The sequence below is a fragment of the Dreissena polymorpha genome, chromosome 10 (genome assembly GCF_020536995.1).
Source record: "Dreissena polymorpha isolate Duluth1 chromosome 10, UMN_Dpol_1.0, whole genome shotgun sequence".
NCBI lineage: Eukaryota > Metazoa > Mollusca > Bivalvia > Myida > Dreissenidae > Dreissena > Dreissena polymorpha.
This window is the reverse complement of record NC_068364.1, coordinates 36,278,626-36,422,804: the sequence shown is the minus strand read 5'-3', so window position 1 is coordinate 36,422,804 and position 144,179 is coordinate 36,278,626. Positions and strand designations below refer to the sequence as shown.

The 144,179-nt window shown below is 34.8% G+C and overlaps 6 protein-coding genes and 1 long non-coding RNA gene across 12 annotated transcripts in view; 3 read left to right on the top strand and 4 right to left on the bottom strand.

Annotated features, from left to right (window-relative positions):
- Nucleotides 1–40,671: 40,671 nt before the first annotated feature.
- On the top strand, nt 40,672–46,208 carry LOC127847748 (uncharacterized). The gene is made up of 3 exons (XM_052379874.1): nt 40,672–41,002; nt 41,861–42,852; nt 43,291–46,208. The coding sequence occupies exons 1-3, from the start codon at nt 40,677–40,679 to the stop codon at nt 43,638–43,640; spliced, it is 1,668 nt and encodes a 555-aa protein (XP_052235834.1). The 5' UTR covers nt 40,672–40,676; the 3' UTR covers nt 43,641–46,208.
- A 6,049-nt stretch (nt 46,209–52,257) lies between these two features.
- On the top strand, nt 52,258–55,637 carry LOC127847759 (uncharacterized). Of its 2 annotated transcripts, XR_008034157.1 has the most exons (3): nt 52,258–52,594; nt 53,410–54,398; nt 54,845–55,637. XR_008034157.1 is itself a non-coding variant. In XM_052379890.1 (2 exons), the coding sequence occupies exons 1-2, from the start codon at nt 54,140–54,142 to the stop codon at nt 55,087–55,089; spliced, it is 504 nt and encodes a 167-aa protein (XP_052235850.1). In that variant the 5' UTR covers nt 53,966–54,139; the 3' UTR covers nt 55,090–55,637. The 2 variants fall into 2 exon arrangements, 1 of the variants encoding a protein (XP_052235850.1); XM_052379890.1 differs by lacking the exon at nt 52,258–52,594 and having other exon boundaries at nt 53,966–54,398.
- A 3,410-nt stretch (nt 55,638–59,047) lies between these two features.
- LOC127847762 (uncharacterized) lies at nt 59,048–61,638 on the top strand. Its single transcript, XR_008034161.1, has 3 exons — nt 59,048–59,378; nt 59,871–60,259; nt 60,708–61,638. It is a non-coding gene; the product is annotated as an uncharacterized LOC127847762 (long non-coding RNA).
- Nucleotides 61,639–62,363: 725 nt separating this feature from the next.
- On the bottom strand, nt 62,364–92,345 carry LOC127847744 (uncharacterized). Of its 3 annotated transcripts, XM_052379851.1 has the most exons (14): nt 91,936–92,340; nt 90,434–91,204; nt 89,001–89,168; nt 87,708–87,875; nt 83,029–83,221; nt 81,933–82,155; nt 77,229–77,382; nt 72,332–72,528; nt 71,953–72,114; nt 71,095–71,278; nt 70,108–70,203; nt 63,673–63,869; nt 63,295–63,456; nt 62,364–62,600 (listed from the first exon to the last, which is right to left on the bottom strand). In XM_052379851.1, exons 1-14 carry the CDS (start codon nt 92,162–92,164, stop codon nt 62,451–62,453), a joined length of 3,054 nt encoding a protein of 1,017 aa, XP_052235811.1. In that variant the 5' UTR covers nt 92,165–92,340; the 3' UTR covers nt 62,364–62,450. The 3 variants fall into 3 exon arrangements, with proteins under 3 accessions (XP_052235811.1, XP_052235813.1, XP_052235812.1); XM_052379853.1 differs by lacking the exons at nt 63,295–63,456; nt 63,673–63,869; nt 70,108–70,203; nt 71,095–71,278 and having other exon boundaries at nt 91,936–92,345; XM_052379852.1 differs by lacking the exons at nt 63,673–63,869; nt 70,108–70,203; nt 71,095–71,278; nt 71,953–72,114 and having other exon boundaries at nt 91,936–92,345.
- A 12,247-nt stretch (nt 92,346–104,592) lies between these two features.
- LOC127848786 (uncharacterized) lies at nt 104,593–124,824 on the bottom strand. Of its 3 annotated transcripts, XM_052381395.1 has the most exons (8): nt 124,784–124,824; nt 119,404–120,080; nt 118,707–118,865; nt 117,585–118,569; nt 114,377–116,094; nt 105,603–110,007; nt 105,128–105,263; nt 104,593–104,926 (listed from the first exon to the last, which is right to left on the bottom strand). In XM_052381395.1, exons 5-6 carry the CDS (start codon nt 115,992–115,994, stop codon nt 107,789–107,791), a joined length of 3,837 nt encoding a protein of 1,278 aa, XP_052237355.1. In that variant the 5' UTR covers nt 115,995–116,094; nt 117,585–118,569; nt 118,707–118,865; nt 119,404–120,080; nt 124,784–124,824; the 3' UTR covers nt 104,593–104,926; nt 105,128–105,263; nt 105,603–107,788. The 3 variants fall into 3 exon arrangements, with proteins under 3 accessions (XP_052237355.1, XP_052237354.1, XP_052237356.1); XM_052381394.1 differs by having other exon boundaries at nt 105,128–110,007; XM_052381396.1 differs by lacking the exons at nt 118,707–118,865; nt 119,404–120,080; nt 124,784–124,824 and having other exon boundaries at nt 105,128–110,007; nt 117,585–118,687.
- Nucleotides 117,580–118,356, bottom strand: LOC127849045 (apolipoprotein A-IV-like). The gene has a single exon (XM_052381768.1). The coding sequence runs from the start codon at nt 118,354–118,356 to the stop codon at nt 117,580–117,582; it is 777 nt and encodes a 258-aa protein (XP_052237728.1).
- Nucleotides 124,825–135,582: 10,758 nt separating the features above from the next.
- The window catches only part of LOC127848349 (uncharacterized), a 10,920-nt gene continuing 2,323 nt past the window's right edge, over nt 135,583–144,179 (bottom strand). The window contains exons 2-3 of the mRNA XM_052380770.1: nt 137,234–138,233; nt 135,583–136,609 (exon numbers count right to left, since the gene is read on the bottom strand). Of these exons, the coding sequence (XP_052236730.1) occupies nt 136,422–136,609; nt 137,234–137,645 (600 nt within the window). The 5' untranslated portion in view covers nt 137,646–138,233 and the 3' untranslated portion in view covers nt 135,583–136,421. The remainder of the gene's footprint in view (nt 136,610–137,233; nt 138,234–144,179) is intronic.

Sequence of the window (144,179 nt, the reverse complement as noted above, 5' to 3'; positions counted from 1 at the left end):
AGAAACAATAGTTTATATATAGAATTATTTATCTGTCTATAAACAACAATCAGACGTTCTCCTTGAAAGGAATTCAATAATCAGGATTTACTTTATTTATGCACAGAAGCCTGCACCAGGTTATTAGAAAGATGGTATCACAGGATTAAAACAAGAGATGTGTTTGTCAGAAACACAATGCCACCAACTGTGCCGAATTGAAGCCACATATTTGACCTTGAAGGATGACCTTGACCTTTCACCACTCAAAATGTACAGCTCCATGAGATACACATGCACGCCAAATAACCCTTTCAGCGCTGAAACCGGATTTTGAAGGCCTTTGCAAACAGTTTGGATCCAGATGAGACGCCACAGAACGTGGCGTCTCATCAGGATCCAAACTGTTTGCTATTCTGATAGTATTCTTTGAAAAAAATCGAAGAAAATGCTAATTTTAGAAATTCAGCAGACGACATTTTAGCAGACGACAAATTTCCTAGCATGCAAAGGATTTATATGCACAAATGGAATGGGTCTACAGTTCATTAAACATAACACAATAGTAAATGCATATACAGGTCTTAAAACGATATTGTACATTTGGTACTTCACGACAAAAAAGAATGTCTCTTATGCACAAAGTAGTTAACGCAATGCAATATTGAACTGAATGTACATGTGAAAATTTAATTTCTGATTTTGTTTTTCCATCAACGCCACCCGTAGAAAATAACAAGGTTAATGTGATCATGAATAGTACTTTATTTCGCAAAAACATTGGGAAAAGTAAAGGAAAAATAACATAATTAAAATACTTAAATACATGTATAATAGTCATAAACAAAAATAAAGTCTACAACCGTTGATGGAAGAAATCTGTACAAAATATTAATTGTTACTATAGGAAATTCAATATTTCTTAAAACAGAACACATCATTATAGTTAATAAATAAAAAGAAAAAGTAATAACTCTCCTTAATTGCACACTAGAGTTCATTTTACTATACATAATAATCACACAAAATAATTGTAGAGAATCACAAATGATAACAAGTAAAGCATGTATATACATATAATCGCCATTTCCAAGATATAGATTAAGTTAACAACAATACGCAGATATATACAATTCAAACGAAAAATATTCATGAGAGCAATGCAATTGATTCTGAGACACAAATGATAGTATGCTTTCATATTTTGTGGCTACATATTAAATCATTCAGAGAGAATACAGCAATAAAACCTAATGTGTCGTGTTCTGATGCATGTGCTTAAAGTGTCGTCCCAGATTAGCCTGTGCAATCCGCACAGGCTAATCAGGGACGACCCTTTCCGCCTAAACTTGATTTTCGGTATGGAGGGACTTCCTTAAAATACCATAAAAGCGGAAAGTGTCGTCCCTGATTAGCCTGTGCGGACTGCACAGGCTAATCTGGGACGACACTTTACGCACATGCATTAAGCCCAATTTTCTCAGAACAAGACACTTATAATGATCTGAAATTACTTCGCAAGAATAAATCACCCACGTGAATCATGAGATGAAACATAACACCAAATCTGAGGTTGGTGTTGGCAAGCTTCTTGTGAAAAGTACATGTTTCTTAAATATTTGTACTGAATCTTGTGAAACAAAACTATTTTACTTTAATCACAAGAATGTTTGTATGCATTTTTTGACCCACAATGATGGATGCTGTGCTCCTGTTGTAGGAGACTGACTGTGTGTCATTAATTATATCCCTCCAGGTAGCAAGAGTTGCCAGCTTCTTCTTGCCTTCACCGTCAAGCTGTAGGACAGTCTTGGATGACCCTCCACAGACCAGCACTTGTCCCAAAGCAGTCATATGTATACCTGCTGGGTATTCCAGGTCTGGGTCGGTAAAGGTGTGGAGAACTACGCCATCTCTGTCCAGGCTGAGAACCTTGCCGTGGGAATAGTTGGTGACTAATATCTTGTCACCTGACGGACTCACTGCACACTTATTTACTGTAAGAGAGAGAGTAGAATCAATGTAGACTTTTTTACAGGATCATTATGTTAATTAAGACATGTTTACATTTTATTCACAACAGCTAGTTATTTTAATTAAAAGAGTATGATTTTCCTTACAGTGAAACATTTATGATTTAAAGCTTATTTTATGCTTAAACCCAAATACGTACACATCAATAACATTTTCTAAGTCAGTTAATGTACTCACTGACATAATCAGTGCTTGCTGACATAAATACTGTTATGGAGTTATTTAAGATCTCTAAAACCAATACAAACTCCTAAACAGTAGAAAATAAGTCAAGACAACACTTGTCAAAGGAAGGACATTATTGTTGAGTAGGTTTCATTTACTTATGGTGGAAGTATAATGTCTATTATTTGAAAACATAACTATCTGCAATTGCAAACGTAAATAAACACTTTGACCTTTAAGCGATTATGTAAACAGCATTATCAAATATGAAAATTTCTTATAATTATTTCAAAATATACCCATATATATCCACCATTATATTACCTGTGTATTTAGCTGATGTATTCTCCAACAGCTTACTAAGCAGTTCTCCACTCATTGAATACTTGTAAAGTGCAGTACCAGAAGTGAGATACAGGTCTTGCAGATTATACGCAATACCTCTACATCTGTGTTGAAAGTGTAACTTCCGGCCCTTAACCAGCCGCCCGTCATTCACAGAGACAAACTGGACCTCATATGTCTTAATCTTATTTACAGCAACAGCTACTTCACTTGAGGTGATACAACACATGTCATGTGGATAAGCATTTAAATCACAATGTCCAACCACCTGGTATTGATGATCTAGTAGCTTTACTCTTTTATCATCATAATCTGCGATGAGGATCTGATCAAATGAGAGAACACAGATAGCTCTTATATCAAAAATATCTTCTGAGTATGGCATGCTCACATTATACTTTGACTTTCCTTGCACAGTGAATACCTTGTCTGGGTCACCAGGCAGAGACACAGCCCGAGTACATACCACAATCCTGCCGAGACATGACAATTGAGACAAATGGCACTGAAAATAACTGTCAGCTTGGAATGTCAGTGAACTTTCTACCTGAACTAAGTTGTCTGTCAGATAAGTTTCAGACAGCTTAATTTTTTTCAGACATTTCTTACTTGCAATAAACAAGAGTTCTGCTTTTCCCTTATCAACAATGTCATGAATTGTGTTACTGAGTCGTTTTAGTTCATTTTGAAGCTTACTGCAATTGTCAACATTAGTCTGGACAGAAACATTCAGACTTGCCATCTTATCTTCTAGCTCTTTTATGGTATTCTGTTCAATCTTGTCTAAAATTGTATTTATTTTCTGGCGTGTGTCCCGTATTTCATTTAATTGTTTGTTGTACGAAACCTGCAAAGACTGCATATTTGTGTCCCAATAATTCTGAAGTTTCTCCAGATCTTCAAGAACAGTTTGAATATTTCTTGATAGTTGTTGCAAGTCTGGCAGAGGTTCTTGTACTGACTCAGTTATAAGCGCTACTTTAGCACATTGTCTGAAAGAAAAACAAAACATAAATATGTGTATGTGGTGTAAATGTCCAAACTATGATTTATTATGTTTTTACTATTTTTAAAATGCTATTTTCAGGTAAAATAGTCGTAGCTATGGAATTTATTCTTTTTTATACTTAACCCTATACCACTTAAATACGTTTTTTCACGCATTTGTAGTCCCTTAGAAAGTTACATTTAATTAAAGACCTTTTTACTAGATTTAAGTTTTAAAGGCTTAGATATTGATGAGCAGCAAACAGCATAAAACCTGAACAGACAGCGAGTTACTCGCAGACTGTTCTTGTTTTATGCTGTTTGCAAATATCCATTTTCATTTTGCTTCTTAGTGGGAAAGGGTTAAACAACAATTTCTAATTTACATTAACATATAATTAATACTAGGCACTATTGTAATTTTATTCAAATTAATCAAACTAAATTTTTTTTCCAATATTGATCGGAATAATGATAGATTGAAAGGTCTATTTATGAAAACAAATATATTTGAAAGCAAATGCATGTCTTAATTACCTGTGATTGTCAAAAGCACAATTAGTGCAGCACAGCTGATTGTGGTCATAACAAAACATCTCTAGCCGTTTGTCTTCATGAAGGTCACATTTCTGAATGAAATCCTCCACTTCCTTGGACACTGGCCACTTACTTGTCTCTCCCCTTCCATATGTCACATGTTTTCCAAACAACTGACCATGCAGGTTTATGCATTTTTCACAATAAAATTTTAGACAGTTATCACAGTAAAACTCGGCCCACTGGTCAATTTTGTGCTCTAGACATGGCGAACAACAAAAGTCTGTAAACGAATGAGAGCCTTTACCCACAGTTGAAAACGAAGCCATCTTGCTCACTTTATTATAAATATTCTTTAGAAATCTATACTAATTAAAGTATACCTCTCCCGCTGGTGGCTTAAATCAACTAATATAATACTTTGGTCTGTACCGTTTACAGATAAAGATTTGAGCTATCAGTACTTAACCTCATATGACAGTAACAGTATAAGACACATTATCAAATCATATGAGCAATGCATGTTATCATACAACATCAAAGTCGGTCAGGATCGTACTGAAATTTTCAGTCAAAATTTAAGCACTTTAAGGCATTTTCAAGGTCAAGCACTTTTTGTAAAACAACTTAAGACATAACATAAAAAAATGCAACTGTTCATAAAATAAATATTTGATAAGACAAATGTTTGCATATAATCAGTTTACAAAATGACTAGACATGTTTTAAGTTACCACTTACACTCAATTCCGGTATTCTCTCTGGTCGGCTATTCTCGCTGTATATGGTTTATTCCCCCTGACTTTTGTTCGCAAACAAACATTTGCGACTTACTTGTTAAATCTGCAAGAAAACATCGCTTGCTGCCAATATCAATTTTTTCTTAGTAATTAATTGTCTTAAAAGTATTGAAAACATAATTTGAAGCTCAAATCTACTTAAATACATATTTATTTTAATTAAAAATTGGACAGTGCATGAAAATAACGATGATATTTATTTATTTTTGTGTCTAAAAATCAAATTATTTAAAATAATATAAACTTAATTGATCATTGCTTTTGATGGTATGTCAGATCTTTGTTTATTCATGATTGATTTAATTTTAGTGTTATCCAACGTTTTTCCTGCAAATAAGCCTACAACATAATAAATAAGATTAACAAACATTGGCGGTGTTCTTGTTGTGACTACAGTTGCAATAAATGGCTTTTTGTCATCAATAAGTAATTTTTAACCCATTTATGCCTAGTGGACTCTCCCATTCCTCAAAATTGGATCAATTTATTTCCAGAATTAGGGATGTCTAGTATATTTATTTCTATATTTGTAATATTTCTTACAGAAATTCCTTCAAGCAAACAGCGCAGACCCAGATGAGACGCCGCATGATGCGGCGTCTCATCTTAGTCTACGCTGTTAGCCAAGGCCTTTTTTCTAGACGCTAGGCATAAATGGGTTAAATGAAGTTAAGTCAAATATGAATGTCTATTCAAGAATTTATCCGATCTATTAATACGGTGATTACACCACGCAAATGATAATTCCTTAAGTACCCCGAGAATACCATGTTGCAGGCTATATGATTGGACTTATGTTTACATTGACACATTTTCAACATATCTTCCTAGTATATGATAAGCCCAATACTGACATCAACATGTTTGTCAACGTGACCACTTACATGAAAACTGTTTGGGTATCTCCTTAGGTCAGAGGGTGCCAAATACAGTTTTATATAATGAAGTAAGCGGAAAGCTCCGGAAAAACTATGTTTTCAACACTTTTTATAGTGAGATTTTAATTTACTACTGAGTAAACATTGGCGATCATAAAAATATGACACAGTTGAAAACAAAAGTAAATCGGTATAACAACTCAATGAGGATCATATGACACAATTATGACAGATATGTTCAGCATGTTTAAGATCCACTTTCAAATATACTTCTACATATTGATGCAGTTATTTAGTTATTTACCATAGTCTGTTTCAAACATTCATTTAACTCGTTTACATGAAGCAAATATTGTTTAACAAAAGCAAACATTATCATGAAATTGCAGTACATAAAAGTGCAATCATTATGGAAGAAAAATGCTGTATTTTACTTTAATTTTTGTCTTTTGCAGATGTTATGCAGTGGGTCGCATAATTCATGCATTTGTAATATTAAATGGGTTTTCCAAGAATATATATATATACAGTATAACTTAATTAAGAAACAAGAGCTGTGTGTGTGAAACACAATGCCCCCTACTGCGCCGCTTTGACGCCGCACGGCAGCTGTTTCAGAAAAAAAGACATTTGACCTTGAAGGATGACCATGACCTTTCACCACTAAAATGTGCAGCTCTATAAGATACACATGCATGCCAAATATCAAGGTGCTATCTTCAATATTGAAACAGGTTAAACCAAGGTTAAAGTTTTGGGACAGTCACACAGACACACACATACAATGACAGACAGACAGGCCCAAAACAATATACCCCCGATCATTCCATTCGGGGGAATAAAAATAATCAAGTCCGTTAACTCCTGTTGCTAAGCACAGAAAATAAAAGAGCATGTTTCTATTGTTTAGTAGTAAAATAATGCTTTTACTTTTTTGCTTACTTGTTGTTTTTTGTGTGCAGATTCCCCCCAGCCGTCAGAATTAAGTATTAGCAAAAAGGGATTATTTTCTTTGTTCACATAGGGGAAAATCACGTGATTATCAATAAGGCGACGTCCATGCCGAGGCAGATATTTTTGGCCGTTTTATACCTTTTATGACTTGTCTATTATTTTTAAAATTTCGCTCACTTTCTGGCCATATTAGCAAGAAAGTAATCGACTTTACTCGCCGCAAAATTTCTTTATTTAGGGGTCACTTCTCCAGGTTATCAATTCTGACAAGGGGGCACCTCTCCGCCCCAATTTTTCAGCAGGAGGGCAGTTCTTCGCCCATTAAAAAACAGTGACGGGGCAGTTCTCCGCCCATTGAAAAATCTTTGAGGGGGCACTTCTCCGGTTGGCGGTGGGACGGACACGCTACTGACCGCGCTGTTCGGCGAAAACGAAATCCCGAAATCGCACGCTATTGTTAACGGGAACACCCCTGATCACCGCGATGACTTTCTTTTCAAGTGTCTAGAACCCGTTTTTCTTATCCCTTAATGTTAGATAAGCACCTGCACTATTAATTATTATGTTTGTCAGTACAGAAGACCTATACAAACTTTAGATAAGCATGTGTTGTCTGTCAAAACAATGATTGTACGTGTTAGTAAACATATCGAAGTAATCTTGTATATGATCTCGGAAACGGGACTTGCTTTGAACATTTACAATACCGATATTTATTTTCATAAGATTTGCTGAAAACACATGAGACCCAAACAAACGTACACAGACAACACAAAATATAAATAAGTATGACTTATTAAATTTAATTAAAACAAGCGATGTGTTTGTCAGAAACACAATGCCCCCTTCTGCGTCGCTTTGAAGCCATATATTAGACATTTGACCTTGAAAGATGACCTTGACCTTGACCTGTCATCACTCAAAATGTGCAGCTCCATAAGATGCACGCATGCATGCCAAATATCAAGTTGCTATATTCAATATTGCAAAAGTTATGATCAATGTTATTTTTTTTGACGGACAGACAGACTGATAGACGGATGAACTGACGGACAGTTAAACAACTCTATGCCACCCTTCAGGGGCATACAAATGTTGGTTTATTATCGAAAAATCGCTTTAACTTTCTCCCGATTTCCAGAAAATGACTTATACATGTTGAATGAAATCTAAATATAGATGACGCTGTTCATTGGTCCTTGTAAAAGAATATGAACTGTACACGGCACTTTGTGTGCAATCAGATACAGAACAATATCGAATGAACTAAAAGATGATAATGGCACAGCATGTTTGCCTTTTATTTTATTCAGAGGAAATGTCAATTCCAAATCAGTTGCGATATACCCCGATACTTAAATGGAAATTCACTAGAAGTACGAAGCTTTTTCAATGTTGTCTGCTATTTATTTGTGGCTACAATTTGTAACAGAAAATGAACTGTACACGATGCGCTCACATCACATTAAGTGATTCATCCATGTTGGAATACCCTTGTCCCGAGTAGATGCTTATTTCATCAAATCTAGAAAGCCACACACCTTGAAATGAAATACATGTTAATCAATACATAAAGATGCAATTTGAAAATGTGCAAATTTTAAAGTTTCATTAAAAATCTATAGCCTAGGTAGCAAGTTATTTTTTTTTTTAATTTGAAGTAGGATTTCTATATGTATACGTCCATTTCAACAAACGCGATTATTTTTTAGTTTGAAGCGGACAAAAGACGGATTTCTACCTTGTAACCACCAGATATACAGGGTTTTCAATAAGAGCCGGCCACCGGCCAAATCGGCCGTTTGAAATCAGATTTTGGCCGGTTGAAAATCGCTCAGATTCGGAAAATCGGCAATTGACTTTTCGAAATTTTCGTGTCTTTTTTGCTCCTTTTTGCTAATAAGCAAAGACGTTGCTTTATTATCTCCCTTAACGCATTACAACAACAACAACTATTAAAAGGGGCAAATTGGAATCGGTCAAAAAGCAGTCAAATATTTTGACGTTCTTTTCATCACATGGTGAGTTTTTTTCCTGATTGCTTGCGTTTTTTGTGTAAATGCAAAGTTTTTGGTTGTTAAGAAAGTTTGTTTTAATTCAGTTACGTTTCAAACTAGAAGTGTCACGCAAAATGTGCATGGTAGACGGACGATCAGGCCTTTTCCGCCCATTCCTGTAGGGCCGAATTTTGGTCCCATTCCCTATCCAAAATCAAAGTTATTTCCTTATTACAATAAAATGTGTCTATTGGAACTTTGTGCAAAAAATCCCGGTCAAAATCGTAAAAATTGACCCTAAAAATCGAGTGCAATTACGTATCCGAAAGTCGTATTTATCCGAATTATGATAACATTTTACAAAAGTAATAAAGAGCTTTTTTTCATTTATCTTTTGTTAGTTCAAAAAGCTAAAATTCATAAAATACACACTAAATGCTCAAATTCAAGTGCCTGGTTGATCATTAAAATAGCCATAAAATGGCCCAAAATGCAGAAAATCAAGTGCTCAATTTTAAAAAAATTCGGGGGAGCATGCCCCCCCATAGAAGGCCTGATGGTTTCACATTTTGGCCTGTTTGCTCAAAAGTAATTGAGAACCCTGGATATATTCTAATTGGCATAGACACAGTTAAATCTATAGCCTAGTTAGCAATTAATTTTTTTTTTATTTTAAAACTGAAAGTAGGATTTCCATATGTATAAGTCTATTTCAACACACGCGATTATAAAGCGCAAAAAAAGACGGATTTCTTTCTTGTAACCACCAGATATATTCTAAATGGCATAGATAAAATTAAATCTATAGCCTTGTTATCAAGTAATTTATTATTTTTAAAACGGTACCGCTTTTAAAACCGAAAGTAGAATTTCTAGACGTATACGTCCATTTCAACAAATTTATTCTAATTGGCATACACTGTAGATAAAATATGTTTTTTTTATTTATTCGTAAATTTAATTCCATTTCAAGGTGTGTGGCTTTAAATAGAAACATATGCCGTAATTCATTTGATACTTAAGAAAAATGGGGGACGTTTGTGTTTATGAACTTCTTGAGCACTGTTGTTGTCAATTATAACACTTTTAAATGAAAGGGATCAATACAATACGTTTATGTTCAACTATTTCGTTGTTAGCGAACACGATGAACACCGCGGTAAATATTATGGGTCCGCGGTGATTAGCGGTGATTCGCGGTGTCCGCATTATGGCAAACGGCCCATTCGACGTTTGATCTGAACACTATTCACGAGGTTCATATTGGTAAGCGAACACAGTGAGATGAACACAGCGGCGAGTAGCGTTTGTTTCAGTACACGGTGTATGTACTGTAAGATACTGAGCTATCAATAAGTCGAAGACAAAATTAGAAGAAAAATGCTGTTGTCCTTTTTCTATGCTACTCATGTCAAATGTTTTATTGATGGTGTTTTATGACTGTTGAAATGTGTGTGCTTTATTAAACAAGAGGCCAAGGGTTCTAAGGAGAGCTTAACTGAGACCCGAAGGAACTAAACAACTTTGGAAAGGTGGAGTTCAAAATAATAAAAGTACTTCATAAAACATCAATATTTAGTTTCTTGGCACATTTTTTATTTTCTCACTGGGCTGAGATGCAAAAATGTTCTGACCAAGTTTAATGAAAATTTGACTTGATATGTGACTTCCTGATGTTATAAGCTTTTTTAAAAATTCGACCTAGTGACCTAGTTGTTTTATCTTACAAGCCCCAGTTTCAAACTCGGCAGTTATTTTATAAGAAAATGTTTTTGACCAGGTTTCATGAGGTTCGGACCCAAAATCTGACTTTAAGAATGCAAGAAAGACGTTATGATGACTGGACTATGTATATATATATGTGATTTTAGAGTGTTCAGAGACGTTTGCTGAAAGAAATTAAAAATATCTGCTTAGACACTTAAGACTAACAAAATGCGTTTGTGAAACGAAATGTTCCCCTATATGACGTTTGACCTTGAAGAATGACATTGACCTTGACCCTTCACCACTCAAAATGTGCAGCTCCATGAGATACACATGCATTTCAAATATAAAATTGCTAGCTTCAATGTTGCAGAAGTGACATTACATGAGAAATTTTGACCCATGTATTTCACCTTGAAGGATTACCTTGACCTTGACCTTTCACCACTCAAAATGTGCAGCTCCATGAGATATACATGCATGCCAAATATCAAGTTGCTATCTTCAATATTGCAAAAGTATTCATAAAATAAGCGATTTGGGCCACATATATTTGACCTCTGACCTAGAAGGATGACCTTGACCTTGACCTTTCACCACTCAAATTGTGCAGCGACATGAGATACACATGCATGCCAAATATCAAGTTGCTATTTTCAATTTTTCAAAAGTATTCATAAAATAAGCGATTTGGGCCACATATATTTGACCTCTGACCTTGAAGGATGACCTTAAACTTTCACCACTCAAAATGTGCAGCTTCATGAGATACACATGCATGCCAAATATCAAGTTGCTATCTTCAATATTGCAAAAGTATTCGTAAAATGAGCGATTTTGGCCACATATATTGGACCTCTGACCTTGAAGGATGACCTTGACCTTGACCTTTCACCACTCAAAATGTGCAGCTCCATGAGATACACATGCATGCCAAATATCAAGTTGCTATATTTAATATAGCAAAAGTCATTGCAAAATGTTAAAGTTGGCGCAAACCTACCAACCAACAGACCAACCGACAGACCAACCAACAGACCAACCAACAGACAGGGCAAAACCAATATGTCCCCCACTACTATAGTGGGGGACATAAAAATTCTTAATACAGCGATGAATGGATAAACAAGCACTTACTTATTATATCCCCTATTCCACGACCAGTGGGGCATAAGCAAATAACTTAACCGTTTCCCTCTCAGAAGCAAAGTCAAAGTGGCTATATGCAACCAGTATTAAACCAGGACAGCCTTGGCGCAAATCACATGCTCTTCAGATTGTATGCTGGCTGCTGCTCATCTGCATCTTATTGATGGAAATACAGGCTTTAAAACTTGAATCTACTTAGAAAGGTCTTTGATTTTTTAAGGGACTACAAATGCCTCAAAGTGCTTTTCTGAGTGGTAAAGGGAAGACTGGTTACCTTCTTGGGTTCGACGACCAAGACTTCCGATCCCTGGGTCATCTGCTCCAGCCCGCGCTTGTTGATCAGCGTCAGCGACTGACCAGTACCACCTGAAACAGCACAGATGTTGAGCTTTATACTACAGCAGCATCCAACATGTTTCCTTAGTTCTCAAGCCTGCGCTTGTTGATCAGCGTCAGCGACTGAAAGAATAACAGGATTCTATCCTTTAAGACAATGCCTCACAGTTTGGTCCTGTTGCTCAGATATTGAGCCAAATACTTCAGCAGCATCTATTGTGTTTCCCTATTTCTCATTTGTCCGGCCCTTCTCATCGGTCCGTACGTATAAGCAGTCCACTTAAGATAACTCTCATGAACTCTTGGACAGTTAAAGTTTGTCAATGTTTTGAAGTTCCAATGCATTTTCTGTTTATTTATGATTACTATGACGAGCGATCTCATGATTTCTTGTTTATATTGTTACTCCAGACTCATGATATCATTATTTAAATCTCATTACATATAACTGTGTTTGTGTTTGAGGGATTATGGTCCGATGGATACACATGCTTATAAGCCACCTTAACCCTTTCCCACTCAGAACCAAAGTGAAAATGGCTATGTGCAAACATCATAAAACCAGAACAGCCTGCAAGTAACTCACTGTCTGTTCAGGTTTTAAGCTGTTTACTGCTCATCAGTATCAAATGAAGCCTTTACATTTTGAACCTAGTAGGAAAGGCCTTTAATTTAATTTAACTTTCATCGTTTGTGACATCATACCATATGACATCATTTGTGACATCATACTAAAGGACATCATTTGTGACATAATACCAAATGGCATCATTTGTGACATCATACCAAAGGACATTATTTGTGACATCATATCAAAGGACATCATTTGTGGCATCATACCAAAGGACATCAATTATGACATCATACCAAAGTACATCATTTGTGACTCCATACCAAACAACATCATTTGTGACATCAAACCGAAGGACAGCATTTAAGACATCATACCAAAGGGCATCATTTGTGACATCATACCAAATGACATCATTTGTTACATCATACCAAAGTACATCATTTGTGACATAATACCAAAGGACATCATTTGTGACATCATATCAAAGGACATCATTTGTGGCATCATACCAAAGGACATCAATTATGACATCATACCAAAGTACATCATTTGTGACTCCATACCAAACAACATCATTTGTGACATCAAACCGAAGGACAGCATTTAGGACATCATACCAAAGGGCATCATTTGTGACATCATACCAAATGACATCATTTTTGACATCATACCAAAGTACATCATTTGTGATATCATACCAAAGGAATTCATTTGTGATATCATACCAAATGACATCATTTGTGATATCATACCATAATACATCATTTGTGATATCATACCAAATGACATTATTTGTGACATCCTACCAAAGGACATCATTTGTGACATCATACCAGAGAAAATCATGTGTGACATCATACCAAAGGACACCATTTGTGAATTCACAGCAAAGGGCATCATTTGTGGCATCATACCAAAGGATATCATTTTTGACATCATACCAAATGACATCATTTGTGACATCATACCAAAGGACTTCATTTGTGATATCATACGAAAGGACGTCATTAGTGATATCATACCAAATGACATCATTTGTGACATCATACCAAAGGACATCATACCAAAATACATCATTTGTGACATCACACCAATGGACATGTGTAATAAAAAACTGCATTTCCAAATGTCAACGTGACATCATAATGATACCAAAGGACTTCATTTGTGACATCATACCAAACCACATCGTTTGTGACATCTTACCAAAGGACATCATTTGTGATATCACACCAAAAGACATCATTTGTGACATCATACCAAAGGACATCATTGGTAATAACAAAACAGCATTCAATATGGGTAACACGGGTTATTTGTTTGCATTTCTGAGATAGTTACATTATTTTTAAGCATTAAATAATAGAAGTTAGACTATATTTGGTGAATGGTGGATTAGAAATAAGTTAATCATGTTCTGCACTTATCAATACAGTGTTATCAAAGCCTCATACTGTTCTGTGTCTAGGCCTCACATGACTTTATATATATCCATATCACCTAACAATGCTCCCATATCATTCGACATTTATGAAATAACAACCCAGTACTGCTAAAATTATGATAATTATCCGTCACCAAATGATATCGTGATAACAAAGGTCAATGTTCAACAAGCAGAGATATCATAATGCACTGGACTAAGTTAGATTTGGTCTGAACAAGACTATCTCATTCTGGTAATTTGATATACTATTTGTTTTTAATTATCGAGGCACCATACAACAGTGATAATCCTCTAATACACAGATACAAAAATCAGATAAGACCTGAGTGTGTATGGTGGACCTCACTAATAAATGACATTTCAGAAAAATGTTATACTTGGAAATACGCTTAACCCCTACATATTGCTTTGAGCCTTGCTCTGGAAAAACTGGGCTTAATGCATATGCAAATAGTGTTATCATAGATTAGCCTGTGCAGTCCCCACATCTTGGGACACAACTTTCTACCTAGAATTTATTTTTAAGACTTTCTTTAACCGAGAAATTCCATAAAAGCACAAAGCTTCCTCCCTGATAAGCCTGTGTGGACTGCACAAGCTATTTGGGATGACACTTTACACACATGCATTAAACCCTGTTTTCCCAGAAAAAGGCTCATTTTCGCTATTCAAAAAAAGAAGTATCTTACCTTTTAGACTCACATGAAGTGTTTCACCATCGAGATATCCACTTCCTTCATCACACGCATTTTCTGGAGCAGCATTGTCAATGATCACACTATGTTTCCAGTTAGTGGTCACACTGCTAGTATCAAGGGCTGCCAAGTAACTGTTCGTGTTTGCTTTGTTACAATCACTCGTTGCTTGGTTACCATCAATGGTTACTTGGTAACCAACATTGTTTGCAAGGTGTTTCTCAGCTGTTGCTTGGTTACCATCTGAGGTAATTTGGTAACCAGCATATGTTGCATGGTTACCCTCAGTTGTTGCTTGGTTACAAGCAATAGCTATTTGGTTACCTTCAGATGTGATGTAGTAACCATGTTTACCATCACTGGTCATTTAGCAACCATGGGTGGTTGTAGGGTTGCAGATGTTTTCATATTGTGATTTTGATACAATGTCAGTGAAGGAAGAGCTGGTATTACCCTCTGCAACAAAATAGATCATTTGATAAACAATGCAAGAAATAAGCTTTTACACTAAAATATGCTATTACAAACCGAGTGTTTAAAATGGCACAGTTAGTTTAATAAACATTTTTTACAATAACAGTCAAATTACCATTCAACAGATATTTTTTAAACTGACACGAACATGTGTATGATAAGATAACATTTTCCATATAATTGCATCTTGAATGCGTAAGTAACTTTGTATAATATTTTTCATAATCTTGATCCATGAAATTAAAACATATACAAACATTTTCACCTTAAACAAGGCATAATTATATATTTATTCAACAATGATAGTTAATGAGCACTTAAAATCCATTGCAAGATGAGACCTCTTTTTAACAAAATAAATTACAAGTATTAAGCGCAAAGTGTGGTACCTGATTAGCCTCTGCAACGCAAATTTCAAAACGTACATGCATTAAGCCCAGTTTTCCCAGAACAAGATTAAATGGTACGTCCAACTGTATCTGATATGGTGATAATGTCCCCGTCTTGAATGTACTCGATCTCCCCGAGCTCCACATCATCTTCGGTGTTTTCCACCATGAAACTTTCCCCACCCACTCCTGAAGGCATCACAGTGACAGAATTATTTGACAAATGGTCCTCATGGTTTTCCGCAAACTTTCCTCTGCCTGCGTCTTGAATGACTACTGAATGGCTTTAGTGAATATCATTTCCTTCGACGTATTCTTCGAGTAGCTGGGTGTAATTCTCTGCAATGCTGTAACCAACCTTGTGATCCCCTCTCTTATTAATACTACTAAAATAATAAATATAAACAATGAAAAATAAACAAGAGATGTGTTTGTCAGAAACACAATGCCCCCTAATGCGCAGCTTTGAATATGTTTTTTACCTTTGACCTTGAAGGATGACCTTGACCTTTTACCACTCAAAATGTGAAGCTTAATGAGATACACATGCATGCCAAATATCAAGTTGCTTCGTTTAATATTGCAAAAGTTATGAAGAAGGTTAAAGTTTTGGTTAAAGTTTTTGAGATTTTTTTACCTTTGACCGTGAAGTATGACCCTGACCTTTCACTACTCAAAATGTGCACCTAAATGAGATACACATGCATCCCAAATATCAAGTTGATATGTTCAATATTGCAAAAGTTATGAAGAAGGTAAAAGTTTTGGTTAAAGTTTTGGGACACACACACACACACACACACATACAATGACAAACAGGCCAAAAACAATATACCCCCGATCTTTCGATCTGGGGGCATACAAATCATTATTATTTATGGGACATAAATTGTTGTTGATTTTGTGCATTGAACAATCCACACAATTTTACAAAAACACATCAGAGACTGATTCAAATCTGTTATTGTTTTGAAAATCAGAATTACTTTAATTAACATGTCCTCGAAAAAGATTTAAAACAAACAACATGAAATCTCATTGCCGACAAATATAATTGATTTTTAAAATATTTCATTTTGCTGGAAATTGGGATCCACATATTTCAATATGATTAATAATTTAAAACACACATTGCAATATGCTGGAACTTGGAAAACCCACATAATGAATACAGAAAAATCCCATTTGGTAAAATATTGTAAAACTCCATATTGCATTATAGTGCAATTGAGTACCCTAACATTTTTACAGCATTGTTGAAAAGATCAATGAGATATACAGTTTAACACATATTTAGCCTCGCTCTGGGAAAACCTCGTTCTGGGAAAACCTTGCTCTGGGAAAGCCTCACTCTGGGTAAAACTGACTCTGCACAAAACCTCGCCTTGGGAAAACCTCATTCTGGGAAAATCTAAGTCTGGGAAAACCTTACTCTGGGCAAACTTCACTCTGTAAAAACCTTGCTTTGGGTTAACTTCATTTGGGAAAACCTCATTCTGGGAAATCCTTAATCTGGGTAAACCTCACTCAGTGAAAATCTCGCTTTGGGAAAACCTCATTCTGGGAAAACCTCATTCTGGAAAAACTTTAGTCTGAGAAAACCTCATTATGGGAAATCCTTACTCTGGGTAAACCTCACTCTAGAAAAAAAATCGCTTTGGGAAAACCTCATTCTGGCAAAACCTCATTCTGGAAAAACCTTGCTCTTTGAAAACCTCAGTCTGGGAAAACCTTGCTATGGTTTAATCAGGGAAGACACGTCAAAGTGTCAAGCTATTGAAGTGTCCATATCAAGAAGTTGAAGAGAATTACTTATACATCAGGAAATTAGATATATTTTATGTTATGGACATAATTATTAGAAAGTTCCGCAAAAAATATACCTTGTTTACCAAATATATATATATATATATATATATATATATATATATATATATATATATATATATATATATATATATATATATATATATATATATATATATATATATATATATATATACATATATATATATATATATATATAACACAGCTCTTGTTATAAATGTGTTAATCCATAACTTTGACCATGAGTTTAATATACATTTAAATGATATAATTTCTTTAAATCACTCTTTTTTCAGTCTCCAAACTGACATTTTGAGAATACATACCCTTATAAAATTTATTATCATCTACATGTATCACAAGGTGATGTCCCTGTCAGAAGGTAAGTGAGTAGTAGATTTGTATAAAGTACTATCAATTAATTTATTTTTGTTTAGATAAAGTTATTTGTATTCATAAAATCTGGCTTTTGGTTTGATCTTCAAAATGTTGGAATTTAGTTTAAATTAAGTCAGAAATAATAATCCAGACTTGCACGTTCATTGGTCCTTTGACTTCATGGTTGAGAGCAAACATGGCAAAAATAAAAAAAACAACCAATGATTTGATTTCAAGGTACATCGGGAATTTGCTAAATCGTGCGCAGATAACTCCTTATTTGGTTTATCAATGGATTTTTTCAAACAATATTGGAATAGGGCCATGTCCCCTTGGATTGGTCAAAATCGCGACATTTTCATTTAAATTGGGAAACCCCGAATGTGTAAGTTGCATTTCATATGAAGGAGGGATGGGCTCCAATATGCAATAAAAAACTTTTTAAAAAGAACTACTAATACATTTGTACTACAAAACAATAATGGGCTCACTAAAAAATATTTAACTTTTGTCACCATTGGCACTTTGTGCTATATTGTAAGAAATGTTGCTACTTTTTATGAGCCATATGCATACAATTTTAACAATTTTGAAACCAAACACTGTTGCGACATTAAATGACATACACTTAGACATCCATTTACAAACATTGTATAACACATAGTTTGACATGAAGGGTTTAAACTATATCATTATAACAATGGCAGTAAGCAGTAAGAGCCCTCGTTTAATGGAATAATGTGATAATAGTGCAGCCCTACCAATTTGAAATGGTTTTTGTAGCAACCGTCGCTTTCAACGCTCCAGCACGTCCCACATTGTATGAGGAAACAATGCCTGGATAGTTATATGTTGTGTCTGGATGTGAGGCACTCGATGACGTTGACTGGGATTGCATGGAAACGGACTGTGTTTCCATAGCAATGCATTGTCCACCACCTTGAAGACTTGAAGACAAGCTCACCTTTAACTCTGCCGCCTGAAACTTACCACATTATCACTAAGCTAAACTTACCAACTTCAAATTAATAATTTTTACCTTTAACTAATCAAATGTATTTTTTTATATTATTTTTTATCTTGTATAACACAATGTTAGTTACCTGCGAACATAAAGCATGAATGATTGACGACATTTCTACTGGCGTAACAAAAAAGAGTAACTGGATCTGCCTGTCGTTCGCATCACTTTGTGAGGTAAGTATCAACTCTTCCCCCTCAAGATTTGGGTAGACAAGCTCCTGAAGTGAAAACAAAAGAATATATAATGTCTTTTACTTAACATAATACACAAACTCACAATACAAACAGTCTTTTGATATTTAACTGAAACTATTTAAGCCTCCTTCTTGGAAAACAGGGTTGAATGAATGTACTTCAAGTGTTCTCCCATAATAGCCTGTGCCATCTGCACAAGCTGATCAGGGACAACACTTTCCCCAAAATAATGTCTTCGCTGAAGAAGAGATTCCCTTAAAACAGATAGTGCCATAAAAGCAGAAAGTGTTGCACAGGCTTATCTAGGCCCACACCTAATGCACATGCGTTAAGTCCAGTTTTCGCAGGACCACACTCAAAACAACACTAGAAATTCAAAGAACTGTCCAATATGCATCATGTGTTCGGCATATCTGATAAGATCAAGTCAGTTTTTTGAAAGATCAATAAAAGAAGCCATGAAAACCAACCATCTTTACTTTCTTGTTGTCTCGACTTATTTGTCCATTTCATGATTTTTCACAAAACTGTATAACTCTGAAATTGGCATTTTAAAAAATGCAGATTTGTAAGCCGATGTTTAGGGTTGTGATTAGTTAACTTTTGTGCCACTTAATTGTCATAAGATGAAGCCTATCTATGTGTGCTTGATTGCATCGTAAGCCTAAGGCTTAATGATACACCCTGATTTTAGGTATAGGGGTAGAAGTTTAAAAGGCAAAAACATAACCAGAACTGGGACTTAAACCCTGGGCAGTGTGCTTAATGACAACCACTCCTACTAGGTTGCCAGACAAATGCTCGCCTTAAGAGAAGAAAGTTACAAGAATTAATTTGTTGATGCTTAGGGTAAGACTATAGAAATTCTCACTGGTGTTTTTATAATTAAATGCTGAGGTAGTAAGATGTTGAATTGTAGAGGCCATTTAAAAGAATTGACATGTAAATATGAACATAAATAAAATGAAAAAATGAGCCAACAACTGTTTCCAGTATGTTCGAGCATATTTTCCGTACCCGGAGTACATCGTTGTATACTTTAGAATACCTAGTGCACTTTGAAGTAGTAAAACTTAACCTAATTGCCATAGCATTCTCAATATATTTAAAAAAAATAAGACTACAAGTAGAGGGCTTGATTCTTTTTGATGGTTGGCTTGTTTAAAAAAAAAGTATAGATGCCAATTTGACAAAAATCACGATTGACATTGATTATACATTACCAAGGTAAGAAACACTCTAAATCTAGTAGATGAATGCTCTTGCAGAACAAAGATACTTCAGTTGTTTTTCAATTTCATACGAATTTCATGGGATGAGGGTTGAGACTTAATGTGGTTTGGGGGGGGGGGCGGCGTTCATTTTTTATGACAAAACTTCAGTAACTTTTTATGTTAAATACGTAACATATATACCAGCTGACAAATAATTGTGGTACAATAAATGCAAACATAATACAAGTTTGCATAAATGTAAATTAAGCTATGTTTTTTTTTCAGTCAGTCTAACGCAAATCTTCCGGTTTAAATTTTGAGAAACAAAACGTGTCAATTATAATTACTTTACTACTTGCGTCAATTGTACCATTCAAAGTACATACATTGTTACGCTTGTGTCTGCAAATGACGCTGCAAAAGGACACACAACTCACCTGGTCCATATTTCCTACTCAGTTGACAACAGTTGCAAATGGCGAAAGAATGGAGAACAAATGGCGGCCAGATACTCTTCCTACCCGATCTGTTCGTAACCAAGAGTGTTGAACACAAAATCATTCGAACCAGAAATTTATAGCGTAATACTTATAAAAACGATAGTTATGATGATGGTAAATGTGACGTTAATAATAATTATAATAATAATAACAACAACAACAATAATAATAATAATAATAATAATAATGATAATAATAATAATGATAATAATAATTACTGATAGATCTAATAATAATAATAATAATAATAATAATAATAATAATAATAATAATAATAATAATAATACTAATAATAATAATAACAATCATACATAATAATAACAACACTAAAAATAATAATGACAACAACACCACTATCATCATCAGCAGCAGTAGCAGCAGCAGCAGTCTCGGGAGCAGAAGTAGTAAAAGTAGTAGTAGTAGTAGCAGTAGTAGTATTAGTAGAGTCGACTCTCTTGGACATCTTACGGACCAAGATTAATAACTGGTATTGAATGCGGTCAAATTATTATAAATCGCTTATTATTAATATTGTTTTGTTTCTGTACACTAGATAATTTGGGATGCCTGTGGGGTCAATCGATTTAGTAAGTGCATTAGGTTCGCACTAAGAGTACAATCAAGCATTTCAATCGCACCACATAAAATATGAAAACATATCAGAAACATGTACCTTTAAATTTCATCGATTAAGTGTAAAGGGCTTAAACGTCTTAATTAAGATCTATCTGAGACAAAAAATAAAAAATAAACATGGCAATCAGGCGAGCATGACACAGATAGCATTATTCGTATGTCAAGTATGTCATAAGCATGTCATAAATCGGCCGCAATTATAAACACAACGAAATTATTCAATTTATGTAATCAATCATGCAATTTTTTTAATTGCAGCTATATGACGCACGTCGAATTTCAAGGATAGAGCCGTGTTTCGTATCAACGTGAATGTAACATCTATGAAAGCCTTGTTTGACACAACCGAAATACTTAAGTGTGTTGGTCGCAATCGATTTCATATGCCCTTCACAACGGACTGGTGTTCAAAGTGAGTTATAACAGCGACCCAAGATGTGGTAGATACGCAAAGGACACGATGGGGTGGTCGTGAGAACGTACGAAGACGTCAACAATACTTGCCAAACGAGTTGAACGTCTTTTTTAATTATCAAAAGGCATTAATCATGAGTATTTGTTAAACATAAAAAACTGAGGTACGGATATGCTACGTCTATTAAAATTTATTGACGTTTCTCTCGTGTAGAAAATGGTTTCTACTTAATTACTTAAGCAAACAGGGTTTATAGTACTGTCGCGCAACATCAGAAAATATATATCTATATAATGCAACAATTAAAGTTATTGAAGAAAGAAATAAGAACAATGGGAATACTACACAATAAATATGTTGAGTATCCACAGTTAAAAATGGGCCTCGCTTAAGACAAACTGGTATTGGTATGTGTACGTCATTTTTCATCCAAGATTAGCCCGTGTAGGCCACACAAGCCTACAATAGATTTTCATTCAGAAAAGCCCTCCTTTAAACGAATAATACAATAAGAGCAAAAACTGTCTCTCCTGATTAGCCCGTGTGGACTGCACAAGCGATTCTGAGGTAACACTTTTCGCACATGCGGTAAGCAGAGTTTTTCCCAAAACGCGGCTCACATATTTTGTAATGTTGCATTTGATATTGACAGTTAAGTACGAGACCGTAAAGGTATTCCGTACACCATGATGTCACGATTCATTGCCGACTAAAATTGCATTTATAAAGAGACAGCCAAAGCAAATTTGATGTGATTGATGGTGTCACATAGATCCAAGTACCTACAAATTACAAACAAAGGCACCACATGTTTGTGTCTGGTCACAAATCTAAAACTGAACGGAAGGACAGACGGTCGGTCGTTCAGTCGGTCGGTCGGGAGAGAATTATTTTTATTTATTTTTTCTTTACTTTCGCCTTCAACTAAATCTTTCACAAGTAACATCTCGGAGAATTTTCAAAATGCATTTTTTGGCAATTCAATGAAAATCAGTAAAAATGAAAATATCAGAAAATAAATAACAAAAGCACCAAACACATGTTTATATCTTCAAAAGGTTTGAATTGTCGAAAAATACAGGTTTGTAATCGTGGCAGTAATAACGTGGTTTGAAATGGCGGCAGTAAGCACTAATTTGTAATGGCGGAGGTGATGTGATAAGCTATTCTCATAAACACTATTGGCAGAGATTTATTCAGAAAACGTTTAATTTGAAGATGTAAACACTTCATACATTTTCGGAATTAAAATAATATATACTTAATAATTGTTTTGCACCTAAATGCATTGAAGACATAAGAGTTATTAGAAATAAAAAATGAACACAATAAATAACAAAATAACAGAAACAATATATTAATAACTTTTTTAGGGAAGGTCGGATAACCTTAGACATGAAACAATCATTCTTTTGTTCTCCTCATGCACCGCATACTACTAGAAACAACGTAAGTATGATCAATTATAAACCGACACATTTGACAATTAAAAACAATTAAAAAAGCGTTGTACCAAGGCGATGCTAACACCAAAAGCCGGAGATATTTTAAAGAAATGTGCGGTACATTTAATCTTAGTTTTTTCACACTATGCAATTGCATTGTTTTAAATGTAAAATCCACATGTTTGTGAAACTGGAACAGCCGATTACTTATACACAATGGATGAGGTCCATACACCAGTCTCTTCTTCAGGTGGAGTCCTCCTTCATTAAATGTTTCGGTGTTGTCCACTATATATTCCGGAGGTGCACCGGCCGACGGTGATCAAACCTCAAACAGATACTGGTTGGCTGTCAAATGTTGTTCTCCCATCTTAAACAACCATTTTGAGGCCAATTCTGCTTGCATGCATAAATTCCATGCCGAATAATACCAAGTACTATGAAGGACTCCCAGAGTGACTACCCGGCAAAGCCTGGACAGCCAACATCGAAAGACAGGTTCCAGGAATTTCAACATTGTTGGCGACACCCATCAAGTAGAAGTTGGTATTTGGCCTACATTGTCTCGTGTGCTTCCTCAACTCGCTCTTCCCATGGCACTTTTAGTTTCAAGAAGCAAAGGGTTTCTTTCTTGTAATAACACGCCAGGACGTAAAGTGGTTGTGACGACGTCTGGTGGGAATCTCAGCGGCTTCGTCAGATCTTCCATAAGTTCCTAGTCTCTTGATGAAGCTATGATACCTGGATTGGTAGACCCGTTTTTGCTAAATTATGATCCTCCCCTCGTTTTTGAAATTGATGAAGGTTTGCCTTGTCTGTATTGGTGGCTTCTTCTTGTGTATCACATCAAGGCTGGCTGCACACTCGTTGAGAAACTTGTTGTGCCGCCATCGGTATTTCCCGCCCGTAAGTTATGTGCTGCAAGAAGATAGGATGTGCTCTGGGTTTGCTGGCCTGCCACATAACCTGCTGGCGGGGTCCTCGGTTAGTTTTCAGGTCCGGAGGTTTGTTGGTGTAGTCAAACGTCGTAAACAGAAGTTAGTAGAAATCCAGGCAGAATAACAGTTTGTGGAAGATTCAAATAAAGAGTTAATATATGGGTGGTGTATGTTGATAATATGTGATATTAGGCGAGTCTGATATCGCGTAGGAACAGGCAATTCTTTTGTATACTTTTTAAAGACATTCCTTCAAAAATAATTCCAAGTTGGCATGAATTACGAATGGTTTAATATTGCAGATGAGCTTGTTAATTTCAAATGTGGGCGGGGATAAAAATATGTTATCGGTAAAGGACATAATTTGTTTTGTAATTGGCTGAGTTAATAAGTGTTACAGAACTGGGGTATAATAACACTTAAAATAAGGTCAGCGTCCATAATTTAACTGCGCACAAGTGGCATACTATAAACACACAATATAATATGTAGGTAGGGGTCCTACAAGAAGAAAGAGGTTTATCGGTAATGAAATAAGAGGCATCTCCCGATCCCCATCGAGGGGCAACATTTACTTTTGCACAATAAAACCATCTTAATATGTACTTGCAGGATTCATAAATAAAGAACAAAGTAGTTAATTTAGATTGATTTTAATCTAATAATCAAAATAATATTTTAATCAATTTTACTAACCGACAATTGACATTTTGCCAATCAAAGACATACATCAATTGCATTCCACAGAGGTAGAGCTAGTTTAAAATTTGACTGAAACAAGGAACGCCAAAGTACCAATGGTATTATACGAATTAGTTTCAATGCCTTTAAGGCATGGTTGAAATGTTCACAGTGAGCAATATACATTTCAATGTCAGTATAAATTTATTTATTTAATCGATACACTACAAGTGCTTGGTTTGCTTTTAATTTCAAGTGAACAAAAGATAAATAGTATAGAGTTAAAATCACTTTGGTTAGTGATTTTTTATGTTCATCTCAAATACTTACTTATGTAAATGGAAAATTAAAAACTGTGTGAAATATGAATTACAATTAGAAAGTGTCAAAGAAAGGTTAGCTCATCTTTGAGAAAATAACGTCTTAACGGTAAGCTGGAAAAGCACGTCTTGATGCAAACGTTTTGGATTTTAAAGTTGGCGCAAGTGTTCAGACTCTGTTGAATTACATACATAAATACCGATTGCATAAAACTAATTAGGTACATTATGGGCATGAAAATGACGCATGATGCTCTGGTCTTTCGACAAAGCTATCGTGTATCTTTGAAAGTCACGAGTTACATAACTCTGAGATGAGAAATCTGATTAACACGACAATGTCACATACTGTGACTTATACGATTTGCCTCGTAGGCCCATACTGGTGAAATAAAAAAATAAGCAATGCTCTTTATAGACCTTACAAAGGAGGTGATCCCATTTTAGATGATTGTTTATGCATTCAGTTCTGTGTTGTTTGTTTTGTACTATTTTGTTCATGCAAATGAGCAATATTCTTGGAAAACTTAGCTTCATGCACGTTAAGTGACGTCATAGATAAGCCTGTGCAGTCTACACAGGTCAATCAGAGAAGACACTTTTCGCGTTGACAGTATTTTTCGTTGTTTGATTTATTTCATAGTGAAATTCCAGTTTAAGCGGAAATTATTGTTCCCAATTAGCCTATACGGACTGCACAGGCCAATCAAGGACGACAGTTTACTAACATGCGTTAGATCCTGTTTCTCAGAGCGAGGCTTAATTTATAACTTGCCTTAAATAAAGTGAAGGCGAAAGTCACGTGATTTGTTATGTCGAAAGTGGCGTGGTTTCTAATGTCGCAAGTCAAGGGGTTGTTATGGTGGAATTCACGTAGTTACTATTGGCGGCAATGATTTGTTGAGCTAATATCGGAAACAATTGAATCTCTTTTAGGAATTCTTTTCAGTACTAAATTAAACTTTAAAGATGCACTCGTATACGCTTAAAGATGAAAATTTCCTGACTGGCATTCATAATCGGTAACTGCGTTATAGTGTCCGGTAAATAAATCAAAGAAAAGACCAGACACAAGCTTGCATAGAATCTAGTATTGAAAGTGTACTTACACTGTTCATTGCTGTAAGGCATTCTCGAACGATGATTGGTCGGGGATGTCAATTTAAGAGACACAAGAAACACACATACTATGAATAGTATACAATAAATAGTTTTGGAATGATCATAAGGATGGAAAAAAGAAAACACGAAGAAAGAAACAAAGGTGCTGTTACGGACGGCCTCGCATTAAACGGAACAGATTGATAGAGCAAAGTGCAAAGAAAGTTTACAAGAGAAAAACATACATGCATTAGTTATACATATAATTAAAGCTGACGTGATTTTTTTATAAACGGTGACTGGGCGGTGGTGTCAGGGAAGGAGCTGAGTATGCAACCTTTCAGTATGTTCCTTGACAACCAACGTCTACACTGCTGAGCAACCGGTTTCGCCCTGCGTTGTAGAACGCATTTGTTGTTGTGTAGCAACAAGTTTGCCAATGTTTTTGATGACCAGCAACTGATTTGGACGAGAATTTGCTATCGTGTCCTCTACAACATTGTAACCATCTACTGTCTTCTATTAATGTCTTCTTCTATTTATAATGACGTTATGCACACGAGATTGGCAAAATAATATTTGCGTAATTTGAGTGTATTTATTTTAAGAATTTTCGTTATATTTGGGCTTGAATTACGCAGTTAAGTGGTCGATGATTATCACACGTCTTTCTATAACACTGAACATACCATGTGTTTTAATATACTTTAAGATGTTATTTAAAGCCATGGCGACATGTATATATATTCATTCCTACACGTCACACGGGGTACGCCGTTTAAACGTGTTAGTCATTTGTGGTAAATTCGTTTATAAATGCATAATAAACGATCTCTAAACAATGTTACTATACGTAAAAGCTGTTGTATGGCATAATATGATTTTTGATCTCTACACTTGACCATGACAGTTGAGTAAGGGCGACGAAGGCTACGCGTGACATGCAATCTCTTCTAGGTGGTAACTTGTGGTTAATCATTTTTAAATTGCATATGTTGGACTTACACTCCGGTGTTTTATGGCAAATTTGAGTGTAAGTCTCGTGTAACCTTGAGGAATATTTTAATAACACGTGTCATGCCGTCTCATCATGGTGGATAAGTTTACGCTCCGAACAAGCTGTATTATGACCAAATTCGACCTTTGTCCCAGAAGTTTGACCTTGACCTTTTTGATATGGAGACAGGTGTTACACGGAATACGTCGTCGATGAGGATTTTTGCGTGGTGAGTTATTTTAAAATTGCATTAGTATATATGAAAAAGTTACAGTCCGGGCTAGCTCGGACACACGCATGCACCAACGCACATACACTCGTCCATTGTAATGTTATACCGAGCTGTCCATGCACCGACACATCACACTCGTCCATTGTGATGTTATATCGAGCTGTCCACAACGCACATACACTCGTCCATTGTGATGTTATACCGAGCTGTCCATGCACCGACACACATACACTCGTCCATTGTGATGTTATATCGAGCTGTCCACAACGAACATACACTCGTCCATTGTGAAGTTAAATCGAGCTGTCCATGCACCGATACACATACACTCGTCCCTTGTGATGTTATATCGAGCTTTACATGCACCAACGTACATACACTCGTCCATTTTTATGATATACCGAGCTTTCCATGCATCAACGCACATACATTCGTCCATTGTGATGTTATATCGAGCTGTCCGCAAGCGGACCCAACTATTATTTTATTGTTTATGATTGTTTCACATCACGACTACCGCCCTTGTTACTTTCTCAGCACTCGGTTTAATATTATTATTAATATTATTGATCGATCAATAACAATAGATAGACACTTATTTTATAATAAAATTAATTCATTAATTATGCATGCACTCGAGTTAAATGCGATTTGCGCTAATTGATTAGGAAAGCTATCAAATTACGACTTATAGACGTGCATGTTTTGTCCCTGAATGATCATAACTGTACTACAATATTCCGGTACGTATCTTTTTTTCGGCGTATCTGTATAAGCCAGCTTTTCACATTACCTGACCTTTGTAAGCGTCCAATACAATTCAAATAAAATTTCCCGCGGCTAGACACGAATGAATACACTTCATTTATTCCATTGGCTGACTTGGGCATAATCGCCCATACCATTGGAAACATGACCGCGCCTTTGTAGTATAGCATGTCACACTGTTGTATTGCGTGCTCAGCATGAAACAATTTTATCTCTAATGAAAAGGCTTTCTGGATAGAACAGTTTTACACTCAACTCCTGACATAAATACAGTTTGTGTGTGCCCCTTTATATTCAGAGGATTGTCAGAGCCAGAGCGTTTGTACTTAAAGGCTGTGTTCTCATATTTAGTAATTGCTTTCATATTGCTGTCTGTTTACTAGTATATTTAAGTTCATAAAAGTATCGCTTTTCCCTTTCCTGATATTAGTTTTGGCCAAACCATTTTTAATTGTTTTTGAAATTGAACATTAAACATGTAAAAGTATAAAGATTTAAACAAGCCGTCGTTACAGCAGTGGAAGCGTGACCTCACTTTAATGCATTGCATTCAACCCGCAAGGTTTCAGGGTCAGTTCGCGGCGAGGAAAATAATCGTTACATAATATAGACACTATCGCGTGATTAGGTGAACTGGAATTTTCTTTAGACCAGAAATATGTTAAATGAAGATATTCGGCGATATAATAATGGTATGTCAATAATAGATTCTTAATGTGTTTTCAACAATACCATGATAAATATTATTTTTGAATAATGTAACAAAAATTATTCCACCATATTGACCAATTATGCATGAGCGCGATGATTCTCGATACTGATAATAATAGAATCAAATAGCAATGCCCGACAAACCACTAAAACAGGTTTGTTCGAAGAACGCGCGTATAAATATTTAAAATATGTACGGATACGTCGCGTGTGACCCGTTGACTCATATGTGTTAATTTCACTTCCATTCTTCTTTTGGTTTCCTGTTTTGCATCTATAGATTTATGTCTATGATCAGCAACATGTAATATTGTAACATAAGCCGCGAAAACTCCGCGTAACATCCCGTACTGTGTGATGCAGCTAAGAACGGCGCAGAAAAAGACATTCGCTATCTTTGATCTCATTCATTGAACTCTTTTCCTTTCACCAACTCCAACCACAATCAACGCCGTATTTTTTACAGATATTTCTTGTTTTTCATACAATAAAACTCTTAAACGTTTTAACGATACACTTCAATGGTGATCGATGTATTGTTCACGTCACATAATGATAAAAACAACAATAAAACACCATGACGCTGCACACCCTTGGCAAATCTAGGAAGCTGGTTTGAATATAGATGATATTGTGTTAATTTTATTATTATTTGCTGATGGCATTTCTATTTTAGGTAAGTCATCAGCTGAAGTTCAATCACATTAAGATACTTATAATTATAGTGCAATGTTGGTGGGCTTAATGTGTACACTGCACAATCAAAATAATGGTATTTCGGAATAGGGGTCGATTAAAAGAAAATAAAACATGTACATTCAATGGTAATGCCATTGAGGTGTTTTAATTCAATTACACTACACTTGTTTTGAGAAACATGACTTACTTGATTTACTTGAATTATATATGTACATACGTGGTTTGATTTATTTGATATATTTGTACTCTAACTATTTAAGTGACACTTAAATACGTTTTGGTTTCTGATAAATTATTTTATAAAACTGTTTAATATACTGTTATAATTCGGTCCACATTCTGCAAATTACTGTTGAAAAAAGTCAGATATAAATTGATTGACTGAGTTAGTTAAGCAGTGGTCATTCATCAAATGCAAGTTTTATTGTAAGTAATAAGTTTCCATCTCTAATATATGTGTCCGTGTTGTGGCATATTAATTATGTAATGTTAAATTTTATATTGAAAAAAACATGACTTCAGCAAAACACTCAGTGATATTAATAGATAATCATGCGCGTAAGGATAATGTCAAATAAGTATGGTAAATGTAAACACACTTTAAAAGTTCGGAAAAGAAACTTCGAAAAATCAGCAGTTAACCGCCGTTTTGAACACCAGTTACTATTTTTCTTACTTACAACCCACCCGTTACTTGCAAACGATCTACCCCCTTAAAATACTATCAAAACGTGTATGTGTTTATATGAAGAATCAAAAGCACAAACTGTTTGAAATTCCTAATCTTCACTTCGCTGAAGTATTTGTGGTCTCTTCGTTAGACTATTTTCGCAGACCACCAAGATTGATTGGTTTGTTTCTTTGGAAATCTGTCGTGTTGGTGGGGGAGGTTTCTTCTTCTTGACTCTGCATGTTAGAGTCAGAACATGTATGTATTAATACGCACGACTCGTAAAGTCGAAGAAAATATTCATCTTGATTTTCTTCAACAACAAGTCCAATAATTGTAAAGCAAGTGAAGTTGAAGACGCTTGCTGATAATAACGCAAACACTTCACTTTCGGTTGAAGAGTTTATTTTCACACAATCAGTCTTTCCCACGTGTCATTGTTTAATTTGTCATGAATGACAAAGTAGAGCTGTGCGCGCATAGAGCTGTATATAGTTGACACTTAAATATTATAATGACGTAAACATCATTTCAATTAACGAATGTACTTACCTCTTTCTTTTAAAAGTAACGACAACGTCGCTTTAATGAAACACTATGTTGAACAACATTAAAAAAATATTTTAAAGCTAGTAAACAATCAATTGTTTTTTATTGCGAAAATCATTCGCCAACATGAATATCAAGCAAAGCATAAAACAATAAAAATGATGGCCGAGATTAATTAAAATGTATCACCCTCAGTAACATGTATGACGCTTAGAAGGACATGCACACGATTAACAAATTGAGAATTGAGTCATAAATGTTCCCTAAAAATAGTCTACAAAAGGAAAGAGACGACATTACCGAAATATGAATTTCTCTAAATAATTTTTCTTTATGGGTTATTATTAGTTGTAATTTATCCGAATATTAAAATTTGATTGGTCGGGTGTTATTTCGAAGTTAAAATATATTAGGTCGGAACTTTTTCCTTTGATTTTGTATGTTATCGATTTAGGTAATTATCACACAGTTAAATCTAAAAATCTATATTGAAATATGTCTATTAAAGAAATGGTAATGTATACTTACAACAATACAAAAATTTAAGTTCCTTTAAAAAATCATGTACACATAAAATACAAGCAATCAAAATCCTCAATTGCAAAACCAATATATTTTTTGTGACAAATATGTGCCTCTTGACTAGTAAATGATACTGTTTTAATTAGTAGATACTCCAATGTCTCATATTTTTTTCAGAACGTTCACGTATGAAATTGTATGTGCATGCATTTCACTTCAACGCATGAATAAATAACAAGCATTTATTATTAAACAATTTGATCACAAAAGTCGATAATTTGTTACTTAAAGCATATTAAGTACACAGACATGAGCATGATAACGTCCTGCATGTTGTGCTCAATTGAAAAAGCAACATGACTTGTATTAGCACCAAGGCAATCTAAAGACGTTCGTTCAAATCGGTCTACGCTATGATGTATTTAAATATATTTTGCTTAAAATCTAAAAAATATGTAGACATTCCATTCCAAACGAACGATTAGTTACTGCTGTAGAGCATAAACCATGGTCTTATTAATCCATTCGTCTCGGTAACCAATGTGGTGCGCTTCATCACTCATCACTTGCACTCCATGTGTCACATGTACGCCATAATGGTATTGCAGTTCAGAGGTGGATAGTACTGGCCCATCATGGAAAGTCTTAGGAGTTAGTGTTTGCACCTGTACGAGCGGAACGACCTATCAATATTCACATGTCTACACTAGAGGGCTGCCACACAGTTTCATCGAAATCGGATCATACGTGTCTAAGGTAAAGCGCGGACACGCAGATTGCAATGATGGAAGGTCGGTCGGACGGACGGACATCGAGAAGGATGGAAACGATTGTCGAATTATTGGGGAATTATTCAATACCTTATACAGGCGCGTTTACAAATTTCTTTCACATTTTCAATCGTTAGCAAATCTTCGGAATGACAGCCGTTTACGTGACGTGATAACATTTACATCACACGCGCAAACCATAATACTAATATTGAAGGTTGAGATTACAATTTTACTGTGGATGTAATTTGTAAAACGTTTAGCAATATCTCAAAGTATCAAACTGCGCGATCAGATGAAAATGTGCCAATTTCCTTGTTGATACTCAAGATTTATATCGCCGTACTTAACGAACATTTTTCAACCATATTTTTATATATTTACTATTTACAAGAAAGGTGACAAATCAAATCTCTTAAATTATCGAGGTTTTTGTCGTATAAATATTTTGACAAGAATATTTTCACTAACTTTAAGAAATATATTTAAATGATTTGAAAACAACCAAATGATAAACGATTATTACAATGATTTTAGAGATAATCGAAGCACAATTGACTGAATATCATATTTATTTCATAAAGGCATTCAACGCGGTAATATACAATGCGTTATGGATTATTCTTGTTCTGTCTCAAATAAGTACGGAAACATTTCATGTTTTTCTATACGTGTTCTAATTTTGCTAATATAGTTAAATGCAGTGAACGAAAAGTTACGTTAGCGGAAAACGAAATATTTTGGGCCGAAAACTCATGTTATATGTCAAATTGGTCCCATTGCATTATACATGTATGTAAAAGTGACAGTATAATATTAACTACTTTAATTTCTACGCCGATTGTCACGATAAAGTGCAGTAAAAACAATCGTCAAAACTGAAAACTTAGTTTTTCAGACGGAAGTAATGACTTGAATTCCACGATGTTTATTACGTGATGAAGGAAGAACAGGATGAATAAAAACAGATTTAGAACACTGAAAATATGAATGTAATGTGATAGACAGTTCGTCTTGCGTCCATGTTAAAAACATAGAATTATTGTGGACTAAATATAGTTTAAGCTCGGTCACGAAGTCGTACATAAGCCACGGCTTCACATTTGTATATGGATATCGTGTGCGTTTTATAATAAGCTAGATTTGGGTTAAAAACACACGATTTTTAGACATATTCTGCAAAGTAACATGACAATGTTTATTCGCTGATAAGACTTGTGTTATTGGCCTTAACGGGATTGCCTGGGCGTTTTATCATCTTGCAATTATACCTACTTAACTACCAGAACTGACAGTGTATAATTGAAAAACAACAAAACGTGTATAATCATTTATTTTAAGCTTATTTATAATTTAATATATACGTTTATTAACAAATGCTTATGCTGTTTACATATTTTATTGTGTTTAAAACGTAACAAAATCGTTAAACAAGTAAATAGTTCGAACTTTAAAACTACAATGCCTACTACATCGCATGGCGAGAACACGGTACCAGATTTTACCAAATTGACGAACATAGGAAAATATCATCGATAAATCAAAACCTAATGCACACGTATCAGGATATTTCGCGCATCGATTCAATGATGCATCTAATACATTTGTGAATTTGTTAGTTGTTTGTAATATGCTTTCCATTCTTTATTGCCGTGTATAGTCACTTCGTTTGCGCAATACTGTTAAACAGTTATGAACGAAAAGGCAGTGATGTTTAACTGTGAGGGAAATTATTCAAATATAGATATTTGATCGTATTACCGAAACCGAACGGTTTGCAACACGCTATATGATCTGGCGAATGTTAATGTGATGCAATACTCTGTTTATCCTTAATATAACGCGATTTTTAACCGCATGTACCATAAGAAGATAATTATTTTTGTATGACGACAATTGTCATTTGAATAAGAGTTTAACAATTGGATATTCATTTTCGAAAAAAATCAACGCCTCTATCAACACACGAAACATATTAGCGTTAAACTTAGAAAGTGCTTGTTGGAACAATCTAAGTAAATTAAATATGTGTTATTGTACAATAAAGACAAGTATTCTTGTTTTCTAATACGACAGTGAAAACCTATTGAAGCACACCAACAATGGTCAGTTGAATAAATATGAGATGTATAAATTAAACCTATAATAAAAGTCATAATCAAGTTGTACACAACATGGCAGGCAAACACAATTATAAACAGGTAACTAAATTAAATAGTTAAAATGCAACTTTTAGCAATTCAAACACGATTACAGCGTATTGGCCGTGCGAATCTTACGAAAGTAAACATGTTAATGGGTTATCCAGAATAAATCACAACTTCTATCAAGATCAACATATTGAAATTATCTTTGGTACTATAGGAAAATACACACATGTATGGGTTAAAATGTTAAGTATTCATAATAAACTTCAGTTTAGCTTTGAAATCCTCAAAAACGCGGTAAATCATCTTCATTACCGTTGGCAGGGTAATCGATAAACGCATCCCTTCTCAGGAGCTGTAAATCCTCCGGGAGTCCTCGTGTCGAGTTGTAATCGTAGTCTAACATCGCCAAGGAAATTGGTTTGCCTCTGTGGTTTGATTCTTCATTCGTCATATGTGCAGCTATCTTCCATTCCACACTTTCTCTGGACCCATTCGAAAGCACGAACACAACAACGCGACTCGCATGGATAGATTTGGTCAGAATGTTGCAAAGCGGTAGTCCTTCCAGTATGTCGTCATGTACAAACACAACAGATTCCAGTTCTTCGAGTTTGGGTCTCAGTATATCCAAAACAAATTCGCGAGCGTCTTCCTCGTAAGCTAGGTAGATATCGTATTTGAATCTTTGAAATCGTAACGAACCTTCTATAGATATGTAACCATTAACACTAACTTCTTTGTTGTTTTCAACATAATACCAATACCTTATCTTCCATCTAACCCGATGTATGATGGCACCAATAATGATATTAAAGATGACAAAGGGTATGACAACTAATGAAATAAGAAGCGGCGTGTATGAAAGACAAAACTTTTGAAGAAAGGAAACTTGGAAGTACAAATTCTCTTTGGCACTGATCAATATAGGTGAAGAAAGCTCCGTAGATACATTATGAGTGTAGTAGCATGTAGATATGATCACGATCAAAGAATTTGTAGTTGGAAGTGTGTGTTGATGAATCCACTCTAGTATTTCCAGGTTGTCACATGAACAGCTTTTGACATTATTAGTAAGGTCCAACGTTAACGTTATATTGTTTCTGGATGACACCATTCCTTCAAGATCAGAACGCAATTCTTTACTTAGTGTCGTTATATGATTATCTGATACATTCAAAACGTGTAGCAATTTCATTTGAGATATAGTATAATCAAAGTCCATTAAAGTTTTTGTTGATAAATTTATCCATTTCATTTTGGCCTGATTTGTAAGTAGTTTTGGATGGATTTTATTGATTCTGTTAATAGATAAGTAAATATATTCAAGTTCGTTGTTTAACATACAAAATCTCCTTATATGCAACAATTTGGTAAAGGTAGTTTCGTTGGAGATGTAAACGTTTTAGTTTCGGAAAGCTTGTAAAGAAATTTTCATTAACATTTGAACAAAAGTTGTTACTGAGATCAATAGTTTCGATATTGTGTACGCCATGTACCGGCCCAGTCCAGCAGTTCAAAAGCGAATTAGAAGCAATAACTGTTTTAAGTGAGTTTTATGAATCGATATAAAAACCTTATATTTGAAATCCTATCTTACTGTGACTTGTATCGATGTATTCCAGTTTCGGTGGGAAAAAAGCTGTAATTGCAACAGGTGGAATATAGTATAATGAGTATAATGGCCGTTTTAGGCAGTCTATATACTTGGTATGCCCTGCATGTGTTGTGTTCTTCTTTGGAAGTAATAAAGTATCAACATGTTTATGGGTTATCCCAGTAAATGTGTCATTATAATATTGATGCATTGGAGGATGGGAACGATCTAAGTTGTCAATCAAACTTGTGAACTGGAGATCCATGTTGGAAAATGATGCTTCGAGTTTTCTTAAATTTTTCATCTGACATGCATAGAGCATATAATATCCCAGCTCAAATTTATTGCTTCTGACTCGTAGATGTTCTTGGGTTGACGGAGTTATTTCAAAAGCATCTTTGTCGATTCCTGATATCTTGTTATTATCTAATGACAGCATTTTTAGAGCTTTTAAATGCCGAATCAATTCTACCGTCGATTTCATAATTTGGGTCCGACATTCTAGTTTGTTCGTGTATTTTACACTGTCCAAAATAAGGACTTCTAGTTCTGAATAAAGGCTACTCAAACCGTCGAGATTGTCAAAGTCCAACTCATAATTCAAAGACAAATCTAACATTCGAAGAAGCTCCATTTGTGTAAAGGCATTACTCAAAATTGCGGTCGGACCACAATTAAGGATTTATAAACTTCTGACATACAACACGTTTGCAAATGTTGATTCATCGACAGTTTGTATGTCATAGAAATCTTTGTACTACCATATTGGCCTGATAAAGTCCCCTGATATTCGAATGTCTTTTAAGTTTGGCTTTTCTGAAACTCTGTTCCAAAGGGAACAACTGAAAATCCATCAATCCATACTTCTTCGAATGTTGAAATATTGTTCAAGATCTGCCCTGGATAACTAGCATTAGCGCTTGATATCAAATTTATTTGATACATAAACAGTTTTTTTCAGAGAAGTTAAACGTACGAAAACGTTACTGTCAGTTTCACTGGTAACTGGAATATCGTTATGCGCGATATTGAGAACCTCCAAAATTTCAAGTCCTTTGAAAGTCTCGCTAGTTACTGTTGCATTGTTGTTCTTCAACAAATTTATGGAAGTATTGTAACACATCAAGTTCTTGTAAACTGCTGTAATTTTCAAAAGGCGTTTGTGTTTGTTTTTTTCAAATTAAGAAGGCTTGTACTAGACATATTCAGTGATCTAATCTGATTGTTATTAATTTTCCTGACCTGTGGCAATCTCCCTTCCAGATTTGTCTTGGATCTACATTCCACTTTGTACAAACCTCGTTCATCGCTTGAAACACACACACACGGGAAACACATATCATCAATACATTCGGCTGGGGTGGTCAAGGACAGCCCAATCATCAGCAGCATGAAAATCGCCATGGTCTGAAAGTTAGTAACCATTTCCTTATTCAAGCGATTGCTTTACATTTTATGCAATTAACATAATTGTTCAAAATTAAATGTTAACACCTAAGGAATGAACTCTATCGAAACTAAGTGCTCGATTTTTTTAATTGTAAAGAAAGTGTCAAAACACTCGCGAATGTATTATATATTATACTTTAGCAAATGTTTTTGTGGGATGATGTGTTTACATGGACTAGTAAATGACAATGTTTAAGGCCTGCAATTATTTATATCCGACAATTTCGAATTTCACGTTGAATGTAACAATCGATATAATCTACATGACAATGAAACTAGACACAGTGTTTATCTGATAAATAAGTCCGTCCTAAAAAGAGGCTTAAATAAATTTCAAATTACGTTAAAGGGTTTATATCTCGTGAAACACGATGCTTATGTCCAACCTACTGCAATATAAACGTTCCGAAATTATGTGAACGATGTACATTTTCGCGGCATAATTATGTATTGCATTTTTAGCGTGAATACTGAATACTAATCGAAAAACATAAAACATACACAATAAAAATATTGCACAGCGGTGTGTATAATTATTTTAAAATATGTATACCGTATTCAGCGGACATATTCACACTGGGCTTGCCTGTCCTCATATTATGTGTGTAAACGTCTAAATATTAACATATTGTATCTACTGTTGTACTTTACTCTACTTATATGAAACAATTAAAAGAAATCCCGACTTGAACGAATCACTTTTGAAAATATTATTCCGAAATGAATATGTATTTACAGTAAAAATTTCATAAACTATAACGGAAATTCCATAAGTGGTATAAAATGAAAAAATTGTCGACAATATTTCAAAAGAACAAACCAATATATTAATTTATACATCGTGATAAGAGTTACCAGAGAGGGTAATCACGTGATAGACAAGATCGCGACGTTCATGCCGAGGCAGATTTTTTCGTCGTTTTATACCCTGTATTACTTGTATTTATTGTTTAAAGCGAGATTATACGATTTTTCATATGTGTTGAATTGTAATATATTGATAAAATATGTTACAATATCACAACATAGGCAAGAAACATTATACATTGAAGACGGATTTCATAATATGCAGCAAAGACATATGAGCGCCCCGAGCCGATTGTTACGAATATATTTCGTACATAGTTTCCTACAATAACCGAAGCATTCATCTATTTAGTTAGTTTTCGTGTGTCGTACATGCATGATATACATGCTTTCGAATTCGGTTGTACAGCCTTTTTCGATTTCGGAATTTAATATCTGGTTTAGTTAGCATTTTTCGACACATGTTCTTCTTAACTTTTATTTTAATTTATATAAAAATATATGTTTAATAAGATTTTAAAACATATTATATTGATTAATAAATACTTGACAAGATCGTATATACTCGCTTTAAATGAAACTTACATACCAGCCAAATCACAATGAAAGTTACTAGCGTTATTTTGTGTTGATATTCGCTATTTGTTTCGTCTTTACTCGCTGCGAACTTTCTAACCGGGGTGACCTAATAGCTCCACTAAAAAAATAAGTGTCCCGTAGGCATTGACGTCGCCATTTTGAATATTACGTGATTACATCATCTGGTAATGAAGACGAGAGATACCAAACAGTGAGGACAATAATAAGAAAACTAATTCAACGGGCTTCAAGCATCGACCTTATGTTTCACCTACTTATTCATTATAATTTATAAATAATTTAATGACATGCATAAGGTACATACCTGTCTACATCGTAAGTTCAACATTGCATTTACGGCTTTTACAAGTTAGTCTCTTGCAATAAAAGAATCAACGGTATCATGCGACACACGTTTCAATAGGAAATTATTGATAACGATCAGGAGATTTACTGATATGAATAAGGAAATTTATATGCACCACATATCATGCTATCTTTAAAGACTATGTAAAGATTAATCATGTTTATATTTAATTTGCTTCCCGTTTAAAGAGTTAATTTTCGTCTATTTTGATGCATTCAGTTGTCTCATTTTTACTTTGAATTTCATGCTTCTTTGGTGTAAACGAAGATTGCTGGCTGATTAATTGAACCACATAGATGGTACTATCGGTATATGAAATGTAAAATAGTTATCTTCTTAATTGAAGAAGCCCGTGTGTTTGTAATTAGTACTTCGTTAGTAACAGTTATACATGTTTATACAACAAACCATATTAAATGTCAATCGATATATTGCAAAACAAGATTAATCAGATGCATATTGGCTATTATCTGTGCAGGTAAATCAACACAGCTTATGTTTACGGTATCATTCTACACAGTAATGCATCATATGAAAGTTATTTTGAAAAAAAAATCAAAATAGCTGCTTTATGGCAGACTTAGCGAACAGGCATCGCTATATATATAAACTATAAATTTTAGGCTGGAAATGCCAAGACCTTGACTGCATCTGTTTATTTCCGTTGTGTAACCACCCAGGCTAACAAACACACTTATGCACTAGCACCGAATCAAGCTAAGTTGTTAAAGAAATAAATGGGTTTGCAAACTTTCTCGCGTGGTAGGCCTAATGGTATATACAATTCAACTTGTTGGACAAATTCAATAACACAATTGACACATTTACCTAGTTTTCTGTCACGCAAATTTGAACAACTGTACACTGCACAAAGCGCGGGCCTCTGTATTGATGATATTTCAACACAATTTTTTCGTCGTTGATTATTTAATTAGTATATACCCTCGAACGAAGGTTGTTTTACTAGTTATCAACGAAATGATAGAAAGATAGAAAATAAACTGGCAAACGCCGCGCGCTAAGGAAAACATTGTAACGTCACCAAAAGATGCGCTAACGTCACGAACAGCGTTACTTAAGGCCAAAGCGCGTGTTTATAGCGATTGCGCAATAAAAAACACCACTTTTTCGTGATTTATTCAAAAACTGGATTTTCCACAGAAATGACGAATACGCCATCGTGTAGATCGCGTTCTCGTACATATGCATGTCAAATTTCAGCAAACGTGTTGGGCCAGTTTTCAAGACCCTCAAATCGCGGCTATACGCTGGAGCTTAATGAATTTTAGTCGCCATTATCATTCGTTCAATTGAACGTCATCAATAGATGACGTCCAATACATCACTCATTCCATACACTAAAGGCAACTTGTATTACACAACATTAAACATTAACATGACCTAACTGCTCGCGCATCGCTTTAGAACGGTTCCTTCAATGCCGTGAGAGTTAAATAAGTTAAATTGCGCACCGAATCTCACTATAAAATATAATCATTCAGTGCAATATGAATATCATTTACTATTATTACTATTCATATTAATGTTTGCGTTACAAAAAGCCGACTATATGAAGTTCGTTCAACGCTTTGATTACAGCATGAAATAGCTTCGGTGACCTTTTAGTGTAGCCACGCATAGGGGAGAAAACTGTGTCCAAACAAAAAACTTCCTGGTTCACCTGAAAACAAAATGGCTTCCAACTTGGAGTCTTCGCTTGCAACAAAAGCATCAGATACACTATGGGACTTTTCCTGTGATGCTTGCAATAAAAACGAGGCTCAGTTTAACTGCGAAGGGTGTTTTAAGTGTTACTGCGAGAATTGCGTGAAACTACACAACCAACTATTTAATTATCACTCTTTGTTCGGAAGAGAGCAAATAGAGAAATGGCCAATTGCCAAGTCAACATTAGACATACTGGAGCAATGTGAAAAGCATAGCGATGAAAAAATAAAACTGTTCTGTGAGGACCATAGTCAACTTTGTTGTCTTGTTTGCGTGGCACGCTATCACAGGTAAGTTGAATTTAACCAGTGTTGTTGGTGGGGTTGTTTGCTCTAACAGTTATGTTTTCTAACCATATGCAACAAGGTCAAGGCGGATATTTGAAAAATAAGTGTACATTTTAAATAAAAAATGTCTATTGAAAAGTCCAATTCCTTATGAAACATTCTGAATTTTAAATATGTATTTACAGATAATGTACGCATCTTAAACTGGTCGAAGTACTATTATCTTAAGCTTATGGATCAGCCTAATCTAGGCCGTAATTGTTTACTTAAACCGACCAATTTTAGTCAAGCTGTTTACATTGATTTAAAGTATCAGTTTACTACGTTTGTAGTGATAATGTTCGACATACAAGTTCAACAGTTTAAAGATGATTGTTGATATCAATATTTGCATTTCCCGATTACCGTCGGTAGTAGTTGTTAGACCGCAGGATAACAATTCAGATTAACGCGGGTTCTATTCTCGGTACAGCGACGTAGCTTGTGTGTTGATTGGTCATATAATCATTTGAATGGCTTTTTTTCCTACCTCTGATTAAGGTAAGCAATTGTAAGTTACGTGAATAAATATGTGCACTTAGCACTGGTAACCAGCTACCACAAGAAAAGTGTGAGTTGGTGATATGAACGAAATGCAGACGGTAAAACAATCCAACAAATCAATCAAACACTTAAATTGTTAACATTTGTTTCAAGATAATAAATTCCATGTGGCCAACGTGATGTTGATTTATGTTAAATTTTCGTGTTTTAAATGAACTTTGGTAAGCGAGGACGACATGCACTTAATCCTAGAGGATATTATAATCGAAGAATAAAGTACATACAAAGTGGTTACTAAATATATATATTGTATTGTAGATCTTGCCATAAAGTCAGCCTTCTTGAAGAGATAAACAAATATTCGACAGCAGACGGTCATGCGCTCTCATCAAACATTCAACACATACAAGAAGAGTTGAAGGAAATGAAAGACAAAGCTGAAGGCAATCTTCTGACGCTTGAGATGATGTACCAGCAAATTAAGAAAGAGATCGACACAGTGCGACAGAAAATAAATGCAGAATTAGATCGGCTAGAGAGAGCAACAATGCAAGAAGTGGACAAATTGATTTCTAGCTCTACGATAAATATTTCTAAAGAAAGAGAAAATTGTGGTAGCATTCAAGAAAGTTTGCAATGTCTCAGTAAAGTGGTTAATGAAGTTTGCAACACGAGCAGTAAACTTCTTTTTATAGCTTTAGAAAAATATCAACAACAGATAAAAAACTCTGAATTATTTATAAAAGAGTCGAAAGCCACACATGATAATCATATTGAATTTGCACCCAGTAAAGCCATCGAGAAGTATTTAATGAAATTGGAAGGTCTGGGAAACGTTGGCCAACCAAATAAGGTTATTTCGCTGCATAAAAAGTCAGAATATAGCGTAAAGGTTTCGCCTGGTGAATACGGTTGCCATATTTATTCTATCTGTGAGCTACTTTCTGGTGAGACGCTTGTACTAGACTTTATCCATAATGATGTGAAACTGATAGACAATAAATACCAGTTATTGAGCAATTGCGAAGTTCCTCAATATTCATATGACATGTGTCTGATATCTTCAAGTGAGGTCATTGTCACAACAAATGAGACAGGCAATGATGACGGTCTTCACGGTCTACAGATGATTTATGTCAGGATTAACAGGTTGGAAAAGGGATGGAGGCTTCAGCTACCGCATAGGTGTGTTGGTATTGCTCACCATGACGAGCATCTGTATGTAACTTCCGGTATAGCGCTGTTTAAGTACACTCTTACTGGAAAACTAATAAAGAAACTGTACGAGGACACAACGAGATCTGATACAGGTAGTGAACACATATTCTTTTAGTATAGTTATTATAATGCAAAGGTATATATAAACGAATATTGCTAATAGATCTTGTGAATCACGGATGTATAGTTGATCACATAAGTTCCACAATTTTTGTATTTTAGAATTGTGCATGTATACCAAATGTTATATTCACATGAATAAGCGATACATTAAATCTGTGAACAATATTGGAAAGCGAAAGTACGCTTCGAAATATAAGGTCGTTTAGATCATAAATAGTCTATATGCTAAGTGTGTGTACGTTGTGCCATATCGCTTAACGTACTATTCAATTTATAGCCATACAAAATAATCTTAGTTGTCGTTTCCTCATGTTATTCAAGTGACCAGCATAATACCATTATCAACCCATTTCCGAATTAACTTAAATTGCATATAAATATTGTGTTATAATGATTTTTGTCTGCAGTGTACAAGTGTGCTGTCAACCTAATGGGTGACAAGATCTACGTCATCAACATGGACAACGATACGCTCCTCACACTGGCCATAGATGGAACAGTTATCTACACCTTTTCTGACATTGACCTTAAATGCCTAATGGGTGTTCATATGACTGCTGGTGGACAAGTGCTCCTGTGTGGCTATGGATCCAACACAATTATACAGGTCGACAGCGAGGGGAAGAAGAAGCTGGCTACACTGGCTAATGAAAACGATGGAGTTAAAGATACATGTTCAGTCTTCTACAGTTGCAGCACTAATTCAGTTCTCGTGGGTGTTGAAAACAAAGACATCATAGTATTTAAAGTAACATAGGCAGCGACAAAACAAATCGTGTGATAGAAAGATAGAAAGGATCATCAAAGGATTGATACTAAAGTTACTATACTCACGTTGATTTGTGATTCAGCACAATATGAAGTACGTTTACAACTTTTATGTTCGTGAAGTAAATATGCATAAAATAACAAATTAACGACTTGAGTAAACTTATAAATTGGCAAGTATATGTGCATAGTGCTCAAAATATTAATAAACACATGTATTTTAAATTTCATACGTAAACAATCTAAAATAGAGTATTTGAAATACAATCAAAATAGTCTGACCAATGACGTTTTTATTTTAAATTTGTTAAGCAGAAAATAAATCATTTAAGTATACGGCTGCATACTGTTATTTACTTAAACGTTTTATAGATACAAGTAAACGTTGCAAATCTTGTTTTCATCTCGGTATTTTATGATATTCTTGTTTTCATTTACGTACTTTATTCGACACTTAATTTTATTTATGCACTTTATTTGATTCTTGTTTACATTAACGTACTTAATTAGATTCTTATGTTCATGTAAATACTGTATTTGAATCTTGTTTTCATTCACGTAATTTGTTTGATTTTTGTTTCTATTTAAAGGGGCCTTTTCACAGATTTTGGCATAATTTGAAGTTTTTCATTTAATGCTTTATATTGATAAATGTTAACATTGGATATAAAAAACTCCAGTAAACAATCAATAATAAAATAAAAACTAGAAAAAAAAGTTAACGTAACCCTCAGCAGGGCTCGAACCACTGAGCACTGAAGTCCTGAAGTAAAAAGTCTACCACTTACACCACTCGACCATCCTTCCGTATACACTGACAGGTGTATTTTATACATAATATAAGTTATCCTCGTAGTTTCGCAAAATACAACGACAACAACAGAACTCTCCAAATTATTAATTCGTAACGCGTTGCAACGCTTCATAATTTTAGGGTTTTTATATGGTCAAAAGATGCATATAATGGCTATTTTAGAGCATGGTAAATGTTCTGTATTACTGTTTCCTCACAAATATCATAACTAAAACGAACATTTGCGAATCTGAAACAACTTTTTTCAATTTTGTCGATTTCCCAAACGTGAAAAGACCCTTTTAAGTACTTTATTTTATTTTCGTTTCAATTGATGTAATTGTTTGGAAACAGTGTTCTAGAATACATGTATATTGAAATGGCAAAACTACTCTGATGTTTATATTATTAATTTTGCTATGTATTTTGAATTGTTTTTCGTATGAGATGTACCCATAACGTCAACATAAACTTGTATAATATGAACTGTTAATTGATCGTTACCTGATACCTTCAAAGTGTTATGCATTTTGATGACAAGACCATTGATTTAGAAAGTGTTTATTGCAGATGGAACTAAAGTTGATTTAACCAATTATAATATGTTAACTCTATTCAAACACCATGTCATTGTGGATATTTTAATCTCCCGAAAAGGAAAGAGTGTAAAATGGAGTCGCGTCTTGTCCACCCTTCAGATTATTAATTTTTTGTGGAATTTAGTTAGTGATCACAGAAGTGAGTAAAGTGTGGAGAGCATAGCGATGAAAAAATAAAACTGTTCTGTGATTCGCATAGCCAACTTTGTTGTCACGTTTGCGTGGCACTTCATCACAGGTAAAGTACATTATAAAATATGTTTTTTGTATGTGGTTTATTATAAAAACATATGTTTTCTAAGCACATGATACATTTGAAAAAGCGTTCTGGAGAAATGGATGTACTTCTTAAATAAAGGTTGATGTATTTTACAAGTACACTTGTATTGACCGTTCCAATTGTATATGTATGTAAACATAATTGAGCACACCTTTTAATTTAAAATCTCTGCTTTATTTGTTTACCTAAACCGTCCAGTTTAAGAGTTTTATATTGATTAAAATCGTCTGTTTACTACGTTCGATAGATAACGTTCTACATACATGTTTAAATGTTAAAGTTTGAGTGATGATATCAATGATTACATTTCGCCAATACTGCCGGCAGTAGTTGGTAGAGCGCAGGACAATAAATCTAAAGATATCTTTGATTCCTGGTCGGGCCAAATAACATGAATGGTCATTGGTAATGCTATTATAACTGCGGAAATTATTTCGATTCCTCTGATTCAATTAAATCAGTTAAACGTTACTAGCATTAGTATGTGACCAGCTATCGCTTGAAAGGTGTCTGTTGGTTTAACTTACCTTTGTCTTATGACTATAATACAACATATGGCATGCGATTTGTCGATGCTATTGTGACAAGCTCTAGACATTTCTGAACATAGTACATGAGTCGGAATGATCATGATGCAAATGTTGCGGTCCGAACAAATATTGTCAGTTTTATTTTTGGTCAAATAAAGTGTTTACATCCATTGTTAAACGGATACAAAAATAACAAGTCAATAAACACAAATACCCTCTTCGCAGTGTTTGTGAAGCACAATTTAGCTGCTAGTTGAAACACAATGAAATAAGAGCTTTGCAAATGAATTATTGACAATGAACGTTGATGTGTGTAATATGTCCATTAACTAATTGATTAAACTGTTAAACCATTGATGTGGTTCTATCTATTGCTCTAACTCCGCAAACAAATGTGACGGGGCTGTATTTAAGACACTCGGTTGGTTGGTGGGTTAGTTTGTCGGTTGGTTTGGTGGTTTGTACGTCTGTCCGCATACCATTAAAAACGTTTGACAAAGCGGTGCGGAGGTATATTAGGTCACGTTGATAACAAAATATAGTTTTCACTGAATTAGAAGTGATGTTAGTGCAAACAATATTTATCAAATAAAATATTTAGTTTAAAAGTAACACACTTTCAAGTACTAGTATCAATTATTTGTTACAATAACACAATATGTTTACATATATTGACGCTAAATTGGTCGTTGTCAGTTCATGTACCATTTACAAGTATCCCGGGTTCTATTAGGAATACTCGGCTCCGGAAAAATGCTCTTATAGGCACGAAGTCATACCCCGGGAAACCTGTCAATATATTTTCGTATTCCGAGTACTTTGTAGTATATTCAAGAGTACCCGGGATACTTTTAAGTAGTAAATGTAGTAAATGAACAGGCAATGACCAATGTTGGAGGCTCAATTGGTCATTGTCGGCTTATGTACTTCTTTCAACCACCACGTGTACTCTTAAGTATACTACAATGTACCCCGGCTACTGAAAATACACTTTAAGGAACCCTTCCATACTCCGGGTATCTTTTAGTATACTGTATATTATATACTTTTTAGAGATACTTTTAAGCGGTTTTATAGCCGACAATGACAAATAAATCGTTTTTGACCATCATCAATTCTACTGAAGTATTCAGATATGATAAGGTTTAAACATAACTTCCAATTTAATGTATTGAAACGACAATGGTCTCAGACCCCTTTTCTGGCGAGGTCCCGAATGGAGTCTTAAATTTATTTTTGTCCTAACTATTTGGTGAATTTTGTTATATCTTAAAAATGACCTTTATGTGTTAAGTTATGTTATTTTGTAATTAGTAGTATATGTACAAAACGTAATGTTTTATTAAAAAAAGGCATATTTAACTATCTAGTGGATTTGTCTTTTGTCCAATATGCGTCGTGGGGGGATATGTCTGTAAACAAAATAATTTCTCTACTTTTTGACAACATAATCATGGATTATGGTAAAATTAAGAGCAAATAACCTTCACAAATAAAAAAACACACTCAATGATATGTTTTGAAAAATTATTCGTGAGTTGTTCTAACAAGTCATTACTGGTTCGTTTGTTTTTAGGGGTTATATATCACTCAGTATATTTTTCGTGAACAAGTGTTCATTACTGAATTTAATACTAAGTTAACGTATAATTTATGCGCTTGTTTCGTTGATCATGCAGTAATGTCTGCCTTATTGAAGAGATAAACAAATATTCAACGGCAGACGCACACCAGCTCTCATCAAACATTAAGAAAATACAATAAGAGTTGAAGAAACTGAAAGAAAAAGCAGAATGCAATATTCTCTAGCTTGAGATGACATACCAGCGAATTAAGGAAAAGATTGAAATATTGCGACAGAAAATAAATACAGAATTAGATCGGCTAGAGAGAGCAACGATGCAAGAAGTGGACAAGTTGATTTCTAGCTGTACTATAAGTATAACTAAAGAGAGAGATAAGTGTGACAGCATGCAAGAAAGTCTGGACTTTCACAGTAAAGTGGTAAATGAAGTTCGCAACAAGAGCAGTAAACTTTTTTTATAGCTTTAGAAAAATATCAACAGCAGATAAAGAACTTTGAAGTATTTCTTAAAGAGTCGAAAAAAACATATGAATTTGGAATGGAATTTTCAACCAGTAACGACATTGAGGAGTATTTATTCAAATTGGCAGGTCTGGGGAGAGTTGTGCAGCCAAATCAGGTCATTTCGCTGCAGAAAAGGTCATAATATAGCGTTAAAATGTCGTATGATGAAAAAAACATGCTTTACATATGCAATCTGTGAGTTTCCTACTGGTGAGGCGCTTGTACTACACTATAGAAATACTAAGGTAAAACTGTTTGACAATTAATACCAGCTATTGAGCGATTGCGACATGCCTCATTATTTATTTTATATGTGTCTGATATCTTCAAGTGAGGTGATTGTTACAACGAATGAGCAATACGGTGATGACGTTCTACACGGTCTACAGATGATAACTGTCAGGAATTACAGGTTGGAGAAAGGAAGAGAGCTTCAGCTGCCACATAAGTGTGTTGCCATTGCCCTCTATGAAGATACTCTGGATGTAACTTCCGGTTGTGTTTTGTATCAATACACTCTGACTGGAACATTTATAATGAAACTGTTCGAAGACACAACGGGATCTAATACAGGTAGTAGACACATTCTTTTGTTATAGTTATAACGATTCTAGGTCATAAATTCATAATACAATGTATATTAATAATATTCCAAGTAGGCCATTAAACTTCCTCCATTTTCATGTTTCAGATTTTAATTTGTATACTCACAAGGCAACATCGAGACAATACATTGTCGAATAAGTGGTTGGCATATAAAAGTCCACTTCAATATATAAGGTCGTTTTTAAACGTTTCATTAACTTTTTGGATTAAATTTTACATAGTTGTCATGTTTGTTTATTTTGCTTGAATATTCACTGTCTGTCATAGAGATTAACATGCCATTCAAAGTATATGCATACCCAATAATCTCGTTTGGTGCTTTTTACGCCTGTAATTGAATTGTCAAATTTTGTGTCCGTGGTGTGTCGTTTAATGCACGATAATAACAACTGATTATAGAGTTATTTCAGAAACACATTATATTGCATAAACATACTTCTTATATTGATTTTCTGTAGTGTATTTGTGTGCTGGGAACCTAAATGGTGACAAAATCTACGTCACCAGCTTGCACAAACATAGCCTCCTCACACTGGATAAGGATGGAAACGTCATCTCCACCATTACTGACATTGAATTGCGAGATAACAAACACGATCATACAGGTGGACAACGATGGGAAGAAGAAGCTGGCAACACTGGCTAGACACCAAGAAGGATAGACTTAATAACCCATGTTCATTGTTCTATAGCAGCAGCACTGATTCAGCGATCGGAGGTTCATGAATCAATGATAAAGTAACCGAGGCAGCGACAAAATAAATCATCAAATAGAACGATAGAAACAATCAGCTAAGGATTTATTTGATATTTTAATAACCAAGTTAATTTTCAGTTCAGCACAACATGCAGAACATTTATAATGTATATTTTGTGATGCACATATCCTTAAAAATTACAAAATTAACGACTTACGTGTACGGCTGCATGCTGTTATTTACTTAAACGTCTTTGGGGTGCAAAGAAACGTAGGCGACTCTTGTTTTCATTTACATACTTTATGTGATTCTTGTTTTCATTAAAGACCTTTAGGTGATTCTTGTATGCATTTTGTACTACATGTTATGCGTGTTTAAATGTTTGTACTTGTTTTTGTTGACCTTATTTTGTTCTTATTTTCATTGACGTACTTTATTTGATTCGTTTATATTTGCGTACTTTTTGTATTATCATTTTTATTTCGTACTTAATTTGTTTTTCATTTACGTACTTCATTTGATTCTTATTTTCATATATGTAATTTGATATTATATCATATTAACGATTCATATTTTTATTAAGATCATTTATTTGATTCTTGTTTTCATTTACCTTCTTGTTTTAATTCTTGTTGTCCTTAACCTTCTTGTTGTGAAACAAAATTGCAGAATACATAGAGTTTTAATAACTGTATATTAACATGTAAAAATATAACGCTCACAAAACACATAAACGTATACTATTCACTATTAACAATCTATTTATAAATGATCTTCGCACTGAACAACATTTGACAAATTTAAAAAGTTGGCACAACTGGAATGGAATAAACGAATGCTGGAATTGCAATGGTATTTACTGCGACAGTCGTATATATACGTAACCCGAAGATTTAACTTTAAAAAAAATAGTTCCATGGTCAATTTAACCACTCTAGTAGGCTTAAATGGATATTAATTCCTAACATACAGTTCAATTATTTCTTGAAAATCAATCAGACAGCAGGTATAGTAAATTAAATGTGGTGACGTTGGTTATTAGACATTTGTTTCATGAAGTTGACTTTAAAGGAGTTAATATGTGCTAGTGAGGAAAATAGTCGGTAGTATGTTCCATAGAAAGAGCAGCTTAATATTCGCAAAAAGTCATACCCCGATGAAGTGTTTTGAAAAACTAGTTTTCGAACTCGAAACGTTTTAAGCACGACGCTGTGTGTTCCACAGTCGTTACCTACCTGGTCGTATAGTGCATGTCTTTTCTATGAACTTCGGTTGTGTTAACACGTAAAAGTATGGTATTCAATTAATATAAGTCATAGATCAAGTAACAAAACTATTGGTATGTGGAAAGGCAACTTCCTTGTGAATGATTGATGCATACTATATGTGTATTAGGTATGAATGTTTAACAATGTGTTATTCGTAACTGTTGTTTAAAAGTATTGTGCCCGGATCATACACAGCGGTCAGGGCAAGAGAAGTAATAACTGATGTAACTGTCAAACTATGAAATATGCATGTAGTTAAGGTTAACATTCTTATGTTCAGGGTTTGACATGCATGCGTATACATTTTAAATCGAATTAAAATAGTGTACTTAGATATGGTTACGGACCAGATATAATGTGAAAAAGATTATGTGTCAAATACTTCATCATACATATCTGTTGAGCACTTAACTTAATTATAGCTCCCGTTTTCGTTTCAAGTCACCTCGTTTTGGAGGTCAGATACGTATATGAACCTTGGAATGATTTCACATTCAAATTGACAAGACATATATATACATACTTTATAAAGCAATATACATGTACTATTAGACAAAATGGTATCATTCTCTGCTGATATTTGTGGATAATATATAAGATATAAACACATTCGCTATTAAATATCTAGTGATATCATTTTGTGGCTAATTTGAAAATAAAACAACATTAAGGCATAAACATTAAGCATGGTTTAATAAAAAGTTTAGACAATTTCGACTAAAACTATAATGAAAATTCAAAATGTAGGCATTTAAATGGTACATGCCGATTAGCATCATGAGCTAAAAAGATTTAACCAATGCGGTATTAACATGCAATATTTACACATACATACAAACATACAAACATGCATACAAACATTCATACAAACATTCATACATACATGCATGCATACATACATACATACATATACATACATACATATACATACATACATACATACATACATACATACATACATACATACATACATACATACATACACACACACACACACACATACATACATACATACATACATACATACATACATACATACATACATACATACATACATACATACATACATACATACATACATACATACATACATACATACATACATACATACATACGTACGTACGTACGTACGTACGTACGTACGTACGTACATACATACATACATACATACATACATACATACATACATACATACATACATACATACATACATACATACATACATACATACATACATACATACATACATACATACATACATACATACATACATACATACATACATACATACATACATACATACATACATACATACATACATACATACATACATACATACATACATACATACATACATACATACATACATACATACATACATACATACATATAAACATACATACATACATAAATACATACATACATACATACATACATACATACATACATACATACATACATACATACATACATACATACATAAATACATACATACAGACATACATGCATACATATATACATACGTATCAGATTATAACATTATAATTATAATTGTCGACAGTTATGTATATCCTGATTAAAAAATCATCTAATTTAATAACACGTATTTTTCATGGGAAAACAATGTGAAAAATACTGCGAAACTGCCTTTAAAACTTAGAAGAGAGAGAGAGCTCTGTTTGTAGCAACGCATAAGGGAGATCACTCTGTCGAACCGAAAACACTTTCTTCTTAATATGCAAGTAAAATGGCTTCCAACTTCAAGTTAGAGTCTTCTGTCGCATCAAAAGGATCAGATACCATATTGGACTATACTTGCTCAGCTTGCCAGGAGCTGGAGGCTCAGTTTCATTGTGAGGAATGATGCAAGGGTTTCTGTGACAGCTGTGTTAAACTGCACAGCCAACTGTACAAGACTCACACTGTGTTTGGAAGAGAACAAAATGGAGAAATGGCCGATTGCCAGGTCAACGTTAGACTTGCTGGAGAAGTGTTCAGAGCATAGCGATGGGATTATAAAACTGTTCTGTGAGGACCATAGCCAACTGTGTTGTCTTGTTTGCGTTGCACGCTATCACAGGTAAATTGAATTTAACCATTTGTATTGTTGTTTTTGTTTGCTTTAACAAATATGTTTTCTAACCATTTTAAAGACGGAAATTTAACAATAAAGTTTAAATCTAATCGTATATATTTACTAGTCCAATTGAATTTTGAAACATTCTGAATTTTAAATATGTGTTGACAGATAATGAACACACCTTAAGATGTTCGAAAAACTAACATCTTTAGCTTTCGAATCAACCAAATCTAGGCCGCAATTGTTTATGTAAACCGTCAAATTTTAGTAAAGCGGCTTATATGGATTTGAAGTAGCGAATTACTACGTTTGAAGTGACACTGCACTACATGAACATACATGTTAAACTGTTAAAAGTTGAGTGCTGATATCAATTTTTACATTTTTCGGCAGTTGCGGGTTCGATGATCGGCCGGGCTACATAATTTGTGTGGTGATTGGTCATGCAATCATATCTAGAACCTTTTCCCCCCTACCTCTACTTTAGATAAGCAATCCGTTACTTGAATAAATATGTTCACTTAGCACTTGTAATCAGCTACCACAAGAAAGTGTGAGCTGTTGATATGAACGAAATGCTATTGCAAACGGTAAAACAATCCAACCAATCAACTAAACACAAAAGCTAAAATGAAAAATGTGTTTAAAGATAATAATTTCCATATGGCCAACGTAATGTAAATGTCTGTTAAATTTCGTGTTTTAAATGAACTTCGCTTAGCGAGTACGACCATGCATGCTTTCTTCTATAGCATATTATAAGCGCAGAATATAGATACATACAACGGGGTATATATATATATATCGTATTGTAGATCATGCAGTAAAGTCAGCCTTATTGAAGAGATAAACAGAAATTCAACGGCAGACGCCCATCATCTCTCATCAAACATTCACAAAATACAAAAAGAGTTCATGAAAGTGAAAGAAAAAGCATAAGGCAATCTTATGACGCTTAAAATGACGTTCCAGCGAATAAAGGTAGAGATCGAAACAGTGCGGCAGAACATAAATAAAGAATTAGATCTGCTAGAGAGAGAATCAATGCAACAAGTGGACAAATTGATTTCTAGCTATACGATAAATCTTACTCAAGAAAGAGACAAGTGTGACATAATTCAAGAAAGTATGCAATGCCTCAGTAAAGTGGTTAATGAAGTTTGCAACAAGAGCAGTAAGCTTCTTTTTATGGCATTAGAAAAATATCAACAGCAGATAAAGGACTTTGAATTATTTCTAAAAGAGTCGAAAATTACACATGAATATGGTATACAATTTGCACCCAGTATCGACTTTGCGAAGTATATATTCCAATTGACAGGGCTGGGGAAAGTTGTACATCCAAAATAGGTCATTTTGCTGCAGAGAAAATCAGAATATAGCGTTGAAAGGTCGCCTGATAAATATTCATGCATTATTTATGCAATATGTGAGCTGCCTACGGGTGTGACACTTGAACTAGACTTTCAAAATAATAAGGTGAAACTGTTAGACAAGAAATATCTGTTTTTTAGCTATTGTGAAGTGTCTTCCTATGTATATGACATGTGTATGATATCTCCATGTGAGGTAGTCATTACAACGAATGAGCAAAACGGTGACGGACTACACGGTCTACAGATGATAACTGTAAGGAATTACAGGTTGCAGAAAGGAAACAAGATCCAGCTGCCACATAATTGTGTTGGTATTGCCCACCATAAGGGTTCTCTGTATGTAACTTCCGGTAAAGCTCTGTATCACTACACTCTGACTGGAACAGTAATAAAGAAACTGTACGAGGATACAATAGGATCTAATACAGGTATTGGACACGCAATCTCTTATTATCATAATTACAATGCAATGGTATAAAGAAACAAATATTACAAATCGATCTTGTGAATCACGAATTTATAGTGCATCACTAAAGTTTCACAATATGTGTATTGAAGATTTGTACATGCATACCAAAATTTCGAAATTTGTACTCACATGAAATAGCGATACAATAAATCTGTAAACAATTGTTCGAAAGCGAAAGTGAACTTCGAAGTATAAGGTATTTTGGATGTTTGACTAGTTAAGTGCACTTAAATAAGCACAGTCTACTATGTCGCTTAACGTGCCATTCTAATTATAGCCATACACAATCATGTTAGGTGCCTTTTTCACATGTAAATGAGTGACAAGAATATTTGAGTATTTAATTATTTCCGAATAACCATAAATTGCATATAAATATTGTTTTAAACTGTCTAATGTTTGCAGTGTACAAATGTGCTGTAAACGTCGTGAGTGACACGATCTTCGTCACCAACATAGACAAAAACACACTTCTTACACTAGCCATGGATGGAACAGTTATCTCCACCTTTTCTGCCATTGACCTAAAAGGCCAACGGGGTGTTCATGTGACAGCTAGTGACCAAGAATTCGTCAGTAACGCATCAACCAGCACAATTATACAAGTTAACAGCGACGGGAAGAAGAAGCTACCGGGAAAGATGGGGTAAAATGCCATTTTTCAGCGTTCTACAGTTGTAGCACTGATTCATTGCTCGTGGTTTATGTAAATAATAAAATCAAAATTTTTAAAGTAGCATAGGCGTCGAGAAAACAAATCGTGAACTAGAATGATAGAAATGATCAACTTAGGATTTATTCTATAATTAATGTTCACTTGTAGATTTACAAGTCAGCATAATATGAAGTACGTTTACAACGTATTATTTCGTGTTGTAAATATGCTTAAATTACAAATATACAGCTTGTGTAAACATATAAATTATTAGTTATTTTAAAACATTTATTGCAAAAAATACTGGTAAACACATGAATATCATTTTTCATACACTAACGTCCTTAAATGGAGGAATGCAGAAAAAGACATTTGAAAGTCGTCTGACAAATGTCGTTTGCATTTTTCAAAAATAAAGCAGAATAAAAACCATTTACGTAAATGGCTGCATGCTGTTTGTTTTTACTGAAACTTTTTTTACATACACGTTTACGTTTTGATTCTTGTTTTCATTTACGTTCTTCCTTTGATTATTTTTTTTTATTATCGTACTTATTATATATAATTCTTGTACTTTATTTGACATTGTTTTTGTATTTTGGACCCTTGTTTGAATCCTATTTGGATTTACTTACTCTATTTGATTCTTGTTTTCATTTATTAAGTTGTTTTGAAACAAAAATTTCATAAGACGTTGAGTATTTATAACGGTATATTATAACAAGTAAATATATGTTTCTCATGAATTTGATCAGAAAATGTGCATTTATTTAACATGTTATTAATGTTTGCAGTTAGTATTAAATATGTCAGTAATGCAAAACACTGTGATGTATAAAGTATTACTTTGGTTGTTATTTTAAATTGTATTCGCGTATTTGATGTAAGCATAACGTCAACATTAATTTGTACAATATGAATTTATTACTGATCTTTACCTGATACTAGCGAAGGTATATGCATGTTGAAGATTGAAAAAGACCATTTATTTAGTAAGTATTTATAGCATATGTAAAATGTATATTAAACAATTTCTAAATTTACACGATCCATACACCAAGTCATTGCAAATATGTTTATTCTCCCCTCCAAAAAGGAGGGAACATACAGAAGCAACTTTGTCCGTCCGTCATAATTTTAATGTAATGGAATTGAGTGAGTACATATTTCGTTTTATCGCGATAACTTAGAAACTAACGATCCGAATTCAACGAAACTCTATGTAGCAGCAATTAGGGTGGACATGTACATATTGATAGGTCCTGCCGCTTCAACAAGCACTAACACTAACTCCTCGCACTGACCATAAATGGAGCAGTATTCTCCATCTTTACTGATACTGAATTACAAGACCCACGGGATGTACATTCGATTGGCCACAATGGCAGACGTATGCTCCACCATCAGCTATATAGAAGGGTACATTGAAAAGACAATATTACATCTGTAACTGTATATAATTACATGCACAGAAATCCGTTGCTCATGTATCTCTTCCTTCAGTTAGCATTTATCACACATGCTATTAATGTTTGTAGGAAGTATTACAATTTGCTGCATATATTATTGTCTGCAAAGCAAATATTTAAATTTCTGTGTTCGATGTATACTTATTTACAATATTTATCGCTTTTTATTATTTCCGCCTGTGCAATCTGGTGACTTGACAATAAGTTCGTTATTGCGGACCAAAATTACATGTTATTTTGCTAATAATAATCTGTATTTTATCTATTAAAATACCGTGCAATTGTATACAAAAATCGTTTATATAAGTTATGTATAATATTCAACCAGGAGATGAGTCCATAATAATTAAGTGCAGCATATCGTCCACATTTAGAGCAACATGCTCTTATATTCAAGAATGGTATAACATGTGAAAACACGAATGAAATTGCTTCAACTTGTATTTACATTACACATAATTGTATCACTCTTATGTAGAACAGTTAGTGTACTTTTATAAATTAAAGGTAAAATTAAAAGATCGATTTTGCGTTAGATGTCCTTGAGAATTTCTTTCTCCTTCAATACATAACAAATCACTGGTAATTAAATGTTGCATAGATGCGCATACGGATACGTTAAATGCATTTGCCTTCCATTGACTGACATTCATAGGAATCACAGCACAGATTGAGTAATCAAATAAGTTTGCTAATAAAGTATTTGGGGACAATATGATGCTATTGATTGTGTAACTGGAAAACTCACGTTATTCAAGCAACAAAATCGATTTTGTTTTGGTCAAAGATGTGACCCCAATGCAATGATACGTTTTTCGCCATACTAGACCGTGATCTTGCGAAAACGTGTACAATTATGTACACGCTTATTGCAGGATATTACTATGATAAACCAATCTACACAGTTCTTCATTATGTAATTTATCACTCAGTATTTAACAAAACAATGGGTATCACTCAACTGGCAATATTATGTACAGGTTTAATGAATATATTATGACCTTAGATATACCATCATGAGCATCCACAGTTTTAAATTGCAATGGTTTGAACAAGATTTGTTCATCGGTAGTTTATTCAAATCACCGTAGTCAGTTTACCCTCTTTTTCTGAGCAAGCTGGTCTACAATACATGCTGATGGCTTCTGATGTGCAGAACGTACAGCAGAATCTCTAAGAATTATCATTCTTGTTTTTAAAAGATCAATTGTTTTGAACTATTGGAGTGGTAGTAATGTCAGAAATATTCGTGTATCTAGTACACATCTGAATGAATCAACCTTGCTCAAAGAATGTCAGCCACTGAGTATTTCCATAACACAGACTAATGTTTGATGAGGTATTTCCATTATGTTATGCAAAAGTACCCCAGTCATCATCTTAACACATAGGGCATCTTCTGCACTGAGCTTATGTCAACCTGAAGATCAAATTAATTGTTATTAAGACACTCAGTATTGACTATCTAATCTTATTTGGTTACCATTTGCATTAAACAGTTTTTATAGTTTATTTACAACTGAATTAAATTTTATACAAAAGCAATCGCAGTTGAGTTGGAGAGAATATTGTCAAAGTATTGCATATTATTACATGCAGTTTTGTACCTCTGGAGAATAATGTCTATACAGAAAAATAATATATACTAAGCTTATAGTCATAATTATTATTCCGATAGTGTTGCAATGACAATATATGCAACCAAGTCTGAAAGTGGTCTCGGCGCAATCTTAAGAATACACATACTAATAACGTATCAAATTGGCAATGAAATTATCGAAAAGTATTATTTTGAATCGCTTTCGCATAACACGAGCTACCCTTTTGTAGCAAGAGGTCCTTTAGTGCGTCTTATCCAAAACACGAAATATCTATAGAAACGATTTTAAATACATAAATATTATAAGATGATAGATTTTTGTAAACATCAACGTGTCCATTATTTAATGCAAGCGACCAATTACCGATACAATACAGGATACATGTACAAAACTACTGTAAACATAAACAGGACTAAATGTAGGATCATAACCGCATGAGACCGGTATATGCAATGCAATGAGAGTTTAAACCGGTTGATGGCGAGCCAAAACTAAAAATAGCATAAGATAATTCAAAATGACTTTTAGTCGATCAGTTGCTATAACTGGTTTTAACCATTGTTGCCTTAATGTTTGTGTTACGCAAAGTTCGTGCATCGCTTTGATTTCAGTTAGAGATAGCTGCGTTGTTGACACTGTAGGATTTCTGGACGAATACGTCCATTTCGAAAAACGCGATTATTTTTAAGTTTTAATGCGCGAAACAGACATATTTCTACCTTTTTAACACCAGATATATTCGAATTGACATAGATAAAATATGTTTTTATTTATACGTAATTTACTATTCCATGTAGTTCATATCAATGTGTGGGGCTTCAATGTAGCAACGCATAGGGGAGAAAACTGTGTCTAAACAAAACACTTCCTGGTTCACCTGAAAACAAAATGGCTTCAAACTTGGAGACTTCGCTTGCAGCAAAATAATCAGACACAATATCGGACTTTTCCTGTGATGCTTTCAATAAATACGCGGCTCAGTTTTACTGTGAAGGGTGTTCTAAGTGTTACTGCAATAATTGTGTGAAACTACACAGCCAGCTATTTAATTCTCACTCTTTGTTCGGCAAAGAACAAATGGAGAAATGGCCGATTACTAAGTCAACGTTAGACGTACTGGAGCAGTGTGAAGAGCATAGCGATGAAAAACTAAAACTGATCTGTGAGGACCATAGCCAACTTTGTTGACACATTTGCGTGGCACTTCATCACAGGTAAGATATATGAAAACAAGCTATATTGTTTTTTGTAGTTTTTTCTTAAGAGTATGTTTTCTATCTACATTAAACATTGTGAAGAAGGGTTGGTGAGAACTGGATGTTCTTCTTAAATATATTCGATGTTGTTTACAAGTAAACGTGAATTTACGGTTTCATTTGTAAATATGTATGTCTACATAAATAAGCACTCCCTATGGTTTAAAATCTCTGCCGTATTTATTTATATAACCCGTCCATTTTTAGTCAAGAGGTTTATATTGAGTTAAGTGTGGGCAAACTACGTTAGGAATGATAATGTAATAAATGTTGAAATGTTTAAGGTTGAGTGTTGATATCAATATTTGCATTTCCCGATTACTGCCTTAGGATGATGGTAGAGAGCAGGGTTACAAATCTGAGGATCGCGGGTTTGATCTCTGCTCTGGTCGGGTCAAATAACTTGAATGATGAATGATAACAGGTTTTTTTTCTGCTATGTAAAAAAAGCCGTAAAACGGACCCAATCCCAAAGCAAACGGACCAAATCCTTAACCTAGGTGAAACTGTTAGACAAGAAATACCCGTGTTTGAGCAACTTCACAGTGCCTCAGTATTCATATGACATGTGTCTAACATCTCCGAGTGAGGTGGTTGGGTGGTTGTTACTTGTTACCACGATAAGCAACCCATTGGCGGTCCACACGGTCTTCACATGATAACTGTGCGGAATGACATGTTGGAGAAGGGAAGGACGCTTCAGCAGCAACACAGGTGTGTTGATGTTACCCACCATGAAGATGCTCTGTTTGTAACTTCCGAGAAAGCTGTGTATCAATACACTCTGACTGGATTAGTAATACAGAAACTGTACGAGGACACGACATGATCTAATACAGGTAGTGGACACAAACTCTTTTATTATAGTAATTACAATGCACAAGTATGAAGAAACACATATTACTAATCGATCTCGTAAATCACGAATTAATAGTTGATCACTTAGTTTCACAATTTGTGTATTTTTGATTTTTACATGTTTACTTAATTTTGGACTCACATGAAATAGCAAAACAAATAAATTTGTATAAGCATGGTTGGAACGCGAAAGTATACTTCGAAATATAAGGTCATTTAGATTATACTTAGTCCGTATGCTAGGTGAGTGCACTTAAATAAGCTCGGTCTGCCATGGCGCTATTCAAATTATAGCGAAGCATAATAATCTTAGGTGCCTTTTCCTCATGTAAATCGAGTGACCAGAATAATAACATGTGAATATTAACCGATTTCAGAATAACTTGAAATTGCATATACATATTGTCTCATTATTTTTCATGTTTGCAGTGTACGAATGTGCTGTTAACCTCATGGGTGACAAGATCTACGTAAACAACATGGACAAACACACAGTTCTTACACTGGCCATGGGTGGAGCAGTTATCTCAACCTTTTCTGACACTGACCTAAAATTCACAAGAGGTGTTCATGTGACAGCTGGTGGACATGTGCATGTTTGTGGCTATGCATCAAACACGATTATACAGTTGGACAGCGAGGGAAAACAAGACGATTTCCATACTGGCTACTGAGAAGGACGAAGAAGACGGTCCAAGTGTAGTTTCTACAGTTACAGCACTGATTCAGTGCTCGTAGTTGATGAAAACAATATCATTATAGTTTTTTAAAGTAACATAGGCAGGGACAGAACAAATCATGAAATAGAACGATAGAAAGTATCATCTTAGAATTGGTTCTGTACTTATTTTCAAATGTAGATTGCAATGCAGCAATACATGTATTTCATTTTCAACGTTTTATTTCGTGATGTAAATATGGTAAAAAAAAACGAAACGACTTGTGTAAACATGAAAATCGCCAAATTAATTTATTCAAGTAATTGTTTCTTTTATGTAATCCTCAAACTTAATTTGCTTGTTAGCAAGCCTAAGAATTTTCTAGGTATCGTACGAAAGCGAAATGTGTAAACGGTGCTATTTTCCTACAGATCGATTAACTGACGGACAGGTGCAAAGCAATATGCATCCGCTTATTCACAGTCGAGGGGAATATTGACCTCACGCACACATTACGTATCGGTGATTTTATTATTTTAATATTTATTCTCTTCCTGAACCTTTTATATAATTCATAATTAAAAAAATACATGAAAAGTGTGGTTGCCCTATTATTCCCAGGTAAACATTCACATGTTACAAATCGTCTCTGTAATGATTTTTTCAAACTTATAACCCAAACTCAAATCAGTGTGTTTTTTCTTCTTTCGGCGAGGCTAATATATACCAAATTTGACACGATTATATTTTAATAAGTATGCAGCAAAAAATTTGATAGACACAACTATTCAACTTATACATTATTGGATGCAAACCTACTGCAAGTGTAAACATTCCTCCGCTGCGAAATACATATTACATAATTATTTACATAAGTGTTTCAATAATCTGAATAATAACAAGTTATAAATTTATTTGACAAACACGTTAGAATTGAACACAAATATAGGATAATACTATGGCTAATGTTTGGTATAAAGTCTGTAAAGTCTGTAAATACAATGTAATAATTATTATTTTTTAGCAAAATAAAATATGATTGTTGTTTTTTAAGCCCACATAAACGGTCAACGACAATCGCACGCCTCCAATGTAGAAACTTTAGCTGATTGTGAAACAAATACTGTGAAATTGTTTAAATGTGCATGTTGTACTTATGTTTGAATTATGGTTGAATTCTAAAAAGAATAATTTATTTTCGGCCTTACTTTTTAATTTCTAGTAGATGCCAATTAAACCATAACAAAACGCATGCTCAACACCTGTTCTGTTAACAAATACATGTAATGAATTAATATCTCGTTAGTTTAACATGTTGTTCATACTTCCCCAACAATTAACTAATATTATATCGGCATGTCTTGTAATTCGTTCCGAATATAATTTTAAATAGCGTAGTGAGTTGAAGCAAAGAACAAAAACAATGTTGATTCAGACGTTATTGTTGTAGACACTTTTCAAAACAAGCAATACATTGATAACAAAATTATAAATATGCAATTTTTCTTTATTTCTATATTGGTCCATTGCAACCCCTGACGTCAAATTGCATGGAGATATGAACTTGCCACCGTGTTGGATTCACTCTGGCACACAATGCTAGCACTGGATAAGGCAGTTGATTGAGTCGTATGGTGTTCCCGTCATGATTTGCATCAAATAACTACAAGAGAAAAAAAAAGGAAGTGAAAATGATTCCAACTCTATAGTAAATAACGGCATTTTATAAACATATATCTTTTTTTAAGTAAAAGTATTCATCAATGATTTGTTTGTATGAGTACGCGATGGAGTATTGAATGTAGTGTCCACTTTCAGACAGGGTGGTCCAGGGTAAGATACGAATATTGCGAGCGTTATCAAGTTCTTAGAAAAACTATATAGGAAACTGACTCAATCTCAAGTCAGTCTAACTATCAGCTTAACTATTTTAGTTTTAAAACGAGTTCAATTAAAAAACAAATGACGATGTATCCAAAAAACATGCTATAACTTAAGTATATAAAAAACAACAACGCAGAACTAAAGTATATAAAAGATGCGAAGAAACATAATGTATATATAGATGCATAGTAAACTGATTTATGTAATTCTTTAATGCTGCGTGTCGGGACGTTATAATACTGGACTGCAAATAATACTTATCGACGAGGTGAGTAAAGCGTTCATTACAAGTTTTAGGTTGAATGTTATTCTGCTGATATTGCCATGTCTCGTATAGACAATACATTCCTTACATTAAATGAAAAACTACACGTACTGGGGGCTTACACAAAGTTATATCCTGATAATTTCTCAAGAGTTCAATGGTCAGGATATGAACGTGTTAATCTGCGTGTAATAAACATATATGATACCATGTCGGATCCATTCGTGTGCGTGTAAGTGTTGAAGATCTCACAGTCTCTGCTGTACATGAATCGGTACTGCGTCACCCATTGGGGATTCCGATGATTCTGAGATATGGGTCTGCCACGCGTTTCAATGCCGGTGATTATTTTCGGAACAGTGAAGTTTACCTTTTCAAGAAAAGAAATAATTTCATTCAAATCAATTATTAAAGGCGTAGCTTCAGCCATTTTTATTTTATTATCCCTGTCACCATTACCCAACAAAAACATCACGCACATTAAACCATGTACTGGCAGCAAGTTGCAGTATACAACTAATTAGTCAGATTACGGAACAATAATGTAGTATGAAATATTTAAAAACGAATATATGAGGTTTACGACCTGGATGTACTGATTTGTATCCGCAACACCTGCCGCCCATATCCCTGCTCTGAATGATGTTCCCTCTCCCGTTTCCGTGGAATTAAGGCGCCCCTGGTCAGCCCCAAACTTATCGGGCTCATTTTGATCCCATTGCGACGAAACGGACAAAGTCGAGTCATTCGTGACCAAATATTCATCAACGGAACACTTTCTCTCTGAAATAATGGCATCCCTTTTAAATGCTAATATTTGATTCGCCAATATTAATTTGGCACTGGCATCTATCATTATATTTAAAAAAAACATGTCAATATAGCTAGCGTTATATTTCTTGAGATCCACATATATTCAACTTAACATTATATACAATATAGGCTATTTGTTTCTCATTTGATGTTGAAAGCATTATAACCGCTTAGAGCATGAATGAGTGGATTGCAGAGCACCCAACGGAAACCAATTAGCTTTGTATTTGAACACTCATCATTGAATACAATAAAAAAGCATTACATGTTATATCGGTTACATAAATTAAACGGCTATAGAGTAATCAAAGAGTTCACATAGTTTTCTCCTAAACCTATCGGGGCATTGACACACGTCAGGTGATACACACTTTCCAACGTTATGACATTCAGGATTATATAGGGCTGATATAAAGGTAGTCGATTCAAATTATTAATAGTTAACCAATTACACTCAATGTTGGACAGACTGCAAAGATGTTTCAGACTTAGTGCTTTATACAAGTATAAGCCCCAAACGGTTACCGTTTCTCTCTGATTATACTCCTTTAATTGACGTTTCGGCATAATGCCTTTATCAAAACATTGGAAATTATATGGTAACTACATTTTTTCAGCTTTTGACTGCACAATTTAAATAACAAAGAAAAATGTTTTTAAACGTCAAATGACGTTGTACATGATGACGTCATAAATTGCATTATTTAAAATGGCGCCCAAAAAATGTAAAAATTCGCCAAAAATGAAATGACGTTAAACACTTACATATTTTGTCTTAAACTTATGTTAAATATGTGCTTTATATATTTAATAAATTGATATTATACAATAAAACAATCATCATCATATGTAATTATAATCGACCTAAACTTATTATCATTAATTAAATAGGGTAAACTTATTTAATGACTTTAATTATTTCAATCCATATCTATGTAAAATATTATAATGATATTTGATTAAATAATCATATATACTTGCTATTCTATATAACAAATACACATTATGGATAAGATACATTGCATAAAGTACTATTATTTTTACATACATTTAGGTTGATGATTTATATAATATGTTTTTCACATACATTTTTTACAAGATAGTTTCCCGCAGCAGTACATCAAGTTGATTTTTTGTATAAAGTCCATTTGGCGATTGTGTTTGAAACTTCTTTATGAATTCCAGTTCTTTAATAAGTCTGTAATAATGGGAACTGTCTCTTATTTGTGTTAACACTGATACACCCATATCCTGCACTCTGTGGCCAGCACCATTGAAATGTTCTTAGATCGGTTTATCTCTTCGTAGCCGCACGTCAGCCTCGTGTTCTTTGGCACGTTCCTTTAATGATCTGCGTGTCTCTCCGACGTATACCATCTTTTGGCATTTAATACAAAATATACCGTACACCAAGTTATAAATGTTACAGTTCTGTGTTATTGCTTCGTTTGGAAATTCGCTTTTTGGGTTCTTATGAAAACCTCTTTTCAACATTTTACAGACTATACAATTAGTCTTACACGATTGTGGTATTAGTTGAGAACGTTTGTTTATTTCTTTATTTGTTTTTCCATGAACCAAAATGTCACCGATATTCCTATCTCGTCTGTATGCAACTATTGGTACGTCTGGGAATATATTTTTCATTCTGTCTGATTGATATAGTTTGTCGGTATCTTTTCGAATTATTGAGTGGATATTTGGAAGGTTGTTAGAATAAGTTATAGCTAGTGGTACTCTCTTGTTGGCTGTTTTATTTAACATAATAATATTATATAATATTTAACATAGATATGGATTGAAATAATTAAAGTCATTAAATAAGTTTACCCTATTTAATTAATGATAATAAGTTTAGGTCGATTATAATTACATATGATGATGATTGTTTTATTGTATAACATCAATTTATTAAATATATAAAGCACATATTTAACATAAGTTTAAGACAAAATATGTAAGTGTTTTACGTCATTTCATTTTTGGCGAATTTTTACATTTTTTTGGCGCCATTTTAAATAATGCCATTTATGACGTCATCATGTACAACGTCATTTGACGTTAAAAAACATTTTTCTTTGTTATTTAAATTGTGCAGTCAAAAGATGTAAAAATGTAGTTAACATATAATTTCTAATGTTTTGATAAAGGCATTATGCCGAAACGTCAATTAAAGGAGTATAATCAGAGAGTTATAATTATTTAATATCCCTTCGGATAATTCAACTGAGGCTATCGTTTCGTTAACAATTACTCAAAGCACTGACACAATGCATAAACTCGTTTCTACGTTCTTACATTCAGTGTCGCACAGAGCTCATGTTAAGATTTGTTCGTGGACTCTTCATTTAAGGTACATGATAGGTCATTTTTGAAGTCATCAATTCGACTGAATAAGCTGGTTAACCAGTAAGTGAGCAAATGTTAGCATTATTGTTTGTTTTTCAGCGCAATAAAAACCGAGAAAAAACCTTAGCTCTGAGCTCTGCCGCATGTTTTTTTTATATTTCATTACATTTCATATATGACATATTATATTGTTCCTTTACTAAATTGTAGAACTGAACACACATCTTTATTTTCATTCATCTGATTACGCAATTTATGAATTTGTAACACGTGACGTTATTTCTGGTACGTAAACATACTATACTATGGATTAAGGGGCGACTATTCGGAGGAGGTTGATGTTTTTACGGTAAAATAAAAAAAAGAAGATATCATTCAACGATTTCAAAACATATTGTGGAGTTAGTGTATGTCATTTATTTTTTGAAACTTCATATGAATCAAATTAATTGTGCCGACCAGTCATTCGATTTAGTGAATCGCGTGTGTGCTTAGAATGTTTAGCAATCGTTACGTGTCCAAAAATAGTAAAGTTATTACTAAACAGATATCAAGAATTGTTAAGGCTTAATAAGCCGAGAGATTCATGCACGTTTTGTTATTCAGACGCTTAATACGTCGATATTCCAAGCTGCAGTTGCCCTGCCGTCATGAACAGGACTTGTGTCTTGTCGTGGAGTTATTTATATTAAGGACAGGTTACTTGGGATCCCTTAAAGCATTCAAAGTGAAACCCTCAATTACAAAAATCACAAACTCGTAAAATATAAAACAAAAACTGAAATGCTTCAAAACGCTTGTATAAAACCAAACATGTGTTTACAGATGTTGAGATTGGCATTTGAGGTCAGTTTTATTAATGGGAATACATATGACTTGTCGCAAAGTTCGTCGAGACACAATACACGATAAACGTGAACAAAGTCCATTTCTGATTTCTATGCGTTTTATTTCCGCTTATTAACACAGCACAACGTTTTTAAAATGTTTGTCATATACAAGACACTTGCGAAGCCCGCAACGGGCCCCGCCCGCGACAGTAAGTAATAATGCCTTCTATGTTCGACTGCTCATGTAAGACTGCCTTATTAATATAGATATAAACGACGAAAGCTTTGATGATGGTATGTATGCAATTCTGATTGGCCGTGTAAAGTCACGTGTCTGCAACTTATGCAACGGACACATAACGAATACATACGGAATTGACCCAATGTTGGCACGCAAGGTAAACAAATATTCGTGTCCGGTAATTATTGACGTTAACCCGAGGCTATTGAAATGTTGGTCTATGTGGCCGCCAATCCAAGACCGCATGAAATCTGGTACAAATTTCGACCATCATATTAATCCAACAATGCCCCAATTGTGCGTTTGGTGTGCGTTATGTTACACCATCTTAATTGACTGTGTGACATTAGCTTTGACACACATAATAATAAAAATACTCAAGTCAGTTTCAATGTTCATAACGATTTATTTCTATTGATTTAATTTCAATACAACGTTTCCAATGTTCGTAACATATTGCAAACTATGAGTTAAATGTAATGGCATATGTGCCCCGTGACAATAACAAATTGCGTGACCGTAATGTTCGTCGGTTTCTTGCTAGCTAACTCACCTCTACTGACTAACAGTGTATTAATATTGATTGGAACACCAAATGCTCACATGTCAATTTCCGACGGGATCTTCCGACCACATGCCCAACGGTAGCGAAGATTACTTTTTGTAGATAGACAAATAAGGAAGTACGCTATTCACATGAAATCAATCAACATTCAATCTGCAGTTTGCATACCACAAGCATGTTTAATTAACGAGATAAGCAATGATTGATTAACTTGGTGTGTTATTCTCGTCTGTTTTGACGTTATTTATAATTACCATCTGTGTTGGTCATCTGATATCGTTCTGTATTCCCTATTATATTAGCATGTATTCCCTAATTCATTAATTAGCTGGTCTCTTTGTATGTAAGATATTGCTTATAGTATGAATTTTAGTTAATTGAATATTTGTTGTATATAATTTTCTAATGCGTATACTATTTTGTATAATAAATTAAATAAAATATTTAACTCGTTACGACACAGACTTTTTGTTTTATACATTTTTGTTTTGATATACACAAAATCATATTTGCGCCTCTATCAATAGACCACTTCAACAGTGGACAACTTCATGCAAAGACATTTTGTCATTGTGATGATTCCGATAACCAAAAGCCCTACACACATAACACATTTTGTAAAATGATCATTAAATTAATTAACAATTATCTGTAAATAAAAACGTGGTAAACAAAAATACAAAACAAAATTGAGGAACGTATACTAAACAATTCCCGGACTTAAATCTTTGGACATCGTTCATGTCGTTATGCAATTTATGTGCATGCAATACGCTTAGAAGTGAACACTTGGCATATTGCGACGCGTCTTGACGAATGAACTATATACAAATATTGCATTTTCCAGAAGTTGATTTACCCACTACACTGTTCAAATTTTTCACTGGATCAGTGCCGTTGTACTAAAAATCCATTTGACTTCTTATGCATTAAAATTGAACAAAATAAAATTCAGTAAAATAGAACAAAATAAAAAATATATATTTAGAAGAAGTGGTCTTCTGTAATTCCTAACTTCATAAATGTAATATAAAAAAATATATGAAATATCAACATATTTTCACAGAAGTAATGAATACCCTTAAACGCAGTCCATAGTCAACGAAATTTTTCCCAATCCAATGGGCCCCAACCCAATTCCCAAAATTGATGGAAAAACACTGAAAAGCTTGTGTGTATGAAAACTTAAAATGGAAATAAAGACAGACGTACTAACAGATTAAATAGCAACTGATTTTTAGTAAATTTAAGTATAAAAGTAAGAAAATACTTAAAGACATTTACAGATAATTTAACTAGTATGCACAAAAAAAACGATGTGCTTCACTATTTTGACCCCAGCAAATTTAATCTTACCTTGAAATTTTTAAACACAGGGTCATTTGACTCCTGGTTTAAAAAATCTATTGAAATCCCTGAAATAGATGAAATGTCTTCAGTACAGAAATTGATGTTCAACTTACATTGGACTTCTAGTTCAGTAAAATAGAACAAAATAAAACATATTTAGAAGAAGGGGTTTTTAAACAATTTGAAGTTCTTACTGAATAATGACAACAACTGAGATATCCATTTATCATTACGTGTTTTTCACCATTTTGGGAGTGGGGCCGGGTCCCTTCGAATTGGAAATATTCGCGGCGTTTGGGCTAAAATTGGGAAATCTGTGTTGTTGTTTTGGTAAAAATGCTTCAAAATTGAGAATACAAGTGTTTTCAGTATTACATTTACTAAGGATGAACTTACATGAATTAGAGATAAACAAAATATTAAGTTTTTTTTTTAAACCTTACATTGGGAATTTTCAATTGGCCGATTACCGAACTAGATTTTGAATGAAAAACAAGATGGCCTGAGAGGCCCAAAGTCGCTCACCTGAGATTCGACGGAACTGACCTATTCTGTGCAGCCCAAGATGTCATTACAACAAATGTTCTAACCAACTTTCATGAATAGTGAAAACCCTGGCGGCCACGTTTTCCAACAAACCGACTACATTTGTGTACACATCCAAAATATCATGAAAACAAATATTCTGACCAAGTTTCTTTAAGATTGGACAATAAATGTGACATAAAGACTGTTAACAAGTTTTTACAATAGCTATACTTAATAGCTTATACTTAATAAGCTAGTGTATGATAATTTTGTGAAAAGCAATTGAAGACAAACATAACGAAAACGGATTTATAGAGGGACTGAGTGCTAAAATGTAAGTCTTACCGTTTTGACAACGTAGTCCATCAAATCCATCAGGGCAACGACATGTGTCAGGTGATACACACGTCCCTCCGTTTTGACATTCAGGACTGCACAGGGCTGAAATAACAACTATTATATAGATACTACAAGTATACGACATGTAAATTATATAGGTTTAAGTAATTAGGTCCTTAACTCAATTAAAGACACGTAGTGAGAATGAATATACATGTGCACCTATGACAAAGAGGTTAATTTCGTTTGCAAATTGATATATATTTCAAGAAAGTACGGTCTGTTTACTAAGGAGACCATGCAAATGAAAGACAGCGAAACCACACTCACTTAAATTCGTGTTTGTTGGTTCGTTCCCTTTCTTAGTTTACACGTTTCGAAGAGCAAACGTTAAAGTTAATTGTTAAACTTAATATTAGTCATATTGCGCTAACATTAATACGATTTACATGCAGCCTAATAAAAATGTAATCCCCAATTAATAAACCTAATTTATCAAAAATAGAACCATTTTTATAAAACTGGATATTCAATGTTGTTGTGGTCCTGTAAGTTAATGGAAGCCGGAACACTTTAAGGACACACACTTGTTTTGTATGGTGATGTGTTCACTCGTCGTTCGACACAATTGAAAAATAGTTAAGTGTGAATCGGCTATTTAAATCAATCGACTATAGTGTAATTACTGATTTCACAGTGTTCTCCACGAAACCTATCGGGACGGTAACATACGTCAGGTGATACACACGTTCCTCCATTCTGACATTTTCAGGATAACACAGGGCTGAACGCTTTAAACATGTACTTCCAATTGAATTGAAGTCATGACCAAATGTAATGTCCAATAAATAAATAAAATGTATTAGTGTATCGAACAGAGAACCATTCCAAAACCAAACAGGTCGATATAGATATACTTCTTGAGATCCACATATATTCAACATTACATACAATATAGACTATTCGTTTCTCATTTGATGAAAGCATTATTACCGCTTGGTGCATGACTCAGTTGATTACAGAGCACCCAAATTGGTCCACCGCAACCCTTGACATCAAATTGCATAGAGATATGAACGTGCCACTGTGTTGGATTCACTCTGGCACACAGACCTAGCACTGGGTAAGGTAGTTTATTGGGTCGTATGGTGTTCCCGTCCTCATTTGCATCAAATAACTCCAAACACGAAAAAAACAAGTAAAATGGATTCAAACGCTTTTTTAAAGAATAATGCCATTTTATACACATTTATTTTTTAAAGTAAACGTAATTGAGTATTGAATGCAGTGTTTCCTTTCAGACAGGGAGGTCCATGGTAAGATACCAGCTCTGTGAGCGTTATCAAGTTCTTAGAAAAACTATCAAGGCATCTGACTCAATCTAAATTCAGTCTAACTACCAGCTGAACTTTTTGAGTTGTAAAACGAGTTGAATCAAAAACCAAATGAACATTGATCCAAAATAAACACGCTAGAACTTAAGTATGCAGACTAAACAATTCAGAACTTAAGTATCTCAAATATGTTAAGGAAACATAATGTATATATAGATACATAGTAAACTGATTTATGTAATTCTTTAATGCTGCTTTTCCGGACGTAAACATATTGAACTGCAAATAATACGTATCGACGAGATGAGCAAAGTGTTTATTACAAGTTTTAGGTTGAATGTTGTTCTGTTTATATTGCCATGCGTTGTATATGCAATACATCCCTTACTTTAAATGAAAGACTACACGTACTGAGGGCTTACAAAAAGTTATTTGCTGATAATTTCTTTATGGTTTCATTTGATTATTCGTCAGGATATGAACGTGTTAATCTGCGTGCAATAAACATATATGATACCATGTCGGATCCATTCGTGTGCGTGTAAGTGTTGAAGATCTCACAGTCTCTGCTGTACATGAATCGGTACTGCGTCACCCATTGGGGATTCTGATGATTCTGAGATATGGGTCTGCCACGCGTTTCAATGCCGGTGATTATTTTCGGAGCTGAGAAGTTTACCTTTTAAAAAAATAAATAATTTCATACAACTCAATGATTCATAGCGTAGCTTCAGCCATTTTTATTTCATAAAACCCCTGTCAACATCGCCCAACAAAAAAATCACGCGCATTAAACCATGTACTGGCAACAAGTTGCAGTATACAAATAATTAGTCAGATTACGGAACAATAATGTAGTATGAAATATTTCAAAACGAATATATGAGGTTTACGACCTGGATGTACTGATTTGTATCCGCAACACCTGCCGCCCATATCCCTGCTCTGAATGATGTTCCCTCTCCCGTTTCCGTGGAATTAAGGCGCCCCTGGTCAGCCCCAAACTTATCGGGCTCATTTTGATCCCATTGAGACGAAACGGACAAAATCGAGTCATTTTTGACCAAATATTCATCAGCGGAACATTTCTTCACTGAAATAATGACAACCGTTTTAAATGCTATTAATTATTCGCCAATATTTACCTGGCACTGACATATATCGTTCTGTTAAAAAACAGGTCAATATAGCTAGCGTTATATTTCTTGAGATCCACATATATTCTACTTAACATTACATACAATATAGGCTCTTTGTTTCTCATTTGATTTTGAAAGCATTAGAACCGCTTGGGGCATGAATGAGTGGATTACAGAGCACTCAACAGAAACTAATTAGCTTCGTGTTTGCCTAATTCATGATATGTTCACTCATCGTTGAATACGATAAAAAAAGCATTACATTGTATATCGGATACATAAATTAAACGGCTACAGGGTAATCAAAGAGTTCACATAGTTCTCCCCAAAACCTATCGGGGCATTGACACACGTCAGGCGATACACACTTTCCAACGTTTTAACATTCAGGATTATATAGGGCTGGAATAAAGGTAGTCAATTCAAATAAATAGTAAACCATTAACACTCAATGTTGGACAGACTGCAAAGATGTTTGAGCGAATGTTAGCATTTTTTGTTTCAGCGCGATAAAAAACAAATAAACACCTTATCTCCTAGCAATGCCGCATGTGTTGTATATTTCATTACATTTCATAAATTATATATAAGTTGATGACATAACATTGTTCCTTTACTAATTTGTAGAGCGTTCTGGGTCTTTATTGTCATTCAAATGATTACGCAATTTATTATTTTGTATCACGTGATGTTATTTCTGGGACGTAAACATACTATACTATGGATTTAGGGGCGACTATTCGGAGGAGATTGATGTTTTTACAGTAAAATAATAAAACTACATGATATCATCGAACGATTTCAAAACATATTTTGGAGTTAGTGTATGTCATTTATTTTTGGAAACTTCAATCGGAATAAAATATTTTGCACCGACCAGTCATTCGATTTCGTGAATCGCGTTTGTGCTTAGAATCTTTAGTAATCGTTACGTTTCCAAAAATAGTAAAGTTATTACTTAATAGATATCACGAAGGCTTAGTTAGTAAAACATAAGTAAAACGTGCTTATTCTTGTTAATGCGTCCTGAGTACATGCTCCTCGTAGTGTTTTTTAATGTGTTGTTTTTATTCTTTAAAAATGCAATTACATGTTGAGATATGCGTTAAAGAAATTTGATTCATTTATTTGATTGAAGGGTAGTGGACAGCAAGAAAGCAACCAATATATGGGAAAAAACTCAATGATGTATTTCTATGTTTACAAAATATGAAAAAATAAAACATCAGGAAACGTGTCAATCCGATTTGATTGAAGCATTTGATGTGTATTTTGGTATAGCAGTTTGTCATGTACTTTATATACAATTATATTGATATGTACACTGGACGTAACATCGATAGCTTAACGCAATGTGCGTATTCATCTTATCCAAGATGTCTCAACACTTCCCACCGAGACAATAACATAAAATCCCTGGTAGATTCCATCCGCTAGAATTATTTATATCACAAATGAAACAATACGTTACATGCATGACTACATAATCAATCACAAATCAAACTACACAGAACATGCAAGATTAGAACTGAACCTCTAAGACTAATTAATTTCCTTCCAAGAGAGACTATTCATTCTCATATCTTCAATATGTAATACACTATTGTGCATCGAATCAGACTGGTTTAATTGAATTTAATTTTAACGTTATATTTTATAATTGCTCTTCCTGTTCTACATTAGTTTTTTTGCGGACAGACAGTTGACTGACACATGAAATATTCTTTCCGCGTCGGAAGGCACATACATTAGTTGCAACTTCCAATGTCCCAGGAAATCGTTGATCGTAAATGATCATATTATGTGCACTGAAAAGCCAAGTTTACCTTATATATGCAGGAAGATTTTTTTTAAGACTCGGCTCTTGACGTTTAAGGGAGCATCTCTGGAAACGAAAGAGCCTTGTTTTGCGAAAACTGGCTTTAATGCATGTTCGTAAGATGTCATCCCAGATAAGCATAGGCAAATCAGGGACGAAACTTTTTGCTTTCATGGAATTTGCATTTAAATGACGTCTCTTCTTAACGACAATTCAGTTAAGGCGGAAAACGTCGTCCCTGATTAGCATGTGCGGACTGCACCAGCTAGTCTGGGATGGCATTTAACGCACATGCATTAAACCTAGATTTCCCAAAATGAGGCTCGAGAGATCTCACTTTGTTTCAAACTACATCAATCCTTGACAAACGGTGGGTGCATACCTTTACAATAAAAGAGGAACGAAGGAACTGAAGTCAGGACATCGTAATTGGGAACTGCCATTCCTTTGTGAGGCCCCGAGGCACTGAGTATTTTGTGATCGGCAGTTAAACCTATCCCGATTGTAAATACCAAAACACACTGGGCCTCCAAAAGCTTTGCTTCAATTAAAAACTGTCTTTCAACTTCATTTTCAAAGCCATTTGTTATTATTATGACGAAATTGTCAACATTGTTTCTGTCACCAACATTCGGTTTAAATAATCTATTGCGGACTATTTTCAGACGTTAGTTGTGTATTCGTTTATTGACTTCTTAGTTTTCACGTTGTCAACACCGTTAAGCATATCAGTCTTTGAATCATAAGTGTTCAAGTTAAAGTACATTGTGGTAAAGCAAGCATGAAATCGAAATCGGCACTAGCAGTATAAGCAGACGCATCCAATAAGAAAAGAACGTCGCATTCTGGAATCCGCAAACCGAGGCTGAAAGAAAGCGAATGTAAGCGTGCAAAATATTAAAGAAGAACATATAAAAATAAGCCTAACCGAAAAGAAGAAACGGCAAAATAAATGAAAAAAATGCGCCTATTAGACTGCATGCCGCCACCATTAATATCACGTTCCCATGATAAAGAAAATACAGTCGAAGAATGTATTTATAACCCTAGATGAATCTAAATACTTGTCCTCCAATAGTATATTTTGAATCACTCAGATACGTTATGCCAATACATGTATGTTGCATCCAAAATAACAGTTTACTCTCAACAACAAAAACGAGTCAATTCATAAAATAAGCGTACAACATTTGATAGTATAATATTGAACTAACAGCGTAAATGTCAAAAACGTATAGAAAGCTAAACATATTATGCAAAATCATAATTTTTTTCGGTGTACATGATTATATATATCTATATTAAAAAAGGCCTTAAAGTTACACGTTACGATTTTAACCTTACTTGTGCTTAATAGCAATGTTCTCATTAAAATGCAATTGACTACAAAGCAAAAAAAATTATCCTACTCGTTTTTTTTTAAACTTCAACCTTAATACAAACTCAGATACTGGTAGAGCCTGTGCTCATATAAATGATTATTCAAATATGTATATACGTGCTAAAGAAAAGGCAAAGGGGAACTAGAAACAAACTTATCAATTTGTATTAAAATCAGAAGATAAGCAATGTCTCTTCATGCTTTTCATTTGAAACCTCATACATTCTATGGACCTTAATACACAAATACATAAATATATTTCAGAAAATATACAAGCATAACTCAACAAATAATTAAAAAAAAACAATAAATGAAGAATATAAAGCAAAAAATAGAAAAAACATTAATCAGATATATAACTTTTGACAAGGCAGTCGAGCAAAAGAATTGTAATCACACAGTAAATTCCAAAATTTATGAGTCGCTTCCGGAAAATGGGCCTTAATGCATATGCGTAAAGTGTCGTCCCTGATTAGCTTGTGCACTCCTCACTGGCTTATCAGTTACGACACCATTCGCCTTAAGTGTGTTTTTTCACTAAGAAGATACTCTATTCAAACGAAAAATACCTTAAACGCCGAATGTGTCGTCCCTGATCAGCCTATGTAGACCGCACATGCTAACCTGGGACGACACTTTACGCACATGCATTAAGCCCGGTTTTCCCAGAGCTTACTTAAATAAAAATCGAATTATATCTTGCAGAAGGGGAGACATTCACAATCAGGACTAGAGGGATTGAGACACGAATAAAGCATACCTTTCTTTAATGTCAAAAAAATGCACGCATTGCAATAGATTGTCTAACGATGTTACGTTTATCAGTAATACGTTCATCAGTTAACGTTGATCAGTAAACATTTATCAGTTTTCGTTCCTCAGTTTCGTACAGTATAATACCCCAATAATACTGATATATTATTTTAATTGAAACAACACATTACTCACCTGTGCTGCTTAGCTGGGCTGGGGTTATTAATTCCAGCTTTTGAATTAATAAATATAAAAATAGGGCATGCCATATTGAGATACGTTTGTGATCAATAAACCCAATCGAAAACGGTTTTGTTTTCTGAACAACATTCGATAAAAAAAATGTTTGCTTGAATATTCGAGCTATAAGTATATGTGCGCCTTGTTCTGGGAAAAGGGGCCTTAATGCATGTGCGTTATGTGCCGTCCCAGATTAGCATGTGCAGTTTTCAAAGAATAATTAAGGACAACTCTCTCCGCTTTTATTGAGTTTTCGTTTAAAGGAAGTCACTTGTAAACGACAAACAAGTCTCGGCGGAAAGTGTCGTCCTGTACAGTCCGCACAGGCTAACATGTGACAACACTTAAATCACATGTAACGATGTATTAAACCCCATTTTCCCAATGCGAGACTCATATATACACGATCTTATCTATGGTAATCAAACGGCTGGTAAATAATTCAGAAATAGACACACTACCTGGGCATGAGGCGCTGAATATCGTCTTATGCAGGCCTTTCAGTTGGTCGAAGGTCTCCACGTGGAAGCTGTTGTCGGCAGCCGGCGGCGAGGCTATTGCGTCCACCTCCTGAGTGTCTTGGAGGGCGATACCGATCACGTACAGGTGGATACCCTGAATAGGAGTGAAAATACATACGAGCCTGGCTCTGGGAAAACAGGGTTTAATGCATGTCCGTAAAGTATCCATGCGTTCCGCACAGGCTAATCTGGGACGACACTTGCCGCCCGAATTGGACTTTTGCTAAGAAGAGACTTTATTTAAACATTTTATGCTATGTATTACTTGTATCAATTGTTAAAATGCCGCTTAATTTCTAGCAATATCAGAAAGAATGTGGGAGCTGTAATTTTGTGACGAAACAAAGAAATTTCGCGTAAAGTCGAGATGAAAAACGAATATTTATACCAAATAAGCGTTAATCACTTTCTTGATACTTTCTATAATACGAAAGTAAAAAAAAACGCTCGTAGCGAATACGATTTCTTGGGTCTGATTGTGGATCACAATGTGTGGGGGTAGAAAAAAAAGATAGACATACAACTTAATTTTTAAAACAACGTAAGAAATACTGTTACATATGTTTTATTCGTCAGCATGCAATTGCATGTTTAAAAAGCGACTTTTCCGCGGGAACATACATCCGAGGTTGTCTGATTTTGGAAAAAAAGTGCAATTAGCGTCGGTTAGTTTCCGATGTGTTTGGGTCAAGCTCGTTGAAAGCTCAACATAAGGAATCAACCAAATTAATGCCCAATCAATATTATTGATTTAACATTTTCGGATTTATTGTCCTCTTTCGGAAAATATCACGTGCTGTAGTCATTTTAGTAATATAGTAATTACAACACTACGATTGTGGGTTTAAGTGGTGGTGGCGGTGGGTTGGTGGGAGTAAACCCATATATTTCAAAAACCTAAGACTAGGAACGAAAGAATTAATTGGCAGATAAACGATGAATGTAAATTCGAATCATTTTGTTTTCGGATAAATTCATATTACTTTATAAATTGCTCGCTCGATTAATATTACTATTGGGCCTTTCTAGCTTTTGACTTCATGGTACAGTAGTTAAACTCCTGTATATATTACATCTCAGATATATTGGTCCTTCTATATCTATATGACCGGTTTCAGTCTGTAAAATGCGATAGAGAAACCTAAGAGTATATGGACTGGTCACTATATTTTTGTATATAGACCGTTCGGGGTTACAAAGCACTAACTTTGCACTGTGTGGAAGCGTTTTATTGTACAGCGTAGTATTTTGCCGTTACTGTTAGTAAACAACAATGACGTCTGATGCCAGATTCGCAAAATTAACCGACGACGACTAAGTTCTAAACCTTTAACAATCGTACAACCATGTACATTTGTACAGGTAACACTCTTCGGTGTAATATAATATAAGAATATAAGAAACAGTAAAGTCCACTTCGGTCCCAAATGCAATGGCATTATAGTGACCAGCCAGACAGCCAACAACTGTATATGGACCGAAGCCGTAGGCCTGGCTGGTCACTATAATCCCATAGGGACCTCTGTGGGTTTTACTATTTCTTAAATGTTTATGACGTTCGTAGAACAAACCACAAATATAATGGTAAACTTTCAGCCGCGTTCTTGGAAGAATGGGCTTAAAGGGATCTTTTCACGCTTTGATAAATTGACAAAATTGAAAAAAGTTGTTTCAGATTCGCACATTTTCGTTTTAGTTATGATATTTGTGAGGAATCAGTAATACTGAACATTTACCATGCTCTAATATAGCCATTATATGCATCTTTTGACGATTTTAAAACCTAAAAATTATAAAGCGTTGCAACGCAAAACGATTGAATAATTTGGAGAGTTCTGTTTTTGTCGTTAAATTTTGTGAAGCTACGAAGATTGCTTATATAATGTATAAAATACGTCCAGAATGTGTACCCGGCGGAATAGCTCAGTAGGCTAAAGCGTTTTTACTTGTGGACTCTGGCAGGACTCCAGGGGTCACTGGTTCGAAACCTGCTCCGGGCAATGTTCTTTTCCTTTTTTTAATTTTATTCTTGATTTTTTACTGGAGCTTTTACGATCCAGTGTTTACATTTATCAATATAAAGCATTTAATGAATACGTTAAAAAAATGCCAAAATCTGTGAAAAGGCCCCTTTAAAGCACGTGTTTTAAGTGCCGCTTACGCTAATCAGGAAATACATTTTCGCTAAGAAGAGACTTCCTTTAAACGAAAATACTAAAATCCGGAAAGGGTCGGCCCTGATTAGACTTGGCGGACTGCACAAGCTTATATGGAACGACCTTTGAAGCACATGCATTAAACCTCGTTTTCCCAAAGCGAGGATCAATTATGTCAAAAAATATGAGACGCGTTCTGAGAAAACGGGGCTTCATGCATGCGCAAAAAGTGTCATCCCATATTAGCCTGTGGAGTTGGCACAGGCTAATCAGGGACCAGACTTTCCGCTTTTATTACATTTTTCGTTTAAATGAAGTCTCTTGTTAGCAAAAATCCAATTAAAGCGGAAAGTGTCGTCCCTGATTAGCCTGTGTGGACTGCACAGGCTAATCTGGGACGACACTTTACGCACATGCATTATGCCAAGTTTTGTCAGAACACGACTCATATCATGAAAAGAATCCTCTGTGACAAACTGAGACATTGATTGGCTCTTATTGATGGCACCAAATATTTAACTATTCACATCGTTTCTGGCGTTTCCGTTACGATGGATATTGTACCGAAGATAGAAGAAAATGACGATTCGTAAAAGAAGCCATCACGTCATTGACTAAAGCCATATTAAAACTACATTCACAACACAAATTACGTATGTTAACACCACTTTTACCCTTAAGCTAATTGTAATCCAATTAAAATCACAATCTTATGAAATATTTGTAATATCTCAATTTTCATTTAAACTTAGTTAATAATTTTAATTAATCCTAATTAATAAAGTTTTAATTAATTTCAATTAACAAAATTTTAAAACTACTATTGCATATTGTTTAAAATAACTAGTGCATATTGTTAGAAATGCTCAATTTTATGTAAGGAATTCTGCAGTCAGTATCACGCATTAAGCCCCGGTTTCACAACACTACATAGGCATACTTTTGTGCTAGGTGAGCTACAAATTCTTACATGTTGAAAACTACCTTGATGAACTATGAAAACCGCTTAGTAAGCTAGGAGAGTGACTGGCACATTACAATCTAAATTGTTTCCCAAATTTGGAACATAAAAGTGCACAATCGAAGCTTCGAGAAAGTTCCATGACTAAGGGTTAACAGTTTTGACCCGAACAAATATAAAAAAGTAGGTGAATCAGCGTATCACGTGAGACCACGTGGGATCACGTGGGATCACGTGAGATACGTATTTGGAAAATTCTGATCAAATTTCAAAAAGTTGCTACTGAAAGAATATTTAAGAGAATACTGTGCGCGATTCAAGCACTGTATTTTCTCGATATTCTTTCAGGTGAGATGTTATTTCTCATTTATTTTTAAACCTAAATTATTGTTTGCTGCAAATAAATATATATTACCGGTATACTTAAATTATTGTTTGCTACTTTAATTTGTTTCAGTTACATTCAATGTAGAATATTTAAGAAGGTTGTTTGGCTGCACAATATCCGAATAAACATATATTGTGTATTTATGATAATTGCTATTTTATAAGTATCTTATTAGTAAAACAAATAGTACGGTTTTCTCAAAAATAAATAATTTCTTAATTTTATGATTTGATAAAACAATGTTAATGCCTGAAAACTGTTAGTGAAATTGAATAATATTCTGTGTGATGTATTAATATATAATAATAATCGTTATATATGACGTACGTATATATCATTAATGATATGTGTGCATGCAAATATTTATCTTATTTTAATAAATAAGCACTGTATTTTCAGGATATTCTTTCAGAGAATAAAATGGGCTGTTTATACTACCGACTTATTTAATTATTTACACTTATCATAAATCAAAGAATGCTAGCGCTTAACGCTCATTCTCAGAAGTCAAAGAATGGTATCATTGAATGCTAATTGAAAATGAAATATGGCAGAAACAATATTCGTTAAGAACATAAATCGAAGAATAAATGGAACTGTTATTTGTTAAGAACTAAATAATTTATCGTACGTAAATGAAGATCCCGTTACCGATTATATTAAATGGAAATGATGAAAACCTCAATAAACATAGAATTATATAATAAGCACGTACGATATAATTATACTGTTTACCCGCTGATAAGTACGCACACTTGAAATCTTTGATTGTAGCTCATGTTTATCAAGATAAGTTGTAATCACCCTCGAGAATATATTATGTACAGGAAACTCTACATGCAGACGATTGTGCTAAATAGTTCAAATAAAAACAAATTTATGTAGCAAATCAATATGGTTCAGCTATAAAATTATATGTATAATGTTAAAGATATTTATACTGAAAGTAAAGACAATTTTCCACTCCACTAATGTTTTGTAAGTCATGACTTCTATTATATGGATAACTTTAGATGTGTTTAACATGCATCTTGTTCATCTCTGATTGCATTACATTATTATGCTATGTTTCATATTTTATATGTATTTGTTTTACAGTTTCGAAATTAAATGGGTCGGGAAAAACACCTTTAACTTACCTTGGCTCGGGCTGCTACCGCTTCCGGTATCGTTCGACGTATGTTAATGTTCGACACGCTATCCGTCAACAGGATGCACACGTTCGGGGCGTCCGGCCTGTCACCATTTGCGGGCGAGAACATAACCTCGGACATCGACTTCAGCGCGTCGGCAGTGTTGGCCGAGCCTTTGATGTACGGTATGCGGTCAACAGCCGCCAGGGTGTCACGAGATGTTCTGTACCTGAACGCGGTAAAAATCACCATAGATATGTGTGTATTTCAAGTTCTTCCGCGCCTGAGACTGCTTTATGTGAGCACCCAGAGTGTGTATCAGCACTGCTAGGCTACTAGATTCACGAAAGTTGTTACGAATTTTAGAATAATGCTGCGACATCCAGCTATTGTGTTGTTCCTGTAATATTTTCAAGATTGGTACTGACTTCCGCTGTGGTGGGAAGCCGGAGTTCCCGGAGGAAACCCAACCTGTCCGGTGTGGTGACCACCAACCAAACTCACATGCTTCCGCAATGGAGGATTAAACCCGGATCGCCAAGGTGAGAAGCGCGTGTACCTGCGCTAATCGAATAGCGCAAAAATATGAAACATTTTCTTTTTGAAATATCTCGTTACAAGCACAACAAACAACTGAAGTATAACATTGGATTAAACTACATGTATACTGAACAGCATTTTGATTGATATAAATTACAAATATACCCAGTCCTGATTTTGCAAATATGCGTTAGTCTCCTTAATCACGATGACCATTTTAAAATTGCAATAAAGTGAGTAAAAATTTCAAATAAAATACATTTTAGGTTTTATAACAACACTTTAAGTCATTTTTTTAACAGAATATGGAATTCAGTAAAGTAGCTTTGATATGTCAGCATAAAACTTCGTGTTTTTAGTGGACATGTACATTTTTCTTTTCTATTCTGGGAAAAAGTGGAATTTGTTTCGGTCATTTTACGACGTGTTTGTGCTAAATTCGTGGATCAGAAACCCACAAAATCAACAAAAATTCATGCCCACGAGTTATAATGAGTTTACAGTATTTAAGAAAACGGGGGGGGGGGGGGTCGATGGCATAACATCTAAATTTGCAACCTACCGGTTTAAATGGAACTCGATTTGAACCTCGGTGCTGTAGAGGTTTATGCCGACTCGAATAGAACCAGAGTCGATGTCGGCGTTGGAGAGGAATTCTTTCAGGAAATCTCGCATCTTCTGGAAATTGGCGTCCGTGACGCTCGTGCTGGCGTCCACAATGAAAACAAGATCCGTCTTTGCGAGTCCGTACGGCTCTTTAGAAACAAAACATTGTGACCGAATGAGCGCCAAATCCGTAAAATAGCAAGCCTTGCTCTGTGGAAACGGCGCTTAATGCAATAGCGTAAAGTGTCGTCCCAGATTAGCCTGTGCAATCCGCACATATTAATCAGGGACGACACTCTCTCCGTTCGTTGTAAGGAAGTTTATTTTAAATGAAATTCAAGCCTTGGCAGAAAGTTTCCTTCCTGATAAGCCTTTGCGGTATGCACAGGCAAATCTGGGACGATACTGCGCAAATGCATTAAGCCCGTTTTTCCCAAAACGCAGATTTTTTTTTGCAAATAGGCAAAGATATACTTGAATAAATGATTTTCATGATTCAATTATTAATTGCGAGTTCTTAAAAATATTTAAATTTGTTAGCAGAATCAGGTAAACAGAGAAATCGTTCTGTATTTTTGCTTTAATTGGTGGATTAATAAACAATTATTGCGCAGGACATATATGCAAAGCTACATTTTTTAATATTAAGAATTAATTGTATATCATGTTACTCACAAATATAGTGTTACGTTGTAAGTACTCAATTTACGTTTTCAATAAATTTCAAATTGAATACATGCGTTAATATATGAAGGGATTTAAAAGCTTTACTCGGAACAAGTCTAAACTTTGCCCTTGGCCTATTAGCAAAACCAAGAAACGCTCATGAGCCCATAAAGTATAATCCTTTTATTTAGCCCGATTGCATCAAAAGCCTTTTGTCTTTTTGAAAAGCTTTCGAGTCCGTTACCTTGGTAGAATCAGTACTTGTTGTATTTGGGTGAGATCTAAAGTACATTCCTACAGTGCGGATCGAATTCGTGACTTCCCGGTCATTAGGTGGACATTATATTAAACACGCCGCAGCGACCAAAAAATGTCTCTCTGGCTTTCAACAGAATAAAAACATAAATATCAAAGCCCCTTCGCGCGAGAACGACGCGTGTCACATTGTCGGTGTCCGCCTGTCCAAGCTTGTCGCTCACTGTCAGTTCGAGCACGTAGGTTCCGTGTTGGAGGTCTGTTGGTCAGATTGATCTGAACGGCAAAGCCGGATATCTGGCTCCACTCGTACTTCACGATGCCGATATCGTCCTTGCTGCCGTCGCCGGAAATAATCACGTATTCTTCTGGAAGCTGGATGGTCCTGTCGGGGCCAGCATCCGCCCTCGGTGGGTCGTTTAGGTATGAATATATTTTCAATTTTGGTTTGATTTCCGTCAACGGGTATATCGTTGAAGTTCGCGCAAAAAATATAACGTCATTTAACTATTGACCATACGGAATATTACGCTAGTAAATTGTTCCAAGAGTTTGTATCACTCCAGTGGCTTGTGTGATGACGTATCAGACGAGAGGCGGAGGCTCGAGTGTGATGCGAAATAGCACAAGCCACGAGAGTGATACAAACACTTGGAACAATTGACTAGCGTAATATTCCTTTTATTATATACAACAACTAACGAAAACAGTTAACAAATGTATTTTTTAATTTAACAAAACTGACAAAACAATGACTAAAACGGTACGCCATAGTTTATTTAAGACGCGTATGAATACAGTTTATGTAAATTAAGTTGTAAACATTCGAACGGGGAAAACACAGGTTTCCGACACGCTTACCTTAATGCCATCGTTAATCCAATTTTTATAACAATTAAGTTGACAACTTTAATCCGATGTTTATTACAAAAACGTTTAAACGCTATGCACTTCCACTTTATCGAAACATAGTTTAAATCACACTATTTTATTGTATTCCCATCGAAATATACATTTATGCAAGATAAACACACACTCCAAAATACGTTTTTAACACATAGCTTACTATTAAAAAACACCATGTCCGACACGTCCTTACAGAGTTTAGATAGAACTATTGTGTTTTGTCACAGAAATGACGTCACACGATGTACTTCGTAATATATTTCGTAATATAAAATATTTCTATTATCGGTGCGTGTAATGTGACGTCATTAAATGGGTCAAAGTAGTCCGGCTAGTATGGTAATACGGAATTGGAAACAGCGAGTAGCGTTATACGGGATTTTTTATTTCAACAATTGATACAACCTGTATTTTGTTAAAAGCATTAAACAGGTATATAATAAAATAAAATATTACGCTTTCTTGTATTTTCATTGAGTTGTATTTATGTTGTGAGTTGATATAACTCATATTTGATAAGTAATGAGGTTAAATAAAGAAAAACAGCATTGTCATCCTAACGTCCTAACGATTTGTAAAATTCACAGTTTTCCATACTTTTCACATTAATAATGTTATTGCAGCGTAAGCACAGCACCTGCAGAGGTTGTAATTATAGAGAGAGATCTCCTTACACATTCCACAAATGGTAAGCGAGAACGAGAAGGAGTTGAGATGTGATGTAATTGTATGTTTATGTGGTATATGTACCATTTGACATGTTACCAGATCTCTTATTTATATTTCATTGTAACCTATTAAAAGCAACACATGATATGTTTTATATATTTGTTACTTTGCAAATAATGACAAAATGTCTGATACCATGTTTATATATGTTTCAGTGACATGCAATTCGTATATAATTAAATTCGAAAACTACATATATTCGGGTGTTTTTTTTTAGCCGGGCACTGCCCGTTTATAAAAGTGATTTTGAATATTAAATCTACTTAGGCTCAACTTAAAGGGATCTTTTCAAAAAAGGCCTTTGCAAACAGTTTGGATCCAGATGAGACGCCACAGAACGTGGCGTCTCATCAGGATCCAAACTGTTTGCTATTCTGATAGTATTCTTTGAAAAAAAATCGAAGAAAATGCTAATTTTAGAAATTCAGCAGAAGACATTTTAGCAGACGACAAATTTCCCAGCATGCAAAGGGTTAAAGGGATCTTTTCACGCTTTGGTAAATTGACAAAATTGAAAAAAATTGTTTCAGATTCGTAAGTTTTCGTTTTAGTTATGATATTTGTGAGGAAACAGTAACACTGAACATTAACCATGCTCTAATATAGCCATTATATGCATCTTTTGACGATTTTAAAACCTAAAAATTATAAAGCGTTGCAACGCGAAACGATTGAATAATTTGGAGAGTTCTGTTTTTGTCGTTAAATTTTGTGAAACTACGAAGATTGCTTATATGAGGTATAAAATACGTCAAGAATGTGTACTCGGCGGAATAGCTCAGTAGGCTAAAGCGTTTTTACTTCAGGACTCTGGCAGGACTCCAGGGGTCACTGGTTCGAAACCTGCTCCGGGCAATGTTCTTTTCCTTTTTTTTAATTTTTTTCTTGATTTTTTACTGGAGCTTTTACGATCCAATGTTTACATTTATCAATATAAAGCATTTAATGAATAAGTTAAAAAATGCAAAAATCTGTGAAAAGGCCCCTTTAAAGACAGTATTTCCGAAAAGACGTCGGAAAGTCGGACATGTGTGGTAAAATACTCGCCGGTCCGACATAATTCCTCTTTTTGCCGGACCGAGTTTCCGGTAAATATTTAGTCCGCATAGAGGTTAATATTTCAACCGATTACATGTTCAAAACAGTTTACATATTCTCTTACAAAACATTTCCCTTCGACACGAAATATTGGAAAACATCGATCTTAAAATAGCGTAGCAAACTTATAAATATTCATACAGTTGTGTAGTCTCATAGTCTCGCGAGATCATTATGGTTATAGTGAGGCAATCAACTGCGCGTTCATTAGTCCGATAAGAAAATCAGCACATCTGGTTACCTATATTCGTTATTTTTGGTCTCCAAAGCGGGAAAACGGAGGCCCCGCGTTATTATGACCTATTTTCAATGACTCTTCGCAAATGTAAATACAATGGATTCATATCATTTTCGAAATTTAATTATTCTTTTGTCGCAATTGTTATTCTAAAATTGCATCTAGTGCAGATTAGTGTATCTGAGGTAATAGGTTCAAACTATAGATGCTATTATCTTTATGAAGCTTTTGTCTCTATGTAACTGGAAATAGTTGTGAATACTGGCAGTATATGTTAGTCCAATCGTCTTTATCTTTTAGAATTAGCGAAATGTGCCCAATATGCCTTGTCTGGTTAAATATTGTTCTGTCTGGTAAAATGTTTTTCGGTCTGGTAAAATGTCAAAGTTTACCGGACAGAATGTCCTGTAAAATGTGGGCAACTTTCGGAAAGACTGCGTATAGAGCTGGATTGAAACTAAATTTGAGATCTAAAAAAATGATTATAGGTCCCATTTTGAAAAGTATATACTTTTTTTTCAAATGAGAATAGGGTAGAATATCGGTCTCGAATTTGAAAGAAAAAACAAACTGTCCTTAATAAAAGTCTAAAAGCAGTCATTCTAACCCTTATACAATTTGAATCTTATTTTGCATTTTCCAATATACATAATCAGCCAGAAGATGCAATTGAAATTTCTATAAGCAAGTGAATATAAAACGAGAGCAATACGTTAACGATACAATTATAATATTCCACTTACTTTGTATAACACATGAGACAGAGTCATTCCAGCCGGTTGCAGTGCACTCTATCACTGATGAGCCGTTTAGTGTGTACTCTGGGTTACACTGCACAGTAGCCGGCTTCTGGTAGGTAGTGCCATTGGGAGCTTTGGCTACACCATTTGCTGGTGCAGCGCTACCGCAGTCTTTGCACGAAATATATAACAAGGGTAATGTTAAATAACACAAATAAAAAGATTGAACCATAAACTGAAGTAGATACAAATTGATTTATTTCAAAGTTGTTTTGGGAAAATTAGTATTTGGTTTGTGAAGATAAAGAAAGTGGGCACATAAGATCGAAATGAATGAAATAAATTCAAAATAAATCTTAATAAAGGGATGGAAACTAGAGTTTGACGACTAGAAATAAATTCCTTAAAAGCCCATAAATAGTAAAAATCAACGAATATTGCGTACAATATTTCGAAAAAGACAGTTAACAAATCAACGAATATTTCCTAAAATATTTCGAAAAAATATAGTTAAAAAATCAATGTTCCTTTATGGCAATAGCCAAATATCAACGCTAGATGTGGTCTGGTAACAAAGATTTACCAATACACAAAATGCTCTTTTTGTGGTGTTTGTGTGGGGCAATATATTCAACGCATGTTCATGTACAATGTCAGTGTTCGTGTGTCGTATGAATAGATATCGTTGCGGGACATTAAATGGAATACATTGTGCCACAAAAAATAAAAACAAGAATTGTATATATTGTGAAATGTATGTTACCATACAACAGCTAGCGTTAAAATTTTGGCTTATGCTATGATGAAGGCTGATTTTGTATGACCTTACATAATTTTACGAAATATTTTGCGAAATATTCTTTGATTTTGAGTATTTATTTTACTTTAAATGTGTGCTCGGGTCCAAAGATTTTTTATAGAAAACAAAAAATTATTCTCTACAAAAAAAAACACCATTTAAATAATAAGGTGGAGCATCATGGCCAAATTGTTAGTGTATAACCCTGGTTAATAACACAATGACAGGTTGCTCTAGTTTATAAAGTTCCTGAGTTCTGCTCCAAAAATGTGTCGAAGAACGACACAAGTCTAGAGCAGTTGTCAGTTACTGGCATAAGTAAGTACACTTAGTACTGGTACAACCAACTAATCCAGGAATAGAGTGAGTTGTTGAAATTACCGCTATGATATGACTTAAATACAGTCGAAGACTGAAAAAATCCAACTAAAAACAAGCAGAAAGTGTCAGCAATCAGAATGTTTACTATGACTGACTTGTGCCTAGTACTTTCTTACCATATGGGTTACACGTGGCTGATTCAGACCAGACAGAGTCTGCGTTGCATTTTGCGATGTTCTCGCCGCTCAGTACGTAACCGTGATTGCATGATATTTGAACAACAGTTCCAAACGTTGTTTCTGTAGTGTTTACTGTACCATGGTCTGGTGTTGGGTCTCCGCAATCTGAAGAATTGTTAAAAATGATGATACTAATGATGAATATGTTGATGATGATGTTGTTGTTCTTGTTGATGATGTATTTGATGATGTATTTGATGATGACGATGATGTTGTTGTTGATGATGATGATGATGATGACGACGATGACAATGATGATGATGATGATGATGATAATGATGACGACGACGACCACGACGACGATGATGATGATGATGATAATGATGATGATGATGATGATGATGATGATGATGATGATGATGATGATGATGATGATGATGATGATGATGATGATGATGATGATGATGGTTGTGGTGGTAGTGGTGCTGATGTCGATGAGGAGGAGGAGGAGGAAGAGGAGGAGGCGGACGATCGCTAAATAGTCCATATTTGACCTATTAAGTTAGTATAGACAGTCTTTTTTGCAGGACAGACAAGTAGTAACTGGCTTTAACTGTCCTTTATAAAAAATTATATGAAGTTTAAATATGCATATATATGCGTTCTGCATTATAAATATTTTCAATTATCAAACGCTTGTCATAACAAGAAGCACAACATTAATTAGTCATGTCCAATACAGTTCTTTTCTTCTTCTAAATTCTACCTCCTCATTATATATTTATGTTTGTACGTGTCTCCCCTTATCAAATTTGAACCCATGGTCTTATTGTTTTTATCTTGTTATATTTCATGGATTGATTTTATATAGCATTTCCTATTACATTGTATTATACTTTTGGACTTAATTTCTGTCAAGGATTTGAAATTAAAGTATTGGTTCAGCAGTGTATACTGGAAAAGTTGAATCTTTAGACTGATACTATGGTAACCGATTAAAGTCATGTTAAGCATGTCGGTATTTAATTTTTTAAATTGTACATATAGCGTCCTCTCTAAATGCAATACAAGCCTCAGATTTGAAAAAAATACCATATTTTTGTTTTTTATTCTTGTAAATGACATTTACCTGATATTGCATACGTTTCCTTTCAAGGTTGCTGAGTAGCCGCGTCCTAATCAACGGGAGCCCTTCGAAAGTTTTTAGTCGAATGAAATAATGATCAACCTTACATAGCTATTTCAAATAAATCCTTTTTAATCAATAAGCCATCCATAAAATCAGTTTCTTAAATGTGTGTGTTTCTGTGTTTCGTAAATTGAGTTTCACTTGTTGTTCGATTATATTCGGTACAGTGTCGGCCAATGTCTACGGGCATATTTTTAAGTATATGACCATCCGTTAACAGTACAATAAAAAACCCACTTACCTATGCAGCACTTGTCAGTCTTTGCTTTCAGCTCTTCAATCATTCTCGAAAAGTCAGCCAGCTTGTTCACTCCACCATCCAGTCTTACGAGCTTCTCATCTGCCTGGTCCATCCTCGCACTCAGTTTGTTTTGTTCGGAGATCACCGACTGGGTAATATTTTTCATTTGAACGGACATGTGCGTTTCCAGATATTTGTAACCTGCCAAATTCGCCATTGTGGATTCTTCAAACCTATTTTGAAGAGCGTTGACTCTGTCGTCGAATTTAGTTTCAACGCCTGCGTTCAACAGGAGAAGTTCAGATTTTAAGTTATTGATCAATTCGTTTCTCTCCCTTTTCTCGACCAATTCGTTGACTTCGAGCTTGTTCACTGCCTGGTCAAGCCTCGTACTCAGTTTGTTTTGTTCGGAGATAACTGACTGGGCAAGATTATTTATTTGATCGACCGCAGAGACTTTCGCGTTCACGTGCGTCTTCAGGTCCTTGTAACCTTTCATCATCGCCGCTGCGGTTTCTTCAAACTTCATTTGAAGAACGTTGACTATGGCGTCGAATTTAGTTTCAATCCCTGCCTTCAATTTGAGAGGTTCATTTTTATCGCCATTTTCCTTTTCCTCGAAACATTGGTGTACTTTATTTTTAAGTGACGTATTTTCAACTTGAATTTCGTTGACAGTACTAAATAATCTGTTCAGTCGGCTTTCATGTGCATTCAACTTATTATTTAGATCTGTAATCTCTCTTTGATTAAGATCTGTTATTCCCTGGCCTATCGATAAAAAACAATTCTTAACTTTTCTAAATTCAATGCTTTAGCTTTACATTAATAATGAGCTAACTATATCATTAAAATATTTATTCTTTCATGAACTGTATAAATTTAAATAAATATAATAGCAGCTTTATTTGGATTCCCATCAAGCTCGGTTCGATGACTTAATTTCCATCTGATCAATCGCGGTCAACCCGCGTCCTTTAAAACTAAATGCCCTCATAATTACATTTATTATTTCATGAACTTACACTATCAAATGTACAAGCCTAATTTTGTGATTAGTTGTAATTAGTTTTTCTGACGGTATTTTTTTTTTCATCCACCAATATTGATCTCTGTCTTATTAACCAAATGTCAGCAATTCTTGTGTTTCTGTACTATAACACATTATGTTTAAGATACATTTAAGAATCAGTGAAAGTGAGGCTATGGGCTACTTTTTGAGAGCGTGTTATAAGCCATCATACAAAAAAAATATTTGCAGAAGAGTAAAAACGATTCGCACAAAAACCATAACCATATATTCTGTATAATAGTATTATGTATATCTCGCAAGTTCTTCATACATGTTTATATTATAAAGGTTCAGAACTCAATCGGAACTTAAAATGTGTCCAACGATCTTTGATAAAACAGGACCCTGGCAAATAAGGGAGCACGTGTCATTTAAATACATTATATATGCTAAAACTATTATTTATAGTTATCTGCTGTAATTTCCTTACCAACAACGGATCCATCGCTAGTGTTCCTCTTACCGCCAACAATCTGCTCGACAATCATCTTCAGATCCATGACCTCGTGACGGATGTCGGCGATATCGTATTCAACGGAATTACTGATTATCGTCAGCCTTCTGTTTAATTGTGCCACGTCATGCGCCTGTCCGGTCACGTGGTGTGACGTCATGAGGACAATGGTGAAGCAGGCGACATTGCCGATGTTTCGTAACATGGCGCCTTTATATCAGCGAATCGAGTTCTGACGCAAACTTTAAAATAAATAAACACTGATATCCGTTAATTTGTTTCGAAACGACAAACGTGGTGATTCTTATATAAACGCTCATAACCCGTACAATTGAAACAATGATTTAAACCCAGCTCACGCAGGAAGTACTGTTAGGACTTGCTATTTAATGATTCCGACACCAAGTGTTTACACGCTGTTACAAACCGGATTTATGTAATTCATCTTAAGTGTGGCACTTGATTAGCATGCTTTGGTCCAATGTAAAACTTCAAATTCATATAATTATTGTTGAAAACAACGAGATACTTGATATTTGAGACGAACATACAATAAGTTGAAGCAAAGCTAAACGAGGAATACCAAAAACAAGTTTAAGATCGGCACACAAAATTAAGGTCGGTCATATATGTAATGGGAACAGATAAGTTTTTACGCCTTAATCACACCTCAAATATCGGAAAACATTCATGCTTTTAGTATAATAATATTTTCTGTTTGAAAAACACTATTAAGTGAACATAGTTATAACATATTTACGACTATAATGGTTATTATTTTACACGTGCTTCTATATTAAGCACGCGCTTCCTATATAAATGAAAATAGTGACCGGTCCTTAAACACTTAATTGCGTATATGGCATTATACGGACTGCATAAAGACAAAGAATGACACAATTATATGAGGTTATTTATTTCAACTCATGACTGTTTCAGTTTAAATAAGTTTATAACCATTTATTTGAGGTTGCGTTTACGTAATAATCTGAAGTGTTTATCAAGAAAAAGTGTCTCCATTTTTTATAATAATTAAAATACGAACGTAAACAAAACTATGCCAACTATTATGAAAAGAGAGATAAGCCAGCTCAAAAATTCATGGTTAACGATGTTACTTAAAAGTACACGTAATGAACTTCTATGCGAAGAACGATTTGCCATTAGACCCGACGATTTCTAGATTTGGAGACTGATATGTTACTTTTCTTGATGATGCTGTTTTCGTCCCGTTTTATAATCCAATAAAGCTATTTTTAAAGCTCAGTGTCTTAAACACTGCAAATGCCAATTTGTTATACCTTTAAACGCACATTTTTACAAAAATGATGCGGTTACGCATTTGCCAGCGTTGATATTCCTTTTTGTCGTATCGGTCTAGTGTTATAATGTATCTCACGACAAGTTAAAAAAACGAAACAATAGAGTAGTTTACAAATAGTTATTTGTCTATGAAATGATGGAAGTGTAAATTAAACCAATGTCTTGAGAATATAGTGCAGCTTAGCTTTCATTGATATAAGTACTAATAGTATTAAGTTGTCTTTGAAAAGTGAACCAACATGTATAAAGAATCTTCAAATTAGGTGACGCATATATTGTCTCGTCTGCAAACACGCTTGAGCCCGTTTCTTGGGTAGAACTAGTTCTTACCGTCTCTGAGAATGCTCCATATGTAAACAGTCCCCTTAAATACTTAGTCTGTCATCGCTACCAATGTTTCATAACAACACTTCTATATTTTTCATCGACTCGCTTTTAAAAATGCAATCAGACAACTGACCGATTGTGTGGTATGTTGTGCAGTTATACAGAACATGACATATCACATAGTTATCATATTTAACATTTAATAGAATTTATCAAATTTGTTTTCTTGTTGTAGATAGCATTGACTTCAATGTGGACTGTCTAAGCCATACAATGCTCTAAATCTAATAGCTGCGTATGGTCTAAATTAACACTTCTTTATATTTTACATGGAATGATATTAAGTTACAAATAACATCATTTATGTTTAATATTAACATTATCACTGATGTTTATTCTAAAATGTTGCATTGCATCCAACATGCTTGTTGTCTTTTCGTTTATACTAATGATTGCTGCAACATGCTTTTTGTCTATTCGTTTATACTTGATGATTGTTTCAACATGCTTGCTGGCTATTCGTTCATTCTTATGATTGTTGCAAAATGCTTGTTGCCTATTCATTTATACCAATGATTGTTGCAACATGGTTGTTGCCTACTCGTTTAAACTAGACGATTGTTGCAACATGCTTGTTTGCTATTCGTTTATACTAATGATTGTTGCAACATGCTTTTTATCTGTTCGTTTATACTTGATGATTGTTGCAACTAGCTTGTTATCTATTCGTTTATACTTGATGATTGTTGCAACATGCTGGAAATATTTTCGTTTATACTTGATGATTGTTTCAACATGCTTGTTGGCTATTTGTTTACACTTAATGATTGTTGCAACATGCTTGTTTTCTGTTGGTTTTCACTTAATGATTGTTGCAACATGATTGTTGGTTATTCGTTTATACTTAATGATTGTTGCAACATGCGTGTTGTTTGTTCGTTTATACAAAATGATTGTTGCAACATGCTTGTTGTCTGTTCGTTTATTCTTAATCATTGTTGCAACATGCTCGTTGTCTATTTGTTTACACCTGATGATTGTTGCAAGACGATTGTTTTCCATTCGTTTATACTTGATTATTGTTGCAACATGATTGTTGTCTATTCCTTTATACTTGATTGTTGTTGCAGCATGCTTATTGTCTATTCGTTTATACTTGATGATTGTTGCAACATGCGTGTTTGCTATTCGTTTATACTTGATGATTGTTGCAACATGCTTGATGACTATCAAATGTTTGTGTATTCATTATAACTGATTTATGATTGAATGGCGCATAATTCTGTCATAAATTTAAAATTCTAACAAACGTCATGAAACTTTTCTAGTCATGATAAAATCAGTCATAATCGGTTTTGCCGCTAAACGTTATTAACAACGGCAATTGGCAACAAGCAATAAGCATAATACAAATAAGCCAAATGCAAGTTACCAAATTTCGCCAGCATGCGATAAATATTTGTCCGAAGCCACGCCTAATAATACTGCAAGGCTCAAAGGACCTTTTTGTCTATGTATATATAGTTTGTCCCTACGTAATTGAAAAATCATTATTGAAGACAGACGAAGGTGCTTTACTCTGCAACGTAAAAATATTATTGTTTTGGCGTTTTATCACTTTATCACGTCATAAATGTTTTTGCGACGTAGTAAATATTGTTACGTGAGACTCGTTATTACATTTTATTACATTTACATAATCAACGAACCCGAAAACATGTGTCAGAATCTGATAACATGCAATTTATTTGCATGTTGGTAATGTATGTCGTTATAGCATATATAATTTACGGTTATTCCAATCTGTTACTTATGACGAAATCATGGTTGCTTAAACTATCCGTTTATGCTAAAGTAAATGTCTTAATATCACACATGTATGTACACATCTGTGTGTTTCGATCCATATAGTTATCTATATGACGGCATTGCAAGTTTGATATTTCCATGCAACCATTCTCCAGTTATTGCCAGTTGAATTATGTGTGTAGAAAATAGAAAATATGATGTACTTTAATATTATTTGACAGATATTTTGAAAAATGTCGATAATTTAAGTAGTGAAATGAATGACCAAAATATGTTGATCTACACTTACAAAAACAAAAACAATGATCTCGTTATTATCAAACAATCAACCATGGGCATAACGAAAGTTTAGAAAAAAAATCCTGCTTAAACATCGCATTTGATGGTAAAGCTTTTCCTCCCACTTTTGTGGTAAAATATAGAAACTGGTTCGGGTTTTTGGCAAGCAAAAGTCCTTCGTTTAAAACATGAAGAGAATGCATGTATGTTTTATTCTTTTAGAGTCCTGCACTGATAACAAGTTGTTTAATGAAAAATAATTGTCATTTTATAATTATACAATGCAAGTACACTGTGACCTACAACACTATGTACACATGATATTTTTGAATCGGCGATAAGAAAATCATTGTATTTTAGTCAATTTTGCAAATCATTCGCTTCATTTAATAATTTTCTGAATACGTGTTATATTTCTTAACATTATCCATAAAGGTATGAACAAAAACAACTCTATCGCCATGTTTGATAACTGTAAACTAAAAATATATACCTACATTCCATTATTGTCGCTAGAGTCTACTCATGTTTAAAACCATTAAACGAAACACCCAGCTGATTATTTTCGATTGCTGGATAATATGTTAATAACGTTTAATCACTTCAAAAACAATACCTTTACTGCGACACACATTTTAAGTTTTTTGTTCTCTCTTTTTGCAAATAGAGGACCAACACTCAAGCTATGTTAATACATAAACTGAAATTTGAATATTGCATATCCAGATTTAACATTTTCGTTAAAATGTTTGTTTTGGTTTATGTCTTTAGCAGCGTTCGTATTGTAGTTATACGCCACACAAGATAACAAGATTTGTTTTAAAACAATGATCGAAATTACGGTTATGCCGAAAACATCGGAAACAAAACCTGGAAGTTCGCAAGTCAACATTATATTATGATAATATACCGACGAACGGACGGACGGTTTGCGGACAGAAACACGTACAGGAAGATAATACATTTAAAATGTCCAACCTCAGCCTATTTTATAAAATGGAATACACTTGTCAGTTGAATACAAATGAACATTTCATTCAAACGCATTTGTTTCATTCTATCGTGGCTAGCTCGCTATCCTGTCGCTTTGTTAACTTTACTTTTTACTGCACATACCAGAGCCGAATGATGCAATTTGAAAAAAAGATAAATCAACACCAATTACAAGTTGGAGACTAATGAGGTTTCGTAAAAAGAAAGCAATGTTTTGTCATAGCCTTTCGTTGTTTCGCATTGTCTGGGTTTCGCAATCATGATGCAATATTTCAAGGTCATGCCGACGCAAATCTTTTATCGTATTGTCGCACGTATGTAGAAAATGTTACGACAACATTTGAAGTTAAAAAAAGAATCTCGCGTAGTATTTTCACAAAATTATTTGTTCTCCATGCACTGTAAATCATTTGAAACTCATCATGTTAACAACGTCATCGTTAATGGGCATCTACCCTTTATAAATTACGGTAACTATAAAATAGTAAATATCTAGAAGCTAGACTTCATTTGCGTTTCATTCGACTTTACAATTGTTTATTTCTTTAGGCAATTGTCAATATGAAAACAATTTTAAACATCAATTTGAACAGGTCTGATAATGTTAATTGAATAGAAGTGATACCTCTACGTTACACATTCATGACAAAAAATCTGTTTAAAAAAATCTTTAAAAATAAGTGTATTTAGTAAAACGCTGATGAAATATAACACTTTGAAAATAACATTTTATTACAGGGACATAGCAGAAGAAAGTCTTAATCGTGAACTTTAAAAAGCTCGATCAGAACTAGATAACTCGCAAAAGATACAAACACAAACCAGGTACCCAAATATGTCGCTCAAGTGTGTAACTTTTAAAGTCTACTTTTAATTTTCTCTCAAAACAATGAGTCACTTGCATTTGCATCTAAAGGTGTTTCCTAATCTTTATTACTTAAAGGTTATCACTTTTTCTGCGAGCACAAACGTACATGCAGACAACTTGTTTCACAGCATAACATACTGATAAAATACTATTGGTGTACACTCCATCTAGTGCATTCGCATTTGCACCTGCACATCGGTAGAGATTGCTGGATTAAATTATTAGACTTGCACCTCTCCGGGACAGGGACTTAATCTGATAGAGTAATTACAGGGTTGTTCGGCCTAGCTGTCCCAACCCAAGTTTTGATCTTTATCAAAACGAATCGGAAGTAAAAGAATAAATCACAAAATAACACTGGTCAATTCAAGACATATTACGACAAAACTTGGTTACCTGTGTCTGTTTCGACAATATTATAATACCATTTGTAAGTCATACATGTCTTAAGTTCCCTTGATAACACCGTTACGGCAATTTGCTTTATCATTTTTGTTGTAGTTTTTTAACCCCTCTATATAAGTTTGATTGTATTGTTTCGTTTTATCAAATAACATTAAGCCATTGTCATGCTTTGTTGTATTATATATGTTTACAGAACGGAAACGTTGAACAAAACCAAAATGGACAATAAGAAAATGCAGAACATGCTAAAACTGAAGTAAGTGAAAAGTCTTAAGGGGATTTTATATAGACACGTAAATGAACACATTACATTTATGTTTTGTATCACGAATAGATTAATAACTCTAACAGACGCAAATCTAATAAGCGATAGGTATTTGTCTGAAACCACGCCTTCGAATACTGTTTAAAACACCTTTTTCCCATATAAATATAATTTTCCCCTACATATAATACTTGAAAACTCATCATTGAAGACATTAACACGCGTTTTACTCTGTATTGTTTTGGCGTTTTATCACTTTACGATAGTATCACATGATACATCTGTTTGCGACGTGGTTAATTTTGTTACATGATACTCGGTATTATATTTAATTACATTATACTCGATGATATAAGTAAGTAAGAAATAAATTCGTTGAGATAACTCATCGTAGAATTACAATACTATTAAAATATGTTATGAGTCAATAAACAACATTAATTGGCTATTAAACTATAAGTGCTGCGCTACCCTGATATCAGTTATATGCTCTCGGAATCTCAATAATTATTGTAAATTGAAAATAAACAACGATAAATATTATTTCTGTAGTTTTCACAACTTTTAACAAAAACATTAAGTTAAAAACGAGTGTTCAGTTTGGGAAAGTTTATGACGGTACGCTACATTTTGTTTGATCTAATAAGTGTACTTATGAGAACGAGTAGCCTCTCTGTTGTAAACAAAAAACCAGAATTTTATGATATTTTCGTATTCACTGAAACCTGGCTTAATGCAACCGTGTCTAACGACGACTTGGTAATACCAAACTTTAACTATCCGTTTCGTTGTGGCAGACGAGACAGTGCTGGTGGACGAGTTGCTACATACGTTCGAAACATCATTAAGGCGGTAAGACGGCAATATCTCTTTTAGAAGGTCTAAAAGCCCTGTGGGTCAAAATTCATATCAACCAGCGCAAACTTCTATTTGGTGAAATCTATCGCCCACCCGACTCAAACAACACTCAGCGGTTAGATATGGAGCATAGTCTTGATCAGGTCTTCAGTGGGTCTATTTTTCAATGACCTTTAATTCAACTCTTATTTCCCTTCATCTTGAAAACTTGCTAAAGTCACGCCCATATTTAAGATATGACCGTCCCAACCGCCAAACTATCGGAAAATTTCCGTGCTGCGTTCCATAGGAAAATTCATGGAGGGTGGTTGCAACAAACACGTTTACAACTACCTAATTACATACAACATTATCACACCCTTCCATTCCGGATTCTTGATTCTTCAATAAACTAGCTAACCTATATGTATTACGACATCGATTAGGCTATGGAACGGCAAATGTGTCCGGGCAGTTTTTGCGATAAATCAAAAGCTTTCGACAGAGTGTAGCACCCAGGTCTATTATCGAAATTTTCATCTATCAACGACATTGTTAATGGGATCAGGGCCAACGTCCGCTTATTATCTGACGACACGAATCTCTATTTAATTGTTGAAAGTCCTAACATGTATGTCTGCCCACGTTTTTAACACCGATCTGTCGCGAGTTATTTCCTCGTCAGATACCTGGATTGTCTCTTTTAATCCAGCAAAAACAGAATTTCTCCTACGTTCATGTAAACGTAAGAAACAACAACGCTCTGACGTTTTTTTATGAACAACGTTCCAGTAACGCAAGTAAGGTCACTCAAGCATCTTGGACTTACCCTTTCCGGGGATGCAAAATGGGCAACTCATATCATATCATGGTTAACAAAGCTTTGGGGGGGGGGGGTCGGCATCCTCCGACCCTTAAATTATTTATTATCTCGCAAAAGTCTATAGCGCACGAATCTTTCATTTATCCGACCCCTCTTGGAGTAGGGCGATGTCGTGTGGGACAGTTGCTCTTATGAAATAAGTAACGAAATTGAAGCTTGGCAAAAACGAGGCTGAAAGGATCGTAATTGGCGCTACTAAATTATGTAGCCTAGACCGTCTCCTAGTGGATCTCATATGGGAAACCCTAGCCGACGGAGGAAAAACATATAATTTATTATCCTTTATAAATTGAAGAACAACCTTACCCCATCATACCTTTCCAACCTGATACCAATATACCCTGATAGCCGATATTTAAATAGATTTAATACGAATGTGTTCAAAATTAAGACAATCTCAGGCAATTTGTTTGCCTTCTCTCATATTTGCCCGTGATGAACAGTCACGCACAGCATACGTAAAAATCATATTACATAGTCCGATGGGATGACAATTCATACACAAGTCCTGTGAAATGTTCATTGATATTTTATTCTGCTAATTTACGATTGAAGTCCAATAATTAAAAAAATATCACGGCAGGATGCCAAACCCTAACGACACGACAAGTTTTGTAATCGTCAAAAGATGCATATAATGGATAGCCGTCGTCATAATAATTAATTTTATCGTCGTCGTCCATCATCATCATTATCATCATCATCATCATCATCATCATCATCATCATCATCATCATCATCATCAGCATCATCATCATCATCATCATCATCATCATCATCATCATCATCATCATCATCATCATCACCATCATCATCATCATCATCATCATCATCATCATCATCATCATCATCATCATCATCATCATCATTATCATCATCATCGACATCATCATCATCATCAACATCATCATCATCACCATCATCATCATCATCATCATCATCATCATCATCATCATCATCATCATCATCATCATCATCATCATTATCATCATTATCATCATCGTCATCATTATATTCATTATATATTCACAAACTTAGAATCAGATGTTACCTTTTTTCAATAATAGAGGCAAAGTATTTAAAACTGGCGATGCAACCGCGAGGACTGGGCATAAGTCCGATTTTATTGACAATGATCGAGACATAGGTGATATTGATTTTTTAAGAAATAGACACTCCACTCCAACGGTCAGCCTGTGACCAAGTCTCAAACAGATTCGGTGACTATCTATAAGATTTATGTTATTCAACTTATATCAGAGTAGTAAATGGTAGACTTTTTAAAGATAAAAATATATGAAAATTAACTTTTTGTACAAATAATTGGGAAAGTACAGTCGACTACCGTATAACATGATACAAGCTAAAAAGAAAAAGATATAGAAGACTTTAATGTCCGCGATTTTAACGAATTTTCCAACCATGCCGCACTAACATTTGCTTTGAACGCGAAGAATTTGATTTATAACGGTGAAAATAATCCGCGCATACATTTCGCGTTGAACTCACAGGTGGTTAGCGTGTGGCTATGATATTAATTAGTGAAAACATCATTTTGAATGATAAATAATCATATTATAACGAAAAATTAACTTTTCTGAAAAAAAAAATTTCACTATCAAATATATATATAACAAGGTATGCAACTCAAAATCACCCCAAAACGGGGTGCATCGCTTTGAACAGTCATATCTTCATCAATTGTGCAGCGATTTTCACGATCTCGGCCTTATTCAACGCAGAAATGAATTTCCTTTCTGGAAATGTATATGTCTTGCAATATTTTTACAAATGCTGGGTCAACTTTTAAGAAATAACACGATACACAACACGCATGACCCAGTTGACAGTGATCATGTATTCTTTATGAATGAAATCTCCAGTTGTAAAGACACACCTCCGCATTGGACCAATGAAATCACTCGTATGTTTAAAATGTCAGTTAGTTGAAATGTATGTAAACAAAGGTTTCAAACGGCGCTGGACAGTTAGTCTTGATGCAGAATGTAACGACAAGAACGGTAATAATGTTTTTTCATACGTTTTATTGAATTTTGGTATCGAACTACATGAACTTTGTAGGGAAGTTGCCCTTTACTCCGTGAAGATTTCAGTCTTAAAGACAGCATGATCACTGTCAACTGGGTCATGCGTGTTGTGTATCGTGTTATTTCTTAAAAGTTGACCCAGCATTTGTTAAAATATTGCAAGACATATACATTTCCAGAAAGGAAATTCATTTCTGCGTTGAATAAGACCGAGATCGTGAAAATCGCTGCAAAATTTATGAAGATATGGCTGTTCAAAGCGATGCACCCCGTTTTGGGCTGATTTTGAGTTGCATACCTTGTTATATATATATTTGATAGTGAAATATTTTTTTTTTCAGAAAAGTTAATTTTTCGTTATAATATGATTATTTATCATTCAAAATGATGTTTTCACTTATTAATATCATAGCCACACGCTAACCACCTGTGGTTGAACTCGGAGTTCAAAGACCAGTTTTGACAGGACATAGCTGGTGAGCTTCAAGATTTAGAGTACAGTATGCAATTAGGCGTTAACTCAAGCTGCAATTCAGATCTATTGGTATCGATATTTACTAATTTTCTTAATACACGCGGTCAACCGTATTTTAAACGAGTGAGTATTAACCAAAATCAGTGTTTCTCTTCAGAAGACAAGACCAAACAACGCTGGTTTTATGATGAATGCAAACAAAAGCGGGCGGAATATTGGCAAGCAATTTTACCTTTTTATCGTGGTAATAGTGTACTGTAAGGCCATGAGTATGTATTACCTTGTGTGTTATATGTAATTTCACAATGTAAACAAACTGTTATTATTTAATGTAAAAAATCACTAATACATCATACTATTCCATTAAAGATTATGGTTGAAGTGCTTTAGTGCTATATGCACTGAAAATAATGATTTAATCATGTTTTATCTGTCACAGTTTGACATTTTATATATGTAAGTTTTAAGCTATATTGATTTTGCATGCGCCGTTCCATAGCTAAAGTACATGCGACCGTATATTTGTCATCGCGCATGCGCCGACTTTTCCGTTTGTCCTCGTATGTCTTTGTCAAAAGTTTTTCGTCATTGTGTCGTCTGCTGTTATTGGGTGAATCGGAATACTTCGGATTTAGACATTTAACAATATATATATACGAAGTCGGCCGAGGCTATCCAACTGCCGCACATGCTTTCACGTGAGCACTGTTTAACGTTTACGTCCAATCGTTTTTTATGTTTTATGTTTGAATGAAAGAAAGATTGAGAGAAAGATTCCTATTGGGTCGTTCGTTAACCCTCTTCTTCCTTTATTGTTTTCCACAGCGCGTCCCATTAAGTTTCATTGTGATATTGATATGTTAAATCTTTGTATTGTGTTATAATGTTAGATTGTTTTTATATATTTATAAATAAATGTTATATATTTTTAGGCCCGTTTTATACGGTACGAATAAAATTGTTAAATATAATTTAATTTAATACACCTACGCCAGGACTGTGTTGCCCTTATAAAGCATCCCTGTGAAATATCTAATGATGATAAACAGAACATGGATTTTAAGACTTAATGTTCATGTCCGAACTGCAAGGATACTAGCCCAACCGTAATCTTGCACAAATGCCAGTATTCATATCATAATGATATAACATTACATATGTATCATTCTATGCCTACACGTTACTTTAAGATAATATTCATTGTCGTTAAATGGTCATATGAGCTGTTATCTTCGTATATTTCACCATTTTTAAAACAACTATTTCGCTGTGGCACTATAACGGATATTTTGTTCCCGAAATATTTTTTCGCTGGCATAAGTTAAATAAAAATTAGGTCAGAGAGAAGTATGTTTTTTTTTATTAAATGAATATTCTTTTTTCTATGCAAACTTTTTAAATGTTACTTTTATTTAAATTATAAGGTTTTTATTGAAAATTCGCTATAGTACTTTTCTATCATTTGGGATTCCTAAATTCATTCGATTGGTTGATGAAATTCTATGTCATTTTTATTGTTTGATGCGCAGAATCCTAAATGCCAAGTGCTAAGCGACAAGAATAAACACCGCCGATAGACAACATATGGCATCTGTTTTGACGTATCTCGTACTATCTCTAGATTGCTGGGTTAACAATAGTAAATTAACATATTTCGTATTTAACTACGTATACGACTATAACGTCATTCACTTTTCTTACGATGGTAAAGTCACACAAATTTTCATTGAACAGCAACGGAAAGATCGAACTCGTTGTTTTTTAAGCCTGACACAAATTAGCGTTTCATTAGAAAGCTTTTAGCAATATACTATTTTCATTAAGCGATTGGCAATATCAATTAAGCAACATGAATTGATTGGCGGACATTCCCTTTCAGAATACAAAGAAAACGCATATCGAAGTAAATTACGCTATTAACAACGCTTTAAGTCCAAATCATCATATTTCAAGAGTTCTTTCACGTCAAATATATACCTTAAGTGTCCCGTTAGACAAATAGTGTCCTTAAAATAAACACGTTACACTTATTGAACAAAGATTGTCACTTTAAAAAACATGTTCACTTAATCGGACAAAGATTTACGCTTTAGAAAACACGTTCACTTAATAAGACAAATATTGCCTCTTTTGAATTTACGTTCACTTATTTAGACAAAGATTGCCCCTTTAAAAAATATGTTTACATAATTTGACAAGATGGTTCTTTTACATAACGCAGTACGCAAGTATCTTTTCAAAACGCAATACGCAAGTCTCTTAAAAAAACACAATTTGCACGTCCCTTCGAAAAACGCAGTACGCAAGCGGTGCCGGCGACAGATACGCGTTAGACGTCGGCAACTTGCACGTGACGATAGTCGGCGGCGGAAGCCCGCCAGTGGCATAGTCTGAGCAGTTCGTACCGTTGTAAAGGGCGCTGTAGCGGGAAGAGTTGTTACGTAGTATGCCACATCTGGAGTATAAAATGCACAAGCATGACTGTAAGTGCTTGTTGAACGCTACGCAATGTGTTTTGGTCTCATTTTGCGTTGACCTCGTATGCGTTCCAAACACGAACAGGATCAACATGCATAATATTTCACATTAAAAGATTTTTAATTATACGCGTATTTGACATGCACAACTAAAACACCGGAAATGACGTTGAAACTACCTGCAAAAATTAAGACCTAGTCTGTGTGCCGCCTGTAGGTCGCTGGTGTTCGCCAAGTGACCACCCAGGTTCGAGCAAACCGTTGGCGCATGTTCAAACGAGATCCCGTCGTCACGGGCACGTCGAACTGGGAAGACTATCATTGTAATTATAAATCAATAATCTTTGTTGTTGTTTTTTAATTTCATACAAAACGTGTTATTTATTTTATTTTTACCGACCGATGACACAATTACATTAAAGTGTCACTGCGCCCTTTATTGGTAAACATTGTATACAATGATTTTGCTATGCACCGATACAAAAGAAGATTTCTGACCTTCAAATAAAATTATAAAATGTAATGCTTCAAGTGAAATACGTTTCCGCCATAGCTAGAAGCAAAGTTAATTGAAAAAGAAAATTACTGAGGAAAAAATATATAAAAAACAATTCCGTCTTATTAAAAATAAAAGAGAAAAACAATCAATTTTACCTCTCGTTGATTCATTGCGAATCCAAACCAAATCTGTTGACGGTGTTTCTTTGACGGCCAACGTTGTGTTCATCTGGTCGAAATGTCTACATACGCTTGTAACGACATCATCACTGATGACCTAACAATTCGTACATCCCGATATGCATTGTAGCGAGCACTTTTGTTTGGTTTGGTGAAAATCATGTTCGTGTTCGCTTGCAGTTATGCCTTTAACGCGAAAGAAATAATTGTTCGAAACTTCTGATCGAACTTGATTTTGAAAGCACCACATGATTTCTAAAATCGCTTTCATACACCTGTTTATTTTTCATAATATTCGAAACAGCTTTCAATCATCTGCGATAGGAAGCATCATTGACACCAAAACCATATTGCTTACAATGTTGATAAACCGAAAATAATGTTGTTATCTATTTTGAATACATTTAATTAACAAATGTATTTGTTCTACGGCCACCTGAACAGAAACCTATAAATTGTGGACGCCAGAATTTTTGTTGAGAAGCCATGCACCATTAGCCGCAGTTGCACTTCATCGACCATGTTTTTTGTTTTCGTCAACCGCGAAGATATCAATTTGATCGGAATATCTTGCATATCGGCTACATTCCATTCGAAATTAAACGGAGTTCCCATTATTTTGAACGTTGTCTTGAACGTTTCTCTAGCCACGCGCTTATTACACTCAACACCAAAAAATGTAATTTTATGCGATTTATTAAAATGTGCATATGAATATATAAGTGTGGCCTATAATAGTTACATAAAAGCCACTTTAATGACTTTTACCACAAGTCTAATCAACTGACCTGTACTATTCTTTCATGTAGCAGCAAAATATAAATAGTGTCACATAGTACTTAGTTACATTTTATTTTGTTACGTTAATATGTCACGGTATTTTCAAACTTAACGATTGAAATGACAATTACTATTCTCGGTCATTAAACTAAAGGCATGTATCCCATGAACAAATTTATAATAAAATTTACACATAACACAAACATTGTTGACAGTTAAGGTCTTTTATGAAGGCATATTTATTGCTCTCTAGTAGCAACAAACATGAACGACTTTGACGTCATGTTGTTTTTTTTCTTATTATGCTTCTCTCCTTCTATGAAAACTTGTGCGAGCGAATTTCTAATTATTCCGATAACAAACATACACAAAACATATTATTTAAATTATTTAAATACACATAAGAACAATTATAAGTGAACATATGAATATAAACATTTGGTCGTGTAATATGTTTTGTAATCAAATATAAATACTGCATTTATACAGGTGTCTAAATTGCTATTGTATGCCTTTAACAATTTAATAACATAGGAGGCATATTGCCCGCTTGACTTTTTATTTACATCTTACATTCACCTATTCAAATTAGAAAGGCTTGATCTATCATCATGAGCATTCGGTATATGTTTATAATTAAAATAAATGACAATCACATAATATTACCAGTTTTAAAACTATGTCAGTGCAACACAAACACAATATAATTCTCACTTAACACTACTACGTCTTGAATTTTCGAAATAATTAATTGAAACGCGCAATTTTGATTATGCAATTCAAATGAGTGTTTGACATTTCAACACTTTAATATAATTCGGTAAATAATATATATATATACATATTTATATATAAAGTGCTGAGAACCGACTGCATCATGCGTGTTTCAGTGACTCTCTTTGCGTTTTATATCTTAAAGATTTTGTCTAAAACTATTTGTTTTAATAACAATATCAACGTTTCCAAGTTCGAATTTGATCAAAGCAAAGACATAAACAAAACAAGTATTGCTTAACGTTTTTTGACTAATATACTCTATCTGCATTGTCAGGATGTAAAGATTTTGAAACATACCAGTATTTAAAATGGACAATAAGTTACACCGGCAGTTTATATATTTGGTATAAGGCGATTTCCTAATTTTATTTTAACATTGCTAAACAGATCATTTTAGATTGATGATTGACAAAGACGATTCTCTAAATCTTCAGCTTCAATTTCTAATCCTGCAAAAAGGTATTCCGTTTATTCACAAATTATCTTAAACTGACAAAGGCATTGGTGATGTATTTATTCGTACTATTTGCATAGTTATGTATAATTTCACTGACTGGAATTATCTTAAACTATTAAAGGCATTGACCAAACTTTTTATGTTACTTTCATATGACCATGACTGGAATAATCTGAAATCGCATTGAAATTCGATTAATGATTTCTGGAGATATACTTTTAATGTAAAAGGTATATCCATCATCATCAACGCTAGCATCATCATGATCATCACCAACAACAACTTTATTTGCACGTTCAGACCAGGCAGAATCTTCAGAATCAATCCACTTAATGAAGTGATTCGTTCGGTCATATATTCGAAATCGTTTGACTGCAACTTGCTTCAGGCTTCCCATTTCATGATTAAAAGCGATGTAGTCCTCCTGTGGAATTCGTTTGAAAGACAAACCATCGAAAGAAGCACAATTAAATGCCAGGTTACCTTCAAACGTATGAGTACTTGCCGACAGTTTGTAAAGCAGTTCGCGTAATTCCGATGGTAGCAAAGCATCGCAGTAGAAATTTAAACACTTCAATGTCTGAAGTATCTTGATGTCGATATATGTGCGCAGATGTACTGTAAGCGAGTCCAAGTATTTGAACGACGATATTGACTGTGACAACAGCGATACATGCTTAACGAACAAGCCTTCAGAATGACTTCTCAAAGTTAGACCCTTGATATTTAGACCACTGATATTCTCCCAAAGACCAGGACTATCTTTATCAACGCAAATAAAAAGCTTTTCAAGTTGTGTTAGCGACTCTGCCATCAACAATCCATCTTTAACTTTCCAATGCATCGTCCACCAACTCAGTTTCTTGATATTGAGACCTCGATAAGCTTTCCACAGACCGTGACTGTCACTAGAAAGGCCAATACTTATCATTTCTAGCTGCGTGAGAGATGACAACGACTGCGACATTTGCTCTAGGTGTGTCACTCGCAATCCTTCCTTTGAACCTTCCAGACTCAGACCTTTAATTTTCAGCCCATGGAATGCCTTCCACAGACTTGGGCTATCAATATCCACTTTAATACTTAGCGTTTCCAGCTTTGTAAGCGCTGAAAGTGACTGCGATATTGAATCTACATGTTCTACTTCAAAACCTCCTCTCCAACCATCAAGACCAAGACACTTAATATTCAGACCATGGAGAGCCTTCCAAAGACCGGGATTGTGTTCAGACGCTTTAATACTAAGCGTTTCCAGCTTTGTGAGTGACGATAGTGACTGTGTTAAAAACGATACATATTTTACTGTCAAATCTCCACACCAACCACACAGACTAAGACTCTTGATGTTTAGACCACGGAGAGACACCCAAATACCAATACTGTCACTCTTTACGATAACACTAAGCTTTTCAAGCTGTTTGAGCGACTTAAGCGTCTTAAACAACGAAAGCGACTTGAACAACTCCGGAAACGGTTTCACTTTCATACGGTCTCCAGGGTCACACAGGCTGAGACTTTTGATACCAAGTCCATAGAGCGCCTTTAAGAGGTTATGATCGGCATTCACGTCTACATAAAATGTTTCCATTTGTTTAGATGTGATAGCCTGGACCAAACTCGGTCCATTATTTACTACCAGACCGCTCAACAGACCCCTCCCACACAAAATTAAACGTCTGATATTCAAACTGTAAATAGCCTTCCACAAACTTGGATTGATAGCTTGCACGTCAATAGAAAGCGTATCCAGCTGACTGAGTGACTGTATTGACGCCAACCACGACTCTGAGTTTATAAATTTTTTACCCTGACTATACAGACTCAGATTCTTGATGCATAGACCATGGAGAGCCTCTAAGAAATTGAAATCGAAATCGTACACTTCAATGATTAGCGTTTCTAGTTGTGTTAGTGATGACAGTGACAATGACTTTGGGTACCAACCTAGAAAGGTAACCATATAATGCAGACGCAGACTACTGATATTTAGACCACGGAGAGCCTCACACAGACCGGGACTGTCATACCCCATCCAGTCTATGTGTAATGTATTGTTTAAAAAAGTCATAGATGCGAGGAGGAATGAGCGTTTCATTGAAAGCATATCTGAACGTGAATATGATAAGTTGGCTGCGTTTTCTACGCATGATGTTATGTAAGAGTTCACAAAATCACACTCGACCTCATGATCGAGTGTCAGCAGCGCGCTGAACAGACTGCGTAGCCAGGTAGAAGAGCATATTAAATTCATGAATCTAATGTATTGTACACAAGGAAGTAATGTGGTTGAGTATTCATACTGTGCTGGGTCTAATCTTTTAAGAGTAATCCAGATAAGAATATCCGCCTCGACCGAACTGCCAGTATCTGTAAAATAAAACAACTATTTTACAATTTACAATTTTTACGACGATGTAAATAAGGATCGACTTGGTCGTGAGTGGCGCGCGTTTTATGTAATTTTTTCAAATTTAAATAAACTGAAATAACCAAACTGTAAATGACAAAATCAATTTACATCTGGTTTAAAAGTTGATCTGTTTAAGAAAATAGATAAATTCAAACACGCGCAATCTAAGTTAAATTGTTCGACTATTAAACATGTTAAAATGTATAAGTACAACTGAAGCATGTATTATCTCAATGTATTTGTTAATTATTCTTTATTAAATATGCTTCATGTTAGATGTTTTAGATAGAAAAAGTATTTCACTCTTTGTCTTAACACAACGAATTTAAAAGTGTAAGGGAGACAATCCATCGCAACATATTATTAACATATTTACATTGTTTGATTTCCATATTTTAACTGCCATAACACGGCATTATTTCCTATATAGACGTGTTTCTACTGTGCAACCGGGTACGGGAAATATACTTAAAGCCACACAACTTTCCTCTTACCTTGAAATGAAATACATGTTAAGCAATACATATAGATGCAATTTGAAAGTGTGCAAAATTGTCATTAAATCTAGATCTATAGCCATGTTAGCAAGTAATTTATTATTTTTCAAACGGTACCGCTTTTAAATTGAAAGAAGGATTTCTATACGTATACGTCCATTTGGACAAACGCGATTATTTTTAAGTTTTAAAGCGCAAAAAGACGGATTTCCACCGTGTTGCCACCCGATATATTCTTATTTCATAGATACAATTAAATCAATAGCCTGGTTAGCAAGCAACGTATAATTTTTTAAACGGTACCGCTTTTAAAACCGAAAGTAGGATGTCTATACGTATACGTCCCTTTCGACAAACTTGATTATTTTTATGTTTTAAAGTGCAAAAAGACGGATTTCTACCTTGTAACCACCAGATATATCGTTATTGGCATACATAAAAATTGTTTCTTATTTGTACTTAAATCTACTGTGCCAAATAAGTTGTGTTGTATTTAACGTTACAGGAAAAACGCTTAATTGGTCGTTATCGTATCTTTTCTCAAATTTATGATGTGCATATTAATATCAATATTCTGTAAAAAAAGGTCTCTATATTATCGAAACTCGTGCAGATTTTGTTAATATAGACTTTTGTTTCGTATTTGGTAGCGCATTTTACGGCATCGGATATATTTATATATATATATATATATATAGATATATATATATATTATATATATATATATATATATGAGAGAGAGATAGGAGAGAGAGAGAGCGAGAGAGAGAGAGAGAGAGAGAGAGAGAGAGGAGGCGAGAGAGAGAGAGAGTAAAGAGAGAAAGAGAGAGAGAGAGAGACAGAGACAGAGAGACAGAGACAGAGAGACAGAGAGACAGAGAGACAGAGAGAGACAGAGAGAGACAAAGAGAGAGACAGAGAGACAGAGAGAGAGACAGAGAGGAGACAGAGAGACAGAGAGAGAGAGAGAGAGAGAGAGCGAGAGAGAGAGAGAGAGAGAGAGAGAGAGAGAGAGAGAGAGAGTCAAGCTCAAAAGTGCATGCTACTTTACGACAATACTTGCGTTTTGCAATAAAAAAACTCATCAAACACAGTATGCGTTTTACATTGATGTTTCAAAGTTGTTATTTTAGAAGAAAGGTCTGTTGAACATGAACTATGCAAATGAACCAATTAAATGTATTTGAATAGAATTACGCAATACTGTGTGTATGTAGCGCCATTATTAAAGGATATTTGTAGATGTGGGTATATTATTGAATTGTATGCAACACTTGCATAGATTGGTGTGAAAAATATTTTATATAACCACGAGTAAAATAATTATTCGATAAGATATTGAAAACAGAAAATATTACTTATAATTTAGCCCTAATTCAACAAATTAACACATCAATTATAAGAACGCTTAAATGTCCCACGTTTTTTAACAATGACGTCATCAAAAATGTTGATGAACACCGTTATAAAAAAATTATGTTGAGGAAAGAGACATAGTGTTTCGTTAGTGTGGCTCTATTATAGATAAGTTGATATTCTTCATGGATTTAACGTTTACACATATTTGTGAATATTCTGCAAGCTGATCGAAACATCATTTGTTTGTCACATATTGTTTGCTCAGCGAAAAATGAAAAACATATCCAGGTTATACTCAAACTAATGTTCTTTTACAAATATGATTTAAATATTAGACCGAGAGGCATTACATTAAAAAGGAAATATCACGAGCATTCTGGTATAAAATATAACATTTATGTTACAATGTACGGTTGCGGTAAATGCGTTGTCCACAATTTTAAAGTAATCGCTTCACATGATAATACGATTCCGAAATAAACAAACTACAGGTTATACAGGTTTGTACGGTTGCATAGAGGTTACATTCACTTCTCTTTTTTTTAAGTGCTCTCCTCTTTTTTCTATCTCGTGGCCACGAGTTAACTATGTCGTGGCCACGAGATAGAAAAAAGAGGAGTGTATAACTAAATAGAAGCGGCGTACAATTAAAAAAGAGCGTTGCTTCTCTTTTTTTAAATTGCTCTCCTCTTTTTTCTATCTCGTGGAAACGAGTTAGCTATGTCGTGGCCACGAGCACGAGATAGAAAAAAGAGGAGTGCAAAACTAAATAAAAGCGGCGTACAATTTAAAAAAAGAGCGGTGCAATATATAAAGGCAGAGTGCATTAAACAAAAGAAGAGGGAATTTTCGCTATCTCGAGAATCCGAGTCAGTCAGCCAATCAAATTTTGCGTAACATGTGTAAATATTCCGTACACATATATATATAGCTGTTCAAGGCAGACAAGGATCTGATATATCATAACATACTACTTTTAGTACTACTATAACTGCTACTACCGGGTACAACTGCTGCTGTTGTTGTCGTTGCTACTGTTACTACTACTACTACTTCTACTACTACTACTACTACTTCTACTACTACTGCTACTACTACTACTGCTACAACTTCTATTACTTCTACTACGTTTACTACTACTACTACTACTACTACTACTACTACTACTACTACTACTACTACTACTACTACTACTACTACTATTACTACTACTACGACAACTACTACTTCTTCTTATATTACTACTTCTACTACTACTACTGCTACTACTTTTACTACTACTTCTGCAACTACTACGACTACCACTTCGACGACGACGACGACGGACGACCAACGGACGACGGAAGACCGACCGATGGACGACGAACGACGGACGACTGATGGACGACCAACGGACGACCAATGTTTGGACGAGGGACGACCGACGGACGACCGACGAACGACGCCGGATGGACGACCGACGGACCACATGAGGATGGACGATAGACGACCGACGGACGACGCCGAATGGACGACCGACGGACCACGACCGGAGGACGGACGATTGACGACCGATGGACGACCGACAGACGACCGACTGACGACCGGACGACGATCGACGGACGACGACGACTACGACTACTACGACGACGACTACTTCTTCTACTACTACTACTACTACTGCTACTACTACTACTTCTACTACTAATACTACTACTACTAGCAACGGCAGCAGTTGCAGTAGCAGTAGTAATAGAAGGAGGAGAAGAAGGAGGAAGAGCTATAACAGCAATAGCGATAGTATTTATAGTTGTAGTAGTAGTGATAGTAGTAGTGGTAGTTGAAGTAGTAGTAGTAGTAGTAGTAGTAGTAGTAGTAGTAGTAGTAGTAGTAGTAGTAGTAGTAGTAGTAGTAGTAGTAGTAGTAGTAGTATAGTAGTAGTAGTAATTGTTGCAGTAGTAGTAGTAGTAGTAGTAGTAGTAGTAGTAGTAGTAGTAGTAGTAGTAGTAGTAGTAGTAGTTGTTGTAGTAGTAGTAGTAGTAGAAGTAGAAGTAGTAGTTGTTGTAGTAGCAGTCGTAGTTATAGTAGTATGTTATATCAGAGCCTTGCCTGCTTTGACCAGCTGTATATATGCGTACAGAATATTTACACATGTTACGCAAAATTTGATTGGCTGACTAACTCGGGATCTCGAGATAGCGAAAATTATCTCCTCTTTTGTTTAATGCACTCTGCCTTTATTTACTGCACCGCTCTTTTTTGAATTTCACGTCGCTTTTATTTAGTTTTTCATTCGTATTTTTTCTACCTCGTGGCCACGACATAGCTACCTCGTGGCCACGAGATAGAAAAACGAGGAGAGCAATTTAAAAAAAGAGGAGTGAATGTCACCTCTATGCCGCCGTAGGTTTGAGATCCTAAAAGACTCAGTTGTCATTTTTTAATAGACCATATATTGGAAACTATACAAATGACATATAGTATAGTTTACCTTTGAATCCTATATATTTTCCACAAAGATACAATCTCTCCAACTTGTGGCACGATGAAATGTCAATCAAAATACTAGATTCAGACCCTCCACTCGCAGGTGATCTCTTTGTATCTGTATTAACATATAATGTCAGGGCATTTGGCGCGTTCATATTCCAGATATTCTGTAAAACTGCGTTCATTGTCGAAATGCCGAAACGAAAGTGACTTAGTCGCAAGTTAATATCAGTCTGCATATTTGCAACACCCTCAATATAACCATCGCAGACATATTCTTGATAATAATAGTTGCATTTGGATCTGGCATAATAAGCCGCCACGGCACAGTCATCCATCAATTGAGAGAGTGCATTCGCTGCCGATATTTTCATTCCACACAGGAATAATAAAACTAGGTTGATATCAAGATATGGTTGCCGTTTGAGGTTTTCAGAAATGACGTCATAAATGACGTGTTCATTGCAGGCGATATGGTAAGCAGCAAGGAATTCCTGGACGTTTTTGTTTATAAAGGAAAACGTTGATGATGATCTCAGTACAGACAATGTCTTTGTTTCTGTTAAAATGCCGGCTTTCAAAGCAAATTCGGTTTGTGGATCGTCTAATAAAGCGTATATTTCTTTAGCACCAAATGCAATCGAACGTTCCTGTGTATCTGAAAACAACAAACAAAACGCGGCTTCAGCAATGTCGGTTACGTTGTGAATATTTGGTTGTATATATTGTGTCTCTGTAAAACATGTAAATTGAGGTTTTTGAAAGTATTCCCTTTTACTGCTCGTCTTCTTCAGAAGACTATCGAGCACGAGGCTGTATATTTCACACATGGAGCCTTTCAGTTTTTTGCTTTCTACATATGAACATACGATGACAGAAAACATCATTGGGGATGACATTAATGCGCCGAACTTCAGTGCCCGTATGTAATTCTCAAATGCGTTTTGTATTTCGTCCAATTCCTCTTTATCTACCATAAAACTCAGAATAGTTTTGCTCAGCTTGAAATAATCGTGTATTCCTTCTAGCTGAAATAATTGGCCAATATCAGAATTCTTAACATTTCCTTTAGCCAATTTCCAAGGTCGAGTTGTAATCAACAGTATACAGCGGCTGTGGTTTTCAACCAGTGTCGGTAGGTTGTGATGACCTGCAGAACCGGTCCACTCATCTAGACCATCCAATAGTACCAAGCAACGTTCACGTTTCATGATCTCATTTAGAAGCGCATACGCATTTTTATGATCTTCTTTTGGGTGTATATTGTTTATTATTTGTTCTTTTATCATTTCTGTTACGTCAGTCAACTGAGTCGAATTTCTCAATCTGATATGAAATACAAACATAAAGTCTCGCAGAACATTTAAATCATCAAACATACGAGCTGTGTCATCGGACTGAGAGTTTGACTTTGGAGGACTAAGTTCACATGATTTGTTTAAGCACCAGTCCAAGGCCAACTTTGTCGCGAATGTGGTTTTACCAGAACCCGCATCGCCTTGAAGGAATATTCTTGTGTTAACTTGGTCATCTGTTGAAAACATATCCTTGTACTTTGTAATCCCTGTTTTCGTATACATCCCTTTTTCTCTACGCACAAGGCTAATTTTTGGCGGCATATAAAGATTGGTAATAGTTCATCGACGGCGTCATTTAGTACAGATATGGTTACGTGACTTAATTTGCTGGTGTTATAGTTCTTGATACATTGGATAAGTTCTGAAATGATATCAAAAGTAGAAGCAGTGATTTTATCCGTCGTCGTAGAAGTAGTAGATGAAATACTGCAAGTAGAAGTGGTAGATCATAGTCTTAACATACTTATAACAAAGCATTACAGGTGACCGAAGATAATTCGCTGAACTAGTATTCCTCTTAGTACATAGTATGCATATGTTATGTCTATAAACTTGCATGATACTTATAAACACATGTGTTTACTTTAAAATTTGAATATGTTATTGTTACGGAGATATAAATGCTATTTTCATAGTTTCAAGTCATAATTTGGATTCCTTCGAAGTCAGAGGTCTGGGTCGCAGTCAAAGACTAAATATATAAACAACCAAGCCATGTGTGAAACATCAAATTTATTAGGTAGCAGTTAATATAGAACGAGTCGTTGCACAAACACGAGCATTTACTTGAGGAATACGAAACCATGTGTATAAGTCATTGAACAATTACATTAAGTTTCGAGCTAAAACCACACACATATCGTGTTATTTACGCTGCGTTTGAAATGAATTATGGATAATGATTGGAAATCATTGTTCAACTGTTCATAATTCTGTACAGTCAAACCTGAGAACAGCGGTCAGTCAAGGAAAATGGCCAAAGTGACCGTTGTCCGCAGGTGATCGTTGATTTCGGATCACAATTTTAAGATGGTTTGTCAGTTGGTAGTATTGATACGTCGTTACCCCACCCAGTCGTTTGCATACGGTGTTAAACAAAGGCTCATTGCCGTTTACTAAGCATAATAACAGAAATAACTTACGTGTGCAAATTGAATAATACAGAATAATATTTTATAGATTGATTTAATTTCATATTGTTAAACTAAATCAATGAGTTTATCAACGCTGGTATAATTGTTTGCTCATGAATCTCTTTCATTCAGAAAATAAAGCTTGTCACGTTCCGTTGACGTCACGTCCGTACAAGTCTAAAAAGCGGATTCGCTGTCATATACCGATAGTACAATGTAATTGTACCGTTCTAATTCAAAGAAAAAGACGCAAAAAGTTTGTTAAAATTTATTCGTACGCAAACATCACACAAAAGGCATTTTAATTTTTAATTCAACAAACCGTTTCAACACCGTATTATGTGTTTACTCGCAGCGGGCCGCTTTTATAATATCAAAGACAATTACCGCTATCATACGCTTTAACCGCAAAATAGACGGACAAATGATGTGCTGTGTTTTTAATTTTCGCGACTCGAGACGACTGACGCGTGACCGTTGATTTCAGGTAAAATTTGAATTTCGGAGTGGAATAAAGGGGCCGTTGGCCGTTATGGACAAGTGGCCGTTATTTTCAGGTGTTATCTAGAGTGTTTTTCGTCGGGGGGATTCCAGACTGACCGTTGTCTGCAGGTGATTGGTAAATGCGGCCGTTAGGTCAGTTTCGACTGTATATGTATGTATTTTATGACGTTTGATGAAATAAACTTGTGTGGGGAAATTTAACCTTCTCACTAACCTGCTACGCCTCGATCGTAATCCTCAGGTGCATTTTTATGTTTTGACTGTTCGAGGCGTTGTTCCACATCACGTATTTGTTTATCAAGGCGTTGTTCCCCATGATAAACCTTGTTGTCAATGCGACGTTCTCCAACCGATGTCTTGTTGTCAATGCGTTTTTCCCCTTCCTGGGTATTGCGTTTAATGCGTTGTTCTCCATCATGTGTCCTGCTTGTAATGCGTTGTTCTCCATCTTGTGTCCTATGTTCAAGGCGTTGTTCTGCTTCCTCTGCCTTGGTTTCAAGGAAATGTTCTCCATCTTGTGTCCTATGTTCAAGGCGTTCTTCTACTTCCTCTGCTTTGTTTTCAATGCGTTGTTCTCCATCATTTGTCCTGCTTGTTATGCGTTGTTCTCCATATTGTGTCATACGTTCAAGGCGTTGTTTTACTTCATTTGCCTTGGTTTCAATGCGTTGTTCTCCTTCATGTGTACTTATTCCAAGGCGTTGTTCTCCATCTTGTGTAATTCCTTCAAGGCGTTGTTCTACTTTCTCTGTCTTGCTATCAAGGCGTTGTTCTCCACCGTTTGTACTTAATCTAATGCGTTGTTCTCCCTCTTTTGTCGTTAGTTCAATGCGTTGTTCTACTTCCTCTGCCTTACTTTCAAGGCGTTGTTCTCCATCATTTGTACTTATTCTAATGCGTTTTTCTCCCTCATTTGTCATTTGTTCAAAGCGTTGTTCTACTTCCTCTCTCTTGCGTTCAATGCGATGGTTTCCATCATGTGTCATGCTTTCAATGCGTTGTTTTTCATCGTGTATTATGCTTTTAATTCGTTGTTCTCCAGCGTGTATATCGACTTCTAATTTGTGTAGGCCTTCTGTCAGAGTATTTTCCACCCTTGTAAACAATAGTTTGCAGTCCTCTTTCGCCTGTTCATGTGTTTGGATGGTTTCCTTCAACAGCTTACCCAGTTCGCTTTGGGACGTACAATCATTCTGCAACTGAGTCAAATGGTTTTATTATGAAGCATGTGCGTGTACAGTCCGAAGGTCCATAGTTAAAGTATAGCTACGCATTTAAATAAGTGCTCAAACAGTGTAATCAAATGCAAGGCAAACAAATCATCAGATACATTTACATCAAAAAGATTCTTTAGCGCTATCATCGCAGATGGATCTTGCCACAGGCATACTGGGTCAGTCAGTAGCGTGGATAATGTTTGGAAATTGTTCTGCAGATCAGCATCGGTTAACTTGTATTCGGCTGTATGACGTACATCTCGGCCTATCTTACGGATCTAAATAACATACAACCAAAGAAAGTTTAGCATGTATAATAATGTCTTCATTAATGTTTATTGACAACTTACGTGGACAGTAAATGTGCAGTGACATTGTCATAAATGTTTAATATAAAACATGGTCGTACCTTATCAAATCAAGTAATTATGAAATTTGCATCAACTTAATTAAAAGACATGTACAAAGTACTTCAAAGACTAACAGCTGAGATAAAGTCACGTACTAGCAACACAATAATTTATCTAAATAAACATTTGAGCCGCGCTATATGAAAACAGGGTTAAATGCATGTGCGTAAAGTATCGTCCCAGATTAGTCTGTGCGGTCCGCACAGGCTAATCAGGAACGACACTTTCCGCCTCAACTGGATTTTGACTAAGAAGATACTTCCTTCAAACGAAAAATATCATAAAGCGGAAAGTAGCGACCCTGATTACCATGTGCGCACTTCACAGGCTAATCTGGGACAACACTTTACTCACATACATCAAACCCTTTTTAACAGAGCACGACACATTAACATTTCTGCTTTACCTTTTCTAACAAACATTTCGGATCTGGAGGTGGAGGTGACAGACATGCGGGGGAGAAACACTTCTCGAAATGTTTGCAATTCAGCATTATGTTTATCAAACCATTAAAGTCGGATTCCTTAACAGAAGATACACTGCTATAGCCGTCGGGAGGAAGGAAACATTTGCCTATTTCCCAGTAGTCTGTTGTCCAGTATTCTGCACGAGTGTTCCGCCAGGACGGCGCGCCAAATCTGTGCATTGATGCGATATTTTGTTTCACTGTATCACATGTTTGGCAGTGCTGAGGTTTATGTGATTTGTGAAAAAGGCAATCATTCTTTTTAATTTTTTTGCAATATGGGATTGTTGGACATGATATGAGTTTTTCGATGTGACAATGTCCACAACTTCTGCCGACAACGGCATGTATATTTTGTAATTCTGTTTCCAAAAATTTAACCAGTCCTTGCTTTGTCAGATTGAGCGCTAAGCACGCCTTAAACCAGTTACTGGTCTCCTTGTCGTTGAACACGTTGGTTAGGGCGGCCATTTTGCTACAACAATATTCTCCGATCAGTTTTGAGTTCTTTTTTTCAAGAAATGCTTCATTGCGACATAAATTCTCATATCTATAGGAATCCTCTCGCCAGTATTCACTCCGAGTGTATGTTAAGTGCGAAGATCTGCGTCAGGCATCTACAAGATCACAATTTCAGGTTCAAAACTCATACGGTTGGTGTAAAAGAAACACTAAAAACATTTGAGTGGTAAATCAGCATACAACTAAGGTAGTTATGAATTTGAACTGACATTTTGCAGACATAAATGTGAAACCTTCTCTAGGAAACTCGACTTGTGATATTCCAATTGTATGTTAAAGATATGCATTTGTGATGGCAAAGGTAATATTTGTGTGGCATTTAACACTGTGCGCAAAGTATATTTCTTAGAGATATACCAAACAATCATCAACATGTTTAGCTGCTATTTTGAATCAAGGAATGGTCTGATAATGATCTGAATGTCCATTAATCGTTTTTGTAGTGCATCAAACGTAAAATCGGTGTATGATAGGGATTTTTAGGATTCGCTTTTTAGTCAGACGGCGAGTTTTAACATACATTGAAACAAACTAATCAGTCACTGTTGAAAATTATCTGTTTAAATAAGATAATAAAATCGTTCACGTACAAATATCATACAAAGATGATTTGGCACATTCACATTGATGTGAATCATATGATTATATACAAACTGGCATGCTAATTGTTCTTGATATCTACTTCCTTTTATTGATAAAATATAGATAGTATAAATGGTGGTGTTTTTAAATTATTGATATTTAAGCAAAGACGTTAAAAAAGTTTTCATCTGTTTAAATTATTCAAACTTTCCCTATGGTTCAAAACTAGTGTATTGTATTACCCCCAAACCAAACAAACTTTATATTTTTATTATTGCATACAAATGTTTGTCTTTGAAATAAATAATAAGGTTTTGCTGTGAAAATATATAAACGATTGCCATAGTTTTCCATCAACAGCATCAGTCCCAGATTCGATAATTTTTCTTATACATACTAAAATAATAAATTTCCCGGGCCTTCAACTGTTTTTACCAGCGGTCACACAAATAAATGTCCCCAACATTACAAAAAAAATAAAACGCTACGTGGGTTGATGGCCGAATTATCTGCATAATACAAGAGTTCGACTTAAAAAACATCAAATTGACAAACATGTTGATTGTGAAAGTTATTTTCTTAGAAAAATAAAATAAAATACCGGTAATCATCAAGAAGATTAGAATATAAATAAGTTAAACTTTATACTGCACCGGCGTTACTCAAGCACGTGGTCTTAACGGCGTTACAAATATGCCCGAAAAGTATATACTTTTGGTACATCAACGCTGGCGTACAACGATAACCCGACCTCTAATAAAACAATTTCTATTAATATTTACGACAACAACTTGATAAGAATTGAATGTGTGAACACTCATGACGTCACTTGACGTTGCAACGTCATGTAAGCAAAGAAGGGTATCGCAATTTGACGCTCGAAATAAAAACAACCGACAACACGCTTGAAATGCTATATTACACATCTTTGAGATATAATATTCGTAATGGTTGTTTAACATAAAAAGGTGGAGCATGTGATAAATTAAAATAAAACAAAAATAAAAATTTACGTTTAGGCAAGTTTATATCAACCAACATGAATTACTAGTTGAAACAGAATTAATTTGAAAGCAACTCTGACTAAGTAAATGAGGTGTTTATATGATATAATTTATGTGTTTACTGTGTCGCCAACAGGCACGTGTTCTGTTGTCACACTAGCAAATTTTTTCAGGACGATTGATCGCAACTGATACATTTTCAACTGTCAATGGCAAGGTTAAAAAACGAGAAGAGGCTTTTGCCATTTGAATTAGTACACATACAGATAGCATCGGTTTGAGACTTAAATTAAACCCCATTCCACTAATTATCATAGAAGTAAAAATCAGTAAAAAGTGGCGGTGGGTCGGTTGAATATAGAAGAATATTATACTATACAAGCATGTGAACCTATCAATGCCTATCAATGATGACACATACATGAGATCCTTTAAATATCTGCGCAAAGCGGCAAAAAGGAGGAGGAAGGCAAGGCAGCGGACCATGAAAAGGTAGGCATTCGCGGCTAACCTATACAAGTTTGCGCGTAACCTACTGGAAAAGGAGCGGTCAGGAGCGCTCGAAACCCCAGTAGAAGAGGTAGAATGATACTTCCACGAGACGCATTCCGATTCAAGTAGAAATGACGCACTAGGAAGCTGTGATCGCATAGAACCAGCAGCATCTCAATAGGTTGATTTCATTACTTCAGAGCCAACACTGGGGGAAGTAAAGGACGTTATAAAGAAGGCAAGATTTGGTTCTGCTCAAGGACCTAACGCAATCCCGTACTAAGTGAACAGGGTGTGCCATCGTCTACTAAACAGGTTACGGAGACTCCTGAATGTGATATGGATGAAACGCGACATACCAGCAGACTGGAAGGAAGCAGAAGGAATTTTCACACCCAAAGAAAAGAATTCCAAGAACATCGACTAGTTCCGGACCATTTCACTGATAAACGTGGAAGGCAAGATTTTCTTTGCTATCATCTCAAGAAGACGTCAAAGTCAACAAGTACATAACACCTCTGTGCAGAAGGGAGGCGTTCCCGGTTTCTCCGGCTGTGTAGAGCACACCAGTGCAATCACCCAACTGATACAAGAAGCAAAAGGTTCAGCTCAAGGACCTAACGCAATCCCGTACTAAGTGAACAAGGTGTGCCATCGTCTACTAAACAGGTTACGGAGACTCCTGAATGTGGTATGGATGAAACGCGAAATACCAGCAGCCTGGAAGGAAGCAGAAGGAATTTTCACACCCAAAGAAAAGAATTCCAAGAACATCGACTAGTTCCGGACCATTTCACTGATAAACGTGGAAGGGAAGATTTTCTTTGCTATCATCTCAAGAAGACGTCAAAGTCAACAAGTACATTAACACCTCTGTGCAGAAAGGAGGCGTTCCCGGTTTCTCAGGCTGTGTAGAGCACACCAGTGCAATCACCCAACTGATACAAGAAGCAAAAGGAAGTAAGAATGACCTCACAGTCGTCTGACTTGACCTCTCCAATACATATGGTTCCATCCCTCACCAGTTGATCTACACATCCCTCCAACTTTACCATGTCCCAGCCGGTACCCAAAAAATCGTCACGGGCTACCTGGATGGTATCAAAATCCGGTTCTCCGTAGATGACCAGCTGACGGACTGGCAGAAGTATGAGAAAGGAATTGTCACCGAATGCGCAGTTCCTGTTGTACTCTTCATCATGGGAATGGATCAATGCAGCCCTCAGAAAATTGAACTGGGACGACATCTGGAAGTACGACTCCATCAAACTTTCCTTCCTCCATGACCTCCTACCATCATCCGCTAACCTCTGTCGTTGAGGACTCATACCAGACCTTTAATGCCAACTGTGTGACCGTACCGGCACTCTAGAACATGCACTTTCTTTTTGCCCTACAGCTCTGTCACAAGGAAGGTACAGATGCCGCCACGGCAATGTCCTCAGAGAGGAAAAAGGAACGCTGTAGCACACCTCGACAATAGATGATCACCATTGTGAAAGCGGGTGAAATTGCACAGAGACAGCCGACTCCGAAAACCTCAATCCTCATACTAGGCGCATCAGAATGGAGCATGAAGATTGACCTCGACAACAAGCTGGTCTTGCCAAGTATCGTGCTGACAAACATCGGTCCCCTTTGCTGTGGTCAGAGGCAGAGCAACGACTTATCATGATTGATTTAACTGTACCTTGTGAAACATTATCATGGAGGCCTACGAGAAGAAAGTATACAGAGCTGCTAGAAGCCTGCAACCAAAGAGGCTGACATACGTTGTTGTTCCCCATAGAAGTAGGCGTTAGAGGGACCTGTGCACAGACTGATGTCAGCAGTCGGGTGTTCAGGCATGGATAGACGGCGGAATATCCAGAACTAAACCAAGCTGCAGAGCGATCGTCTAGCTAGTTGTGGCTGAGGCGAGATAATTCAGCAAGGAAGATGTAGAGCTATCGACATTCACACTGAAGCTACGGTGACCTAATCATCTCGAGATGTTGTGAGATGTCCATGGCTCAGGCGTGAAACATTGACGGCGATGGGACACCATGCTGATGATAAATGTCGATCAGACAAACACAACCACCATAGAACCTGAGTCTACAGGAGATTCAGGGCTGGGTGCGATATTGTATTAAACTAACACAGCCGTTTACTATAGTAAGCACTACCCTTGTTCATACTTTGCATATACCCTCCCGACATGTATATTGTTGAATTAAACATGAGCAAACGTCTGTGTGTCTTATCCTAAAACGGGGCCTTACACTAGTAAATGGTCTAGCTACTTCATAATACTAAGTAATCATATCATTCAAATACATCGACTTATTGGTAAATTCATCGTACAAGAACATAAAATAAAATGATGTTTGTTATATAAAAAATAAATCTTGTTTGGGGCTCTGCTACTCGTGGAAGTACTTCATCATGAACACTAAACAGTATTTACTGAAATCAACAAATAGTCCTGATAATTCTCTTTGCTTTGTTAAGACACACACACATATGCATGATATATTTTTATTCAAATAAAGCTTTTTAAAAAGAAATATTGGCAATTCTTTTCTCGTAAATGTCTCTCTTTTCTCACTAAGCGTATGCTTAAAACGATGATTAACGTACATATTATATTCACTTTAACACTACCAATCACTTTTAAGTAGTATACTTATTCCTGTTTGTCAGTAACATGCACAAGAAAACAGTCGCATTTTACTTACCGCTTTTGAACTAAACCTTCTACCGTATTGGATGAAGTGCATACCAAGTTATGGGCGAAATGTTATCCCACAATGATATCTTAAAATACACCAGGTGATGCAAATGTATCTGTAGCGGCAGGTGTTTATCATTGGTTATATCAACAGTAAACGTGCTAATCAAGGGGGTTTTCTTCATGGTAAAGACAAAAACATGTCCTGCCAAACCGTTCAAATATAAACATTTGGTTGTTCAGCGGTATACATTTAAACTAATAGGTTTACTAATGCTTCATTAAAAGTTGACATACGGTAACAATTCATTTTTATAAATTGAATTTAATTGTAAGGTTTTGCCTTATTATCTAAATATTTGAAACGAATGAAGTAGCAAGACAATATTTGACCCAGAAGTAAATGTACTTATTATTACGTCGAAATGCCTGCAATAAATCAAGCACTAGTGAACAAAAACACCAAGTATACTACATTAGTTGTTTTTGATTCCAAATTGTGTTAATTGTAAGAAGTCACGCAGTCATTGCGATAGTTTTTTTTTAAATTGATTTCGATTAGTAAAGATCGCTCGGTCCTGTACGCAGTTGTAATTAAACACTAAACTGCTTTGTTGTAATTTCATAGCGTATGTTGCATTTTCCATGTTATTACTGATTCATTTACATGCATGCTATTGGTGAAATATATATATGTATTCTAAGATTCGGTAGTTTCATAATTCCTATACAAGATTATTATTACCAAGTAGATAGTGATGCCAGCTTATGTATCAATTGTATATGTGGAATAATCGTTTGGTGCGCGTGTTGCAATTTCGATACGTGACTTATATGAATCAACAAAGCTCTAATGCGTGTAATGAATGTTAATTCCTAACTATGTGGGTTAAGAAATAAATGTGGTCTTGTGACTCTCATATTAAGACAACCGTCTACCAACTTTGATTTATTAAAAACTAATTTTATCGGCGTGTGGATACGTTGATTATAACACACGCGACCTGACCTGAATGGATACTTTGTGAATATGAGGCTTGTGTTTCAATGAGATAGAGTTTGATCACAGTTAGTACTGATAACATTAACATGCGTTCTATTGGTGAAGATATATCCGTACTCTAAGACTCGGGCGCCGAGTTGGCGTATTACAGATGGAACGAAGTGCGTCCACTTTCTACATAATCAGTTAGGTGTGAAAGATTTCGCATGACCCAGAGATTGTTGACAGTATCTCCGTCCATAGGTTTGTATCGTGCTCCATGACGAAGTGTGTATGTTTATTTTGCCTGTTTTGTGTTCTTAGATTGGTTCAGTATGAAAAGTGTGTGTTCTTCAAACGCAGATGTTTAACGATTGGTGTGTCATTAACTTGATAAATACGAGCAACATAACTCGAAAAATGCTTATTGTGCAATTCTTATTTCCACTCCGACACCCTGCTCGCAGGAAATAATTAAATTGCTACCTCTCAGCAAAGGATATGATATATCTTTCTTGTAACAGCACATGGAATTCGAATTCATCGCATTCTATAATGCCCCCGATACAGTGAAAACGTTCGTCTTATAGTCGTTATACTGTACGCATTCCATTAGTGACTAATGAACGTTAACGATACGTAATCGTCCGTGGTCATGCAAACGTCACGCGTCACATAACACCACAATTAAAATCCACATGCATTTACCGATAAGTTCGTGACAACATTGCGATTAAAATGGACATTCATATTTAGTAATCATAAATTACTGATACAAATTTCCGTCTTCTGCTTAAGTTATCTCTTATCTCCATTAAGTTCAAGTATTTTAACATCTGTTGCGTAAACAGAACTTGCGCGTGTTACTTTCAAAATTGATTAATACAAGCACACAGAGGCACGACGATGTAGCTGCCTCGGCCTTGATTTGAAGACCAAAAAAAAGTACGATCATTTGTCGAACCTTTGATTATGTACTAGCAAACTGCTGAATAATAATTTAATTATCAAAGAAATAAAGGCATATGGAGGCACATTTTTGCATTGATTTATTTTCAATTTCGTCAGTTGCTTAAATATTATAGTATTCCACGAAGTCCGTATAGAAACTGATGCTTGGCATTTAAAAACTTCTCCATACTGAATATTGCATAATGTTCCAGGAAAAGAACAAACAAAATCGAACATTAATATCACAAAAACGTTCGATTTGCCGAAACAATTCTTCGATTGTGGGATACCTCAATACCCCAACTTTTGGAACATTTCGTTCAAATCAAATAATAGGATTTATTCCTTCAGGACTACTAGCGTGAAATTTCTCTAGCATTACATTGGCTTTTGAAATAGGTAAAGACATGGGTTTAGAGCTGCGTCGAAAATAAGACTCCCTCGTTCATTAAAGACGTCCAATTATCATGTGCATTGATTTCACTTGCAAATACCTAATTTATATTGAGCTGTTCTAATTTCAACTCCGATAACCTGTTAGCGGGACATAATCCATTGCTAACTGTTGGCTTAAGATAGTATACCCAGTCCAAGGTACTTTCATTTTACGTCGCCAATGACGTTCCGTTAAAACAAAAGTGCCCTAGTGTATGCATGAAAACGGACGAAAGCATATCGTTCGCGTCAATTACATCACTAAAGGAATGTGCATAGTACAATTATGAATATCAGAAGAACGTTTCCATTGTGTCGGGGGCATTATATCATGGGATGAAATTCATGTGCTGTAAGAAGAAGTATCACGAAATAAAAAAGCTTTTTCAAAGCTTTAAATCCAATTAAATTATGATATTAATAATATTATCTCTTATCTGATTAACAAAACCGTTTTTATTACATTTCGAATACAAGTGGTGATATTCAGAAAACATTTTAGTGTCCAAAAATTATGGGATCGACGCTTGCAAAACAACTCCTGTAAAAGATAATCTTGCTTAGTCATCACAACAAACAACAACATATATTCATATATGATGAATTGATGTTTGTTGTTGTTGTTTTTGTTGTATATATCTCATAACATACACAAAAAAGAATTGTATTATAATATGACGTAACAGTGCATTACTTAATTTACTTTAATGTTTAAAGTATTTTATTTAAACTATTCCACGTATATAAGATTCTTAAAATTGTATTTCAGACACACCCGGATATAACATTAGTATTCACAAATGTTTATTTCTCGAAATAATAGTGAAAATTCTTCCTATCGTATGTCTTGTAAGTAATTTGTAAATATAAGATGTGCAGTTGCAATATCATATGCAATTATGTATTCCCTTCATAACTAACCATGTTAACCAGTTCATAACACTTTCGTCCAATTTCTATCTTCTACCATTACTTATAAATTGTATAATGCATATATAATGTTGGCTATGAGATTGTATAAGCTTTACTGCTGAATAAATGTTGTTGTTGTTGTTGTTGTTGTTGTTTATTTGTAAGTTCATAATGTAAATAAATTGTTATTATTTAATTTAAAATTCATTCATCCATCATACTTTCCCATAACAAATAATGGTTGCAGTTCTGTGGTGTCATATGAACTGATAATAATCATTCAACTATGTTTTATCTAATGATGATGAACAAAACTTAGATTTTAAGACTTACTGTTCATGTCCGAACGGCAAGGATCCTAGCCCAACAGTCATCTTGCAAAAATGATATCGATTATTCATATCTAAGTGATATAACATTACATATGTCTAATGATATAACTACAAGTTACTTTTCGATACTATTCATTGTCGTTTAGTGCTCATAGGAGCTGGTATATGCGTTTATTTCACCATTTCTAATAGAAATATTTACCTCAGGCATTATTACGGATTGTTTGTTCCCGAAATAGTTTTGTGTCTGTCATAATTGCAAATATGTTCAGGTTAATAAATTATTAAAATACATTATAATAATTTGATTATTATTAGATGCAGAATCTTGTTTTTCTATAAATTATTTTGAAATGTTATTGTTATTTTAAATGTACAGTTTTATTTGCCGCTTAGGTACTATTTTTATGATTTGTTATTCCTAAATGCATTAAATTGATGGTTGTAATTTTAAGTCATTACATGATGTATGATTGGCTAAGCCGATTCCGCAGTCATTTTGATTTGTTGGTGAGAAAAATCCTAAATCCAAAGTGCTTAACGACAAGTATAAATACCGCTGATAGACACAATTGTGTGTTTGTTCTGATGACATTTCATGGCTCTCGTATGACCTATTGATCGCTGAGTTTAGAGAAGTAAATTAATATATTTCGTATGTGTGTACGTCTACAAATTTAACGTCATTCGCTTTTTCTAAGATGGTAAGCTAACAGCAATTTTTGGTGCACTGCAACGCAAAAGAACTACTTGTAGGTTTTTAGTCTGACACAAAATATCGTTCATTAGGAGTTGCAGAGAGCTTTGTCGGCGTTATTTACAGTATACGTTGCTGAATACTGTTTTCTTTGTTTATTCAAGAAGTGATCAATACAAAACTATCAAGTGGTTTATTATCCAACACATATTATAGAGTTTGATAAATCCGATATTTATGGTTCTCTGCTTTATATGAACTACTCATTACAAAGTGTAATGTCGCATTTGATTGACGGTAACTTCATGTTGCGTCATACCTTGTCACTAGTTCTTCCTTATTCTATTGAGCTTTTATTCGTACATGCGTACCGCTAAAAGTTATTCCTGGTAAAGGAAAAAATCATATACAAAATATGTCCCACGTATATTTATAAAAGCGACTTCAATCAATCAAATACGTTGTTAAAACACAATATATGTTACCAGGTTCCAGGATCATGAGATTTTATGGGGTTCAAAAATAGATGTTAATGGTTGTAAACACGCCGGTAAGTGATGATTTTTCTTCAAATAACTTGTTTTTTTCTGAAGAATTTTTACTAGTGCATACACAACACGGTTTTATGCGGCTTATGGTTATGTGAAAAACATCGGAATTACGTTATTTAATCAGCCTGTGCCCTTGGCCTAAATGCTATGCGTGATAAATTTATATACGGTTATGGTGCACGGAACGTGAAATGTTGGCACCGATTTCAGGCGTATTTAATAATGTATTCATAAATCATAAGATATCGACACAAACTGCAAGAACAACTGTCTTTTATGAACTAAAGATTGTATCAAACATATTCCAATAACTTGAGATATTTGCAAACATACATTTCTTTATGGTGTGTTTGATAACTTGATAAACATCTATTATAACACCAACAGCGGAAGTTTTTAATTGACGATTACAACTGAAGAAAGGAAAAGGCAACTCTGCTTTATTTTTTATCAACCGAGTGTCTGATGGTCTGGTCTGATGCTGGCAGTTGAAAGTAAGTAGTGTATAACACATTTATTTGAATGAGGACACATGGTACATATTGAAAAGGGGCCTTTTCACGGATTGTGGCATGTATTGAAGTTTTTCATTAAATGCTTTATATTGATACATGTAAACATTGGATCTAAAAAGCGCCAGTAAAAGAACGAGAATAAAATTTAAAAAAGTAAAAAAAAGAAACCCTCAACAGGGCTCGAACCACTGACTACTGGAGTCCTGGATTAAAAGTCTACCGCTTAGACCACTCGGCCACCCGTGCTCATACAATGAGGGATGTATTGTATACTTGATATAAGTAATCCTCGTAGTTTCACAAAATATAACGACAACAACAGAACTCTCCAAATTATTCAATCGTTTCGCGTTGCAACGCTTTATACTTTTCAGGTTTTAAATCGTCAAAAGATGTATATGGTTAATGTTCAGTATTATTGTTTCCTTACAAATATCATAACTAAAACGAAAATTTACGAATCTGAGACGACTTTTTTTAATTTTGTCGATTTACCAAAACGTGAAAAGGCCCCTTTATGTTGTTGCAGTTTTTCTTTTGGTAAAAAATATACTTCAAAGATCAATAAATATTTTTTTAAGCTTTAGGAATAACTCGGCATTTTCCAGTACAAAAACGTAGATATTTATTTTGACGTGTTTGAAACTTGTATAAATATTTTAATTCTGCATGCACACTATATCACGTCAGTTGTTTTAATTTATGCATTTGAGACATATTTACCATATTTTTGATTTTTTTATTTGCCATGTAACAATGTATCGGGCTCATATTACTGATTAAAATCCGCCTGGATTTCAGGCTGCGAGATAACATTAGAAAATCCTTTATCCGTTGCCATTCCCTGCAACCCGGAAGGTCAGCAGCTGGGAGTTTAATTATTGCAACCAACCCTGCAACATGCTTTGTGCTTATTGCTTTCGTCGTATTCACTTGCCTGGTTACTAGTGAATTAACTATTGTACAAACTATAAAGAACGTGAATAAACATATTGGTAATGTTGATGCGTTTTTACCCAGGAGAATATGTGATTTACATTCATCAAGTTACGACGGATGCAATGAAGCTAGCGGTGTGTGCCCCCAAGTGATGTTAGAAGCACAAAGACGTACGGAAGATGCAATGTATTATGCGGAAAGCGCGATGCAAAAAGGATCTGTCATATATACCAACATGAATTTGTAATATATAAACACGGAGTTGTCATAAGCAATGTACTATTTTAATTAAGCGATATACCATTGTCATTAAGCAACATAAGTGGACTGGCGGTTATTCCCTACCATAATACAAAAAACACGCATATCGCTATTAAAACGCTTTAAGTCCAAATAATCATATTTCAAAAGTTTTTACACGTCAAATATATACCAACACCGTCCCGTTTATAAAAAACACTCACTCAATTAGAAAATTATTGTACTTTAAGGAAACACGTTAACTTAATTGGACAAAGATATTCCCTTAAGAAAACACGTTCACTAAATAAGACAAATATTGCCTCTTTATAATACTCGTTAATTTAATTAGACAAAGATTCCCCCTTTAACAAATACGATTTCATAATTGGACAAAGATAGTTCCTTTACATAACGCAGTATGCACGTCCCTTCACAAAGCGCAGTACGCAAGCGGTGCCGGCGACAGATAATCGTTAGACGGCGGCAACTTGCAAGCGACGATCGTCGACGGCGGAAGCCCGCCAGTGGCATAGTCGGAGCAGTTCGTACCGTTGTAAAGGGCGCTGTAGCGGGATGAGTTGTTTCGTAGTATGCCACATCTGGATTACAAAATACACAAGCCTGACCTAAATTGTTTGTCGAACGCTACGCAACGTTTTTTGGTCTCATTAACGTTGACCTCGTATGTGCTTCAAACAAGGACAGGATCAACATATGTAATATTTTACATGAATTGTTTTTAATTGTATTGGACAGGCACAACTGAAACAACGGAAATGACGTCGCAACTACCTACAAAGATGAAAACCTAGTCTTTGTGCCGCCTATAAATCGTTGTTGTTCGCAAAATGACCACCCAGGTTCGAGCACACCGCTGGCGCTTCTTCAAACGAGATCCCATCGTTGCCGGCACGTCGAACTGGGAAGACTATAATAATAAAACTATAATCTTTTTTTTTCAAAATTTCATATAAAACGTGTTTTTTATTTTATTTCTACCGACATGGCTTCATCGATGATAATGAATTTAGGACATTTCATTAAACTGTCACAGCGCCGTATATTTGCAATAATTGTGTACAATGATTTTGCTATGCACAGATATAAGTGAACATTTCTGTCCTTCAAGTGAAATAATAAAATGTAATGCTTCAATCAAAAATACGTTTCCGCCACATTAAGAAGCAACGTTATTAAAAAGGGAAATTTGAAAGGAACGATTATAAAAAGAATTCTGTCTTATTAAAGGGACCTTTTTACGTTTTGGTAGATTGAAAAAGAAATTGTTTCAGATTCGCAAATTTCCGTTGTAGTTATGATATTTGTTAGGAGCACTGAGGATGGTCGAGTGGTGTAAGCGTTACACTTTTACTCCAGGGGTCAGTGGTTCGTGCCCAGTTGAGTGTTTCTTTATTTTCCTTTATTAATTTTATTCTTGTTTATTTTTATCAGAGCTTTTTAGATCCAATGTTTACAGTTATCAATAAAAAGCATTTAATGACATACTTCAATACATGCCAACATTTGTGAAAAGGTCCGTTCAAAAAATACAAGAAAGACAAAAACAATCAATTTTAATTCTAATTGAGTCATTGCGAATCCAAACAAAATCTGTCGATGGTGTTTTCGTGACGACCAACGTCGTGTTCAGCTGGTCGAAATGTCTACATACGCTAATGACGACATCATAACTGTTCTTACACCCCGCTATGCATCGTAGCGCGCACTGTTGTTTGGTTTGGTAAGATATGTTTTCCCGTTCGCTGGCAGTAATGCCTTTCACGCGAAAGAAATAATTATTCGAAACGTGTTATCGAACTTGATTTTGTTGAAAAGAACAACAAATGAAAACTAACATCGCTTTTAAACACATTTTTATATAATATTCGCAACCGCCATGTTCAAAATCTGACTCACAATACTTGTGCATGCCAAGTTTCACGTCTATATTTGCAAAAGGGAAAAACGTTTGAATTATCTTGGATATTGATCACCAATGCCACCAAAACAAAATTAATAACAATGTTGCTCAACCGAAAATAAATTTGTTATCTTTTTGAATACAATTAATTAACAAATATATTTGTTATACGGCCAACATAATACACACCTATAAAATTATAAATCGTGAACGCCAGAATTGTTTTTGAGAAGTCATGATCCATTAGCCGCAGTTGCACATCATCGACCATGCTTTGTGTTTCTGCTAACCGCGGAGGTATCAATTTAATCTGAATATCTTTCGTGTCGGCTACTTTCAATTCGCCTTTGGACACCGGGTTAAGATTGTAGTACCAATTACTTTGAACGTCCCTTTAGTCACGTGATCATTACGCCCGATCACAATTTGCAAAATTTGACGATATAATTAACCTGGCCCTCATTCTATTAACCCTTTATTAGAAATTGTTTGTACAAAAAACGAAGAAAAAAGAGGACATCAATAAAACAGTATGCTTCCGTAAAGGTGATTATAGAAACAGCGCCATAACAGTTATCCCTCTTTATACTTACTTATCGAAAATAAATAATGTCAATTCAATTTTACTCTTAATTATATCTTATACATTATGTTATTGTATTGTTCACTTTATTGTATATATTAAAGCAGAAAATGTTACAATTTCACCGATTCACTTATTCTATCACTCTAAGTGCAATTTCAGTTTTCACGTTATATGAACGGTTTACTTTATGCAGGCAAATGATCATGCGGGTTTTTACCCACATGGATATATACAAAAAAAACATTAAGGTATCGGTTAAGGTGGAATGGCGGCCGTTCTACACGTGATGTTGTAATGCACGATATATATTTATTTTCTAACATTCAAAACGGCAGAATTTTTGACAAAATATTTATGAAGGCCATGTTAACTGTACCATCCAAATATTGTGTCTTTGGTAAACAAAACACTAAAACACAGCAAATTAATGCATACGCCAAACACCTTTTAAAAAGATATTTCTTTCCTAAGAAAACGGGGAAACGATTAACGGGCACGCTGACCTGCTGAAAGGGTAGGGAATAGTAAGGAACAATAACGTGATATAATATAAACTAGACAACACAATGCAATATATTACTATTTTTCAGCGTAGCTGTTAAACCCAGCTTTTCACCTAAGATGACCCTTACATAAAGCTAGAAGACCCGAATGAATACACTCCATTCGCTCTATTGGCTGATTTGAGCATAAGCCTCCGCAACATTAGCAGCATGACCGCCTCTTTGTGGTAAAGGATGTATTCTGGTTGATATGTTTGCAAAGTTTCAGCCGCCAAACAGCAATACTTTCTGAGTAACGTAAGAAACAAGTTAAATATTGTTAAGTATTGTTTTGCTTATAAAGGGGACACAATTGAGGCTATAACTCTGGCAAGTTCACACGATGGCTAATGTTTTTACAATATAATCTCTCTAGCGCTAAAACTTTTAGAGTTACGCTCGACACCAACAAATTTTAACAAACGAGAAAATTCGGAAGGAAACATTTAAATCAACCCCCACAAAATTGTCACAATGTTGTAATATTGCCATATAAGAATTCGTGCACCCCTTGGTGGCCATGTTTTTCAACCAACTGCAAAAATGCTCAAACTCGTCAGAGATATCATTTAACCCTTTCCCGCTCAGAAGCAAAGTGAAAATAGCTAGGTGCAAACAGCAGTAACTCGTAGTCGCTTCAGGCTTTATGCTGTTTGTTGCTTATCAGTTGGAAATGGTTGGAAATGAAGCCTTTAACATTTAATCTAGTAAGAAATGTATTTAATTAAATGTAACTTTCCAAGGGACTACAAATGTGTCAAAAAACGTATATAAGTGGCAAAGGGTTAAATACGTATCTAAGTGGTAAAGGGTTAAATATGTATCTAAGTGGTAAAGTGTGAATCAAATGCCCCCCAGGGTGGCGCCAGTTTGGACATAATGGCATGATTTAAATAAAAAAAAACTCGCCCAAAACCAAAAGCTGTGCCGTGCGTTTTCAGAATATTGTTTTCACTAAATAGATATAAAGGAAACACTGTTACCCCCGAATTTGAACTTAATATACTAAACAAAACATACAGATAACATTTTAGCACGAGAACCAATAATATTATAAACAATTCAAAGTAATCAGCTTTTAACAAGTTAAAAAGTATGTACAAACAGTATTTTAAACCAAAAATATATTTTAAAAACGATCATCAGTCACATCAATCAGGTCAAAAAGAATTCAGCTGACTAATGTCAGTTATGTATTTGAGTCCCATTATAAGACATATCACACCCACATCAATATAGGGGTGCAACACCAGGTCAGGTGATTTATTCATTAATATTGTATTTATACATAGTTTTGATAATGCGTGTATAAATATATATAAATAAAACAAAACATAATGAAAACATAAAATAAAATCATTCTTTATTATATAAACCTTGCATGAATACTAGCAGTCTTAATATTTAAATTATTAATACGCGAGCATTCTTTGAACACATATGTTTTTACGGTTTGCTGTACACAGCTTTTGACTTTTGTACATACATATTATTGTATATAAGTATTGTTAATCATGCAATCATACCAAATACATTGATCAAGTTTCTTAAATTAGTCTTGTAAAATTAACCAAAATGGCAAAAATCATGTTGATGTTAAAACACATTTAAAATTGTGAAAAATGTCTTATTACAATTCATACCCATATATAATGGTTTTTAAGGTGTGAAAAGTTGCATTAAAAAATCCAAAATTGTGTGAACATGTTATAAAATGTTGATATTCGTTTAACTAGAGACATTATTTATTAACAAAATAAAGGCAACTGCAATAGCACTTACATTGTATCATAACACAGTGTTCTAAAGCCCAACAACACAATCTCATGACCATTCAAATCACCATAATCATAAATCAAGATAAATGCCAAATAACGCTATTCCACTTATACACCAGGATGCTGCTGCTGTTAAGTCCCACAATTATGGAAGAAGTATGTCTGTTGTAGCAGACTGATTGTGTTTCAAACACTCCAGCCCTCTGTGATTCAAGAGTGGCCAGCTTCCTCTTCCCTCATTCTCCACCTGTAGGATAGTATTCATGGACCTTCACAGACCACCAGCACCTGGCCTGCAGGGGTTACATTCACACCGCATGGCCATTTTAGTTCAGGGTCAGTGAAGGTTGCAAGGATAGACCCATCCCTGGCCAGGGTGAGGAGCTTGTTATGGGAGAGATTAGTGATGTACAACTTGTACCCTGTGGGTTTCACAGCAACCTTGTGTACTGCAAAACAGAGAAACATCAAGATAGTGAATTATAAGTAGTTAATAACAAATATCATTTAAACTGTATTAATAATGTGTTGTAAAATTCCAGAAACAACATATTATTAAGATGTGTAAAACATCCAATAATAATTAATATTTAGGTTTGGAAGGAAATTTTGTTCAAGTGTTTTGTTTTATCTCAATGTTTGACATGTTTGTATGCGATTGGTGCTTGACTAATTAAAATCTTGCACACCAACTCAGAAGGAAATAAAGTGAAACGAAAGAGTGTCCAAACATATACACTGAAATAGTTTACATAACAACCATACAAATAATGGCTTTAATAACTATAGTTTTTTGTGTAAATAGACTTAAATATTGTTTATGTGTCAGTTACAAAGGACAGTTTTTTTAATTCAAACTCAGTTAAAAATACACCAAAAACTCCAGGTTACAAATAGTAAATAAAAATATTCAGTGTCTACCCATAGACATGTCATACAGTGAATGTTTTAATAAAACAAACATGACATTGTATTCTTAACAGTGGCTGTAACAATAAACTGATGTTACATTATGAATCTTTTTATTTAACATATTCCTTATGTTATGAAAATACATTAACTATGATTGCTACCTGTAAAAAGACCTGATGTATCCTCATACATCTTGCTGACAAGTTTCCCACTCATTGTGTGCTTGTACAGAGCAGCATTGGATGTTATATACAGGTCTTCCTGGTGGCAGGCAATACCTCCACATATATGTTGTAACTGAAGCTTCCTTTCTATAAGAAGCTGCCTGTTCTTGACTGTGATAAACTGGACCTCGTGTATGATCTTATCATCCCCAACCACAGCCACCTCACTGGGTGTGATTGGACAAACATCCAATGGCCGTGTAGTCACACTACAGTGACTCACCACCTGGTACTGTTGGTCAAGCAGCTTGACGTTCTTATTACTCAGGTCTGCTACCAAGATTTGTCCATCCGGAAAACAACAGATGGCTGTGATATTGCATTGCTTTGAATCACTTGATATTTTCATATTTTGTAAAGATTTTTCCTGCAAAATGAAAACCTAATTTGGATTATCGTGTCCTACCAATGTCTGGAAACTGTGTTCAATCTTCCCGGGACCTGACAGTTTGGACAAGTACTGTACAATTTCATTGTTAGGCTGGAATGTTATTAAAACTTTAGCCTGAAGAGAGTTCTTCCTCAGAAAGGTTTCAGACTGTTGCATTTCCAGGTGGTTGTAAATGATAGTTCACGTTTGCATTTATCACTAATGTTCTGTATGGCATCTCCAAGTTGTTTCAATTCATCCTGAAACCTTATGCATTTGTCAACATCATATTTGGAAGCGGCTTGCAGTTTAATAAAAGTATCTTTCATCTCCTTAAGTGTCTTCTGTTCGATTGTATCTAAGGCTGTATTTATTTTTCTGCGAGTTTCCTGTATCGTGTCTAATTGTTCATAATATGAACTTTGTACCGATTTAAGTCTAGCCTGATGGCTGTCTTGAAGTTTCTTCATGTCTTCCAGAATAGTTTGAATCGATACTGATACTTTGAAAAGGTCTATGGTCTTATTTTTTATTTTGTCGGATAAAAGAGTTACCTTTTGGCATTGTCTGAAAAAAAAGCAAAAAACAGTTTAAATTATTTAAAAACAAATACCTTAATACCAATTTTAAAAAGCTTTTGTCATGGGAATCTAAAATACATTGGTAAAATCAGAATGAGATAGATTATACAAATGTATTCAGTCCTGCTGTACGTGAACATGGTATATACACAAATATTCATTTATTTAAATTTAAAACCCAAGTATTGTTATCACAGCTTACAAAATCAAAGAAGCTTTAAACTATTCAATTATATTTGTATATATTGTAGATAAATAAATAAATGGTGGCCTCCTATAGGAAATGTTTTGCTAATATTATTAACTTGATTCATTTGTCTTATAATTCCAGTTCCTTACACAGAAGTTTGAAATACCCTATATTTGTTTCTTATTGTACTGTTTTGGGGTCTACAATTAAAGTTAACATATATACATGTGATTAAGGAATGCATAATTTGTGCAGCACAACTCTCTGTGTTCATCACAAAACATTTTAAGGTTTTCCTCTTTGTGGATATCGCATTTCAGAAGAAAGACTTCCACCGTCTTGGTCACTGGCCATTTCTTCATATCTCCCCTTCCAAGTGGGGCATGTTTTGTAAACAACTGGCTGTGCATTTTAATACAATTTCCACAGTAAATCTTCACGCATGATTCACAGTAGAAATCAGCCATTTTATCCAGTTTCGTATCTTCGCAGGTCGAGCACAAGAAGTCTTGGAAAAAGTCAGATCCCTTGTTTATGGTGGATTTTGAAAAAGTTGCCATTTTACTGAATGAATTTTACTAAATAATCAGCGTAAATCTCTTGACTGTTGATTTAAATAACAAATACTGGTTGGCTAAAGTAAACATCTGAACAAACCACAGCTATCTAGCTATAGTTCACAGTCCGTTAAAAGTAACTCGTAACACTACCATTATCAAACATGGATAAACCTCAAGAATGTTTAAGGTTAAAACTTCAGTAAACAAAAGTCACTATTTAATCTGCCAAGCGAATGGTAGGGTAACGTAACACCATTTGAATACATTCGAGTTAACGGTTGATTTATTTGGGCATTCAAAAGGAAATATTTCAACGCCAGGATGTGTTTAATCAATAAAGCAACGAGAATAGTTGTATAAGCTTTAAAGTGAACTTCAAACATGGGTATAAACAGGAAGCATTTTCAACTGTAAATCAACTGAGTGCAAAGATATGACTCCAAGCCAGCTTTAATTAATGTACTTTTTAAGAAGAAATAATGCATTTACAGATACATTTATTAAATAAATAAGGAATTGAAAATTAATAAAACTGTTTTGTCATATCTTAAATATCCCCCTAAACACACAAATGCCGCTTTGTCAGGGTATTGCTAGTTCAGTCTTATTTTCATAACAAGAGGATCACTAACCTCAGACGTGTAGGTAAAATCTGTTATGTGCAGACTTTGTGATGTTTGTGTAGTAACTTTTATCGAGGCGTTTTACTCAGTGTGACATAGATTCGATATAATGGTCTGAGACAACAATATATAAAAAAAACTACACTATATATATATACATATTCAAGAAACAAGTTAAACTAAGGTGGCGTCGATTTCGACCCCTGTGTGGGATTGATGATGATGATGATGATGATGATGATGATGATGATGATGATGATGATGATGATGATGATGATGATGATGATGATGATGATGATGATGATGATGATGGTGATGATGATGATGATGATGATGATGATGATGATGATGATGATGATGATGATGATGATGATGATGATGATGATGATGATGATGATGATGATGATGATGATGATGATGATGATGATGATAATGATGATGACGACGACGACGATGATGATGCTGTGCATGTGTTGGACAAACTTAGTAATGGAAATGTTACACAACAAATAATTAAAACCTGATCCTCCCGATTTCAGAGAGTTTTGAAGTTGTTTGCTGTATACGTCTATATAAAACATTTAACCCCGGGGAAAAGCCAACTTTGACCCAAGATACACAATTTGACATGATTTGAACACATTTACAGATAAACACTTAAATATGTTACATGCACACTAACAAAACTCTATGCCATGCGGTTAAAGAGACTAAGATTCTTTAAGTTGCCACATCACAATAAAGTGCACTATATATATCATAACCAAGTTACCCCTAGGGCGGGGAAAATTGTAAACCTGTGGGCACGATTTAAAGAAACTTGGTAGAGGACCGCTTTATCAGGTTAAACACCAACATTACACTTCTGACCCATATAGTTTCATTTATTATTTATTATATACGTCCATATGAATCGTTTGATTCCTGAACATGGCCAGGTTTGACCCCTGAGCATGATTTGAAAAACATTTGTTAAAAAGCAACCATTTGATGCTCCATGCTACATACCAAACATCTCGTCCTATCTAACGTTTCCTCTTTAAACATACAAGAAAAATGAGTAACCCTGACGGAGTGCCAATTTTGACCACAGGGGCATTATTGTCAAGAAAACCAAAGAATTACAAAACAAATATTGAAAACCTGATTCTTGCAGTTTCAGAGATTCGTATATATATTAAACCACCGACCCTTGACGATTCGATGAAGAAGTTTACTATACAAGTTGATATGCTCCCAACAAAATTAACGTACAAAAATAACACAATTTCAAGTTGGTAACTCAAATATTTTGCAAGATATGCTTTGGACAACAATTAAGTAAAAACATTAACAAAGGCAATAACTCTGACAAGAAGGCGAAGGCAACTCACCAGAGACACCAAGGAAAAAGCTAAGCTTTTGTGAGGATTGCGAAGTTTCTTAACTTGATTTTTACCCTTACACAATGTTTAATTCCGCTGGGATATCAATAGAACACATGTATGATTAAGATCCATGCTGATTGAGCAAAAAGTGAGACTTTTGGATGGTTGTTTCACTGAAGACATGCAGGGCAAACTACCCAACCGCCTTGTGGCCATGTGTTTAGATGGACCAAAGCTATTATCAAACTTCAAACTGTGCTAAGATGGCATTAGATAAAATAGTCTGAGCAAGTTTCATCAAGATTGGACACGAATGAAACATCAAAAGAGTTAAATAGCTTTCAATACAATATATAAGTAAAACATCCCCGCCCCCTGTTGACTATGTTTTTCAACGGACAGGAACCATTTTCAAACTTGACCGAGATTTTGTTAGAACAAAAGTTCTTACTGACCAAGTTTCATCAATATTTGACTAAAATTGTGACTTGTTGAGTGCTAACAACCTTTTGATTTAATTTGACTTAGTGATCTACTCTTTACTATACGTGAATAAGTTTAAAAATCGGCCGATATATCATGAGGACAAATCGTCTGACTAAATTGCATGCAGATTGGATTGGATTGGAAGTGAATTTCAGGGTGTTTACAATGTTTCACTATTGATATTATCAGGTAAACTGCCTAGCCTCATAGCGGCCATGTTTTTAAACCGAGCGGGACCATTTTCAAAAACAGCCCAGATACCATTAGAACACAATTTCTGATTAACTTAAATTGTTTGTGTGTAACTGTAAATGTACTTAAACCTATGTATGTGTTCAAGATTTAAACAAAATATTTTTAACAAAATAAAACAAGTACTATGTATGTTGTGTAGTATTATATAGCTTCAGATATACATGCATGACCTTGAAATGTATTGCACTTAATCATTTATACTACTGACCTGTATGTATCACGAATTACAATTACTAATATTGTATCATGAACAACTTTATCTCAGCAATAAAAACGGGTTATTTTACTATAACATTTTGTAGCTGGTAGGTCCTGTTGGTCTTTAAGAAACCTGTGTGGCACCTGCTTGTTCTTTTTTGGGGGAACAAAAAATAAATGTGTAAGTTGCGTACAAACAAAATAAGTGTCCCGTGAAAAATAGTGATATTACAGTATATAGGTTTGAAAGTAAACCACTTATCATATTCACGATCGTTAATGTGTAATATTATAACTTTATAACTACTAATATTTTTCATAAAAAGTTTCTTTGGCATAAAACTAGCAACATAAATAATTTCCAGCATACATGATAATCGTGTTTTATCAAAAACATTTCAAAGTACATATTATATTGTAAATATCACGTATAATGTGCAAAAATGTCAAATAAATAGACGGTTAAATATAGACAGATCAAAAATGTATAATCATTGTTTACAAATGTTGACTTCAATATCAATATCAGCAGCCATGTAAAAATATATCGTATATAACAATTTGTATCATGTAAACAACTAAAACAAGTTAAAGATTTTAGCATCTAAAATGTTCACTTTTACCAACAGACTTAATTGTGAATCATCTTAATATTGAATCCACTATGTTATTTATTCCAATTTAAAAATAAAAGATTTAAGTAGACAAATATAGTTTTTACCAAAAAAGAATCTTATGTTTCTTTCATTATTTTTATAACTTACAATCATTAACTCAACACTTTTTTAATTGAAGAGAAATTAAACATTGTGTTGCGCTTAAATAGATTGAACTTGTATAAACAATGTGATCGTACGAATATAATATGAACACTCATATTAAAAACAAAAATATAAAAAACATAATAAGTGATAATAAGAGTGCCTGAAATGCCCAAAGTCGCTCACCTGAGATAACAAGATATTATTGGGACAAATCTTCTGACCAAGTTTCATGAAGATTTGAAAATAAATGTGGCCTCTAGAGTGTTAACAAGGTTTAACTATAGCCATATAAGAAGAAATGCACCGCCCCCTTTCAGCCATGTTTTTCAACCAACCAGCATCATGTTTGAACTCTTCCAATATATTATCGGGATGAATCTTCTGACCAAGTTTCATGACGATCGGAGAGTAAATGTTGCCTCTAGATTGTTAACAAGATTTTACTATAGCCATAGAAGGAAAAATGCCCCGCCCCTTGGAAGCCATGTTTTTCAAGCAAACATAATTATTTTCTAACTCATCCAAGATATCATTAAGACCAATCTTCTGACCAAATTTCATGAAGATTGGACAATAAATGTGGCCTCTAGAGTGTTAACAAGGTTTAACTAAAGCCATATAGCCATATAAGAAAAATGCCCCGCCCCTGGTGGCCATGTTTTTAAAGCAACCAAAACTATTTTCGAACTCATTCAAGATATCATTGGGGCAAACCTTCTGACCAAGTTTCATGATGATCGGAAAAATAATGTGACCTCTAGAGTGTTAACAAGATTTTCCTATAGCCATATAGGGAAAAATGCCCCGCCAAGTGGTGGCCATGTTTTTCAACCAACCGGCATCATTTTTGAACTCGTCAAAGATATTATTGGGATGAATCTTCTGACCGAGGTTCATGAAGATCGGACTATACAATTTAATGTGGTCTCTAGGGTGTTAACAAGGTTTTCTATAGCCATATATAGCCATATAAGGTAAAATGCCCCGCCCCCTGGCGGCCATGTTTTTCAACCAAAGGGCATTATTCTTGAACTCGTCCAAGATAGACCAAGTTTCATGAAGATTGGACAATAAATGTGGCCTCTAGAGTGTTTACAAGATTTTACTATAGCCATAAATAGCCATATAAGGAAAAATGCCCCGCCCTTGGCAGCCATGTTTTTCAAGCAAACGTAACCATTTTCAAACTCATCCAAGACATCAATAAGACAAATCTTCTGACCATATTTCATGAAAATTGGACAATAAATGTGTCCTCTAGAGTGTTAACAAGGTTTTACTATAGCCATATAAGGAAAAATGCCCCGCCCCCTGGCGGCCATGTTTTTTTAACCAAAGGGCATCATTTTTGAACTCGTCCAAGATATTATTGGGATGAATCATTTGACCAAGTTTCATGAAGATTGGACAATAAATGTGGCCTCTAGAGTGTTAACAAGATTTTACTATAGCCATATATAGCCATATAAGGAAAAATGCCCCGCCCCTT

Coding starts and splice junctions, on each gene's coding strand:
- LOC127847748 (XM_052379874.1), top strand. CDS start 40,677: ATGGCTTCCAACTTGGAGTCTTCGCTTGCAACAAAAGCATCAGATACA. Junction 41,003..41,860: donor TGCGTGGCACGCTATCACAG/GTAAGTTGAATT, acceptor ATTGTATTGTAG/ATCTTGCCATAAAGTCAGCC. Junction 42,853..43,290: donor CACAACGAGATCTGATACAG/GTAGTGAACACA, acceptor TTTTGTCTGCAG/TGTACAAGTGTGCTGTCAAC.
- LOC127847759 (XM_052379890.1), top strand. CDS start 54,140: ATGTGTATGATATCTCCATGTGAGGTAGTCATTACAACGAATGAGCAA. Junction 54,399..54,844: donor TACAATAGGATCTAATACAG/GTATTGGACACG, acceptor TAATGTTTGCAG/TGTACAAATGTGCTGTAAAC.
- LOC127847744 (XM_052379851.1), bottom strand. CDS start 92,164: ATGTTACGAAACATCGGCAATGTCGCCTGCTTCACCATTGTCCTCATG. Junction 63,870..70,107: donor TGGACTACGTTGTCAAAACG/GTAAGACTTACA, acceptor CCATTATTTCAG/AGAGAAAGTGTTCCGTTGAT. Junction 62,601..63,294: donor ACACGAATGGATCCGACATG/GTATCATATATG, acceptor TTTCTCTTGTAG/TTATTTGATGCAAATCATGA.
- LOC127848786 (XM_052381394.1), bottom strand. CDS start 115,994: ATGCCGCCAAAAATTAGCCTTGTGCGTAGAGAAAAAGGGATGTATACG. Junction 110,008..114,376: donor AAAATATATAGGATTCAAAG/GTAAACTATACT, acceptor TTTATTTTACAG/ATACTGGCAGTTCGGTCGAG.
- LOC127849045 (XM_052381768.1), bottom strand. CDS start 118,356: ATGACACATGATGGAAACCATCGCATTGAACGCAAGAGAGAGGAAGTA.